This window comes from Diadema antillarum, unplaced genomic scaffold, assembly GCF_040938485.1.
Source record: "Diadema antillarum isolate AM-2024a unplaced genomic scaffold, OU_Dant_1.0 seq00001410_RagTag, whole genome shotgun sequence".
Lineage (NCBI taxonomy): Eukaryota > Metazoa > Echinodermata > Echinoidea > Diadematoida > Diadematidae > Diadema > Diadema antillarum.
The window spans coordinates 667,128-811,306 of NW_027272164.1; the positions used below are offsets into that span (position 1 = coordinate 667,128).

The following is a 144,179-nucleotide window of genomic DNA, read 5'->3' on the forward strand; positions in this document are numbered from 1 at the left end:
TGTTTTGTTGTTTTGTTTAAGTTGTCTAATGGATACGGTAATCTGAAAGCTTGCCGATAGCAAACATTCATTTTTTATTTTATTTGTTGTTTGGTCGGTTTTCATTTGGCAATAAGCCAGTTCGGAGTTAGCTCATGGGCACAATGATCCGAATGACCTTTCTTTTTTTCTCAGTCGGTTAAGGGCACTTCACTCGTTTTCAGAGCAAAATAATACATCAACGTAACAATTTATGAGATTCATTAATCCTGTTCAAACAAAGAATAAACTTGCGTAGACCAGATGACCAGAATGATCCGTCAATTAACACGTGGGAAAGCATCCGTTTCATTATTTTGCATTGCATGTATTGACAATATCTTTCTATTGATATTGCCAAATAAGCTGTACAACTTTAGCTAACAAATGATAATTCATTAAACTTTACAAAAAAAAAAAAACCTAAATAAGATAAAGTTGAATCTATACTATATACCATGCGTAACAAGGCCTTTAACGTTTCCGAGGTGCAGAAAAGGCATTATCTGCATTGAACTTTGGTCAAGATGTTCATTTGACAATAATAACAGATATTTATTTTGAGCTATATGTTTTCAATTTGTTAGTGAAGATTAATAGCTCACAGCTAGCTCACAGCTCATCCGAAGCAAACATTCGATCGGCGATATGCTTCGAAATCAGAAATTGAAATTGCCAATATGCCAAGAAACTTTCGTCAGCACATAATATGTTGTTTTATTTTCAGGAGGTAAAGCATAGCACAGATTAGATCAGATCGGAACAAAATTATACCAGACAAATCAGAATTACTTTGATAGATTTTCATCCAACACAGCTGCCTCTAATATTATTTTTTCATCTCACGTTCACAACTTGGAATGTGCTTTACACCTTGTTTAAGTAATTTTCTTCCTGCCAGTTAGCACACGTGATCTCAAACGTCATTTTGTCACCACCTGTGAGTCAATCCAGGGAAAGCATTTTCTTGAACTGTTCAGGTAATTTCGAGTCTTTTTTATTGATGCGTGCATCATTAACGCCACCATTTACAATCATTAAATAACATACAGATTATATGATTGCACCAAAAAAAAAAAAAACACGCCATCGGAGTGTCATCTTGCATTTCTTTTTAGAAAGTCTGTTTGCCAATCAGAGAAATGAAACTATGAATCTATATAGCTATATTTCCACACAAAATGGCTGGCTACGCTCATCATTATTGTACGATACACGGCAACCATTTTGGAATATGAGTCCCCGCACAGGACATGTTTATACACCAAACCTGCTCTTCATCCTCACGCATGAAGCGTGGCACTCGGATCAAGAAAGAAAATTCATCAATTCTTCAAGATAAATCTCAATTTTGGTCTCCTTGGGAAGTTATTAGCGAGCTTACAGGAAACCAAAACCCAAATATGAATGTGGCCAGATTTAAAGCAGCAATATCAGTAGATGGATACACACACATCAGTAAAAGTCTGAGGAGCATTTCTCTTTTTCCGACTGTATTAAGTTTCTTTGTATTGTTGTCCATGCATGACGTCATAAATTGTAGTAGTCTTCTTATCCAGCGATGACGGCGCCGAAACTTTAAAAACTCACAACTTTTGAATCGACTGTTGGATTTTCCTCAAACTTTCACTGATGGGTATTGTCATATTGCTGCTTGCCATGTACTCAGTCCGCATTTATATTTGGGTTTTGGTTTCATTTCAGATGTGCGACGCTAATGTCTACGACGAGCCTCTTCCCGGGTTGGACAATGCAAACAGAGGTCTCACGCAAGCGCAGAATTTTTTTTTTTTTAATTTGCCGAGTCATACAGTTAGTGTCGCAAACCTAAGATCTACAATAGCTTGGTAGTCCAAACTTGGTTTCAATTGTAATAAAGCATAATAATGGATACACTTGTAATCAAGCGTTATGAAATATGAAGTGCTTTAACTGGCTCGTGATGAAAGTAACAAGTGGACTATATCTCCATTTAATGTCTGTTAATTGTCTTTTCTTGCAATTACACGGGCACACAAACACACACATACACACAAATGTCAATAGACATTGACAAGGGGAAAAACATAAAGGTGCAAATAGTCGTAATGCATATTCTTGTCTAATTGCTGACATGCGGGACAAGTATAGTTGACATGTCAAGTACATGTAAGTCGCCTACAATTACAGCATAGAGAATTTGGCTTTGTATGCAACTAATGTATCTTTTCATGAAGCATAATGACTAGCGATACTTGTGTAATAGTCGTTGAGCTTTGATTTGTTCGTGCCGAAGACGCCGTTCAGAGACATGTTGGGAGAAAAACGAGATGCTTCGGTGATCCGACCCAGCGTTTCGGCCAACACGCGCGTGTAGTGCGGCGAGTTACCACAGCACAGTCCCACGTACGGGATTTTGAGTTTGGCGCAGCGTTGGCCGAACTCCACGATGTCGCTCCTCGAACACAGCACACAGTCGAGGTCCACTGGATATACATTATTTCCTGCAGTCAAAAGCGAAATTTTTACTCAAAATAGGATGAATGCTATGGAAAATCTGAAATTGTGAGATTTCGCCAGTTTTCACAAAACAGTTCTTGAACAGTCAATGTGAATACGCAAATGAATGACGGTGTCATCGCCTCACGCTTGTTTCATTGTTTGGGGATATATCTTAGCCTGTTCATTTTCTTTCTTCATGTTCCAAAACAAATTAGCTCCAGCTTCAAATTCATTTACTATTGACTGAACTTTACTGCTAAGTTATTCGGCCAGGAGAAACACTTTAATGGCAGAAAAACTGAAGTTTTGTTTTGTTTTGTTTTTTGGAAAGATTTTTTGTACACGATCAAGGGGAACTTATGAGGAGATGATATCATCCACACACACATTCGGATGCTATTATCAATATTAACTGTCTGAGAACTGTGTTTGTTTGTTTGTTTGTTTGTTTGTTTTTGCAAAAATTCGCGAAAGTTCACTATTCCGTTAATTACCGAGCTTTTATCCGATTTCGATCAAAATTCATCGAATTGTGTTCATATTTTTCTTTCTTTTTGGACTATTTTTTTTTTCTACTGCTCCGGAATTCCCGTTTACAAATGCACAATGTATGCCATTCCAGTTGATTCCAATTTGCCCCCACTGCAAATTTAATAATTGAAACAATTTCTTGAATCACATTAAAACGATACACAGAAAACACACAATGTTGTCTAGAACATTGAAGCGTCCTGTTCTGTCTTAGTAACCCTGACACACTTCTAATTCGTTTGTAAAAACCAGGAAGCAAGAGAAAATGGAAAAGCAAAGATTATATATATATATATATATATATACATATATATATATATATATATATATATATATATATATATATATATATACATATATATGTATATGTATATATATATATATATAATATATATATATATATATATATATATATATATATATATATAATATATATATATATATATATATATATATATATATAACGGATTCGGGGGGCGGGCGAGCGCCCCCTCTTTATTTTCTCTTAAACCCACAAAAAAAAAAATGCGGGGGTGGCACGTGAGCCCCTCCCCTGTAATTTTGTAAAGGCGCTTCCCAATTACGGAATTCCTGGATCCGCTCCTGTTAATAAAGGCTTACATGTAATTCACATGGCAGTCATCTGCACATTTACGGGTGCATTTTTGCACCTGTAAGACCAGAAAGGTGCAACGTTGTATTCATAAAGGTGCACTGCAATTATGTCACACTTAAAGGTGCAGAGTTTAACCTACAACTTTGTATTTTTTCTTTCAATGTACTAGAAGCCTATATCATAAAAAGGATGCTATTTGATAAATAGAGCGCCCTCACCTCTCACTGGATCACAAATAGACAAGTAGGACGGTTGCTCCTCGGTGGTTCGGTACGTCACTGGGAGGGCGGCGAGAGGTGTCTGCATCAATGCAGATCATATGCACAGAGTTTGATACATGGATGTATTAATTATCAACGCAACATGACGTGAACGTATTCAAAATGTCCTACGAGCGTAAATCCATATCTTTACAGAAACCTGTAGCGAACTGCTCCAAGTGGATTGTGTTTAGTAGTAAGAAAATGTATGTGGGTGTTTATCATACCTGAATTACCTGAATTACCTATGATGACGCCAAGAAAGTCAAAGACTTGTATAGAGGACCATTCAACAGATCCATTCCTGAGCCTGAAGAGTTCAATTAATGTGATATATCCACGGGGTGGTCAATTTATGCAGTCTGGATTAAATTCATTATGCCTTCTGTTTCCAGTGGTCATTGACTTTAGACTTGAACTGAGTTACCAATAGTTGTCTCACCAGTATCAGCGCAAAGACCATTCAACGAATTCATTGCTCTTTGGCTGAAAGAATTTAACCTGCAACTAATTCGATACCTTCCATTATACAGCTTTAACCTATAACTTAACTTGATCATTGATAACACAGAGAACAGCTGGATCGACGTCTTCCATGTCATGCAAAATCTTGAAGCCTTGAATCATAATCTGCATGTTCACGTCTCTTCAAGAGGGATGGGACTCCCAAAGTCTCGAGTTTCTCAGAATATTTGGACAATGATCTAACTCCACATCACTTCTTGATTGCTCTCCTCTGAACCAATCTAATGTTCTTTTTTCCTGCACCACTCTTTGTAAGGTCATTCCATACACAGGGTCTGTATTCCAAGAGCGGTCGAACAGAGTTCTACGTATACGATTAGCATGGTAGCCTCTTTTAGGAACTTACACAGATTTAACAGGCTAATTTGAATGTTGTTTTTTTTTTCTTTGTGAAAGATAGCTATCACACCTTAATTCCCGCCTGTAGAGCTCTCTCCACAAGCGTCATCAGTGGTCCGGGTCCCCTGGTGCAGTTGAAGCCGACCACGTCAGCCCCTGCTGCTTCTAGCTGCCTCAGGGCATCGTTGAATTCGACTCCGTCGATGGTACACGGTTTGCCGTCACTCGTCTTCGTGAGATGTGAAGCTAGTGTGATGACGGCCGGTACGCCTGCGGAATGAAAAGGTGCCAGTGGCTCATGTGATACCGGTCTTTTGCACGTTAGGGCCTGGTCCCACTGGCGTTTAGGAATACATGTATTTGCGTATGAATTCGCATAAAATTGGTTTACATTCGCTGAACATCCGCAACCAAAATTTTGTGCAGCCCAAAAATCCTGGGTAACAAAAAAACGTGACTCTGCGGATAATTTCGGACGCGTGTGGAAGTCGGCCGACTCAGACAAGCATGTTTTTCACGAATACTGTGGATGTTTAGCGAATATAAACCAATTCTGTGCGCAATTCACACGCAAATCTTCCTAAACGCCAGTGGGACCGGGCCCCTTAAAGCATTTTAAGAACATTCTTACATCAACGTTAAAGTCGCGATAGCATGGAAAAGCACCGGGGTGGTCCGATTCGCTTCATTCGCTGCCCACTGGGGTCTATTTGAAAAATCACGAATAGCGCCAATCAGCTACGTTGTCGTGTCAACGTGTGCGTCGAAGCGTACGCTCATTGGTAACGGTCAACACCAGCACAGATTCTTCGGCTGTTTGTGTACTTCCATCCAAGAGATCAGTGATAAACCTTTACACAATTAGGAGCCTACTTACTACACTGCGAATAGAATCTCAGTTGTCATCATCAACAACTGCTCGGCTAAGATGTAAAAGTGCCAGAGCATTAAAAAAAAGGAATAGATTGAACGCAGTAGCTGGGACCTGTACAATCATGTTGCGTAAGCTTGAGCATGCCTTGAGGCTATATTGTTAAAATTTGCCTTGGTGTCGTAATTCTTTCGGACAAAAAGGCGAATCGGCGACTTGCTGCATACAGATGCATTGTTTCAGACAAAAAGACAACTTAGTGCCTCAGTGAAGTATGAGAGGACCCCCTTCGTGACAGAAAATAAGCACCACTGCGAGCTCGGAGAAGTCGCCTTCACCCCTGATCGTCTTTTAAAAAAATGTACCTACGGTATACAGTCAAGTCTACGTCACCTTCTCGCCACAATTTGAAGTTTAGGCTCTCGTACTTTATCTACGAAGCTGCTTCAAAGGATGCAGACCCAGACTCCCACAGTGAGTTATATAGCCCATGAGTCACAGCCCACGAGTCACAGCCCACAAGCCATACAGTCAAATAGCCCACGACCTATCCCATAGAAACTAATTGAACAAGGCCCACGAGCCATAAGGTCCACGAGCTAGACACAAGGATTTATTTGCCCACTGTGTTTAGCTCGTAGGTAATTTGTTTTACTTGGTGTTTAGCTCGTAGGTTATATTATTCGTGGGCTGTATGACTAGCGGATGTATGACTCATGGACCCTTTTTTATGTCTAGCTCGTGGGACGTATGACTCGTGAGTGTCTTGCTCGTGTGGCGACCTCCTTTCCACTTCTGGGAGAAATACATACTAACCTCTGCCATATTCCTTCACGGTTTGAGCCGCCAACACCGCCTCGCCGCAGTGATCGAAAGTTTCTCCGACGATAAAGTCCGCCCCTTCGTCAACTGCCCACTCAATTTGCTCCTGACATCATAAACAATACGTAATTTATTAGAAATTTTTTTGTTTTTTTTATCGTGGTACCTTACAGATGTTATAATGAGAGAATTAATGAGGGGAAAATCGAGAGTTATAATGTGATGATATAGTCACCTCATATAGTTTACAAAAGCTGCAACGCTATGTACCAAATACTTTTGTAATTTCAGAATTTTATTCTTTATAATGCAATCATTTCATTTTCGATTTTGATGAGGCGACTGTCACTAATGTGCCTGAATTTACACCATGCACTATTTGAAAGACAAATTTGAACACGGAGTGAAATTGCGTCACAATAGATTCCTTATACGTAAAAACAACCCCAACTAATTCCATTTCATGATTTGAACCACAAATACAGTAACCCCAAAGCCTAATAATATTCATAACGCCTACACATACCTACTAGCACGTTCTTAACAAAATATTGTCCTTAACCAAACGTACAGGACCAGGACAGACACCAGCCATTGGTAACCAGACTTGGACGAAAAACCTCGTTAATAACATCTACAAGCGTTTATATACATTCTTATAGCATTCAATGCAAAACAATCTGACAATGGCGGAAGTTTTCTCGCTCGAATGTTTGGAAATTGGTGCTACAAACACGCTGAACACTATCAATAGTGTCGTAGACGCGGCTTTGGATATTGTAGGTGAGTACAAGCAAGGGCGTACATCCATGATGGTTATGATGAGTTACCACCAACGATTTATTATTAAAGTCCTTTGGACTCGAGTGGGTTATGTCAAAATGGTATACACTAATGTTGACGCTGCCTCCCTTGATTGAAGGGCAGTCCAAACAATAATTGTAAAGGTCTCCCTCATTCGGATCTTTGTAGTTTACCCTGAACATATCCTTCGTTTCCCGAATGGCGCCCTCGTTGCCGGGTTGGTAAACGAACGTGTTGCAAATGTCGCCACACATGAGCGTTCCTGTCGAGTCGGCGACTTCTCGGGCCATCTGCAGAGCGAGGCGGTTCTGACGTTCGAGCTCTTCGGCCCGGCCCACGACGCCCAGCTTGTGGCGATTTCCATAGTACTTGGGAGGGCAAGGGGAGATAGAAAAATGCGAATATGACACGAAATAAAAAGCGATCTTCTTATTCCGCAGGTTCGTTATTCCAAATTATGCGAATTCCGTTTATACCTCGACGTGCACTAATCCGAAAATGAAAAAAGGTTCGTTAATCCGAAAACTTGTTGCGTTATTTCTATGGTTCGTTGATCCGGAAATGAAGCAAGGTTCAATTCAATATTCAGAAAGTTCTTTATTCCAAAAATGAAATATTGATTGTAATTACGAAGGCTAGCAAATCCGAAAATAAGATAAGGTCAGCAATTCCGAAGGTTTGTTAATCAGAAAATGAAATATGTTTCATTTATTCGAAAACAAATATACGTTGCGTACTAACGGACATTCGGTATTTTGCAGGGGGAGGGGGTATTTCAAACCTTATTTCATTTTCGAATCAGCAAACATTCGGAATGACCAACTTTTTTTTTCATTTGGGAATAACGAGCCTTCGGGATAACAAACCTCATTTCATTTTCGGACTACCGAACTTTCCGAATAACGAACCTTTGGAATCACAACCTGTAACCGAAATAGCACGTATCTGTACAAACATAATGGTGGCCAGATCACACAAGACGCGCCCACATCTAGTCGAAAGAATCAAGGTTATCACACACACACACACACACACACACACACATTCATGCTGATAAAGGTTATTGGGGTTAATCTGAAGAGGAGCGTTAGTAGATGTGCATTATGTTAGTTTTGTAAAGAGGGGATTTAAACGGTTTGCTCTTAATTGCTAACTTCTTATATGCAAAGGGAGTAAATTATATAGCACAAACATAAAGTTAAAACTAATTGTGCTCAACAACTACACACCTCATAGCACTAATCACCAGTTACGATGATGATATTTTGTATACGTGATGTTACTGATGTATAATAACCATTAGTCCATTGCCAAACATTTCCATTCTGGTAGACAATTTTGTCAAGAAATGCATGCATGTTAATCATTATTTTGTATGCTTGTTTTTTCTCAGCCAAAAATAGAATCACTAGGCGCCTTTCTGGTGACACCATAAGAAGCTAATGCTTCGCGGAAGAGGACTTGATCAATTTCATTTCATCTTTAATAAGTGTTAAAGTTCCTCCAATTTAAGCTCCTGTAGTCTTTACATAAAGACTGAGTAAACGTTGCAATAAAACAACACAGCTATACATGCTCAATAGTCATGATGTTCCACGATCAACAGCACGGTGTATTGTACTTTCCATTGAACATATTTCGGTATTAAAAATGAAGTTGCCACAAAGACATTGGTTTCTGACAGCTATTTCAATGTCACTTAGTAATGAGATATCAAAAACAAACAAGTCGGCACAATCAATTCCTATATGTGACCTGAATATTTTACGATATATACCGTAAATGCCTGTACGACGTCACTTCCGGCTCTGACAAAGTCCTTGTACATTTGTTTCACCAGTTCGGGGTAGTCAACGACCACTTCCGGGGTGAAAGGTCCCGCCTGAAGATAGCCAAGGCGTTCGAAGGCCAAGAGGTATCCCTCCGCGCAAATGATGGTTTCGCCTGCATTGATTCGCTCGAGTAAACCTGGATGTTGATGAAGACTTTGTTTGGTGTCACGTGATAAACTTTGTACACTATTGCGCCATTATCGTCGAGCCATATTAGGGTAATGCATTGTGATATCATTCGGTCATGTTGATCCTGTTACCATCATGAGTCTTACATGCACGTGTCAAGTTAAAATGCAAATTTTGAAACGTGTTCTGGAGAAGCTTTCCAAAAGGCCTTCTAGCTGCCGGCTCAGATATTGTCATTAAATTCAATGAAATCCTTATCATTAAACTCTTCTCGAGTTCTATTTCTGTTTCCTTGTTCGATCACAACCGTCTCACTTTTCACAAAAAAAAAAAAAACACAACAACAACAACAAACAGACAAACAAACAAACACTGGTATATGTATCTCACTATCGATGCGTAAACCTAATGACTATAACCACGGTAAACCAAAAACCTGCCAATACAAAGACTTGCCTGGCATATAAATCGTCTAGAAAAGAACATGAATCCATTATACTACGACAGAACCTGGCATGCCTGGAGAGGTGGTCCTAGGTGATCATGTAGTCATTCAAATGAGAGCATATTCAACGAGGCTTTAATCATGAAAGCAGAACTTCGCGAAAAAGAGGTAAGAAAGAAGGCAGAGAGAAGACGAGAAAAGGAATGAAAATTCTAGAAAATAAGGACGAAAGAAAGGAAGAAGAAGGACAATGAGGAAGGAAAGTCTGACCATGCAGTTCAAGAACAAGGGACAAACATTCCGCAATCAAAAAGGATGTGCTGAAATAGAGGTTGAATTCTTACCTTTTGATTTCGGCATTGTTTCTCCAGTTGAGCAAGGTGGTCGCTTTTGTCAAATGTAATTGTCAGCAATCGGCAATCGATATACATACGCCTCTAGCGTAATTTGAAGGAAACAGACACAGACCCTAAAGGGAAGCGAATCTCAGTTCTGTTGTACATGTGGAAGCCGTCAATCTTTGGTTTTCCCGTACCTTACATAGGGCCTACAGTCTGTAACTGGTCGAACTTACTTGCTATCATAATATGCTGCTTTCCCAAGGATGACGACAAATGCTAATCAAAAAAAAAAAGAGAAAAAAAAAAACACGTACGAATGTACAAGGGCAGTCTCGCACGAAAGCAAATGTAGATTATGTAATTCCTGTCTACTGTCCGGCTGTGAGATAATTTCGAGGAATTGAAGCCGAGCACTGGCGCATGCATGGGGCTATCGGCGACTCCCCTTCCTTCCCGCCCTTTATCTCCGGTTTAATTAAAGGGGTACTAAATACTTTTAGCGCGACGAAGTCCGGCTCGAGAACGACGAGAAAGCGAACAGACTAAGAAACATACAAAAATGTGGATTGTTTCTCTCCCTTTCTTTCTCTCTCTCTCTCTCACTCTTTTCCTCTCTCTCTCTCTCTTTAGACTTCTGAGAAATTAAAAGGGTTATAGTTTACCTTGAAAATCAATCAAAAAAATTAATCAAACGTTTATGTCAGGAGATTTCTTCATCTTAACATTTTCCTATCAGTGTGAAACGAAAGTGCTCTTATAACTGGGCAAAATGACCGCCACTTGTGAATAGATGAATTATTTCTAATCAAACTATTTCTTATCATGTCTTGTTGTTGCTGTTGTTGTTGTCGTCGTCGTCGTTGTTGTAGTCTCGTCGTCGTTGTTGTTGTTATTGTCATTCTTGATATCCAATGTTTTGGTCCAATTTACCTACTAACGAAATTGTATGTCATCGAAAATGGGTGCACGTCACAAGACCGACATCCACGTACGAGTCATAGAGCTCACGAGCCATACAGACAGCCCATGAGTTATACAGCTCACGAGTCATACAGCCCATGAGTAATACAGCTCACGAGTCATACAGCCGATGAGTTCGACACTAAAGCTAACAAGCTCCACGAGACCGACATATTAAGCCCCGTGTTGAATCTGTCGAACTCGTGGGCTGTTGAATCTGTCGAACTAGTGTCGAACTTATGGGCTTTATTTGCCTATTGTGTCGAACTCATGAGCTGTATGACTCGTGAGTTGTATGAATCATGGACCACCTTTCAATGTCGAACTCGTGGGCTGTATGACTCGTGGGGTGTTGGTCTTGTGGGATGACGCCTGGAAAATGTAAAGACGGATAATGGAAATGTTAAATGCAATTATATCCAAATTGGTTATACTGATTTATGGACGTAAGCATGATAACAAGAAAACACACAGGAACATTTGAATGGATACTGCAATGGATACATAAAGTGCATGTCCACCCTTCACAAATAGAGGTTTTTGTTCTAATAAAAGCTCTAAAAATGACAAGAAGACCCAGCTGATTATAAAAAGAAAATACTGTTGCGCATGGTGAACGAGATGGCTTCAGGCCTAAAGCCCTTCTCTCAGACTACAAATAAGTTTTAAAAGTCTACAGGAACATCTAATATATTGTACTACTACATGAAGAATTCTATCCTCGAATATACTGTAAGTCCCCGTGTAATACATTTACAAGTTCTTACGCAAGTAAGAAAACTCTGAACTCTGTTTCACGAATGATTTTTTCCCCCGAACAACCCCCCCCCCCCCAAAAAAAAAAATGAAACGCATTTCTCAAAATGAGCACATGAAATTTCAAAATACAATGCAATGGAGGCAAAAGAATGGGCGAAGAAATGTGAATATTATGCAATATCCGCTAAGAGCTTAAATAAAAACATGCCGATCATGCATTATACTACTTGTGATAGGGATAGCATTTGTATAGCGTTTGATACGGGCGTCTCTCAGTCTGAGCGCATTTAAACAGAACTGAAAGTTGAAGATTGAGAATATAATATTGCAGATTGCCGTCATTGCAAGTTGATCTTGTCTCCCTCTTTGTCAGGACCTGCATTCATTCAAATATATTTGGAATATACTTGGAAGGAATCAGCATAAAGGGAAGTACAGTTCGACCTCGATTATCCGGCCTCCATTTATCCGGAAATCTCTATTATCCTTACGCGTTCACGCAGTGAAGGACCTTTTTTCCTCCAAAAATTGAGAGACAACAGTGACTTTAAACTCACAAATTTCTACAAAACTCACATGATTTACCTACAAGACATACTTTATTTTTGTGAAGAAGGGACTACAATATTGTGCGCAGGCTAGCATAGATTACACCACCATTGCGGGGTACGCTACCTGCCTAGCTGCCAGTGCACTGGGACGGCAGCTTGGACGGCAGCTATACCGGGTGTCCCAAAAAAAGCGGAACGGTGGATTTTCAGTACCTTGCGGTCTGAAAGATATATATCTTTTGACATCATTAGAAAGAGCATCTTCCGCAGAAGACTATGATACCAAAATCATTAAATTTGGTTCAGTACTTTTTATTCTACGCCAATTTCTGAAAATGCAGTCATTGTCAAATTTCGCCGGATTTTTGCGACTTATGAGATAATAATTTGAGTGCGACACGCGATCCATACGGTGAATATTGTGTAAGCTCGGTGATCCATGTCAACAAAAGATACAGCTTTCACATTGGGCACGGCCAGGAAAAAACAGTGTGTGTGTGTGTCTGTGTGTGTGTGTGTGTGTGTGTGTGCGCGCTCCCAATATGAAAGCGTTATCTTTTGTTGACATGGATCAACGAGCTTACACAATTCACCGTATGGAACGCGTGTCGCATCCAAATTATTACCTCATAAGTCGCAAAAAATTGAAAATGATTGCATTTACAGAAATTGGCGTAAAATAAAAAGTACTGATCCAAATTTAATGATTTTGGTATCATTGTCTTCTGCGGAAGATGCTCTTTCTAATGATGTCAAAAAATATATCACTTTTAGAACGCAAGGTACCGAAAATCCACCGTTCCGCTTTTTTTGGGACACCCGGTATACATTAACATTGTGTCTCCCATTCCCCGACATGGCCGGAAAATCGAGGTCGAACTGTATTATGATAAGGAACCAGTGATATGTTTATACGGGATACTACCAAACTATTGACCTCAACAACATTCGTTACAAGCGGTATATGGCATGATGTAAAAATAGAGCCCGATTCATCAAACAAGCACAATGGAATAGTAAAAGGTAACTCGCGAGTGTGTTCTTTTTCTATTTAATGTTTTCCCTTGTGAGTTTACTTGTCACATGTAGGCCCTATAAAGTTAATAAACTTACATACATACAGAAAGTAGAGAATTGATTTATTTTCATCGTTTCGATTTTATTCGCGGAAGTTTGACAAAAATAACGTGAATGCATTATCAATGCTTGATATTTCAATGCCAATATTGTTCAAGTCTTTTGCAAAAGAACACAAAAAACACAAAAGCGGACAATTAAAAACATTTTTGCACGTAACGTGTAAATCCGTATATTGTATGTATTTGCTTCATCATTTCGTGTGGCCTCGAAACAATTAAATCCAGCTTGCATATAAAAGCAACCCGGCATTTTATTGCTTTTTCAATCAGTTCTTCATTTTTTTTTTGTCTTCGAATTGTTGAATTCTATTTGTCTCATATTCCAACTAGAAATTTCTCTTTGCGACTGCTATGCCTCCACCATAATGCATGGTTGTCCTAATAGGTCTATAGTACAACAGTTTCACATAATTGACAAAATATTAAAATGACAGGTTTGTCACAGGTGTGTTGTATGGTCACTTTCCTTGAATTAGGTTTAGTTGGATGAATGGCTACTGTCTAAGAATTCAGGTATATGGAGATTTAAAGATTTTTACTTGACTTTTGACCATTTATAAGTTTATGCACTGAACAATTTTCAACGCATGGAGAAGTACAATTTCAGTATTAAATAGCATTAAGCATTTTAACCAGGCCTTCGTCCCTAGTTGACCTTTGACCCTAATATGCCAAGGAGAATTCACTCTCAAGCAGAACATGCATAATAATATGTACTAAGTTTCCTGATGATACTTAGACTCACTTTCGATATATATTATGGAGGAAGAAGTGCAAGTTAGCTCTTTCACTTGACTTTCAGCCTTTGACATTTGACCTATTGGCCAGCTGAACGTCCAAGAGAATCTCTATTTGGTAAAACATGTATGTATTAACTTCAAAGAAAGATCCTGCAGGCATTGCATTTTAATACGAGGGGAAAAGTTAAATTTTGAGAAGTTGACCGTAACCTTTAATCTTTGACCCATGACCCCCAAATTCCCGAGACAATCACTGTCAGTCATCTCAGCACATGCATAATCAAATGTACTAAGTTCCATAAAGATACATTGAACCAGTATACATTGCAATATATGGAGAAAACATTGTCAAGTGAAATGTTAACATTTTCATTTGACCTTTGACCTCGTGACCGGAAACTCTTTCTGGAAAATCTTTATGTGGTAGTACGTGTAAACATTAAGTTTCAGGAAAATATCCCCAAGGCTTTGCGTGTGAGACATGGGGGAATTAAGTAGTAACATTTTGAGCATTTGGCCTTCACCTATTGACCTTTGACCTTGAGCATGTGCACCAAAAAGTTGATAGCCCCAACTTTGTCCACTTATTACATATTACATACCAAGTTTCATTAGGATACCTTCAACGGTTTTTTAGTTACGTTCCACAAAATTTATTACGGACGGACGTATACGGACGGACAACCCGAAAACATGATGGCTGCGACGACACTTCGTGGCGGAGGCATCAAACCAATCATTCTTAAATAAGATTTCAAGATACAGTATTTCAGTTCAGACTGACCTTCAGATGAGATCTTGTTCTGAGTAAAAGCTGTCGTTTAATATCCACTCTGTTTCGCAGCTTTCTGCTTAATTAGGATGTAAAGTAAAGTTTAATCATAACGTGGATATAAGTAAACAGGCGTACATCTCTAGTGTACTTCTACCGGACGGTTATCATCATCTAGTCTACACGCGAAACCAATTTACCTACAGATAGCACTACTTCTTGTATGAAGCATACAGACTATTGTTTTCGCTGTAATAGTCGTTGAGCTTGTTTTTGTTGGTGCCGTAGAAACCATGCAGAGACATGTCGGGAGAAAAGCGAGACGCTTTGGTGGTCCGACCCAGCGTTTCGGCCAACACCCGCGTGTAGTGCGGCGAGTTACCACAGCACAGTCCCACGTACGGGATTTTGAGTTTGGCGCAGCGTTGGCCGAACTCCACGATGTCGCTCCTCGAGCACAGCAGACAGTCGAGGTCCACCGGAAATACAATGTTTCCTTCGGCGAAAATTGGTTGAAAAATTAAAAAAAAAAAAAGAATTTCAGTTGAATTCCCGCCCCCTTAACATGGAAAATCTAGAAAAATTTGTCATCACTCATCAGTATCTGAACGATCATCATGGAGAATGTATAGGCCTACATCATTCCGTCAACATCGTCAAAGCGGCTTAAAGGAGACTTCCTGATGATTTTTAGAGATTTTCACATTTTTACATACTAATAACTATAAATCGGGTATACTTAGTACAGAGTTTCAGAATTTATAGTGATTGGGATGATCGAGGAATAAAAATGTTTTCAAAATTTAGAACAAATCACAACGAACAAGGATGATAACATGGCAGCCTTACCAAAAGAAATGCATGAGTAGGGGCTCATGGAAGCAGCACAAAAGAAGAAAGCATGCATGAATTCTACATAGGTGAAATTGTTAAACCCGTTGTATTGTGATGGTATGACGCAGCTACATTTCTGAGATATGTGAGGCTCCTACGTCATCAACGTTGGTCAGTGTAAGTGGTTTTAGGTCCTTAGAATGTTGATTTCTCTGCTCAAGGACCACAATAAATTCCACAAATTTATACATGGAGCTGTTCATTTGTGTATTCTATGATGTGAAATTATGAAAATCGTGTGGAATGCCCCTTTAACTACCTTATTTTACCACAACATAGGAATCAATATTACCTTTCAGAACCATACACCAGGCCGAAGTAATGTGTACATGTCGATAAAATACCCCTGATACAAGAAGGTTTATCTCTGATTCTTTTGAAATAGAGACTTCTGACGAACTAATCATATAACACCGTTAAAATAATGTATACATTCACATGCTCGTCATTTACTTTAAATTGAGATACGGACTTATGTATCATAAAGGACTCTGGCATACACATATACGGCACTGGCCTACACTTTGATATAGCGCCCTCACCTCTCACTGGATCAGGAATGGACAAGAAGGACGGGTGCTCCTCGGTAGTTCGGTACGTCACAGGCAGGGCGGCTAGAGGTGCCTTGATCAATACAGACATGATTTTTGCACAGAGTTTGATTCATGGATATGTGACCAAGGAAATATGCCCCCAACATTCATTCAACAGTTTATTTCATAACAAATGTGTCGGCCATATTACTGCAATCAATCACGATCGTTGCAAAGGCCTTTAACAAATTTATGTTCATAGATCATCATTATCATATGCAATGGATGGAATACATGTATGCATGTATTGTATGCTGTTATTAATCGTTATTATTTAACAAGGTAGAAAAGCATCATAATTATGACGGCAGGCTCGACAGCGTCTTCAAACAGGTTCATGAACGGTACACATTTTATCTAATCTTTTCAGCCTAGAGCAACATCTAAACATAATGGAGGGGGGGGGGGCATTCGTCTCCAACATGGGTAAAGCCTTTCACCCCCTTACCGTCGCCCTCTTAGTGGTGGAAAACTTGTCTGAGACCAGTTTTTCAGTGAAATGAATGTTGAATAGTTTTTCGGATTTTCACGCTTCTGTCTTCTCAAATGCATATGGGGGTTGGAGGATCGCGACCCTCTCTCCCAAGTGGTTCTGTAGCCAATGATGTCCATAATAATATGTACGCCAAGCTTGTAAGTGATATTGATCCTCGGCAGTAATAGTTTACGTCAGTGTTTTATTATCGTTAAAACTCTTGTCAAGTGGAACGCTTTCAAACCTTAATTCCCGCCTCTATAGCGCTCTCCACAAGCGTCATCAGTGGCCCGGGTCCCCTCGTGCAGTTGTAGCCGACCACGTCAGCCCCCACGGCTTCTAGCTGCCTCAGGGCATCGTTGAATTCGACACCGTCGACGGTACACGGTTTGCCGTCACTCGTCTTCGTGAGATGTGAAGCTAGTGTGATGACGGCGGGTACGCCTGAGGAATAATTTGCCGGAGGCCCGTAAATTACCAGTGGTTTCCAAGCTGAAATCATATTTAAGCACATTCTTAAATCCCTCATGATAACCATATTTCGGATGGTACTATTCACCCCTTCAAAAAGACGTCTTGCATGTGCTGGATCAAGGAGAGAAAGAGAGCCATTCCTGTTTTAAAAAAAAGAAAAAAAGAAGAAGAAAAAGGTTGCTCAATACTAGCTAGAATTATAACGAAGACGAGGCTTAAGTTCACGCAGGTTCGACGAAAAGGTCGCTCGTAATATCAAGCCTGTATACGTGGATATGTGACTTAACAAAGGCCTTCACAAACCATCGGCCAAAAAAAAAAAAGACAGAGAACACCTTGTTTTTGTTTTTTCCTATTCAGGGCGATTACGAACACGCAGTTATTCGATGTGTATCAGTTTATATTGTTAACCTACAACAGGATTCTGAGAAAATCTCACCACTCAAAATATGCTGCAAATTGTTACGTTATTTGTCAAATTATCATCAACGACAGTTCGGCTCAGAAGAAACAGCCGCAGGAGTCTGATTAACACTCCCATAGTACAGCCGCTGCGCCTGCTGCTGTACGAAAGCCTGACCGTGTCAAGAGGATATTTGATAAGACTCGCCTCGGTGCCTTCTCTCGGACGACGGCGACTTTCGCACACTGCTTGTCTAGGTCTCCTTAGTACCATAGTGAGGTTTAAAAGAACGTCTTTCTATAATATTCTTCACTCAAAGATAGAGTCTAGGCGAGTTCTGAGAAGTCGTCTTCACGCCTTCTCGTAATAAAGAAGGCCCCTAGAGGCTGTATAAATGGGCGCCCTTCACGAGCACGACGCCCACTAGTCATATACAGCTCAAGAGTCAAGATACAGTCCACGAACTAGACTCTGTTAATGAGCAAGGCCCACGAGCTATAGGGTCCACGAACTAGACAGTCGGCAAATAAGGCGCACTAGCACTATAGGCAAACAAGGCCCCGAGCTCGACATTACATCACGGGGTTTATTGTATACGTAGTGTCGAGTTCGTGGACATATGCGTATATATATATATATATATATATATATATATATATACATATTTGTATTATATATATATATACATTCGTGGACATAATATGCGTATATATATATATATATATATATACATTCTTTTTGCCAAGTGTCGAGTTCGTAGACCGTTTTGGTTGTTGTTGTTGGTGGTGGTGTTGATTTTATGGGTGTGTTTGTTTTTATTTGTTTTTGTTTTTTGTGTGTTGTTGTTGTTGTTGTTTGCCAAGTGTCTAGCTCATGGGCCCGTTTTGCTTACTGCCTACAACTAGTCACTGCTAGCAATATGGGTCTGTTTTATTTAATGTCGCTGGAGGTACTGAATATTAACTTATAGTCCTTACAAAACGGTTTCTGGGCGAATTACTTACCTCTGCCGTATTCCTTCACGACTTGAGCCGCCAACACCGCCTCGCCGCAGTGATCGAATGTTTCTCCGACGATAAAGTCCGCCCCTTCGTCAACGGCCCACTCAATTTGCTCCTGACATAAGTAACAGCAAAAACGAGATCCGTTATCTAGTTCACATATATATTAAAGTTGCAGTGCTGGACATATTCAATTATTTCATCTGGTTTTGCTGAGGCGTCTGTTAATTAACTCTTGTTTGTTCGATCTTTCGCCATTTACTGATGGAAATTTGAAAATGAAATGCATTCGCACTGCGACAGATCACTTTACAGACCATGACTTTATTTCTAGCTTGTTCTTCAGTATATTATCATCCAGATGTTGTTGTAGCTTAATTGTAATCAGCTTGCAATTGCACTTCTGTTATTTGAAGTTTAATACATTACGTATTAACCTTTTTCATGTAAAGCGCTTTTAGAATCTATTCCTTGTTGAATTGATCAATTGCGATGAGCTTGTAATTGTACTTCTGATATTTCAATTTAGACACAATATGTACCCTTTTTTCATGTAAAACACTTTTAGAACCTATTTGTTGTTGAATTGCGTTATAATGATATTATAATACTATTATTTACTCTGATCTTTGAAGTGAGTATACCCTGAACATGTCCTTTGTTTCTTGAATGGCGCCCTCGTTGCCGGGTTGGTAGACGAACGTGTTGCAAATGTCGCCACACATGAGCGTTCCTGTCGAGTCGGCAACTTCACGGGCCATCTGCAGAGCGAGGCGGTTCTGACGTTCGAGCTCTTCGGCCCGGCCCACGACGCCCAGTTTGTGGCGATTTCCATAGTACTGGGGGGGGGGGGGGGAGAGAAATTAATAATGCGAGTATGACACGATAATGACAGTTTCTGTATCAGTATGATTGTGAACAGAACACACAAGACGCATCAATATCCAAAGTCCACCGTATTAATGCCAGCACATGGATTTCAGACTGACAAAGGTTATTCTTTAGAGAAGCACTTGGAGATGTAATTGTGATTTCTATAAATGGGTTTGTCGTCTGCGTGGTTTATAAGGTTTCCTACAAGGGGCATATAAGAATCTCGCAAACAAATGTCATATAAATGTATATGTGTTCAACGAATACTCGTACCACACGCAACATGGAACACCGGACGGGAGTATTGTGATACAGTTTCACGTATTGTAATGAATCGCTCATTGCCAGACCCTTCTGCTCTTGTAAAGAATGTCGTGAAAAAAAAAAACAATACACGGTAATTACTAATCATTGATATACTTTCTAAGGGCCAAACATAGATTTTCTGTGACGTTTGATGTCATGACACAACACAGGGGTAGATCATTTTATTTCATATATCATTTCAACCCCTTAAGCGCTCAAGTTCCTTCCATTTATGTCTCTGTAATCTTCAAGGGGATCGACACAAATTTCACGAGGAAATAGCGAAGCCTGCATCAAAACTGTACATTGTTCTTAGACCTGTGCAGTGGTCGTGATGTTCGATAATTAGCACAGTGAACATTGCAGTTTTGGATTCGGCAGGGTATCGGTATCAATGACATGATGAAAAATGTTGGTTCTTAATTGACTGGGATTTCGACGTCACTATTAACTTATCAGGAATTTACAAATAAGATATCGAATCAAAACGTGTCAACATAAAACGAGGCCTACAGGTATAAAAAAAAAAAAAAAATCTTCCTTTGTTCACAATAGTACTATCAAGAAACGGTTGATTCTATCTATCGATACCGTAAATGCCTGCACGACGTCACTTCCGGCTCTGACGAAGTCCTTGTACATTTGTTTCACCAGTTCGGGATGGTCAACAACAACTTCCGGGGTGAAAGGTCCCGCTTTAAGATAGCCGAGGCGTTCGAAGGCGAAGATGTATCCCTCCGCGCAAATAACGGTTTCGCCCTCACTGATTCGCTCTAGTAAACCTGGACGTTCATGAAAAACTTTGTTTGGTGTGACACCATATTGCGTCATAACTATCTCCTATACATGTATTTGAAGAGCTCATTTGCAAAAGGGGCTAGATCCATTTTTGATGAAAATTAAATTCTAGTTATAGCATCACCGCACAGAATTCCATTTGAGTTAGTTGCAGTGAAAATTAAAACTCCAGACAACCGTTTGAATAGAAATTATCGCAAAATTAGATTTAGATTTTCCATACACATGTGTATAAATTCTCACAAACAAACCAGTTTTTCTTCAAAGTACTAAGAGTGTATATAGCCCCTTTTGCAAATAAACTCTTCATTTATTATGCGTATAGCCCTCTCGAGTAATGCATTGTGATCCCATTAAATTTACCATGTTGATGCTGTAACGAGCATTATATAACGTAATAGGCCTCAGCATGACAAGATCACATGCAAATTCAAATCGTGAGGGTGCTCTGGACATGCTTTTCAAAGCCTAATAAACGCTGCTAGCACAAACCTAATGTAATAACAATCGCTGAGATTGTTACCTTTAAATTCTTCATAAAATTATTGTCGCATGTTCTCTTATATCTGATGCCTGAATTGTTCTTTTGCGTCTGTCTCACTTAACCCTAACTAGGCCGGGCTATTTAGGTAGATCATAGAGCCGGGGGGGGGGGGGGGGGGGGGCTCCCAGGCCCCCCTCCAGATCTCGGCCGTCGACCGCGCGATCGCGACGGATTGGCACACATATTGCCTATGATGTAATCTAAAGTAGCAAGAAGTTGAATTTTAGAAAAATTATCATTCATGCTAAATTATGCTAATTTATGCATAATGATGCATGAAATCAGACAATTTGGTATAAATCACTAAATAAAGCTCAAAATGGGCACATTTTTGTGTGAATGTTCTTTTTAGTGTCCTGAGCAAATATAAGAGAAAAAAATTGTGCCATCAGAAAAAATTTCTTAAGTATTTTATTTTTTTTTAATTTCTTATGTATTTCTTTGTTTTTTTTTACTTTATGTTTTCCATTGTTTTTTCGATGAAACTTGTCCGCGACATTGTTCCGATCAAGAAAATATGTTATTAACTGATTTTAATCAATAAAACCCCAAAATAATCATACTTTTATGAAATTTGCCTATAAGCGCAGTTTGCATTGAAATTGTACACGAATTCACGTTTTTCCGCAATTTTTGGTCTGACATGCACATACATATTTATGCGTAACCTCGGAACCGCGCGCCCGGGCATTGCAAATTTGGTGTCAAAAGATGCGAGAGACTCGAAAGAAAAAAGTCATGAAACGTCGCGGCGATAGCTATTCGCGTTAGCGATACATCGCTAGAGACTCCAACCCAAAGTACCTTCTGATCTGGAGATTCTCCCGCCTGAAACCCCGAGCAAACGGGAGACTCAAAGTTGATGTGTGCGAAGCGCGAAATTCCCAGGGTTCTAGATGCTCTCTGGTGCTATCTAAGGCTTATTTTTTCAACATACGATAGAAATATGTAAGAAATCCTTTCCAACGGGAGACAAAGAGCCAGGGCGGGAGAAATTAAATCTCAAACGGGAGAACGGGAGATTTTGCAAAAATGGGTTTTCGGCGGGAGATCTCCCGTCGAAAACGGGAGAGTTGGAGTCTCTGCATCGCGCGGAACGCCGGGGGGGGGGGGGGGCTCGGAGGCCCCCCCCCCCCCCCCGGCCTAGTTAGGGTTAAAATACAGCTAAAATAATCTAACTATATCCATCTATGAATACAGCTTTCACGTAGGCCTTATGTCAACAGAACCAAGAGAAGTGGGCGTCATGATTAACCTTGCAACATCATGCTTAAAGCCGAAACACGTTGGTAAAGTACATGAAGAAAGGGAAGATACGATGTTGATTTTGAGTTGATTTCTGTTTTCCAGAAACGCATTATTTGAAATATGAACGTGCCAAAGTGCACATAATACGTGACGCACAAACAACTTGGAAACACTCTTAACATGCTTAAGGGTAGCGGAAATTTTCCTTTACAAAAAGGGGCAACGATTAGAGTTATTATTGCCCCATTCCCCTAAGTCCTCTCTCCAACCCCTTGAGACCATTGTACTGGAGTCCATTTGGTGAAATTGTGTTCATTGTATATAAAGTAAAGAAATAACAGGAAAATGAAGTCGCTCGAAGAATTAAGAGAAGGGGATTAAACGAAGACGAAATAGAACGACGAAGGAACTCATCCTCCCTGCTCATCCACAGAAAGACAGTATATAGAGGAATCAGACTTCAGGGGGGCATTTTCATGAAGCATTTTGTCCGAATTTGTTCTCAGCCAATCAGATGCAAGGATTTCTGTAGCTTGTAACAGTTTGTCAGAAAAATATCCGACCAAACTGCTCCATGAAATGCCCCCCTTCCCCCCCCCCCCCCCAGCACTGTAACTTATGGCAGCCATAACTGGGGGCTTCCAAGGAAGAACAAAAGCACTATCTGTGAGTTATGCCATGGGCCAGGTGCGTAGCTATGTCAGTGAGTAAATTATCTGTTGTTAGGCATACCAGGTACTTGCATGCAGCCCCCAGTTAGAAATTACCATTAAAAGAAAACAGTACTCAAACCGAATTGACGAATGAAGAGGAGAACAGCCTGTTCAGTTCTCAAACATGAGACAATAATAGTGATCCCATACAAAGTGTATGGAAATACTGTTAACTCTCACCTTTTGATTTCGGCATTTTCCCAGCGTGCAGGATAGTCGTGTAAAAGGTATTTGTCAGCTGTCACTAGCTGTAATCCGCAAGCGATACACTTCTGACGCCGAACTGACGCAAAGTGGGAGAAAGTTACAAATAAAAAGAAGCGAATTTCACTCGTTTCGGCAAGTTGCTGCGTTTTCGCCGTGTTCTACTATACGCTCATCAGAAATCATTGAGCGTTGCTGCATGCAATTGTATGCTGTTCCCTGGAATGCGACAACTGAATTCCATGCAAAGACCCTGGGTTATAGACCGATGTATATTACGGGTGTATTTACTTCACTATCACGACTATAGTAAGCAGCTAAATTGTTTTCAAGAGAAAAGCCCACTAAGGCACTAAAGTGCGCAAACAAAGTCGGGTCAGGGTCAGTGTATGACTGTGACCTGATTTTGTTATCTCGCCCAAAGCAATTATGCAGACCTACCAAGTCTCACGCATCAGGCGTGACAATCAAGCCTGACGAGCTTTTTTTTTCCTCACGCCTCACACATGCACACACACACACACACACACACACACACAAACAAACACACACACACACACACACACACACACACACACACAAAACGACGCCAAAATCGAAGAACAAACCCCAAAACATAAATCATTCTCGACCGGAAGGCGAATATGAGACGATCAAAGCCGAAGGAGAAAGTGCACAGCAGCCCGAGGTGGCGCGAACGCATAGAGTTATCATAAAGTTACATCACAATCTTATAACTGTATGAAAGCAAATGATATTCTATAGTGAGGAAAAAAAAATCCTACAGACTAGAATGTTTATTATAAGAATCATGACTTCAATTTCTAATCAGGACATGAATTCCAGTTTAAAAAAAAAAAGTCTCGAATCACAACTCGGACTCTAATGTGTGTGTACGGCTCACTTTTGATTTCAATGGTACGGCCGCTTGAGCTCAACAAAAACCATAACATCATAATTTATTATGGAAGACGGACATTGGGAAATCGTCGCTCCAGCAAGTCCATTTGCGAAATGTACGTACTTTAGAAGAGAAAGCAAATATTTTGGCAGGTTGAACGTGATTTTGAATCTATTTTTGTGTGTGTGTGTCATTTTTTCACACTGTTTCAGAGTAAAAACTTGGACAATATAAGGGTGAATGTGATTGTAATTATGTCAATACCTTATTATTAAGAAACGTCATATGTGTATGAACAAGTGTCTACTTCAGTAATTACCAATTTTGTGACGCGAAATTTGTCATGTTTACGGGTTTGCTGCTCCACATCATTGGTGTTTATTTAATGACAGTCGAGTTTAAAAGGCATGTCCGTCAAAATGACTCCCTCTCTTGAACCTCCTTATTTTTGTAGGCCCTACTATCTATATGTTGTGTTATAAAGATGTCATAAACTGGTTAAAAACTGTTCAACTGACCTTACACTATAAAGGCGTCATAAACTATAAACTGATCAACTAATCTTACTCTATGTATGGCTAAAGTTACGTGTATAAAGACGTCATAAACTGGTTTTAAACTGGTCAACTACTATTGATCTTACATTATCTATGTTTAATGTTATAATGACGTCGTAAACTGGTTATAAAGTGCATGGTCAATTGGTCTTAAGACGTCATAAACTGCTTATAAATTGTTCAACTGGGCTTACACTATCTTCATGTTTAATGTTACAGTACACTCCGGTTACAACAAACACTGCTATTTAGGAAATTCCGTTCCAACGAATTACACATCCAGGTCCAAAATCGAATAAATTCGCTTGCAACGAGCACGGTTAGAGTGAAATTGTCGTTATGACAAAACCATTTCCGAGCTCCGATTCAATTGACAAAGAAACAAAAGAAAAATGTGTTCCATATGGGAAACTTCATCATTTCGAAAGAGCGTTAATGGGAAAAATGAAACAAGGTTAGTCAATCCGAAAGTGAACAAAAATCAATATTATACTGAAACAAGCCTTCTGGATTACAAACTTAAATCATTCTCGGATTAATAAACCCTTCGGAGTAACGAAGCTTTTAAATGCATTTATTCAGGAATCTTACCAACACCGCATCTTACTTCATTTACGGATTAACGAGCCTTCGGAATAAAGTATTGCTAACCTTATTTCACTTTCGGAATTTTGAAGTTTCGGAATTACATACCTTATAAAACTTTCGGAAAAACGGATCTTCAAAATAACAAACTGTGAACCAATCCAACCCATCACTCTTCCTGCACACACGTGTTTTCAACGCAAGCATGAAAGTACAAACAATAGTAATTAAGAGATAGCACCGGATTTCTCATTAATTTTCAGGGTATGACTAGTATCTTATTACAGTGAGTGCATGTTTTGCGTGTTTCATCATATTCTGTACCGGTATTTGCTCGGTTATAACAAAATTTCAAAAATGCAGGTCCCCAAACCTTTATCCATAATCATTACAATAACTATACACTTATTTCGTTCGGTTATAACGAAATTCCTATGTTTAACGAAAGAAAACTGCCGGTTCCGAGGATTTTGTTACACATGTAATGGGAGTCACCTGTGGCGTACAAAACATCACATTACCGCTCAGTTTAACATCGAGCAAAAGCAATTCATCGGGAAAGGGAGATGTCGGTGGTATGTACGTGCCGGTGTATTCAGTGGCGTATCTGGGGGGGGGGGGGGGGGGGGGGGGCAAGGAGGCACGTGCCCCGGGCGCCACTCCCCAGGGGCGCAAAAAAAAAAACGAAAAAAAAAAAAACACGAAGAAGAAGAAAAAAAAAGGGAAAAAAAACGAAGAAGAAAAAAAAAAAGGAAAAAAAAAACGAAGAAGAAGAAAAAAAAAGAAAAAAAGAAAAGAAAAAAAAAAGAGAAGAAGAAGAAGAAGAAGAAGAAGAAAAAACTCGCCCGGAAAAGGGGGGGGGGGGCAGAAAACCAAATCAAACAGGACAAAAAAAAAAACATGATGCCGCCGACAAAATGACAATGTTTATTGTGTTCACACAAGAATTCCATGTTCTGTAAGTAAGCTGAAGTACAAAAAATTTTCGGCTCGCTCGATGCGCTCGCTCGCCAAAATTTATATAAAAAAAGAAGGTAAGAACAAAACGTGATGATGACATGGACAAAATGACAATGTCTATTGTGTTCCACACATGTCACTTTATATTTAGCAGGCAAAATGTTTCACGGAGCAGCGGCTGCCATTTCTTTCGTTCTGAAGCGATCGCCAATTGGATCAAAAGAAGGCGCCAACGGTTTCGAACATACGGGGGGGGGGTGGGGGCGCAAAAAAAAAAACAAATCAAACAAGATAAGAACAAAACGTGATGATGACGCGGATGTATACAAATTTCGGCTCACTCGCTCGTACTAATTTAGAGTATTTTTTAAAGTCCTCAGTTTGTTGGTATAAACAGTTATCTATACGGTCGTCACTATGTAAGAATTGTAAGATTAATAAGCAAAAAATGACAAGAATTTCATGTTTTGTAAGCTGAAATACAAAGTTTTTCGGCTCGCTCGCTGCGCTCGCTCGCCAAAATTTATCCCCCAAAAAGACATAAGAACAAAACGTGATGATGACGCAGAAATATACAAATTTCGACTCACTCGCGCGTACTAATTTAGAGTATTTTTTTAAAGTCCTCAGTTTGTTGGTATAAATCGTTATCGTCGTCACTATATCTTTATTAGAATTGTAAGATTTAATAAGCAAAAAATGACAAGAATTCCATGTTTTGTTAGCTGAAATACAACAATTTTCGGCTCGCTCGCTGCGCTCGCTCGCCAAAATTTATAAAAAAAGAGTTAAGAACAAATCGTGATGATGCCGCGGAAATATACAAATTTCGGCTCACTCGCGCTTACTATTTTAGAGTATTTTTTAAAGTCCTCAGTTTGTTGGTATAAATCGTTATCGTCGTCACTATATCTTGATTAGAATTGTAAGATTTAATAAGCAAAAAATGACAAGAATTCCATGTTTTGTTAGCTGAAATACAAAAATTTTCGGATAGCTCGCTGCGCTCGCTCGCCAAAATTTATCAAAATTCATTACATTTAAATCACCCTCAAAAAGACGCCTTTTAAGTGCTTGAAAAAGTACATCATGTGGACTGTGTTTAAAGTCCCTACTGGGATGGGGTTGGGGTGGAACACTTTTTCAGAAATTAGGGGCGCAATTTTCGCGCTTGCCCCAGGCGCCGTTTTCCCTAGATACGCCACTGAGTGTATTGCATGTACAAGTGTACATGTTTGCATTTTAACGCATGCCACTTTAAAACGGTACACATGCAATTATGACTATGAATGTTTGGATAAGAGGACAAACGCACATAGAGAGAGTGGTACTATATGTACATACCTCTTCGCTGACGAACAAGGTCCACATAAAAACAATGTTCCATTCTAAGGGTTTGAAATACATGTATAAGACACTTTTTACAGTGGAAACTCGATTTAATGAGATCTGGTATAACGAAATATCTGATATAACAAATTAATATTTCCGGTCCCAATGAATTAATTTTCTTTTGTTTTGTATTTTCTATTGACTACTGATATAACAAAATACCTGATATAAAGAATACATTGTCTTGGTCCCAAGGATCTCGTTATACCGTGTTTCCACTGTATAATCTTCCTTACGCCTTTATGTTGTATGTTCCCAAGAGTATTTCTACCCCTGCTATAGATCGGTCCAAATTCACGAAGGTGGTACAAATGAAACCATGGAGCAATAAGTGTCGCACGGAATATTTCATTACAAAATTGCTCATTTCATCGACAAAATGACCATTTCGTTAACGAAATTATCATTTCGTGGCCGAAATGTTCATTTAGGTACAAAGTGTTGTCATTTCGTTACAAAATAATCATATAATTGTATAAATTTACATACATTCAAACATATAAATGTCATGCTTGGATAATATGTATGTGTGTCAGTAAATGACGGGGAGCTTGACTCCACAGGCAGCACAGGTACATAATCTTAGAATAGGCACCAACACAGCACATGTTGTACAACTTAAGTAAGCATTAATTTTTCACAATGGTACTTTACCATACAGGCGTGTGCATTGTGAGAGAACTATACTGACACAAGTTATACCGGCTTGCTGATACACGGTCATCTTTCCACTGAAATAAATACAAAGAAAATTCAAGAAAGTAGACGAACCCTCTCCTCCCCGGACCCACCTTTCAGAAAATAATAACCAGAATGTAAGAAATTCACCATCATTACAACAGCTATCATGAAGTAAGCTAATTACTTCCATGCCGGGCAAGCCTCCGACAAGTGTTCCATATAATAAGTAAAAAATGACTTCCATTGTGGATGTTGTCAACACAATTTGAATATGCATACATTACCAGTAGTAAACTGTCCACTTCAACAAGGCCAACAAGTTCGAGACATTAAGCCCCATGGTGTAATGTTGAACTCGTGGGTCGTTTTCACCTACACGTACGTAGTGTCAAACTCATGGGCTTTTTTGCTTAGTGTCAAATTCGTGGGCCTTGCTGGCCTAGTGTCGGACTCATGGGCCTTTTTTGCTTAGTGTCGAACTTGTGGGCCTTAAAGTTGTTTGTCTAGTGTAGAACTTGTGGGCCTTGTTTGCCTAGTGTCGGACTCATGGGCCTTACTTGCCTAGTGTTGACTCATGGGCTGTATGGACCCATGGGTTGTAGGACTCGTGGTCCTTTATTCAATGTCGAACTCATGGGCTTATTTCGTGGATGTCGATCTCATGGGAATACCCCAATAATACAAGCATATAAGCCTGCACTGGAGACAGAATTTTCTTTACCACCTCACTTGAGACATCCTCAGGACTTTGCGTTACCATGCAGCAAATGTAAAATACAGTCAACCCTGCATTAGTAGACCTCGCACAAGTAGAAAAACAGACTAAGTAAAAAAATTATTCTACTCGAAAAGAAATAAGCATGTGAACTGTACCTTTTGGTTATAAATTCAAGCATTTATTTTTATATTACACGTGGTCGTATTATTAATGATTCTCTCTCATGTAAATTATTTGCTGCTCATAAATATAAGGGTTTGTCTTTGTTGCGGGATATACAGACTTTGTATCTATGACAATGGCCAATTTTGTAGATTTCTTTGTGATTTTGTGCATATCTGGTGAATTTTAACCAGTTCACCCCAATCGTTTTTCCAATGTAAGCTACACGATGAAATTCAGAGGTGCCACTTAATGACAAAATGATAATTTCTGCGGCAAAATTCTACCAAAACTGGAGCAAAAAACAAAACAAAAACAAAAACAAAGCAAAAACGAACAAACCAACTCAGCTACGCATCAATATGAAGCAGCTACAATACTTTCGTAAATACTTATATCAAATAGGCGAGAAGAGTTGCGTATTTTCAAGGTTACCAGATATTGTCATTCATTTGTTTTGAAAAAGTGAGAGAAAAAAAAGGCATGGAAAATTCAGCTGATATATAAGTGGCTACAAACTTACAAACACTAAAAATCAGAACAAGACAAAACATCATCATAAGAATTGTCTTTTCATCAAGGCAAGATCAAGCAATCATCTAAAATCATTACTCAAATTGGCAACATCATGCTAGTACCTACTGAAGCGTTTTGCAGTATGAGTGTTGATGGCTCTCCATCCTTCTTCCCAAAAGCAGCATAAATACACAGGTCTAATCACTTTACACAAAACATTATGTACAACTTCGCTTCTCTATGTACAGACTAGTGAGATTCTATTTCCAATATCTGATTATAAAAGAAATCAAGAATTGACACACACGCACAAACACGCAAATAGATTAGAAACAATAAATAATACAGATTGGACGGATATCACAACTGGCCTTGGTAAAACCTTCGGCTAACATAACTTAATTGACCAGTTATTCATAGACATCTGGACCACAGGTCTCCTTTCTTTCTCTTGCTCTAAACATTACTGAATCATATCTGTCTGAATGATGTAAGACAGATGTATTCTCTCTCCATTCTACATTGTTAACCCTGCTTGCAGTCCAGACACAAACAAAAGAACATGATGTGGATCTTAAAATTCAGAATCTCTCATACACTTTAGACAATTAGTACTTTGTTTTCATACCTGTACACTACACCATAGGGCTAAAACAAACCTTTGCAGTGCTATGATTATATCATATTGGATGGCTATGAATGGGATACCACCTGGGGAATATTGCACGAGTTAGGGTCAATATTGCATGAACCAAAGATGAGTGCAATATTGACCCTAACTAGTGCAATATTCTCTGGTATTTCATGAATTAATGCCATCCAATATAATTATTATCATCTACAATCGAGTAGAGCAAGCATAAACTGCACAAAAATACCGGGCTTCTATACCCGTCTTTGAAGTTAACTCGGCAGTCACATCCCAGCGCTGAAAAGGGGAAGCCCCTAAAACTGCGTATGAAGCAAGATGTTTGCGCGCTTGTGAATTGTAACAAAAATGACGTGCACTAGTAGCAAGCGTTTGCGCACTCAGCAAGCGCTCGCTCACGCAACAGACGAGACAGAATATGGTGTGATCTTGAACGGCCAGTAACAACGGTAACCTATGGGGAATTAATATGTTGGCCTATGTGTTTCGTTCAATATGCTCTGATATTGAACTGTAAAAATTGAGCGGACAATGCGCGTTTTTAATGCACCGCTATAACGTCCTATATAGATGATAATGTCATATTATATATCTCTTTTACAAGGTTACTTTAATAACTGCTGTGGATTCCTCCACAAAAATGCCATCCACATTCCAAGCAATAGTTCTGAGGAAGAAGAAAAATCATGCTAATAGAAACATCTGGTAACTTCAATATTTTTAAGTCTTGTCTGTGCCTTTTGTTTTGTACTGATTCTTCAAGGTCTCTCATTGTATGATGTAAGGTATTTAAAAACATGTATGAGAAGCTTTATGCATATCTACAACAACTAATGCCAGTAAAGAGGTCTAAGTACCTATGACCTTTTAATGCCTAAAAATAAAGGTTTACTGAAGTGGAAGAAAAGCCATTTAATTTGTTCGTACCCGGAGTGAAAAGTCTTTGGTAACAAGTATAACATGAACACAGTGTTTCATATGAGCTCATAATCACTATATGTGACCGTGCACCTCAAAACGAACATAAAGTCGCACACACAGATTTTGCGTGAGGACTGAAAATAAGTGAAATGGGTCAACCTAGCCAAACTTGACTTTTTCATATTTTCTGAAAGAGCGGGTCTTCTTTTACATTATGCTAAAATTTGGTATCATAAAACGGGCAGGAAAGTGTCTTTTTTAAGCAGTTTATCTCAAAAATTTTTGGTAGAATAGTGTGATTAGGTGTGTCTTTAGAATCCCTTTTTCATTTCTGAAAAACCTTGTCCACACTCTTCACTTTCAACTCTAATTTAAACTTTTGAAAGGATAGTGCTACTGCTTTGAAAGTTGGCATTAATAATGGACAGAATGTGTTAATGAGGCATGATTAATTTCAATTTAATCTGATAATTCCTTCATTGTTGTTACTCTGGTGGTTTACTTCCTGTTTTTTGTCCCATTCATCGCACAGCCAGCACGGTTTGGTAAAGAATAAGCGCTTGAATAGACACTGTACTTCAGAGCCTCTTTTCTCGGTTCACACTTTTCCTGAGTTTGTGCTTTCTTTCCAATATTTAGATAGGTTAGGAGAGTCCATTTGATTCGAGTTATACATCATATTAAAGCTTGAAGTCTGCTCTTTCAGAATATGGTCTTACCTAAAAATTCATGTCTGGCAACGTTTTGTTTGTTTTGAGGTGCAGGGTCACATATGTGGTGTACAACTGTAGTATGCAAATCTCTTTAACACCACAGAGTTCCTCAAACTGACCACACCTACCACCTCATGCGGACAACCAATACCCTTCACTGCCCATTTCAATCATCATGGATGCTTCTGTGAACACAGGCTAAATTCAGTTGTCTTTGAAATCATATTGACAAATAAGCTGTGACTTATTTTCCACTTTTCCACTTTTCCACCAAGTGACCCCTCTGGATATCTACATCATCCATTGCAATTAGCGACAAAACAACACGGGAAAGTCACAGACATCTCCTGTCTTTCCTCCACCTCTGGTCATCCAAGCCATTATATTGCCACAGTGAATATGACAGTTACACCAAGGAGGTTCGAGAGATGGAGTTACAACTGACTATAATTATTCAATCAGCTGTCAGTTTTCTATGGTTGGACAAAATAATTCCACAGGTGCATTATTGTGCCTTTGATGTTCGATGCTTGAAGCCGCCATCTTTCTGAGCAATCTGAAGATTCATTTTTAACGTTAACATAATATCGGGTATATGCTGCTCGTTTATATATCAAATGCAAAGAAATTTCACCTAATGATAAAGCATATAAAACAAAAGTCAATTCCGTTCCAAAATATGTGCAAAAGTGTAAATCTGAGCTGTATTTTGTGAAAGTGTTTTAAATTTTACCCTCATGGAAAGCCGGTTTTATCACTTTTCTCCTTATTTCCGCCAAATGAAACTAATATGGTATCATCTTCAAGTATAGTTCTTTATAAATTGATATGTCAGATTAGCGTACAGACATGTACAGTCGAGTAATTTTGATATCTATTTCAGCAATATTTGAGCAATTTCTATTCGCGCACCTCCGTGCCTTTACCATTGTCTACCGCCCATCATTTGTAAGTAGGGATAGCGAAAAGTAATTACCATCACAAAGACATATCTTCCTTGGAAAGCGGCTGGTGATTATGCAATGAGACACGAGTCAATTGTCTTCGCATCTGAGCGGCAGATCCAGTTTCATACATACTTAAAATATTTTTGAGTGGCGGCTTCGAGCATGGGATCAAAGCGAATAATACTGTTGTGACTCCATTTCTCGAACCTCCTTGGTTACACTGTATCATTATCCCTGTGTCATCACCACTGTCGTCACCATGACAACCACAATTTCCATTAAGCTCTGTCTCGCAATTTCACTACCGCAAAAATTCATCTGCAGCAACTTCTGCGTGCCTCCGTATTTACCACCAACATCTGGTGATACCTGTCATTGCCTCCGTCAAGGAGGTTATCTTTTTGCCAGCACTGGTTTGCTTGTTTGTTTATCTGTCTGCTTGCAAAACAACTCACAAAGTTGTGAACAGATCTGGATAAAACTTGCAGGAAAAGTTGACCATGATACAAGCAACAGACAATTAAATTTTGGTAGTGATCCAGAAATTTTTATGGATATTTGAAGGATTTTTTTTTCATCTTTCGGCAATTAGGGTCAATGAACTTGGGAGTTCAAGCTGCACGTATTTCAGTTTTGCATACGCACACTAAAGCGCATGCTCTCCTCAAGGTGCCACACAGCAGGAAACTGATGAGGTAAACACAAGGCTTCTTTATCATTGCGATTGTCGGCATGAGTGTATATGGGTGGAAATGAGCTGCTTGGCGGAGGTCTGCCCTCTCCGAGTGCTTTTCTAGTCACTCCTACAACAGTCGCCAAGATTACTAACGAACATCACTGTCTTCACCATTGCAATGCCAGATCCATCAGCATCGCATGTCGCATTCCTGGAGCACTCGGTGCCAGAATCGCATCCCCACCATCACATGTGTCACTATCACAACCTCCGCACCCTCTGCAAGCTGTTGGTCTCTGGAAGTACCCCGGCGGGTATGTCACTGTTCCCATCAGATCAGTCCTACAAGATGACGCACGTCTTTGATCCTCCCTGGTCTCCGGGCTTCTTGGTGGAAGATGTTGAAGTCGTTGACGCTGTTGGGGAGACGGTGGACCCAGCCGGTGAGTCAGGATTTTTCTTCTTCTTCCAAAACTGCCACGCCTGTTTAAAAGATTTAGATTAAACAGAAGATAATGTCATAATCAATCATCCTGTAAAAAGATTTAGACAAGATAGCAGAGAACAACGTACTCAATTGTCCTGTCTAAAAATTTAGATAAAGTGGAAGAGAACTACATAATCAAAAGAACTGAATTGAAGATGACCATCCATGATAAATTTGACAAAATTCACGATTAATTGCATCACGTAAATATAGCATGAGTGTTTTAGATATCGGGTACACAAGCTAGCGATAAACATGAAGAGAGAGAATGAGTGCAAAGGGGAAAGTGTGCACACACAATTATGCACATTTGTGCTCGTCATCTGAACACAGAAGTAGTGATTTGGAGGGAGCAACAGAAAAAAACTAAAAAAGATTGTCTACGGTCCATGCATGGCAACCCACAAAATACTCAGTACTGATCCAGTATTTTAACTGGCCTATCCATACTACAAAACAACAGTTCTGCAACCATCACAAATGTTATAATCAGGACTAGTACATGAGGCTAAAACCTAAAGATATGATATCAAATGATGTCAACTATTAAAGTGAATATGCAATGGTTCAGGGCTTTGTTTTCTTTTTTTAATATTTCAATTTTTGAACGAACCGAAAAATCTACAATTGATTGGAGTCTGTGTGCATACTGCATCCGAAACTTTTGAGATTGTTTGATATTACTTTGCATTACACTAAATATTTTATCACATGGTGTCAACATTTATTACTTTGTTGATACTATGTGAGTGTTACCAATCTTTCTCTTTTTTTTTTCTTTGTTTGTTTGTTTGTTTGTTTGTTGTTGTTGTTTTTTTTGGGGGGGGAGGGAGGGTCATCCCATCATCTGATTGGGCAGGGAAAGAAAACAAGGTGGGTAGTGGAAGAGAAAACCCACATCTTAAAGGGATCATATAGTTTTGATTGAGACCTAATTTCAGGTTTCTAGCATTTTTTGGTGAGATAATGAGAAACCTCTTATGAAATATGAAAGAGCATGTAATTCTATGAGGAATTCAACGTTTATATGATGAAAATTGGTTTTGAAATGGCTGAGATATCCAAAAAAGAGTAATTCTAATAAAGTGTGGGACCCACACTTTATTACGATTGCTTTTTTTTTACTTTGTTTTTGGATGTTTCAGTCATTCCAAACCCGATTTTCATCAAATAAACTTTGAATTCCTCTTAAAATGGTATGCTCTGTCCTATATCATAAGTGATTTCTTGGTATCTTGCAAAAATTTAAAAGCCCAATTTTCATCTCCACCAATACTGTACTATCCCTTTAATAGCATTCACCATGCAGGTCACTTGTCTATCAGCCCAGGGAGATTTTTTGACAAACAATGTACATGCAAACAAGCATTCAAATGATTGAGTGCAATCAGACTTGGAAGACTCAATATAAATTCTACAGCGCAAGCTCTCTTCACGGGCATGCAAATCTGTGGGTTGACTGTTGGACATCTGCAAATCTGGCTTTCTGTATACACGGCCAATCTACCAAAATATACTGTACAATCCAGCAGGAAGTCTAGGAAACGGCAGCAAATTTGTTTCTTTTTTCTTTTCCCTGCTTACAGGTGTGGTCAAGACCGCAGTTCACAATGTTACATAACTACCAGGGCAAGAGATAAATGGAAGCAGCAGCATCCAGGCCGAATCCAGGCCATCTGAGTTGGAAGCAGCAGATAAAAATCCAGACCAGAGTTGGCCTGATTTTTGTCTTTAATGCTCGCTATCTTGGGAAAGATTTCATGGTTTTCAGTGTGTTAGGGAACAGAGAGTGGGGAAACATGTCCATTGAAGAACCAGGAATTTGAATAAATGATAGTCATGCAAAGACAGATGGTCATGGGACAAAGTAGAAAAAAAAGTACTTTGTGCTTCCAAAAAATTCAGGGTACATATATAAATATTATGAACACATATTTCTATTACTGTACGTTTATCAATCCATCTCATCCCTGTAACCACATTTCTGTGTTTTAGCACTCTATCTTTAAAAGTGTAATTTGTACTATTCAGAGTTACTGTTCCATAAGGCAGATAAAAAAGAAAAGAAAAAAAAATATATATAATATATATATATATACATATATATATATATATATATATATATGATATATATATATATAATATATATATATATTATATATATATATATAATATATATTCATAAAATATATATATATATATATATATACATATTAATCCTTTTGTTGTACATAAGTACAATAGCTTGTTTCCTTGCAGAATTCTAGAAGGCCTCTGAAATGCTAATTTCTGTGATTGATTCTTAAATTGGTAACACATTTTAAAAGGATGGAGTTTGTGTTTCTCTCACAAATTGGCATGGCTTGTAAAGTCTTTCTGATTTTGTGCAGATGGAATGATTGTAGAAACAATTCTACAATATTTCTCTAAGATAACATAATAAAATAAAGTAAAAATTAGAATTGGCAATTTAGTGATGACGAGATAATATTTGGCACCCTACTCTCCCCCAGGACCTGATGCCTTTAATTGGACAAAGGATAGATGAGGAGGTGGCTGACAGTTCACAAGCACAAGTACTGCAGCTGGAATATCAAGCAAGAACAAGCAAATGTGCAATGACAGTACAATCTAGCCGATACCAGAGGTATGTGAGCCTACTGCAACTTGCTGAAACAAATTGCTCAATTCTGTCACCATACATTCAAGCTTGCATGCATCATAAAAGCAAGATTGCAATGAGTACCTCGCTAATAATGCTACCCGATTTACACCTGTAGGATAAAACTTATCATCATTCATTTACTTCTTGCCATCTTAAGTCTCTTCTTGTGCAAAATCGTAATGTTATTGAAGCATCAAATTTGACAATTTTTTCCTTTTTTTTTTAAACTGTGGGAAGTCTTTTGTTAGATGATGAAATGTCTGAACTAAATTGAATTGAACTGAATTGAATTGAATTAAATTAGATTAAATTAAGTTAAATTAAATTAAATTAAATTGAATTGAATTTAATTGAATTGAATTAAATTAGATTAAATTAAATTAAATTGAATTAAATTGAATTGAATTGAATTGAACTGAATTGAATTGAATTGAACTGAATTGAACTGAATTGAACTGAATCAAGAGTTGACTATTATCACTAGCACTTTGCCATTTGAGAACTTCAACATTACTCCCAACGGAGAATTCCAACAATTATGAGTTTAAATAATAGCAGCCCCACAGCGATGACTAATACGCTTGCAGATGATGGATCGACCCCAGCTAACCTGTACATAATGTGCCTGACAGTTTGAGGGATCACACTTAGCTGTATCACTATTGTCGCTGGGGGCGCTATGCTCATGTCGTCTAGACAGTAATTTCAGGCTTTCAGTTTCCTGCACCAAGATACGAAAGTATACCCCTCTCTGACAACCAACTAAGCAAACAAAATGTGAGAAGCTGAAGAATAGTCATTTTGTGAAAATTAACAATAGTAGCCATGATAACTGATGAATTACACAAGAATGTTTCCACAGAAACAATCAAACAAATCATCACATGTCAGAAAATGGAAGTATTCTTTCTTTTTTTTTTTTCTTTTTGGCATGCAGCATTTTAGTCAGGTCTAAAACTATAGGTGCATCTTTTATTTCAAAAAGTTTCTTTAATCTAAAATAAACATATTTTGTATACCTCCATTTTCATTTACCCAAAAATGACACAAGATTCATTATTCTAAAGGTTCATTAGTGCCAAAATCAGGGAAAGGTGCATACCAATGCTCCTTTGGAATCATGAACCTTATTTCATTTTTGGCTTAATGAACCTTCCAAATAAAGAACTGTATCAAACCAAAACAGTAATCTAAAGTGCCCTCTTGCAGGAAAGAATATATCCATTGATTGGCTTTCCCCTGAAAAAGGAGCCAGTCCTTTACGATACACAGCAAAGAGGGTCAGGTTCTACAATGTATAAGCTGGAAAGAAAAAGCTGGCAATCATGCAACGATTTTATGTGTGCCGAGAGCTAAGCAGGAGTCTCTGTATCCAGTTTAATAATTCACTTACAGCCATATCAAGTCACAAGGTTAAAGTGCAATCAGTGGTTGAAATGCCAAGCATGATTTACGGCACAGCGTCATTGAATGTGTCCAAGCATGAGTGTGTGTGGAAAAGTAAAACGAAAACGAAAAAATGCAGATCGCAAACTGTGTAGTGCAGATAACAAAATGATGATTCACATCTATTTATAACATAAATATCATGTATACATATTATGTAAGTATTTAACTGGGAAGTGAGGAATATGTCTCACAGTATTACCAACGGAAGTTCCAGACTATTACAGTCCATACAAGGCATTAATACTCATTAGCCACACAGTAGGGACAATCCACAAAACTCACTCAATGCATTATCTTGTTTTTTTCTTTTTAAGTTCAGATAAAGCTCTCACAAAGGATCTCACAGAAAACAAACAAACACATAATGAGGACAAAAGCATGCAAACATAGTAAAGATAACAAGCTCAATGCAACTTTTGGTACTCCATATTATGTGAACACGCTAAAATAATGACTCTGATCCCAATATGAATGTGACGCACGTACAGTATGTATGCACAACAAATTTAACCACTCGCCAAAATCGTTGGAAAGTCCTAATTCGTGAAAATTTTGACTCACTAAACATATGGTGTATACAGTATTTCATATTTGTTCATCTAGACATTAAAAAAAAATATTGGAAAGATTCCCCAAATTCATGATCAACCACACACATTCAAAACAAAATACCTGGAATTAACAGGAGTTCTTCATGAAATAGCATGATTTCTGTTTTCAGGCCAGTGGGAGAGGGAATCAAGGGTCAATGTACAAGGTAACCCCCCCCCCCCCCCCACACACACACACACACATTTTCATCTATCATTTTGTGAACATAATCGAACACACAGTTCGCAATGGTAAAAATGAAATCAAACTCTATGGGCACAGGTTTCCTGCAAACATTTGAATAATAAAAAAAAAAAAAAATGGAAATGGCAGCTTAAGTTCAATCACAGAGTCGGACAGCTGCTTGTTTATCCAAAGCAGGCACAAAAGCCTGTGTTGATAATTTTTCTATAGCCACACTTTAGAAAATAGTGGGCTCTCTCTTGTTTTGATGTCACTAAATCAGCTCCATCCCATATTCCCATAACCTTGCTTATACAGGAATGTTGTTATTGTTCTCAGTCACTGTTTTACATGATCAATCATGTTTGTGTCTGTTTAAAGGCATTATTTACCATTTGCATATGAAACAAAAACCCTCCTTTAGTGCTGCAACATAGTTCTAAAATGTGAGTTAGGGATAGAAACAACTAAATGTAAACATTTTAATCAGTATAATCAATGACAAGTGACTATATAGTTAAATATACAAAATGTAAACTTAGTTATATAACACTGTTTCTAGAATAAACCGTCTACAGTTACGGTTTACTGAGGAAAAACAGTGATACACCTTGTATCTCCCCCTATTCTAGGTTTTAGTGCAAAATTTTTATATGATAGGATGTTTTGTGGTACAATTGACCAACACACATGCATCAAATGTAATAACTCAAACATTTTTAAAATCCCTGCTCTCAAAGGTAAACTGTACCTTTAATTGGCTTCATCCCACATTCCCATAACCCTGCTGATACAGTATACAGGAAGGTTCTCATTGTTCTCAGTTACTGTTTTCCATTATAAATCTTGCCACTACCCCTAATGATTTTTGTGTTTGTTTCTGTTTTAATAAATGTGTGTGTGTGTGTGTGTGCGTGTGTGTGTGTGTGTGTTCAAGGATCTGCTGCTCAGTTGGTGTGAACATCATCCTTGACTCTGAATGAGCAAGATAAACTTGATTGCATTCTTTCAATAGTTTCATGTTTACTTCTGGTACTGTACTTGATTTGATCAACAATCTCTCTGTGGGTCTCTTATCTCACATAATTGTTCTCCTTGGCATTTGCCATGTATGCTATTTGCACAGTCAGGCATTATTACTCACATGCAACATACATGAATTTCTGCAGTATGGCGAAGTTGGAAATAATGAGATCCCTTTTTACTGTGTAAACGATTATCACAATTCAGCTATTCAGTCACCCTTGACACTTAATGAGCAAGATAAACTTGATTGCATTCTTTCAATGGTTTCATGTTTACTTCTGGTACTGTACTTGATTTGATCAACAATCTCTCTGTGGGTCTCTTATCTCACATAATTGTTCTCCTTGGCATTTGCCATGTATGCTATTTGCACAGTCAGGCATTATTACTCACATGCAACATACATGAATTTCTGCAGTATGGCGAAGTTGGAAATAATGAGATCCCTTTTTACTGTGTAAACGATTATCACAATTCAGCTATTCAGTCACCCTTGACACTTAATGAGCAAGATAAACTTGATTGTATTCGTTCAATGGTTTCATGTTTGCTACGGGTACTTGGTCTGATCAACAACCTCTCTGTGTGTCTCTACTTCACATAATTCTTTTATTATCATCATTATTGTTATCATTTATTCGGCATTGCAGACATTGCACATGTATGGGTAAACACAAAGCACATTCTTCTCTTGGTATTTGCCATGTACGCTATTTGGATAGTCAGGCATTATTACTCACATGCAACATACACAAATTTATGCTGTGTAATGAAGTTGGAAATAATGAACTCCCTTTTCACTGTGTAAACAGTTATCACAATTCAGCTATTCAGCTGTGAAGATGAGTGAATAAAAACCATGCACTGAATTGAATTTCCACATGGAGGCCAGAATTCTAAAAAACACATTAATCATTGTAACCTTGTCTATCTTTTTTTTTTTTTTTTTTTGCTGAGGTGATTAACAATCCCCGAGACACACAGCTGGCAAAAATGTCCAAATGCATACATATGTGACCGTGCACCTCAAAACGAACATAAAGTCGCACACACTGATTTTGCGTGAGGACTGAAAATAAGTGAAATGGGTCAACCTAGCTGAACTTGACTTTTTCATATTTTCTGAAAGAGCGGGTCTTCTTTTACATTATGCTAAAATGTGGTATCATAAAACGGGCAGGAAAGTGTGTTTTTTAGCAGTTTATCTCGAACATTTTTGGTAGAATAGTGTGATTAGGTGTGTCTTTAGAATCCCTTTTTCATTTCTGAAAAACCTTGTCCACACTCTTCACTTTCAACTCTAATAACTTTTGAAAGAATAATGCTACTGCTTTGAAAGTTGGCATTAATTGTGGACAGAATGTGTTAATGAGGCATGCTTAATTTCAGATTAATTTGATAATCCCTTCATTGTTGTTACTCTTGTGGTTTACTTCCTTTTTTTTTTGTCCCATTCATCGCACAACCAGCACGGTTTGGTAAAGATTAAGCGCTTGAATAGACATTGTACTTCAGAGCCTCTTTTCTCAGTTCACACTTTTCCTGAGTTTGTGCTTTCTTTCCAATATTTAGATAGGTTAGGAGAGTCCATTTGATTTGAGTTATACATTATTTTAAAGCTTAAAGTCTGTTCTTTCAGAATATGGTCTTAACTAAAAATTCATGTCTGGCGACTTTTTGTTTGTTTTGAGGTGCAGAGTCACATATGTACATGTACACGTACACTGTACCTGGTAGCCTAGTGAATGCAAGAGGCACTTTGAAATTGAACTTGGGAACCAAACTTTCAGTATAATTCAAGTACATTGTATGTTGGTATCATGTAAACCTGGTTCCAAAGCAAAATCCTGGGAATTAGACAATCTAATTTGCTTATTAAAACAAACTGATTTGCTAAACCAAAGATCATTTCATACAGATCACTTTCTTTAAACTCTTTCAAAGGATTCTCATGAGGCGGGGCAAAATTTCAAATACTATCACCTTTTAATTTGAAATCCAAAGGACAGAGGAGGGGTTGGCAAATCATTCACTCATGATATTGATTGATATGCAAATTGTTGCCAATATATGCCAGATGTAAGTTGTGCGCTTATGTGTGTGTACGTCTGTCTGTCTGTTTGTCTGTCTGCTGCTCTGTCGGTAAGAATGTCATCCTTGAATCTGAAGGGGCAAGATATACTTGGTTGCATTCATTCAATGGTTTTGTGTTTGCTACGGTTGCTTGGTTCAATCAACAACCTTTGTGCGCAATTCTGTGTCGTCAAGTTCTTCACATGGTACATTTTGTATCTGCATACCGTAAAGCAAGATATTTCCACGGCATTAAATTTTCGGGCAATGGAGCCGACAGCCTTTTTCACGGCATGAAATATCTCGAATTGCCACTGGCATTCAGTGCATATCGTGAAGAAAAGAACTCTTGTATAAATATGAATCCTGACTCTCACAATATTCTCAAAATCACAATGATCATGAACATTTCTGGTTTCACTGTAGTCAGGCAGTATCAGACAAGCACAACATACATTATGCAGTGTGGGAAATCAACTTTACCTTCTTTAGAAGCATTCTTGCAGACTTCTACCTTTAGAATAAAACACAGCAAACTTTGTGTGTGTGGGGGGGGGGGGGCAGGACATAGTGAAGAGCTTTTGCTTAACTGGGACGTTCCTGTTTAAGCATCACGTTCATGGTCGTACGAGAAAAGCCAAAGTTGTACTGGACTAGAATGAATTGAGAAGAAATTGCTCCTGACACACATCTGACCCTATTTCGTTTCAACAAAGGAGAATGTTCAGTCCCTTAGCACACAAAGTGTGAGGAGAAACAGGAATGACCTCTAACATCGGTGGAGAGCAGAGAGGCTGCATTCCACTTCCTGATGGATCTGGGGCTCCCGTCCACGGTGAGAACGAGCCACTGTATTTGAGTGTGTGTATGTGTGTGAGTGTGCTGTGTGTGCATGTGTATGCTATCCAAATTCTCCCATGAAAAAAAAGAAAGAATTACACCATAATGTAAAACTACAGTCACACATCTACACTGTACTTTCATACTCATAGCACAAATACAGCTCTATCACTTCTAGTTTTAGAGAAAAAGATTTGTAAATGTTCTTTTATAATTTTTGGGGGGAATTGTGCACTCAAGAAGGGAATGGTGCCCATTTGTGCACGTATATACTCTATCACCCAAGCCATAATGATTTCAGTACCTGTGATTTTGCTAAAATCATAGCAAAACTTGATGTGTGATGATGCATGTGGAGTTATTGATTGAGGAGCACAGACTACAATGTATGTCATGTTATGCATTCTTATTTTGCAGATTCTGACAGATATACTCTTTTTAATGGTTTAAAGGTGCATGGTCCCGGTGTTTTAGTCAAATTCGTACGCAGGCGCACAGCGCAACTTTCCTATAGAGACCTATGCTATCGACTCCTCTTTAGCGCTTACGCTTTGGCCCACTTCCCCGAGTCCGAAGAAGTCCGATCCACTGCAGTTAGTGGTCCGATCACAGTTCGGCTCATGATTCGGCTGAGAGGAATGACAGCTATAGCAAACTTCTTTTGTGAAGTCATAATAAGAAGCACATATGCACGCATCCTGGTATTACAGTACTACAGACTGCGCGATGCGCAGACAAGACAACGAAGGCAACATTACTTAGCAACACCTACGCACATTACTCTTGATGACAACTCAACTTCGTTAATCTTCGTATCAATGCTAACGGTGATCGGCAGTATCATCAACAGCGCCCTCTACACTACCAAGACTATGCACCTTTAATCAAAAACTACATTATATTGTCCTTAGCCACAATCTAAAAGAAAAAAAAAAACAGACAATAAAAATTTTCCAACCTACAATATGTCACTAGGAAATTTCTGAAGCAAATCAGTATTCTGAAATAATGTGTTAAAACTACAACTATATCCCGTTGAGGACGGGCTGATTTTGCTACAACAAGCATTTCCCATAGACACTTGTCAGAGTATACTCGGGAGTCATCCTTGACAGGTGAAGAGTACATGCCTCACAGTCTGCCTAGTTCACACGGCAAACATATTTTTTTTTCTTTCTGTTTTTAATGCCACTGAATCAAATTTGTGTTCTGGAATTGAAAAGGCCTAAGTAAAGCAAACTATTCTAAACATGAAGAGCCAAAACACTGTTGCCCATCAACTTCACACAGTGTTCCCAGCAACACAGGTACTTGACTTCAGTCTACATCTCACACAGTGTCCGGGCTTTTTACACAAACTCTCTCTCACATAAGGCTCAATAATGCATGGTATGGATACCATGAGACAGCATGCATCAAAGATAAGGTTATATCATCTGAAAAAAAGCATGCTTCACTTACCAAACATCTAGCCAACTTAGACCCCGTTTACAGTGCCAGGCTCGGCCGCGGCCGTGCCCAGCCCTGCTTCAGTGTAAACGCGCAAAAGGCCAAATGCAAGGCCAAAATTGGCCTGCTTGCATTTGGCCTCGCTCTGGAGGTGGTCTCGGCCTTTTCTTGGTATAAACACAAACTGGGCCAAATGAGCGGCCAATTGCGCGGCCAATTTTAGTCTGGCTTCCAAACCCTCTGCCTGTATGTTTCGCTATTCAGGATATTAACCCCCTCAACGTCGAAAACTAGTATAGTTTAAGGTGGTTTTGTCCTGCAAAGGATATTTTCCTTCGGCAAAGGCCTTTGCCCGAACGGCAACTTCGTCGCCACGGAATTCATTTGGCAAAGGGTCTGAAAACCAGACAACCAAATTGCATTTGTTTACAAGCAGAGCGCCACTACGACAAAATATTGAAAGGTTTGAATCAAAAGCACGGCCGAGCCCGGCAGTGTAAACGGACAAAATTGCGGGGCCCGGCCTCGCAATTAAGGCGGGGCTCGGATGCGGCTCGGCCCAGCCCCGCACTGTAAACGGGGTCTTAGAATACAGTCTACCTCGCTCTTTCATAACACTGAGTACTGGTAAAAGCTGCTGAAATTTCTAGGAATCCTTTTTTTTTTCTTTTTTTTTTTGCCAAGGAAAAAATGAGAGACGGAGAAAAAAAAGAATTGAAGAAAAAAGGAAGAAACATGAGCTTATTTACAGGCAATTCATACTTACTTTTGGTTCCGGCTCGTCTTTCTCCGTCTTGGATTCCGATGGCTTCTTAGCAGCCTCCTTCTTCTGTTCGTTTTCCTTGTCTTCATCGTCATCGTCATCCTCATCGTCGTCTTCATCGTCCTCGCTCTCTTTCTGACTCGTGCTCGGCTTCTCTTTGCTTGTTTTCTTTGGCACTGCTGCACCATAGAAATACAAGACAGCAAAAAATGCATAAAAGCATGCAAAGCGTCTTGCTGCAAGTCCTCACCATTATAACTGAACTTACGTACATATTTCACGAATGTGCCTTTTGTGGTTGAAAGAGTTAATACATCCAATTCCTGGGAAACTTTACAGTAAAACATGATCATCTTTCTGTCAAAATCAGAAAGAATTTTTTATTTGTTTCTAAAAGTCCATCTGATTGATGGAAAAACAAGAACTTCAATCTTCTAAAACATGCTTGTATTAATGTGCTGGACTTAAAAATCTATTCTAAGTTCAGCAATTACGATGCTTTATGAAATTCTGTAACCAAATTAATCTACTATGAAACAACAAAAGGATAAAATGGAAGAACATAATTTACTCCACCTAATAAAACACTAGCAATGAATGGTAAAATCTGTACAGTGCTCTACCATGATGACGATTACAGTCAGTCTGTTATAACGAAATTTTGCTACAACATAGTAAACCTGCAGGTCCAAAAACGCGTGACGCGAAATGTCGAGGGGGGTCAATTTGACCCCCCCCCCCCCCCCCCCCCCCCCCCAGTTAGAATAGGGTTAAGGAAACTCTCCTTATCACATACTTTTTTTTAATGTAAAATACTGTACACATTATCCTTCTCTGCAGTGACTGCATTCATGAAAAACAGATATTCGTTCATGAGGGAGAGTACAAAGTAATTTGCATTCAGCTTGCAGGGGACCAGAATGCCTAAGTCTGGTTTCTCATGCAATCAAAGTAATTCACCCTTAGTACTTCTCTTCACTTACATTTAGAGGTGAAGCTCATTGATAAAAAATACTGATTACAAGGATTATCCATCACAGCAAATCTATTTCCACTGTTGGAAAATTACATATCTAGCTTAAAAGTAGCAACCTGTAACCTTGACCCTTGAACTCCAGTTTCCCAGCACAGAATGTCTTTTTCAATCATTCCTGCTAAGTCATATTACTCCAGGATGTTCCAAGCTATATTGATGAAATGAAGACGACACTTCTAGCCTCAGAGCACAACAATTATTTCAAGCACATAATCTTCTCTTTACTTCAGCCCTTCCATCCAAGATATAGTGCAGCTGAACGTTCATAACTGACGTTGTGACCGCAAAATAACATGTTGTACTCATGACCTTTGACCTCTGATTATTAAAGGCTTTCCCCCAGAATCAGATCAGCATATCTACACCTCACTGTAGTATGCCTGGGTCTAAAACCTTCCAATAGTTTTTTCTTTTCTTTCTGCAGTTGTGTTAAAGGGATGGTACAGTTTTCGTTAAGATGGGCTTCAGGTATTCAACGTTTTTTGATGATTATTTTTTTGAGATGATGAGAAAGCTCTCATGAAATATGAAAGAGCATATGATTCTAAGAAAGATTCAAAGTTTATTTGATGAAAATTGGTTTTGAAATGGCTGAGATATCCAAAACAAAGTGATCTTAATAAAAGGCGGGAACCACCTTTTATTAGGATCGCTTTGTTTCATGTTGTTTTTGGATATCTAAGCCATTTCAAACCAGATTTTCATCAAATAAACTTTGAATTTCTTTTAGAATTGTATGCTCTTTAACATTCCACAAAGCGGTTTCTAAATATCATGCTACATGTAAAAGTTAAAAGCTCAATCCTCATCTGAACCAATACTATGCAATGCCTTTAATGGAACCTGGGCTGTAAGGTCAGACAGACGGAAATATAAAACCCGACAAGACAGCGCCCCTGGAACCCTTTGAGGGGGGAGGATCAAACAGGTCAAGACAGGAATCAAGACAGAAAGACAGACTTGGAATTCAAAGCATAATCTCTTGAACATTTTTCACATTAAAGGAAAAAAAGCAGGGAAAATTGTAAATTCCATGTTTACTGGAAAGATATGTAATGCAGGGCAGCCAACCCTCTGGAGATAAAACAGATATGATGTACACAAGCACAGTAAAAGAAAATAATGTTAAGGGGAAAAAAAAATCATATCTTGTTTTTTGAAAAAGAAGTCAAATGTCATAGAAAAAAAACACATAAAAACCCCATTTTCTTATTTTTAATGCATGAAAAAAAATAGTACACATGTAAAATGGTAAACACATTCCAGTCAGCAACTCAAGCATATGCCCTGATTCAACTGCACAGTTGCACATGGGCAATGTTGCTGAAATAACTCCTACCAAAGTGCACACCAAGTTTACCAAGTTCACTGGCACTGACCTCCTTCTAGCGCTACTAGCAATGACTACCATTCAAAGTGACATTGAGCAGTGCAAGCACAATTATGTTTTTCCTGTTCTCTGCAGCAAACTGATCTTGCTTTAATAGCCTTTACTGCCCTCGGCCAGGTTCCCACATTGGCCCGCTTTATTTGCTTGAACGGGCACAAATGATTTTAATACAAGACTGCTTCAACTGAACATGAATAGGGATACGATGGTCCTTCTTAGCTGCATCACAACAGGCCACATTCACATAAAGGACTTATCGGTTTTGCATCGCAATGCGAAACTTGATTTTATTTGTCACTATTCACACACATTGCACAGGACAAACCATTTTGATTAAAGGGACAAAAGTCAAGCTGGATGGAAAAAAAAACCCAAAAGACTAGTCAGCAAATGAAGCTCTTTAAATCTATAGACTGCTTCAATGCCCAAAATAAATGAATAAATAAATGAATAAATAATGATAAATAATATCAATGATTACACTGCGCAAGGCAAATCACCACAAGAGATTTTAAAAAAATCAAACAGGACTGAATTTCTCATCATAATGTGTATTGTGACAATTAATTTTTTTTTTTCTCTGCAAACACTTAAAAGCGCTTGCATCACATTGCAAAAAAAAAAAAAAAAATGTATTTAAAAAAATCATTAGGTGTGCATGTGAATGTGGATAAATGACCTCAAGTGAAAATTTAGCATCATTTATACTTGAATGGGTTTTCATACTTACAGTTCGTCAAGTCTGTTTCTTGTTTTATTCTTTTCCAAGGGGGGATTTAGCAAATACTCAGAAAAATAGCTTGGTAATGTACAGCTACATGAATAGGTTACATGAAGTACTGAAGAGTTTGATACCGGTATCATTTTAATACATAAATACACACATGCACACAAAAGTGGAAATCATAAAGGTATGGCAGAATTACTGATTATATAACAGGTCTGTAACTCTGCACCTCACAGTGAAAAGAGCATTAATTACCTTTCTTTGGCGGTGGATCGTCTTCCGACTCTGAATCGTCGTCCTCCTCCTCATCGTCATCATCATCGTCATCATCATCGTCTTCATCTTCGTCCTCTTCTCCCAAATCCTCCTTTTCGTCCTTTTTCTGCTCCTTCACCTTTTCAGGCTCTTTCCTTCTGTCAAGCGATGCAGCATCTGCCTTCTTTGTGTCATCTGCCTGTTTGGCCTTCTCGTGAGATTTGCCAGAAAAACAGGGCGGGAAAATTAAAGAAAAAAAATCAGGCAATAGTTTTTGACAGCACATTTACTGTAACTCTAATGAGAAGGGTGCACAACCATCAATGACATACATTATATTGACTGATTATAATCCGGAAAATACAGTTTTGGCATCTCTCTCACTGTGCAGGAGTAGCTACATGATCAAACTGGTGAACAGCAAATCACTGTTGAATCCAAAGCTTGTAATATTCAAATTGTTATGCATACAGGATACTATGCAAGTACCACCAACAAGAATAGTTTGTATTATACATAACTACCCTACCTAGCTGAAGCTTCTATCTATGCATTACATTTTGAGCACAATACCCTGCCAGAAAAGTTCATCCCAAGGAAAGATAAATCAGGATTATGACACACAGAAAAGAAAAGAATCAGTGAGTCCTAAGCTCTTCACTTGATTCATCTCATATAACTGTCGTAGATTAGTAAGCGATAAACTTGCATCTTTAAGCATGACAGCTTCATGCTCTAAAGTGTCAGAGAGGAAGAAACAGCATGACCTGGGTCCCATTTCATAAAAGTTTTTAGGACAATAATTCTTGCTTAGTAGAGCAACTTCTCCAAGCAACAGGCAATCAGGAAGCAAGATTCTCATTATTACCACGATGCTTGCCATTTCAGCAAGAGTTGCTATCTCAGCAACTTTCAACCAAATGGAGCCCGAGGTAATCCTAAGATGCAGCTTTAATCTGTGTCACAGAAAATAGGGTTGAACAAGGTCATGCCAGGTTAAGGCCTGAATACACCTCGGATCTCCCCCTGAGAGAATTCAGGTAGGACACTTTTCACACCAACCCTTAGGAAATCAAAGCAGGATGCAGCTGACATGTTGTGTAACCATCTGTGCTATCGTAACAGGTCAAAGATGTGAATCTCAGGAAATACAAGCGATCTACAGTAACCCATGAGCAAAGTACATTTTCTGGCTACATTGACAGTGACATATAGTTGCATATACGTGACACACAAATGTTAGAAAGGCAAGGCAAGCATGAATTTGCTGCATGAGAATGAGTCTGTACAGGACTCTAAAGTTGAAAGCAATAAGTCTTGAGCAGAGTATCATTCGTGAAAGGATTGAAGAGAAAGAGTAAATCTTGTTGGCACTACCACTACACAGAGCAGAATGTTATAGACATATGTAGCAGGAAGAAGATGTTACTTGTACTCTTTTTCAGCTAGCCTCTTGAATCTCACCAAACACAAACATAAAAATAATCCTCTGCAACAGGCAAGCAGCATCAGAGCGGCAGCATGAACCCCACTTTACATAAAACCACTTTCAGTTTTTTGTTGAATTTTAAAGATGCCACAACTATGTTTTCAAGATGCTGTATAATTGTCATACAACATCTCGTAATTGCTGTCGTGTAAACAGGAATTATACGGAAATTCTTGTTAATTTAACATGATGCGATACTGGTGCGAAACATGCAAGCATGTTGATGACAAGATTTTGTCTGCATGTTGTTAGAGTAACCTGCTGACGGTCCACGAAACTGAAAACACAATTCATTACACTCGACCGAGCGCGAAAAAATTAATCATGCAAAAATTCTGGCTGTTACATTAACAGCCATCACAATGGAGGAGACTACCCCATCTCTGAAATCCCAAACCCTTTTTACCCCCTTCCCCTTATTCCTGTCCCCTCATATCGATCCCTCCACACCCTCCCCCCCCCCCCCATAAATAACAAAGTTGCTATTAAAGCAGAGAGAGCTGCTACCCTTTTTACAGACCCAGCAGCATGGGGATACAATGTGTGGGAAGCCTGGCCTGGCTCGGGATATAATCGAGAATCTCCGTAACAAATGGTGTACAGCTTTATCACTAATCTCTATCTAAGTTTACACAAAGCCGAAGAATCTCAACTGGAATCGAAAATTACCTATGAGCACATGCTTCGATGCACATACATTGTATTCACTGGTGAGCAATTTTATTGTAACAGGCCTGTGCTATTCGTGGTATTCTAAGGTATTCTAATGTACCCCAGTGAGCAGGGAATGAAGGCTGATTCTATCGAGCCAAACTTCTTTCCCCATGCTACCACCATTACCGGGTCTTTAGAGTAACAAAAACCCCAAAGAGAAATGTGGATTGAGTGACAGCAGCAACGTTAGTAGAACACATTAGTGAAAGTTAGAGGAAAATCGGGACAATCGATGCAAAAGTTATGAATCTTTAAAGTTTTGATGTTGGAACCGCTGGATGAGGAGACTATTAGAGGTTATGATGTCATGTGTGGACAACAATAAACAAAATATAAAGGGAATTCCACAAAAATTCATTTTTCATGAAAATTAAATAAATTACACATTCAATCAACTTGATACTGACATATGGTTAAGGGTAGCAATTATTCCCCCTGCTTTCTGAAAGCGGTTAGTCAAGTGCTCTTTCATTATGCTAAAAAAGTGGATTTTTTGTGGAATTCCCTTTATATTTTCTTAGTTTGTATTGTTGTCCACACATGACATCATAACCTCTAATAGTTTCTTCATCCAGCGGTTCCAAAACCAAAACTTTAAATATTCATAACTTTTGCATCGATTGTCCGATTTTCTTCAAACCTTCACTGATGTGTTCTACTAATGTTGCTGCTTTCACTCAATCCACATTTCTCTTTGAGTTTTGGTTTCCTTTAAAGAGATGTATAGTTTTAGTTGAGATAGGGATTCAGGTTTTAATTTTTTATGAGATAATTAGAAACCACTTATATGAAATATAAAAGAGTAAACAATCTAATAGGAATTCACACTTTATGTGATGAAAATTGGTTTTGAAATGACTGACATATCAAAAACAAAGTAAAACAAATTAGTTCTAACAGAAGATGGAACCCACCTTTTTATTAGGACCTCTTTGTTTCAGGATAACTCAGCCATTTCAAAACCAATGTATGTCATATAAACTTTTAATTTCTCTTAGAATTGCATGCTCTTTTATATTTCACACAGGAAGTTTCTAATCATCTTGTAAAAACTTAATACCTGAATTCCTATCTCAACCAAAACTATACAATCCCTTTAATAACAGAAAATTGAATAATACAAAAACACATAAGATTGAATAATACAAAAACAGAATGGGAAATGACAAGATCAGTGGGTACCTCTTCGATAGGTTGCTTCTTTGAGCGAGCCATGACTAAGGGTTTCATGCCTTCTCTCCTCCCGCTCTTTGAAAAGTGCGTCTGAGGGGGGTGCCAAGGGTTAGAGAAGTTAATCAGCAAGGGTCTTTAAAGATAGTCAAAAATAGTGTTGGTGTCATGCAATTATATTTCTCTCTACTTCTCTTATTCCCTCTCTTTCTATCTCTCTTTATCTCTCCCTATCTCTCCCTCTCTCTCTCTTTCATCCAATATCTTTGTGTGACATGTAGGCCCTACATGTTAGTATTATTAATCATGTGTCATTTGAACAAAAGAGTGTCTCTGAAATATGAGACATTTTTGGAATTACTGCACAATACTGTGAATATCATAGCTAATCTGCTATGTCTGTGTCTCGTGTCTAAGTTTGGCTGCATGAATTATCAGATTCATCTTTCGCACTGTTTATATTTCAAAGCGAGAATGCCACTGCAGCAAATTGCGAAGTCATAAGACAAAACAAAAATGACAGTAAATAGCACATAATGAAGTAAGATATAATATGTCAAAAAAATATGTATGAAATCAAACTGAAAACATTACCTTAACCATAAAGCAGTGGAACAATAGGCGTGTCTTCATCAGCCCGAAGTTTCAAAACAGCGCGCTATCTTGCGGTTATCAAACTAGTCTGATGTCAAAATAGCGCGCTATCTGTGAAGTGAAGACGCAAATAGCGTGCTATTTGATCGGGAAAATTTCCCCAAAAATCTTGGTCTAGTTCGTCAACTAGAGCGCTAATTCGTGAAATAGCGCACTATTTTGGGTGCGTCTCCATCAGTCCGAAATTTTCTCGATCCCTCACCGCTTCTGGTTAGCCAGCTGGTAATGGAAAGCACACGCATGTACAAGTGTGTATAGTACATTACACGCACGGTGTATTCAAGGATTGTGTACTATAAGCCTGTTGTTGTCATCTTTAAAACCAGGCAGGTGATTTCTCTCACCTCCCTATCAAAACTCAGTGCCGTGCATGCTAGCCGTTGTTGTTGTTGTTTTTTTTGTAAACTTCTTCTTCTGGTCCACTCTACCTTAGCTGAAGATTCTTGCAGATTGTGTGCATTTTGGATTTGTTTAAACATTGCAATTCGTTAATTTCATATATAAGATGCCTCACTGGACAGAAGAAAGAGTAGCGTTATTAATATCCCTTTGGAGAGAATTTGCTGTACTGCTCACCTCCCTGGTTGTAGAATCGTACATACGGTGATATAGGAGATTTTGAGCGGGGAAATCCACTTTCGAACCGCGAACCAGGCAGAGTAATATTGCAAAGTGCGCATGCGTCAATTTTCGGACTAATTTCCCGAAGCAGGCTGTTCGAGCTGATGAAGACGCACATTCGCTGTATCGGGCTATTTTCTAAGACCGCAAAATGTCCCGCTAGTTTGAACTTCGGGCTGATGAAGACACGCCTAATGCCTGAAGATAACATAATTTTGCATGCATGATTATGACACTTAAACATTATTCACGTACAAATACAAATGAACATTTAGCCGATGCCAAATCGAACAAAGACAGTCTATGTGAAGAGCATAATAAAGATAAAAACAGATGGGAACCAGAAGGAAATGAGAACTGTCTATTACTTTTCTGAAATAAAGTCATCAATGAAAATTTGCCTTGCTTCAATACTTTCCTCCGAAGAGGGTCCCCCCCCCCCAAAAAAAAAGGACTGCAACTCAGAAATTCAAAAACACACACAGATTACAGATTCATATAAAAACATGAAAAGATGACCCTCCCATCAAAAGATTGTATTTCCATTCCTTTCAGATATATCTCACGGGGGATATCTTCAAAATGAAAAGGGCCTATTCATCCCATGGACAAGACTATTAAAGATAAAATTTCATTTTGCTCGTAGACCTTGATGGACATCAATGACCGACCCGAATCAGGTACAAGTATTACCTTTAAGCCACAAGTGTCCCGAATGATGGAAGAGATGGCAAGAGTTACTACCACAAAATGATTAATGGGTGAACAAACAAACTTACAGTTCCAAATGGGTCCTGGCCTTCTGGGAGTTTTCTCTCTTTGTCATCATCCTCGTCATCATCCTCCACAGCACTGTCATCATCGGTTCGTTTGCTCCTCCTTCCTCCTCCATCCGGGCTGTCCCTCCCTTCCCTGCTTCCATCTGTCTCATCTTCTGCAGTGTTGCGAAGAATGTCATAACAACGCAATCTTGTTGATTAAGCCAACAATGTTACAGAAGACAAGATTTAGAGAAACCATAACAACAAAAACAACTACTGTGACAGATGAAATTTTTGCTCATTTCGAGCAACATGAAACTAGTGGGAAAAATGTTTTCTACAGACATGAATAGGTATCAGGGCCCCATTTCATTAAAAGTTGCTATGATAGGAACTCTTGCTGGAATGGCAGTTGCCATCACGGTAATGACAAGAATCCAGCTTTCTGATCTGCTGTTGCTATGGGAAGTTGCTATTCTAGCAAAGAGTTTGCTATGCTAACATCTCTTATAAAAATGGGACCCAGACGTTTTCAGACAGTCTGCTTGTAGAATCAGGGAAACACGGCACCTCCGCTGATGCCCTACACTCACCGTTCAGCTTCAGCTTCATCTTGGGAATGCCGTTCTTGCCGAGCGGCCTTAGACTGAGGGGCACATCCTTGGAAGGCAGCGACGACAGGGTGGACTTGGGCGTGGAGGACCCCAAGGGAGGCAGGGTCCTGCTGAGTGGCGGCAGTGGTGATCCCTGGAAGACAAAAGTTTGGACAATGCACCAATGGTCAATGTACCAATGGTCAATGCTTAATCTATCAGGTCCTGGGATCATTTTGCTGCAGAGCTTACCATCTTGTTGGCAACTCTTCAGGTTACATCTATGGGAAAGAGATTAAAATGGAATGGGCTTATCTCATTTGATCTGGACAAACTCAGAAAGAAATTTTACAAAAATTTGTCCATTTGACAGAGAAACAGGAATTTTCCTTTCTCAAAATGTTGCCAATCTAAGGATAATTCATCACTTTAGCACTTTAGAGTCTCTTCAGAATTCTACAACCAAAACAGGGTTCAAATGAAAGAGAAGTTTTAATTCTACCTCATGTAATACCTAGCACTGGATGATAAAAGTAATGATAATCACAGCATAAAACACTTTTCCAAGTTTCAACGGAACAGAAACGTGTCCGAAGATTAGGAGTTTGCGCTGCAGCTAGACTCCGCCCCTAGCAATGAGGGAGTGATCTTATTGGTCAGTGCGTGTCATCCTGGTTACTGATTGGTCGTGCATAGACTGTTGGCGCTAAGCTTGAATGAACATCGTGGAGGTTGCTAAGAGCATACCTACTATTGCCAAGCAGTGAAAACTGTCTTGCCCCTCTTTGATCATGATAGCGTCGGAAGGAAAACTTTGAAAGCGGTCTTCTCGAAACGCTGATTTCCTTAACCACTCGATATGGGCTATTAATCATCAATATCTCTGCAACAGAGTACTTTCATGAGTCGTGTTATATACAAAATTAAAGTGGAAGAGCAAGGGAATACTATCATGTCATTTTCAGAAAATTGTCCTCCCCAACTTTCGGATCCTTTTGTTGTAGCGGGTCACATTTGTACTACACTGATAGGGGAGAATGACCCTCACCTCCCTCTGGCGCCGTCTGACCCGGGCAGTGCCTCCAAGCGACCCGTTCAGATCGATGGAGTTGGCCAGCTTTGCTAGGTTGGCTCCCATCACCGCGCTGGAGATGGAGTCGCCTGCTTTGCTGGGCTCAGCCTCCGTCGGCTCCTGATCAGACTCGGGGTCCTCCGGAGGGTTTCTCCTCCTCGCCCGGACCAGGGTGTGGCATCCTCCGCATGACACCTGGAGAAAGAAGGTAGGGAATGATAGCAGTAGTAGAATCATTGTAGTAGTAGTAGTAGTAGCAGAAGTCATAATAGAAGTCGTAGTAGTTGTACTATTTAAAAAGTAGTAGCAGTACGTTTTAGCAGTAGCAGTAGCAGTAGCAGTAGCAGTAGTAGGAGTAGCAGTAGTAGTCATAGTAGTACTTAGTAGTAGCAGCAGTTGTAGTAGTAGGAGGAGGAGGAGTAGCAGTAGCAATAGTAGACTGATAGTACTGGTAGTAGAACAATAGTAATAGTAATGGTAGTGGTAGTAGTACAAGTACAGTAGCATAGTAGTAGTGGTAGTATTAGAGGTAGAGTGCTACTCCTAGTAGTAGACTAGTAGTAGTAGTAGCAGTGATTGTGGTAGTAGAAGTAGTATTGAAAATAGTAGTGGTAGGTAGTTGCTGTTGTTTAGTTGGTATTGTTCCTTTAACATGGCACTGTTCAACCACATTTATGATGGGAGGGGGGAGGGAACTCGACGTCTTACCATCCAATCAATGGAATCAAATTTGCAACATATACATGTAGTCCACTCACTCCACTGCCTAGAGAGAAGTCCAGCCACATTACAACAAGTTGAATATGTTCTATAGTGACTGCACATACTGCAACTCTTTACACAGCAACCCATAAAATATGGAAACCTGTTCATTTCTCACCTGTTCTACTACGAAACCCTTGAAGCGATGAACCTTGGTCGGGACGAAGATGTTAGAGAAGCTCTCCTCACCCTGAGCCAGCTTGCCATGGCGACCGTCTCCAAAAGTATATAGGCAACCCTTGGCTGGAGAGGCACACAAATAAATGCAAAAAAAAAAAAAGAGAGAGATGATTATAAGTGGGAGCATGACCACACAATTTCTGCAAGAGATCAAAAACCTATAAAGACCTGGTAGCTTGGGGGTTCATGGAGTGGGAAAGTAAGCCCACTTCGAATATTTTTTAGAATCACAGTCATGGATTGTGTACAGCTTTATCACTGATCTCTATAGACCGATTCTGTGACGCGCTATGTGTATTTTTGGCATGGACAGCGCCATTACTGCGGTGTCTTAGCCGACCCCCCCCCCCCCTTCCCTCTCTCCCACCCCCTTCCGCGCGCAGAATGAAAAACTGATGCATGGTCGTTTTAGCCAATAGGCGTCTCGTACTGAGTCCACGAACGCTTGCTTAGTGTGCGAACCTTTGTTACAAGTGCGTGATAAACATGTTGCCCGGGGGTGGGGGAGAGAAGGGGGGGTCGGCTAAGACACCTCAAAATGAGCTCATGGCTGCGCCCAGTGCCACAAATTGTCTGCTGCCCTCAACGAACCCGAATCGGTCTACATATAAGTATGCGCACAGCCATCAAATCTCGACTGGAGTTGGCAGTTACCAATGAGCATGCTCTTCAATGCACGTATTCACTGACACATGACTGATGAGTGCTACGCGTGGTTTAGAGTGCCCCCATTGGACGGTGAAATCAATAAGACCGCCCATGTTTTCCCACGATACTGGGACTTTAAATAGCAGCCTTAAAGTGCTATGCCACATCATGCTTCAATTGGCCTTTAAACAGAGAAATAATTATCAGTCATTATTAGTGTGTCAGTATGCACACACAGATGAATTAAAAATAACTATAAAATGGATCTGACTGCAAGCATACAAGACGAATATCTCACGTGGAAGCAAACTTCTGAGAGTGTTAAACATTGTTATGTTGCTCTGAGACTACTGCTCAGATTGCATTTACAAGCAACTATAAAGTTTCTGTGCAGGGCAACTGTAGACTGCAACTGAAAGCTTTTCTAAAATTGCACTTGCTTTTAATTACTCAAATACAAGCATTGTCAATTGTGCCCTTTTAACAGGAACAAGTCTATGATTTTTTTCATCATACTCTAAAATTTCAATGAGACAAACATATCATTGCATTCTTCTGCAAATTAATTGTATGTATTCCTTCTCACTTGGTAGCATTTTTTAACTTTCATATTCAGCAGATTCCCTCGTTTCTGAGTAATCTGTAATTTCAGTTCAAACACACCACGGGGCCTAAAAAACATACTTTACATGACACTTCTACCAAAATGATACCCAAATTCAGTTTACTCTGAAAATCAATGTCATTAAAAGCATGATCAGACACAGCAATTAAAGCTATAAAAGCACATGATTTAGTTTCAGAACTACATGTATCTGTGTCTATAAAGAATATGTACAGCAAAAAATCGGTCCATCTACTACTTTCAGAGGAAACAACAGAATATGGTACAATACCACACCTGTGATAACAGCAGTATGACTCTCGCCACACGCCACCCAGCGACACTTGGTCCACTCCAGCCTGGTCACCAGCATGGGAAGACTGGTCTGCAGTGCGTCCGGACCAAGGCCCAGCTGACCACTGGCACCATCCCCAAACGTGTAGAGATGACCGCTCTCTATGGAAAGACAATATGCAAAAAGGTGAGATGTTAGTCTACAACTCTTATCTCCTTGCTTCATATGGAACTTCCGCCTTGCTTCCCACCGTGTTTTGTGTATGGCAAGTACGATAGAGTAGCTCTCGACTACTTAAAAGAGAGAATCTAAAGATTTTAGGTAACAAATCTTCTTCAAACCATTACCAATAGAGCAGCATGGTATAAACAAACTATTTCCTCTCTAGTATTCTCTGCTATTCTGTCTCTCTTTGCATTAATATCCACATTTCCTTGATTGTTAGGACCGACCTGCTCTCAATGAAGGGCATCACAACCACATACCTTTGTCCGAAATTCTTTACCTTTAAATCAACAGAATATATTCCAATCAAGAGTATCTCTACAGATAAACATTAAGCCAAAATGAACTTCATGACACTGAAAGCATAATTAATATCTTACGTGTGAAAGGTCTTGCTGTCTCATTGAGCCAAGAATACAATGATGTCCATGACATTCATGGCTATAAACTGTTTTACTGAAGGCTGAAGAGCTATCAATCTTTTCAAATAATTTGTGCATTTGCCCAGATACTCAACAGTCAGCATGAGATGCCATTCAATTTGTACAAGCGATCTCTATGACAAGGACCCATAGATCAGTCTACAGAAAGAACATGGTTGTCTTTGGGAGTGAATTCATCACAACCAGCAACTGAGAACTCGTATCTTTTGGGCTGAAATTCACAAACAAGATTCTTGTCATGAGTGCACCATGAAGGGAAATGAACAAAGGTGGTTATAAAAGATACAAAAACCTGGAATGTAGACTATGAAACTCTCTCCACATGCGTCTTAAAAATCAAAATAACAGCAACAACAACAACATACCTGTAATGGCGGCTGTGTGGGCGTTGCCACAGGACACATACTCTACTGGTTCCTTGAAGTAGGTCACATGTTCTGGTTCCCTGACACCGTCCAGGCTGTCATTGCCGAGCCCCAGCTTCCCGCCCTCTCCCTCGCCAAACGTGAACAGCCTCTTGTCCTCTGAAGCAGGAACGTACCGAACACCCAATGAGTATGGACATAGCAGCATATACAATTATTTCACCAGTACAGTGTCGTTTCATATTGTGTTGACCCTTGTAAATTTGTGTCATGCATCATTATTGTGATACTCAGTCTTCTCAAAGCGAGCGCCAATTCCTGAATCCTTTCTGTTACATTTATGCAGATAGTCACTTCTAAATACACATGCATGCATACACACACACACACACACACACACACACACACACAAAACGAGAGGGGCCGTCAAAGGCGGCAGACCCACGCCTTAGTGGCGCTACAGAGTAGTTGCAATACTATACTATGGGGTCAAAACTACAAGGTCACATAGAATTTTCAGGGGTCAATTGATCATCACCAAAATCTAATCGATTCTTCCCTGTCACTATCCGAACATTCACTTCCACCAAAACACTCCACAATGAAAAAGAGTGCGAGCGGTGATCTTGACATATATGGTGCTGTGTCCAAATTTTGCCCAAGACTTCAAATTTCGCCCAGTGAGATAGTGCACTAAGAAATGGAAGCATACGCACTGCAGTGTGACTGGGACCGAGCAAAAATTTCCCGTGATTGAGGGATGTTCCTCCAACGAAAACAAGAATCAATATTAATATGAAAAATCACCAAATACGGGCCATTTTGTGACAACGAAAAGCAAACTTTCACAAAATTTTCACAAATTCAGAAGGACCAGTCCCTAAAATAAACATAAATTTCTGAATTCTCACAAACATTTGAGAAGCGAAGTCTGTCGTCTGGGAGTTCTGTTTTCATATGGTAGCGGAAAATGTGCAAAGTAAGAAATGGGAAAATGTTCGGAGTGGTCACCCCATCATACTATACTATGGCGTCAAAACTACAAGGTCACACAGGGGTCAACCCATTATCACCAAAATCTAATCGATTCTTTCCTGTCACTATTCAAACATTCCCTAAACATTTGGTGCAAATCCGTTCGCCCGTTCTCTTGTTATCTTGTACACAAACAAACAAACTAACAAACAAACATATGGAGCCCTTTACATAACCCTCTGCTGATTTTCATCGGCGTGGGTAAAAACATCATTCAACACTTTGCACAAAAGGCATTGCACAATCAAACATAAAAATGTCCAGTAAATATACTGCCAACACACAATTACAACTCTTTAAAACTGTGTGGCCACCAAAGAAGCAACATAAAACTATGCTTGAGGGCAAGTAACCACAAGACCGACAGCTTTAAGTCACCTCCAAAGGGCTAGGCAAAAGGGATAAAGTCAGTGCCTTGCCTAGGGGCACAACCACTGTAGCCAGGGGATTTGAACCAGTAACCTTGTGATTGCCAGTCCATGGTCTTATCCCCTGTGCCACAATAGCTCCTTAGTATCTGTTGTGATACTGTAAACCCCAAATATATCGCGAGATTTTTATTTTTGCAAATTCTGCGAGTCCGGTGCTATTCACATATTAAAAACACACACAGATTTTACCTCTGATCCTGACATGAATGTATAACACTTCTCTGTTCAGTGCTGTACTCCACAATAGCGAATTCAACCACACATGAAATTGTCGGGAAGTCCCGATTTGCGAAAAATTAGACTCTTTAAACATATGGTGTATACAGTATTCATATCAGCAGCAGACAGGAAAGACTTCAGTCTACCCCCCTCACCTGTTGTGAGAGCCGTATGGTAGTAACCGCAGGACACCATTCTGACGGGAACGCCGACCGACAGCTCCCTGGGGATGTTGATCTCATCGACCTCTCCGTGACCCAGCTGGCCTTCGGAGCCTCCACCCCATGTGTACAGGGTGCCAGTCTCTAGAAAATGCAACAAGGGGGCAAAACAGTGACAATAGAAATGTTGCTTGAATAAAGCATTCTTCCAACTTAAAACCTTGTGGCATTATAATGGTGTACAAGCAAGGTACTGCAAAAGTGGAAATTTTCATGGTGTTGAAATTTTTTTGCATTTTGCGCAACCAGAAACTAGAGTGAAAATAAAAGCATGCAAATACACATATTTTTGCTTGCCATCAGTTCCAGTAGTTGAGGTCTTGATTCCACGTAATTAAACACAAACAAAATTCATCTTACTAGGCCAAGCACAAAAAATATCAACTTTCACAGTAATTGAACCTTAGATGATTATAAATAGTAGCTACACTACAACAGTATTCTACACTGTACGGTTATTACATAATTTGAAATAAAAACCTGACTGGCTTCCCCTCCAACCTAACAGAGAGACAAGAGAGGTTCTCATAGCTGCAACATATTAAAAGTTGAAGAATGCTCTCAATCCTCAATGCTAAGAAGTGTGACAGTTTCATCTTTTTATACATCTTACAGCTTGCCAGCTTGCGCTGCCATCCCATCTAGGTCAGCTGTCAGCCACAGATGAAACTAGAAATGTCGCTACAGCGACTGGTTATACCCCCGCCAAACAACATTTCATAAGCTTTGGTCAAAACAACATTTCATAAGCTTTGGTCAAAAAACTGAGGAAGTAGTTAAATCCGCAAGATCTTTCCTTGATCTTCTGCCATTAATATGCCGCTACCATGGCAACGTACTTTCGGGTACTGTCTAAAAATGCGTCTTGCACATCTACAACCAAAGGCACACATCTGTACAAAGTTTCATGGAAATTGGGCAAAAACTGAGGAAGTAGTTTGCAACACAAAATTTTCCATCATTTTGGCTCATAATATGTGAGCTGTTACCATGGCAACATACTTTTTGTCACTGTCAAGAAATGTGTCATGCTGACCTATATCCTAAGACAAACATTCAATATGAATTCCATGAGAATTGGAAGAACACTGATGAAGCAGTTTTGCCATGAAGCATTTTACCCTATATTTTACCAATAACATGCCGTTACCATGGCAACGCACTTTTTGTCACTGCGGAAATATGTGTCTTGCACATTAACATATTCAGATGAACATCTGTACCTAATTTCATAAAAATTGATCAAAAACTGTGGGAGGAGTTTGCGACGCAAGATTTGTACCCATTTTTGCCCATAATATGCCGTTACCATGGCAACGTACTTTTGGGTACTGTCAAAAAATACGTCTTGCACATCTACAACCCAAGGCACACATCTGTGCCAAGTTTTATGGGAATCGGTTGAAAACTGAGGAAGTAGTTCGCGACGCAAGATTTGCAACGGACCGACCGCCCGACCGACCGCCCGACCGCCCGACCGTCAGCTGATTCCTATATACCCCCTTCAAACTTCGTTTGGCGGGGGTATAATTACTGACAATGACTAGAAAACGCATATTGATTTAATATCTAAATCTAACGAGCAAAAATCAGAGTGAGTTCAGTCTCTACCTTCAGAATCAATTCACATATCTGTTGGCATCAAACTACGAATCACGCCCAAACTCACTTGTCAGCGCCGCCGAGTGGTCGGTGCCGCAAGAGAGCATAAGGTACTCCTGCTCCCCTAGGGCCTCAACGAGCTTTGGCGTCTCATACTGCTTGGAGTCCCCATGACCCAGCTGACCATCGCCCCCAGCCCCGAAGGAGTGCAGGCGGCAGTCGCGGGTCAGGGCCAGCGTGTGGGACCGGCCGCAGGCTATCTGGACCACACCCGCCTGCTTTAGGCCTGGGAAGAGACAATATAAATATATATATTTTAATGAATGAATGACTATACATATACACAATTTGTGTTTATTGCTGCAGACTGTGGCACAGTTTGCATTCAGCACAATGAGCAAAGTTGATGCCATCATATTCCGCCCCCCCCCCCCTTGCCCTCTCAATTACATGTGTGCATTTTGTTGTTGAAATTTTCCATTGTCTACATCACTCTACTGCCCCAAACTCTTGTCATCATAAAATCAATACATCAAAATCTTGTTCATATCTCTCATTGCTGGCAATCCTGAGTGATAAAGGTTCTCCGTGACACTGTTCACTCTTTTATGGAAAGAAACTTCTACAAAATATGTCAGGAACATAAGATTCCCTTTATAGATGAAAGTAGATCACAACTTGTGTTTGTTTTCATGTGTTTGTTTGTTTGTTTGTTGGTCAATATAAACAGTGTGGCATCCCCATGTGTGATTATAATGTACAACACATCAGACAGGACAAATGTAGGGAGGCATTCTTTTGCTGCTGGAGTGTTGGGAGGAGAAGTGAATTGTTTTATTTACATCTAGGAGTGTTATTTAGAAGTTCACATATTATTTCAGTGCGATAACCTGTCAAAGGTTTTGGGTGTGGTAGGTGAAAGAGGTTAGGGACTAGTTGTGGTTTAGGCAGAGATAAGCATGATTATTTTGTCTGGGATTTGAGACAAGTCATTACTCGAAAATCTAGCTGGCAGGAAGCATACAATGTACCTGCCAACCCTTTGATAGAGGTTTTTTTTTTCAGACAAAAAGATCGTAAAAAAATTAAATAATTAATTAAATAAATAAATAAATAAATAAATAAATAAATAAATAAATAAATAAATAAATTCGAACACTCCCAAGAATTGTGAACAGTACAGTAGTGTATCGCGTAAAACTTGACAGGTCATGCTGTGGTGCAAAAGTTGAGTTTTGGATATCATAACCAGCAGGTCTTGGGCACTATGATTCTGTAAGTCTGATATTAGGGGTGCACAGGAGTAACACCACACACACACACACACACACACACACACACACACAGACAAAAGACCCCATCATAAAGTCTTAGATTCACCTTTGACACTGCTGGGCTTGTTGCTTGACTTCGTATGGCCAAGTCCGAGCTGCCCCCAGTCATTAGCGCCAAACACATATAGGCGCCCATTCTCTACAAGGCAAAATACAAACAACAAAATAGAACAAAGATGTAAAAGTGAAATGAGAAATTATGTGATAATTATAGCTACAGAGACTTTCAACATATATTTAGATGAAATTATTTTCCTAAAAGCTGATTGTGGTATACTTTTGATGGCAAAGGCTTATATTTACACTATTAAAAAGTGATAGTACACTGTAGTCCTTGAAATGACAGATGGAAAGACAAAAAGAAAAGAAGATACATGAGTGGAAAGGTACCTTTTCCTTATCTCTGTAATCCGTATATTTTGTCCCATTAGTATCCTCAGGCTTAAAGGGATGGTATACGGTAGTTTTGGTTGAGATGGGAATTCAGGATTTAATGTTTTGAGGGATAATAAGAAACCACTTATATGAAATATTAAAGAGCATACAATTCTAAGAGGAATTAAAAGTTTATTTGATGAAAATCATCTTTGAAATGGCAAATGCATTCAAAAACAAATCAAAACAAAATGGTCCTCATAAAAGATGGGACCCACCTTTTATTAGGACCACTCATTTTTGCTTTAGTTTTTGATATCTCAGCCATTCCAAAAATAGGTGATAAAAGATCTACAATGTAAGAGAACACTGGTAATTGCAAGTATCCTGAATACAAAACTTGACAACAGCTGAATTTTCTATGTAGGGAAAAGGCATACACTTTTTGACAAAGTCAACGCCATCTACATAATGTAGTTCACATGCACAAGTACAACGTATACTAGGTAGGAACAAACACAGGTCTTAATGTGATATAAAAACACGATTATGACTAGAGACAAAACCTGAGAATCGTATCTTACAGATCCATAAAATTATGAATATGACATAAGATCACAATGCACTTTCAGATCACTGACACTCTGCAATGGATCCTCTTAAATCAAGATTTTGTTTGGTCTTTTAAAACATAAACAACTTTTCTAGAATATAGATTTCAAAAGCTATTCCAGGGTTTAAAACTATCATAACACTGTGAGCCTGATGTCAAGAGCTTTCTCACCTGTCACAAGGGCTGAGTGATCATCCCCACAGTTGACCTGCACCGCCTTGTCATTGCGAATCCAAAATTTATTGGCTGTATTGTCTGCAAATCTACTCTTCCCAAAAGTGAAGACGGCTCCACTAGCTGCACAAGAGAATAAAAATTCAGGATTTAGAATCGGCTTGAAAATGAGACAGTCTCACATGCGTTTCTTCTCCCTCGATATTACCTTATTAGACATTTATATTATTCTTACAACATAAGCTCAGGATGCTACCATGTACATATATCTTGTAGGTATTAAAATCCATACAACTTTAACTTTCGATATGCGCCTCAGACTCAGAGTCAAATTGTCAAAGCTTGGGTTCTGTTTTTCCGACATCTTTTTGTCTCTGCTCAGCCCTTACTGCTAAAACTGAAGCTGGCTAAGCTTAATAATTACTTTGTGGGCTCTACAATGACTAAATGTGTGTCAATATACCATCATGATTTGCATGTCGCCCATTTCTTGAACTTCTTTCCAATGGCAATGCACTGTGTCTGTGACTGTTTACAGATCCACATTTTTGTTTATGGATTGATCCTGTTTCGTGTTTGATTTCTCTGCTGTTTGCATGCCTATCATTGTGTTGCACACTTTATTCATGGGATTTTGAATACAATTGTACCATGAGAAGAAGCTGGTAGCACCCTTGACCGAAATATTGGTCTGTATTGGTCGGGGATATGTTCCGTGGAGACTGCGTCTGGCTTCATCACGGATCCCCTCCGGAGGAGAGCGATAACGTCAAAAAAAACCAAAAGACTCCTCCGGACAGACAGATCTTTCTGCTGTTACTACTGCCACTGGCTGTCTAACACTAGTAACAGAGTATCGGGTTAGAATAGCACCCTGAACATTAAGTAGTATCTACTACGGTGTGACTAGGTGTGACGAAATTCCTACACAACAGCCGCGGTGGTAACTAAATTTAGACTCTTGGATTAGGGTTAAAAACCTAACGTTAGGCGGTCATATTCGTGATCTTGTGATTGTGGGTGCGGCACACAGTCAGTCAAGAGCGCAGCGGCGGTCTCTCGCTTGTTGCACCGGTACCCCGGCGTCCTGTAAGCACTGCAGTCCGCTCGCATCCTAGCAAAAATTAGCCATAAACTTTAATTTCACACGACAGGAGATTCATTTACTCAATGACGTACCTATCTGATAAACATGTAAATCTCGTTGCCTACTATAGAGAACTCAAAAACTTCACGAAGATAACTTATCTGTCGAAAATAGGATTGGTAACTAAGCAAAAGTACAAGATGTTTACACAACAAACTCACCGGGAATGTCATCGTCTTCGTTCGCCATGTTCTCTGCAAATTACCGTGTTGGTGCAATAGAGGGCGTCTGTCTTAAAGTGGATTTACTGTGTTCGCCGTGCTGCTGCAGAGCCCTAAATTAGATGGATTTGTACATTATCTGTATACCAGGGAGGTGATTCACCTCCCTGATTATACAGACAAATACATTGTACCGGTATGTAATTATTCTCCCCCCCCCCCCTTCTTATTTTTGTTCTATCATTCTTTCACTGGTACAGGGCAGGACCTGCATGCAACGAAAAAAGATTTTGCTGAAATGTGTATTATAACATCTCATTTGTTGATCAGGTTTTTTTTTTTTTTTTTTTTTTTTGATTGCTTGTTTTTTAATCAGCAATAATCACTTTCAAACTTATCACCCAGACAACGGTTTGGTCATGGAGAAAATTGCATTCATTTTGGATTATTTTGATCGGATGATAAAGAGTATATTACTCTCAATGTCCATGCTGCTGCTGCTGCTGGTGATGATGATCAATGCTGAAGATGATGAATGCATGTTTGACCTGTATTGATTCCTCAACATAATGATGTGATACAGTGGGGGATCCAGGAGGGGGCGCGCCGGGCGCCCCGACCCCCCCCCCCCCTTTTTTTTTTGTTAAAACTGTAAAGAAATAAAAAGACAAAATTGGGGGTGAGGACTGCATTCGCCCCCTTTAATTTTGTAAAGGCGCCCCCTTTTTGCGGAATTCCTGGGTACCGTTTCATGAAAGTTGTCTACAGCCCTGACAAGTTGTCTGTCACTGACAATTTCAGTAAAATCCTTTGTTTTGATTGCCTAAGAAAATAAAGCTGTTCTTAAAGTTACAAATGACTTAAGAATGACTGGTGATTGAGTTCTTGTGCTGAATTATTGAAATTCTGATAATATAGCACATCAGAACTGATCACCGTCGTTCGTATTAAAACTTTAACAGCTTTATGAAACACCCCCTGCATGGTTACTGACTGTTACTATGGTGATTGTTGGAGACTGCATGACAACTTGTCAGGGCTGACAACTTTGATGAAACTGTGCCCTAGATCCGCCTGTGACCAAATGAATGTATCTAAATTCATGCCCTGATAGATACTTTTTTACAATTTTTCTTCAGATTACCCGGATGCGCCAAAAAACAACAACAACAACTTAATACAACTTGAACCAATGACATCATCTGTCAATCACTTTAATCTTAATCTGATTAACAAGACAAGAAATTAAGTTGCACTATCTCACATTTTGATGTCATAATTATTGCGATCCAAATGCCGTACCGGTAAGTATATATGGGATATTAATACAAGAATAATGTAGAGCTCTTTATTGAGTTGGACTTTCAGATCACCATATATGACATTACTACTTTCATGTTATCAGCTGACTTTCTTCTCGGTAGTCGAGGATCCAAATATAAGATCCTGTCGAATAAAACCCTATATGAAACATGATATACCGTACACTATCCGGGCAATTATACTCGTGAGGCGATAGAATGAAGATGACAAAGTGCATCCTATTATTTAAGCCGTTTTATGGGCTGATCGGATCCTTTGGGGATCAAAAAGATAGAGAAATGTATGTGGAGAGTAAAATGTTGCATTCAATTCTTTTTCTTTCAATTCTTATTCTTCATAGTCTTCTTCGGGGTTTTTTTTTTTTTGTTTGTTTGTTTTTTTTGTCCTTCTTCAATGGGTACAAAGTCTGTCAGACAACAATGCCGTATATACGAACATGCATGACGCTTCAATGACGCTTTTACACACTACGTATAGCAAAATCGACAAACGCAGACTTATTGGGACGTCGTCAAGAAAAAAATGTGCGGGTGATCCGTTTAATTGTGCACAGCGGTATTGAATCTTTGGACTCTAACTTGATCAGGTCTAGTGTTGACGTTCTAAAATGCATAGATTTCAGCACGGAAAGTTGACGAGTTCATTCCGAGCGGCTTTCAGTCGCTGGGAAAGATCCCAATAATTTACAAATAATAGCCATAGGCTTCTATGGTATATAGCATGCCACCTTTGTCTTTTATGATAGTGCGATGCCCCCCCCCCCCCCACTCCTTTCCTCCTCCCCCTAATCGATTATGTTCCACAGTGATAATGGGGGGGGGGGGGGCTGCGAGCGTCAACATGAAGGTGCTCGTGGTGGTTTCGGGTCAAGGGTGCCCCCACCCCTCCCAAGCCTTCGCGCCCCTGGGATGTAGACCTATCCTACTTGCCACTATAGAGTTCACATCGCCCCCCCAAAAAAAAACAAACAAAAACAAAACAAAAACAAAACAAAACAAGACAAAACAAAACAAAAAACAAAAAACAAACAAACAAACAAACAAGAAAAATTTAGGCCTAAATCAGCCAAGAATCAGTATCATTATTCCCGTTGTATTATTTCGCTTTTGTTTTTTGTTTTGTTTTGTGTTTTTTTTATAGCAGGGACTCGTTTTATGCAGGATTTCAACTTTTGTATATAGGCCTATAGTCTATGCATGCATGTAAACGATGGATGTGCTTTAATATAAAGTATTTCTTATGCTCATAATATGACCTCTGTGAATGTTTTCATTAGTCTTATACTCCTTTGTAATCTCTATTTCATCTCTTCTTCTTTTCACTATCTATATTTTCTTTCTTTTTTTGGCTTTCTTATACTCTTGCTTTTGTATATATACATGTTTTATTTTTAAGCAGATCTAGTGTTATATTTTTATACTCTTGCATATTTAAATTGTATGTACTATAATAAGCAGTATTCTTCATCATTCATGTTCTTTTTTTTTCCCAGTTGCTAATCAAACCACTAAAGGTTTAATTTAAAATCACATAGGCGCTACCTTATATTTTTCAGGGGAGCCTTACAATGCAAGCTCTGCTTCAACCAAGGCTACCTCGTCTTTCTTTCCTCTCAAACTCTACTCTGCCACATTCTTGTTTATTTTTGTCTAATTGGATCTGTAGGCTCTACTGTGAATGTCAATTGCTTTCTTTTGCAAGAACGGTATTCTTTGTTGATATAATACTTTATTTATCTTGAAGAGAGACAAATAATGTTAATCAATGAACTTGAACTTGAATAGTGGTTACATGTGTGGTCCTGTATCAATCCAGGATGGTGACCACCCGTCACTACTATTATCCCCTCCCCTCCCCTCCCCTCCCCTCCCCTCCCCCCCCCCCCCCCCCCCAATCCTTCCTGACGACCCGTGGGGCCGTGCAACCAGGGAGGTGGGCCCCTCCCTAGTGCAACCCAGGGTGTACACTGCTGCAGACTTGCACGGTACACTCACTGCCAGCTTTGCGTACCGAGTCCGTACAGGGCGCGCAGCAGGGCACCTCTGCCGCGGTCTTGCATGTGGAACGGGCGAGCCGCCGCGGCGCGCTGGGGTACCAGTCATCAGTGCGGTGCAACCAACCCCGCGCTCGCATGAAGTTACAGTAGTAAATGTGTGTGTACTAGCAGCACCAGTGTGTGTTACTCGTACGGCTTATTTGTCTATCGCTGTCGAGTGACGCTGTGCTGCTAGCAGTAATAGTAGCCTACACATCATTTTCAATAAAAGGGCCCAATCTTGGTGTGAATACACGCCGACGAGAAGGTGCGCTAGCGTGAAAATTGCCCCAAAGTGATCATAACGCCGTCATTGAACCTGATTGAGTGCTACGGAAGAACCCTGGTCCGGTCCCTAATCAAGTGGAGAGGCGTGCGTTTCCACTGCACCACTGTACATTGACGTTGTAAGTATTACTGGTACGAATAACAAAAATGGTGACAGTAGCAGTGTGCATTTGCAGGTAACCGGTGTGGTGCTGGTGGATATATGGAGGTGTATACTCACTCACTGTTCACCGACACTGTCAGAGGAGCTAGAATGTGGGAAAGAGTTCCTCATGTCCCTCCCCCCCCCCCCCACTAAATTACTATTTTTTTTACTTATGATAAACTGAATTTAAATAAAGGTTATGCCATTTAAATTTATGTTCCCCCCCCCCCACTAAATTACTTTTTTTTTTTAAACCCTAAATGATAAACTAAATAAAGGTCATGCCATTTATGGGAAGACTTCCTGGCAATTGTGCACTTTACGGCCCTATATTATCGGTACCTCATTCGCCGTGTGCTAAGGACAGTAGGTGATATCCCATAAACCATTCCGCACTGAGCAGCTGGAGAGCTTCTCTTGCTGTATGGAACGCCGTTTGACAAGTGATAAGGTCACTAAAAGCCCGCCTTACGCCGCTGTCTCGCTGATCGCGCAAACCAACCACGCGGGCGAGGCTTGCGCTTGTGTGTGTGTGTGTTTGTCCATGTAGTGGCTGCCCGTAAATCGGTAGCTATACACACTTCGCACGGCGTCTGGTAGACTGTGTAGACGAAATAAACACTTAACGGACCGACGAATCGAGATAAGATGTTGTGTTTTTTTATTATTATTTTACAGAATAATTCCACCAACGCCGCAGCGGACATATGCCCTCCGCAATTGGTTTAATTAGTGATCACGCAAAATTCATTCATTTAAAATCATGATTGAAGCACGGAAGTTTACCACTCGTTGCGTTCCAGTTGTGTGCCAATCAATGCACAACTCACGCTCGATCACGCCGCGCCACACAGGCAGGGAAGGGCGTTAGAGCAACCATGTGGCGTACCGTAAGAGCTTTCATCACACACACACACGTTGACACATTCACACACACTGCATGCATCCCAACACGAAATCTCACACACATGTACACAGTACAGTGCCGAAAGCTAAGACCCGCTGAGTGGGCGCTGTCGAACCGTGGTGCCTGAGATAGGAACTCGAATTCGCACGCACTGCTCGATTATTAGGGTAAAATCTCGCACCGATAATATAGGGCCGTAAAGGGCACAATTGCCAACTTCCTTTTGAGACATAACCCTAGCTTAGTTTATTATTAGTAAAAAAAAATAGTAATTTATTTATTTTGTGCAAATTAGTGGGGGGGGGGGGGACATAAGGAACTCTTTCCAACTATAGTCTAGTTCTATACCTAGCATGACAATTGAACGAATACTTTCACAGTCCAGCTGCCTTTGAGCTTTGTGCGTAATGTGGAATGTTTGATATTCCATGCTCCAGCCTCCAACTCCAACTTTTTTAGACCAAGGCCAAGCCGCCATAGACTGTCTTTGGTTGTGATAAACCACTTTCGTCAGACAGAATTTCAACCATTGTTTTGCTCCAGGTAGATAGTATAGAGAAGCTGTACTCAAGTTTGAACACAAAAGAGGGCAGCAAGATTTGTCTCAAGCACATGTGGGTGCCATGGGATTCTAGCATCACAACCATTTTTTTAAATAAGATTTTAAAATTATGAATGGCCTCATAACCTATTTATTGTAGCCATCGAGCATGAAAAATTCCCTGAACCCAAACCCAGTATACTGATGTACACAGCAGTAGAGACAGGAGAGGCCTACTTTGTAGGTCATTGCAGCAATTTCTGCGGAAGCATGATTAAAGATCAGAAGCAACTGCAAATTCATTTTTAACCGTTCTACTGCTGAGCCCTCTACAGTAGAAAAGTCATCAATAGAAACATTCCCTCTTTGCAGACCCATCTGCGCTGAAAACTTGTGATGCACCTTCAATTAAAACTCCACATCCTACAGGAGTATTTTGAAGGAGGTATTTAAACTGCAACTGCCAAGTGCCCATACATGTATGGCATATCAAAGTCAGATGATACTGCTCTTGGCTGTACAGTAGATTATAGTGTAAATTTTTACAGACTTGTCTAATGTCCTTTAATTCATCTTTATAATTTTCCAGTTGCCCATCAGAGAATGCTGTCCAAAGTATTTACAATATAAACTAGACTGTAAGCCTACTCTAGATTCAGTAAGAGTTTCTTTTCAACAACATGATGAGTGATTCTCTTTACTGTACAATGACAAGAAACCCAGTGTGACACCGCTCAAAGGTTACGTCAGTACAATACCCTGTAGATACGACTATCATTCCAGACAGTCTATTAAAAGATAAATATTTGTTCACCATCATACCATACATAATAGAATCACAAGATAATCTTTATCAGGAAATTCTATCACATAGCGACAGTGATAGCAGAGTGCAAACAGTGGTGTGATACTTGTGTGTACATTGTATCCTATAAGTACTGTAGCACGTGCAGCCAAGTGGCATGTGTAGCCAGTTTGCATTGGAAGTAACTGGCTTTTTCCAAGTCCAGCCAACTGTCTCGGATTTATGTGTGCTCCTTATGATGTACATATTTTATGAGCATAGTATTCCATATATGGTTTTTTAGATATCTGCTGAAGAACCTCAACAGCAGAGTGTATGATAAGTATACAATGTACACATGTACTATATATGCCACTTGGGAAGCAAGTTTGGTGGTAATTTCCAATCTTGGAGACTATAATTTTGGGAGGCAATATTTGGGTACCAGTATGTTGTTAGTTTACCTGATGAATACTAGTCTGTGCTCTCTGGATATGTACATGTACCTTGTCTGAATATGTTTCTGACACTATTTTAGTGTACAACACAGTATCCTTGTGTCGGACTTTTTAGCATGATCGCTCAACCACTCATTTCATGTCTTGTCTTCATCCTTGTGATGGTCTGCCAATTTCTTTTTGTTCGAAGTTGATTCACACGATGTCTGAATACTAGTTACTGCAGTACTAGGATATTAAAGCTGAAATGCAAGCAAGTCATTAGGAAAAAAAAAATGCAAGGTGATTGAGGTTACTACGTGCCACTTGATTTCAACCCAAATTGTTTGTATACACATGTCAACTCCCGGTTAATAAGTCCTTCTACCACAAACTCATTTTTTATCCAGGTGCATAGCTCTGACATGGCAAGCCGCAGACATGTTTTCCTGACAGGACTCCGACTAGTACTCCGGCGGCAGCCACAGCGCAGCCTTGCCGACAGCGTCCCACAAACTACCTCTCGCTTTGGCGCCCTCGACGCCAAGATTCAGCAGGCTCTTCCGCCGCGGCTACAAGGCTTATGGAATCACCCGGCAGGTGAGTGGCTCTGTTCTGTCTGGCATTCTGGACACATTCAAAATTGGATGGTGTGCCTCAAAAAAGAAAGTTTGACTCTGTTTTGTTTTGATTTGGTTCTTGTGGCACAGTGTTGACACTTGAGAAGCAGTTTAGAGAAAAGTTTAATTACAATATACGTGTACAAGTGAGAAGTAATGACATTTAAAGATCTGTACCAAATGCATTTATTTTGGAATTCAGTTGCCACCTCGTTCTTTGTTTCATGACTATGACTTTCCTGTCTACACTGGTATTCCTCATTTCATACCCTTTAAGTTGTCTGGCTTGCTTTCTATGAAAAGATGAAATAGACATCTAAAAACAAAGAAAGATGGAAAGTGGATACTAATTCCAGGTCTGTCTGTTTGATATACATTTATGTTTTATGTCTTTATGTCTTTATGTCTTTATGCGTAAGACGTAGAACAAAAGGAACTTCCAAAATGGACGATAAAGATTGAAATTGAATTGAATTGATTTTGTTTATTATTAGAACTTCCCAAATATTTGATGACGGATCCTTCTGTGTAGCGGGGAATTCCATTATAGCAAGGTCAAAGACAAGAATCTGCTTTTAACATGGAGGTAAATGGTCAGGTCCCAGCTATCCTTTGCATGTTAACCCACAGGAATCGGAAGTTCTTTTATTGCAAGATAAATTCTGGGAAAAAACAAAAAACAGAAAAACCAAAGAAGAATTTGTGCAGATGTAAACAAGAATTTCTTTCCCAGACAGTATGCAATATCACATCATGTCAAAACCAACTGACTTCATGTACTGTTGAATGGCATATCTCTCTCTTTGCAGGACTTAAAACAATTCATTTCTGGGCCCCTGCATTCAAGTGGGTAAGTAATAGCAGTACTTAAAAAAGACAAAGTTATTCAAAGCTTCTTCTGTTTTCTCCAAACTAAATGGCACTCTGGTTAAACTATCACATTTGAATGAAGCCATACATCATTAACTCTTAACGTGCCATGGTCGCCGAACGGTGACCTTAGTCCAGACGTGCCATGGTCGCCGATCGGCGACTAAGGACAGCGAGAAAAACTTTGATCATTTAAGTTCTTGTGGTACCGTAATGTGTTACACCAAGCAACTGCCAATGATATGTACTGGTAGCTGATTAGCATAGCCATCGTTTCCACTAAAAATATGAGCATGCTTACATTGGAAAATTTTGAGTAAATACACGATTTTTCAGCTAGATGTATTTTTCTCACATCGGGAAAATCCGCAGCGGGCGCACCCTCTGCAAGATGTGTATGGATCAAAAGTCTCATAGGTAAAACACGTGTGTGTATATGCTATTGACTCTGCGTGTATTGTCTATGCGGTTCCACTCGCATTGTTCCGCTTGGACGCTGTCCTGCGGGAAGCTGCTTTGATTTTGTCCCTCAAAGAGGGTCAGCTTTCGTTCGTCAGTCAAGTCTTTCATCCTTTTGTTTTGGTGAACGTCACTAATCATCCCCCCGCTAGCATAGGAATTGCGCGTGGACAAAGGCCTGCCGATTTCAATAGAGTACGCCCGCCCGCGGTCCGCGTAGACAATAGGAGGATTAGCAGGTTCTTCCTTTTCAGGGAGACAAAAGACACTATTCCAGGGCCCGGGACAATTACTTTAGTTTCAAATACAGGATCTGGGACTAAAGGACTCAGATTTGGGAATGAATTATTGAGGCAGAAAGAGAAATTGCTAAGACAAAATAAACTGCTAGTATCTTTGGAATCATACAATTCTAGAAGGCAATTTTGTTATCATTTGAAAGAGGAAATGTTGCTCTAAAACTTTCTCACAGAGTCAAGGGAGCGTTCTATTGAAGAAAAAAGAAGACTGACTCTTTTTTTCCATACTACACAAAAATTTCTATTAATTTTATTGATGTATCAAATATTTCTGCAATATTTCAGATTCAGATAGATATTGTAGCAAACTGACTGCATGACACGAAAGAGCAAACATTTCTTGATATATTAATGTTGTGTAGAACTCAATTCAAAACAGTCAATAGTTTCAGAGATATGGCGGTTTTAAATTTCATTGTCAGTCCAGTTTCGAAACGTTCTGGCGTTAGGTAAAAACCTCTGGCACGTTAGGGGTTTTGGGCTTGGCACATTAAGAGTTAATGATGTGCCATATTATAAGGCTGATCTGTTCTACTTATACCTGCTACATGTAACTTCTGCATGGCTTCAAGCAACACATGCCTGCTACAAGATTGTAACTTATGATTTCATGTGATTTCAGTCAGTGGACAGTTATGCTGCCCAAGTCATCAAAACTTTGTTTATCGCTGAATGTTGGTTTGGTTTTTGTTTTTGTTTTTTCATCTCTTGAACATTTAGCGTAATAAATTTGTTTTGTGAATCTTGAGAAATATCTCTTTACTTCCATAGACATTGTCACATGTACAAGAATCTTTACTAAATGTCCTTTTATTGACATGAAATAAAAGATAGTAGATAATAATCAATAGAACTCATGGCCGGCGGAACCGTGGGGGCCGTGGGGGCTCGGGGCCGTGGGGGCTCGGGCCCCCACACTTTTTGTGCACCATTTGTACAAAGGAATACATACATGTAAGGTGTCATCATGATCACTTTGGACCCCACACATTTTTTAACCCGGAAGTACGTAAGTGGCACTAAATAGAAATAGAGATCTTGAAGTGTTTGTTTGTTTTTTGTTTTTTTTTTGCTTATCAGCTGAAGAAACCCGGGAATGGGAGGGGAGAGATGAGCTGAGAACGTTTTTTGTTTTGTTTTGTTTTGTTTTTTGCTTGTCAGCTGAAGAAACCCAGAAATGGGAGGGGAGAGATGAGGTGAGGACCTTTTTTTTTTTTTTTTTTGCTCGTCAGCTGAAGAAACCTGGAAATGGGAGGGGAGAGATGAGCTGAGGACCTTTTTTTTTTTTTTTGCTTGTTAGCTCATGAAACCCGGAAGTGGGCCCCCACACTTTTGAAAATGCTCCGCCGGCCCTGGAACTTCTACCATTCTGATTTGGGTTCTTTTTTCGTAGTTGTTGTTGTTTGTTTTTGCTTGTTTGTTTGTTGTTGCTTTAGCATTTATCAAAATCAAATCTAAAATGGACTGACATTGCATTTTAATGAGTTGGTTCAAGTGCTGTTTGTTTTTTTTTTTTTGTTCAATGTAGTTTATTTCTCCTTCTCTTTGTATCTCCTGTACCAGTGCCTCGTGATTGCAGGAATAGCTGACTACGCCCGTCCTCCTGAGAAGCTCAGTGTCAGACAGTCTGGTGCCTTGGCTGCCACTGGTAATGGGAATGTCCCCCGTCTTTTTTTTTATGCTTAACATTCGTGCGACAGGTTGATTATGGAAAATGGAAAATGGACAATGGACATTACGACATGACAAATAAATATTGTCTGAGGCATAGTTAGGTGCTGGAAACACAGTTTCATGTAGTTCTTGCTGAAGCCTTCATAGAGTTGCATTTGAATGCCTCTTTTCGGTATGATCCCAAATTCTTATGCATCGTACTTGTGCTTTTTATGAAGAGCCATGACCATAACAATATTTAAAATGCAACAAGTCATACACACATACATAGCAATATCAACAAAATTTGTGACAGCATGCTTGGAAAGTTGCCAGTGAGTTTATTCGTTGCTTGTTTTTTCCCGGTGTACCAGCATGTTTGATTGTAGAGGTTTACAGCAGTCCTGGTATTTGTAATATTTGCAACTTTTAAAGCTGCTTGATTGTGATAATCTATACAACTGAACACATGTGCATACAAATTACTTTACTCAACTATTGAAATGGCTGTAATGGTATACTCCATATAAAATGTGTCAAAGCATTCCAGTGTCCCCTACATATTGTATGTCCACCTATGTCCACTTGCTACCTCAAACAGGTGTTATTTGGGCCCGATACTCGATGGTCATCATACCGGTCAACTGGAATCTGTTCAGTGTCAACTTCTTCCTTGGACTTACAGGACTCATGCAGCTGGGACGGATCTATCTGTAAGTTGTAGAGTCCTGCACGTATCTCTCATTTGGAGAAGCTGAAATGGTACCAAAGAGGGTGGGGGGAGAGGTCATGTGATCAGAAATTATGTCCTTTACCACCTAAATTCTTTGTGGTTTGTTGTTGTTTTTGTTGATGGCTTTCATGCTGAGCAATTTTCTGTTTGGTTTAGACAGCATGGAGTGAACACTTGAAAATATCAATGAAGTCCATTCTAATATTGCTGTGCAATATAAGCCCATTTAGAAAATAAGTATGGTTTTGGCTTCTTACTGATTTTGATTTCCTCCAAAGTGTAATAGGTACACAAATATCATAATGATAAATCATACAGCGGGAAAGTAGAGTTTCCAAATTTGTAACGAAAAATAGAGTACAGGTCTTGATAACTAAATTAGCATTGTGATAAAAACTTGTTTTTGTGTTCTTTCTGTCCTTGTTGATTTAGATACTACCAAAGTCAAGGTAAGGAGGTGAAAGAGGAGAAGCCAGCAGAGGCAGTGGCAGCGGAGGTTGCCTAGGAAACACTGCTGCAGAGGTTTCAGGAGGACTGGTAGAGATGGGGAGATTGGGGCTCAGACGCCCCCCTTGGAAGAGCCCTTGGTGCTGAGAGGAGGCCACCACCAGCATATACACCCCCTTTCTTCCTCCTGCAGTGGGTCCTTGGCACTGGTGCATAGGGTGCGCCTCATATGAATCTTTGTGGTGGGAAAGGTTTAATCATATGCTATGCAGAGCAAAGCGTATTTGATTGTGAAGTCAATTCCGAATGTGCCAAAATGACAGATTTTCTGTGAGCTGATCAGAGGAGGCAGGTGTGTGTGGGTGCCATGTGAATGGAAAAACAACTTTAATAACCAATGGAGAAAATGAATTTCTTTTGAAAGATTTGTTCAAAGAACTGTCAAAATATAATTGCTGTTTCTCTGATGATAAATGCCAATCATGTCTTGCTTGAAGTGTGTAAATGAATCATGTAGTGTGTCGAGGTTTGGAAAAAATTACAATTACTCCAAAATAGCTCTTATTGAAAGTCTGACATTTAAAGTAAAGAATGTAATGAAAAAAAACAACAAAAAAACGAGATGTCGCTTCTGTCTTCGCATCATATATGGCAGATGATTGTGTGATTGCTTGTTTTTGTTTCTGTGTTTTCTTGTTGCTTTTGTTTTTTCCTAAAAAGCAAAAATATTTATGCATGTTAAAGACTGTTGAGTGTTTAAACTTTCGGGAGCCAGGGTATCAAAAAAAGTTCAGCCACATGACATACTTCGTTCAGGTTTAAAAACAAAAGGCATTATTTGTTCTGCATCTCTAAGAATATTTCCCCCCTGTCGTTGATGTTGGGAAAAATTGTCAGATAAAATTCATAGCATCTTATGCAGCCTTACTGGAGGATTTTTTTTTTTCCTGAGGAGAAAGTGTTTTAATATCATTATTTTACTCTCTGAATTTAAAAGATAAAAATCAGTTAATAAGATCAATAAAAACGAGACTAAACAAGTAAAAACAGACCCATAGAAGCAGACAAATAAGTATTTGAAAGACGTCATACTTCTTAGGACATCTTAGTCATGGGACCAAAGTAGCCCTGTCTGAGCTTCCACAAGACATAATGTTACTTGCATCATAAATGTTTGTTTGAATAACAGCAATGCTTTGAACATTTCTTTTCAAATTTTCTCAAATAGTTCTCCAACATCTTGATCTTGTGAGTTTGCTTTTGTGCAGGATAAGTGTCTGTCTGTATTGCATTGGTATGTAAAGTTAACAGCAGGATCACTGGTGGCATAATGATCGCTTTGGTTTTAGTTATGTCAATTTTTTAGTTTCATCTTTTTGTTAAATATAAGTAATTCCACATGTAAACAAGGAAATAAGTGTAATTTGAAGAAAAAGAAATATTCCTAATTGCAGGAGTCACGATATCAATAATTTGCATGTAGCTATAAGAACAAATGTTTGATATTTATTAACGGGAACTTAATTTTCAAACTTTTAAAACAATCTTGCAGCTTGTTAGTCAATAGCTTCCTGTCAGCTTCCCTTGTAAAAGTATTCAAAGACTACTGAGTACACCATTTAAATCCATTACTGAGCTTCTATGCAATTAAATATTTGGTTCGTTTCAGATAAATGAAAACATGAGGCTGAAAGAGTAAGATATCCTGAATGTAGACGTCCATGCTGGAGAAATATTTTTGCTACAAAGATTACTATTGTGAAACATTCAATCCCATCATATGGCATGCATTTTGTTATTGGTCCATCAAAGCCCCCATTACAAAGATTATTTCAATAGAATTTGCTATCCATAGAAAGCTGCTACAATTTCTTTTTATGTGTGTATATGTGTTTGTCTAGTTTCTGCCCTTTGCCTTCTTACGAGGTTTTTAACCAAATGTATACCTGTAGTAAAGATTATTTGTCTATATTTTATTACACAAGAAATAGAATATTAAATGTTCGTCTTTCTGTTTGTTACCTAGGTTTGTTTGTTCTCTTTTATGCCTAAACTTTGCATGGATATCATTTTAATTATTGTTCCTGTGGTATTTTGGAATGTACAGCTGAGTAGAATGACTTCTTTAGCTAGCAATATTACGATCTAAACTAGATGTACAACCTGTAGCTCTCAGCACCACAAACAGAGAATGTACATGCAGAATTTATATACTGTTCATGATGTTACAAGTGCTTTCCTTGCTATCAGGGCATTTGGGCCCAAATTTGTCATGCCCACAGTTAGCTCAAATATGTTTTCTGTTCTAGAATTGAAAGACCTGGGAGTGTATGGTGATCATCTTATGCAATGGGAAGGCTGGCCCCAGGGAATAATTTTCCAACTCATGTTTGATTAGCAATTTCAGCTGATGAACAATATTTCAAGTGGTATCCTGTACACTTCTATGGAAGAAAACTGCTACAATCTACACAAAAGTTAGTTTGTATAGCAGTGGTGTAAAAATGCATGGCAAATTGCGATGCGATACCATGAAAATTATTCCCTGGGCCCGACTCAGAAAAATTTGGAAACCCCTGTAACAAATTGCACAGAGCTTGTAATGCAAGCATGTAGCACATACAGTACTGTATGCAGCTAAAGAATCAGGGCCCCATTTTATTAAAAAAATAAAAAATTGATATGATAGCAACTCTTGCTGGAATGGCAATTGTCAAAGTAATGACAATAATCCAGCTTCCTGATTAGTTGTAGTTTCTGTTGGTAGATGCCATTCCAGAAAGAGTTGCCATCCTAACATATTTTATGAAATGGGGCCCTGGACTGAAGTTGAACTTCTGATCTCTACACTCTAGTGATATTAGAGAGTCGAACGTTACCAATGAGGGTACCTTCAGTGTATTCAGTATATTCGCTGACATGCAATTCTATTCTAGCAGACCCGCGCTGAGTCATAATCACAGCTAGTCCTAGTAGTAGGCAGTGACTGAGGATCGATTCAATTGGAACAAACTTCTCGTCCCCACACTACCAGGTCTTTAACGTGCTGAGGATGGTTTGATTTTGCTACAACATGCATTTCCAATAGATAGCTGCCCGAGTATACTCAGGACTCGTCCTCGACGGGTTAACAAAGAATGTAATTTCCAACTATGGGTGTTGCGTACACATTGTATTTAAGACAAACTTTGTCTCTTTCTATCCAATGTTTCCTTGCTATGATTACTGTGTGGCCCCTCTGCAAGGATCAGTTTATTGTGTGACATGAAGGAATATATTGGCCTCAAAAGCTGTGCAGGAATTGACAGAATCTTTAAGGAGTGAAGGAGATCATATGATTGGTATGGTGGTTCATATCAGATGCACCTGGTGAAGCCTGCTGGCACATATAAGACTGCTTTCAGCTGTGGAAACTATACTAATTACAAACTACTCTGCCCAATTTGTAGTGTGTGTATCATATGAGATTTATATCTATCTCTGTATTTTCATGCTTTGTGGGCAGATTATAGTACAAAATTGTATAACTCCTCTATCAGATGGTATATTTAGTATTTTGTGAACAAGAATTTTATTGGGAATAAAGTCTTTTTTATGACTGGAGTTGCTCCATGTGTACATTCTTTGTTTGAAATTGTTTTCTCTCAGATGATGGTAAATGTCTGAACCATTGTGCTTGTCTGTTTGACTGTCTCTGTCTGTCTGTTTGCCTGTCTGTGTGAGTGTTTCTCCCCATACACATTTTTGTCTTTTTGATAATCTGTTATCATTGCAATGGACTCATAAATACAGACTCCTTGATACCTATGACTTGGCTTTGTTGATACATGTAACAACATTAATGCGATGTCAAGGTTTAAAAAAAAAATACAATTAAACTTTGAAATCTGCTGCAGTTTTTTTTTTTTCTAATTGAGCTTGCTATATCAGTGTTTAAAGTACAATGTAATTAGAATCTAATCCACTGTATCTAATGTTTTTGTCAGTTTGTACATGTCTTTTCATGTCTGTCCTTCTGCCCATCTTGCTTCTGTTTCTCTATTGGTCCATAGAATGTTTATATTCTCTCTTTGTGTGAGCAAATATATATTGAGCTTTTCTCTCGTGGCCAGAAAAAGAAAACTTAGTGGCTCAAACAGAAAAATAATCTTAAATGCTCAATCAGACCACCAAAGATGGCCATTTCGGAAATTTGGTGGCACGGCATCAATTTTTAGTGGCCACTGCTAATGTGAAGCCATGTATGCATAGGTTTATTGTGTACGTGTGTGTGTGTGTGTGTGTGTGTGTGTGTGTGTGTGTGTATATATATATATATATATATATATATATATATATAGTGTGTATATATGTATATGTATCGTCGCAAAGACCTCGTATCTACAAAATGTCAAATGTTCAGGAGAGCCAAAAAACATGGCGGCCAAAGCACTGTGGCGAATGGGATAGCCTTTCCTTTGACAAGCCGTGGTGGCTTAATTTTTGGAGCAAGACAGTTTGGATTTGGACAGGACATCACTTAAACTATCATTTGACCATTAATTAAAAAGAGTCATTTTCACCAAAATTGCAGATACATATATATATATATACTATATATATATATACACTCCCCTCCAAAAGTTTGGGAACACCTTTGAGCAGCAACCAAATTTGTCCACATCAACCACATTTCATTTGTCATAGCTTTGTGGTACTGCAACAATTTGGTACCACATTGAAGAGTGCACATTAGCATTCATATTGACATAGGTTTTAAGCATTTTAGGAGGCAGTCATATGTTAAAGAGGCAACCCACCCATCAAAATGTAATACCCAGCAGACACAGCAAGTTATAATTATTGGCTTTGGTTCGTGGTGCTGGAACTTGTGCCCTTTACTCATTCCACAAAGTATGCCCTTTCTATGTGCTAATGAATAATTCAAATTTATTATTCAATAAACGATACTAAATGTTTCAGATGAACAGAAAATTTATTTCTTGTTTATTGTAATTCAATAAACACGATAGACAAATACTTTTTATTTTTTTCAATTAAAGGGATAGTACAGTATTGGTGGAGATGAGAATTGGGCTTTTAACTTTTTGCGAGATACCAAGAAAACACTTACGATATTTAGTACAGAGCATACCATCTTTTTAAGAGGAATTCAAAGTTTATTTGATGAAAATCGGGTGTGGAATGAATGAAACATCCAAAAACAAAGTAAAACAAAGCGATCGTAATAAAGTCACGGTGGGTCCCACACTTTATTAGAATCGCTCTTTTTTTGGATATCTCAGCCATTTCAAAACCAATTTTCATCAAATAAACGTTGAATTCCTCATAGAATTACATGCTCTTTCATATTTCATAAGAGCTTTCTCATTATCTCACCAAAAAATGTTAGAAACCTGAAATTAGGTCTCAACCAAAACTGTACGATCCCTTTCACATGTTAACAAAGGTCGTGATTTTTCTTCTTGATCATGGAATCTCATTTATTGTGATCAACTCCAGTTTATTCTTCGTTTTTGTGATACCGTAAAAATAAGAATAAAAAATGTATATTCTGTGTCATTATGCCAAGTCTTTATTTTTTCATAGTGTTCCACTTATATAGACAGCCTCCTCATCAAAGAATCCTCCTTTGACAGCTGCGACCACAGCACGGCAGACTCTTGGCATCCTGTTGATCAACTTGTTGATGGAGTTACTGGAAATATTTTGCCATGCCTTCTGCAGAATCTCCCACCAGTGAGTCTCGCTTGTTGGGCAAATTTCTCGACCTTTCTGTCTAGTTCTTCCCATAGGAGCTTGATGGGGTTGAGATCTGGGGATTGGGGTGGCCAATCCATGATTTTCAGGACTTGTTTGTCTTCGGTCGACACTCCAGTTGAATTTCCAATACAGATGAGCTCCTGCATGCTCTAACTAAATATGATGTATATGTCATAGCCTCGTAAGCATATATTGCATTGAACTATAAATATATTTCTTCAAATGTTTAAACAATGTGAAGATGAAGTTGCATCAGGGAGGTTGGGAAAGAGACCCCCGGCACCTCAAGCTCCGATTGCATCATCCGGATGAACATCGTGAGATAAATCTCCGCGCCGTGTCTGCGGTATTTGAGAATAATTTGGCTTGTTTCTTGTCATGACTGGTCATGCGAGTTTTCATCGTATTCATTTTCCACACGTTATTGAAACACGTCCACCGCGATTGGCTTTCCGTGCCCACATAAAACCGTGATCCAGGGATCAGCGCAATCGATGAGCGCTTGTTGCAGGTACAGTACAGTACAGTACACGTCGGCGTCTGCAGTTTCCACAACAGATTAGTCAACCAACCATGTCATTGCTCGCTTCTTCTTTCCGTCAGCTATTTAATGTTGCGATAAAGGAATTGTCCACGCCAAGTTTTAAAAGTCAGTTGATATGTGCAAGTTTCCATACGTGCAAACAGCTGCGTATGCCTGAACAAGATGGGAGGTATGTAGGACATCCTACTTTGTTTTAATAGTCCCACATGTTGATTTTGATATATGTACACAAACATACGGTGCAAATAAGCCCGATCAGACGCCGTTCCGTGCGCAGCATGGCACTGCCTGTCGCGACTTCTTTTAATACAGCGACTTGGCCGTGTAGTTGTAATACAGGTGCATACATGCCAGACAATAAGTGTGGTGTATGAAGGAGTGTGCAATTGTATCATGACACTAAATCGCAAATTAGTCTGTGAACTGAATTACTGACATGTGTTGTGTGTAGTATATTCCTTGTGTACCGTACTACCGGTATGTTCTTTGCTTTTATGTGCAATAAAACTGAAATTGATTTGAATTGTTTTGCATTGATATTTAATAATAATATGATAATTCATATGTTCTTTTTTGTTTTGTCTTGTTTCCAGTGAAAGGCCTAGGCTAAAGAAATCAATCTAATTTAACCCATATAAATGTGATGATGAACTGGACTGGAAAGTAGTGGTGATCAAAAAATTTGACCTCGCTCACATTACTACTACTAGGATTAGGCCCTACACTCTACTTGCAATCAAATATTCAAATTCTATTTTAGTGTGAATGCTTTGTGACTGTATTTTATATTATACAATGACTAAGTTCTGACCAAACAATTCACATCAATTTTATGGCATATTCAGTTCTTCCCTTGTTGGACGTCACTTCATGACCCTCAAAGACTTCTCCAAGAAGGAGATTGAGCAGCTGCTGTGGACAGCGTCAGATCTGAAGGTCAGATACAAGCAGCACGGAGAGTCCTACAGGCCTCTCGAGGGCAAGTCTGCAGGACTCATCTTCGAAAAGCGCAGCACCAGGACCAGGTTGTCCAATGAAACAGGTATGATGGATGTTGTGAATGAGATCGGGGGGCAGCATTTCACGAAGCATTTTGGCCGGATATTTTTCTGACAAACTGTTACAAGCTACTGAAATCCTTGCATCTGATTGGCTAAGAGCAAATTTGTCCGACAACTTTCTCAGACAAAATGCTTCATGAAATGCCCCCCTGATTTCAGGACAGGAGACGGGTGGGGGGTGGGGGGGGACATTTGCTACAAAATGATCTGTGTATTGGTTGTTGTAGGATCAGATCTTGAAAATGAAACAGGGTGAGTGGCTTCGGCTCAAGGTAAACACTAGATTTATTTTGAAAGTATTTATCTAGCTGTCTGGCTTGAGCAGATTGGGTAAAGTGACAGGGTTTTTAGAAAAGGGTTTTTTAAAATGTGCAGCCACAATACAATTTGTTTGCTGCCTTAGGCATTTTTTACTACAGATGAAAGAAAATGTGGAATATTCAGAATTTCACCCAGTTTTAATATTTTACAATTTACATGTGTAATTTTTTGAAGTACAGTGCCATCTTGCAACTTTGAAAAAATACTAAATCTTTTAAAAACTTGCTGAATGCAACTCTTTATTAGAAAAGAGAAAATGTGTTCATATTGAGATCAGGAAGACATTAGAAAACAAGCAGAAAACTGGACAAAGGGTAATAAAGAAACAAAATACAAATTGAAGTATTTCTGGATCAAAACCAGTGTATGCATTGATGATGAATACTGTGAATTTAGCTAATTGTTATTTTTTATGTAAAATACAAAATACTGTTAAATATGGACTGGCACAACATGAGGGTCTCCTTTTTGTGTTCAAGCCACGGGATCTCTAAAACTCAAGAGAAAATAAAAGTGCTATAATTTCAAACTTTTTTGTACATAATCTCTTCCCTTCCCAGGATTTGCTCTACTTGGGGGTCATCCTGCCTTCTTGTCACCTGCTGATATTCACCTTGGGGTGAATGAATCCTTGGTAGACACAGCGAGGTAAGACACGTGGTTGGCCTCATCAATACAAGCCTTTTTTCAGTTTTTGTGGTGGCTCAGTGGTTAAGACCATGGACTCTCATTTGTGAGGTCCTTGGTTCAAGTCTGCTGCCGCCAGCAGTAGTTGTGCCTGTAGGCATGACATTCATCCTTATTGTCCCCGCCGAACGAGTTCGAGCAGGGGACTATGAAACGGGCTCCGTACGTGTGTGTGTCCGTGTGTCCGTCCGTGTGTCCGTCCGTGTGTGCGTCCGTGTGTGATCAAAATGTTCAAAATGCTACTCCTTCGCCATTTCTAACCCGATTTTGATTCTGTTTGCTTTATATGATAGCACTACATGGGAGCTTTGAAACTTCTATACAGAATTTCAATTGTGACCTTTGACCTTGACCTTTGACCTATATTGTACATTTTGCTTCAAAATGCTACTCCTTCGCCATTTCGAACCCGATTTTGATTCCGTTTGCTTTATATGATGGCACTAGGTGAGGGCTTCAAAACTTTTACACAGAATTTTGACCTTTGACTTCTTTGACCTTTGACCTTGATTTTTGACCTATATTGTACATTTTGCTACAAAATGCTACTCCTTCGCCATTTGTAACCCGATTTCAATTCCGTTTGCTTTAAGTGATGGCACTAGGTGAGGGCTTCAAAACTTCTACACAGAATTTTGACCTTTGACTTCTTTGACCTTTGACCTTGATTTTTGACCTATATTGTACATTGGCTACAAAATGCTACTCCTTCGCCATTTCTAACCCGATTTTGATTCCGTTTGCTTTATGTGATGGCACTAGGTGAGGGCTTCAAAACTTCTACACAGAATTTTGACCTTTGACTTCTTTGACCTTTGACCTTGATTTTTGACCTATATTGTACATTTTGCTACAAAATGCTACTCCTTTGCCATTTGTAACCCGATTTCAATTCCGTTTGCTTTAAGTGATGGCACTAGGTGAGGGCTTCAAAACTTCTACACAGAATTTTGACCTTTGACTTCTTTGACCTTTGACCTTGATTTTTTTACCTATATTGTACATTGGCTACAAAATGCTACTCCTTCGCCATTTCTAACCCGATTTCGATTCCGTTTGCTTTATGTGATGGCACTAGGTGAGGGCTTCAAAACTTCTACATAGAATTTTGACCTTTGACCTTCATCTTTTTACCTATATTGTACATTTTGCTACTAAATGCTACTTCCGGCGGGGACATATATTACGCACCGCGTAATTTCTACTTTTCCTTGTTGCAAATCCTGTGGAGGGGATGTAAAGCCACCGTTAATGTATGAGCTTGCTCATAAGCGTAAAGGCCCGGTAACGTAGGGAATACCATGTAATGGGAAGGCTGGCCCAACTTAGAATCACTGTATCAAATTTTGTACAGGTATGCATGTATGCAGCACACAAGCAGCTGAATACTCAAATTAACACATTGATATGTCCAAATGGATCATCCTACCATCACAATTGTAATGAATTGTTGACAGGTTTTGTTGATAAGTAGGAGTGTTCATTTATACATCTTCTATATCACCATACTGTTTCATGCAACATAATGCCACTGTGAGTTCTTAAATGGTTCTGTTCAGATATTTTATGCCCAACTCATCACAATGTTGTACAAGCACTGCAGAACATGCAACAATAACAAACAAAGGTAAAAGTGTACAACTGGGTCTCCATTTGTATGACATGGTGGTCATCTGTACTTTGTCCAAATTTCTATACCATGCTATATTAAAGGCAGCCGATCGCCATCCCTAATGGTTGTACGTAAACTCCGAACGACCGAAGTTTGTGCATGCAATTGCGCAATGCCAGACTCAGTGCTATATCCATAAACGTGTGGGACAATGCTGCCACTGAGACATGTGTGTGTGTGTGCATGTGTGTGTACGCATGATAATCATACACAAACATTGTCACCGCGAGCTGCGGTGATTGGAGGAGAGAGGCCAGAAGACGTGTGTGTGTGTGTGTGTGTGTGCATGTGTTATGCATCATACACAAATATTGTCACCGCGAGCTGCGGTGATTGGAGGAGAGAGGCCAGAAGACGCGTGGCTCTTTTGGCCTCTCTTCATGCGCATGCGCACTGAGTGTGTGCGTCCATTCGGAAGCTCACGTGGCTCGCTCGGACAGCCATTTTGGGTTAGGAGATTAGCACAGAGAGCGCTCTTGTAGCCTACGCGTTTTGTTCGCTGACCCATTGAGCCAGCGCTATTCTCATTCGGGGTCACTACATATGATACAGAATGGGGGAGGCAGCGTGTTGCGTTCGTCTCCGTGCCGCACAAACCACTCGCCACGACTGAGTGCCTTTACAGGCCCGTAGCCAGGATTTTTCAAGGGGGGGTGCGGTCACTAAAAAAACGGACCTTCGGTACCAATACCAATGATGACACACACACACACACACACACACACAATTATATATATATATATATATATTTATATATATGTATATGTATTCTTTGGACGGCCGAACTACAAAAGTTGTATAAGAATTTGCGCGCGAAGCGCGCCGCAAATTGTGAATTTTGACTGTTTTAATGACGTTTTAAAGTCTCGAGGAAATTTGTATTTTTGTCTGTTGCATGCAATCGCGTTACGGTATTTCATCTAGGAAATAGTAAAAACTCATTTTGCCAGGAAGTTGCAAAGTTTAATTGTGTTCGAGACTCTGCGCGCGTAGCGCGCCGCAAAATTGAGAATAGTGATTTTCCTGGTGTTGTTTTAACTTTTATTTTTTCTATTGTATACCCGCGTTAGCAGGCCTGAAGCCAGGATTTTTAAAGGAATGGGGGATTGCGTTAATTAACAAAACGGTCCTTTGATACTGTCCCGGGAGGGGTAGCGACAATTAAAAGGTGGACACCATGCTCATACATGGACTTTCAAAATGGCCCCTAAACGAGTAATGATCATATGATTTTTTCGGGCCTTAAAAACAAGTATTCCTTAAATGTTTCCTGCACCCTAAAGAAGTACTTCATCATGATTGAACAATATACCATTTTCCCAAATTTCGGCCTTTTTGATACCCTTTGATTATATTCGCTCGTACGTCACACTTTCCATCTAATCCGTAAGAAAAAACGACCCCTATTACGCGTTTTCTTTAGCGAGTATGGTCACGGTGTCCACCTTTCAGTTGGAGTTTTCCATCCCATTGGATGCTGTTTGGAAGATGAAACATTCACTTTACTATACAGTATATCAGCCGTTGGTATGCGAGTTTGTCAAAAGCGAAAATAAATAAGAAAATTTTTAAAACAAAATGAATTGTAAATGTGAACCATTCATTATTTTGCCTCCTTTTGGTAGGATATTTCCAGCATTTCCGAACTTTCAAATAATCATTTTAGATTTAATAATATTAAAGGTAGTAGATCCGATTCGCAAACATCTCCAATATCAGTCAAATGTCATATTAACCATCATGCTAAGAAGGTTTTCTTTGTGAAATTTGGAGGTCAGTGAAATTCAAAAATTAAACATCCGTTAGCCATTGGAAGAAGTTGAGTGCAAATTCAGACCTCAGGCTTAGTGCTCAGATGTTTTCCTATTTGATTTGATCTGTCTTACTGTGCACACTAAGATACATACTGGAATGGTTATTTCTTATTTATTAAATTATAGTAGCATATTTGGTTACTAGCTGTCTCTAGGCATTTTCGAATTTGGGCTGCAAAGAGATCCACTACCTTTAAGTTAGAAGAGAGATAAGTAAATAATGATAAAATAAACAAACAAAAAAGAATGAGTTTCTTTTGTAATACTATCTGACAAACTTTTTACTTTACCATTTTACTTCATAGCTCAGCACTTTCCATTCTCTCTCATACCCTCTTACCCATTACATTTAAATGAAATACAACTAAAATGAGTTTGCGTGCCTGCATAATACTCTTTGGAAATTATAAGTGAAAATGTTTTTAGGTTTTGGCTCACTTTAAAATGAGAACCAATAGAACTGTCACAACATGAGAAAATGTATAAGTAATAATCAACACTACATTTCCGAATTTGGCCTGCAGAGAAATCCGCTACCTGTAAGTTAGAAAAGAGATGAGTAAATAATGATAAAATAAACAACAAAAAAGAATGAGTTTCAACCGCCGTATCCAGAACAGAGCCTGAAACGGTGCAGGCTCAAGAAATCGTTTGTACTAATACTAGGTGTTTCAAAAGACATTTCCCACTTTTGATCATAAATATTTCAAAAACTATTCATTCGATAAAACTGTCATTGATATGAGTAATAGCTGGATAGTGTACAATTTGGTTGAAGGTAATTTGCACGTGAAAGCATAAATCAGTTTCATTAAATCTAAGATTGATTTTGAAGTAAGGTTTCAGATTTTGGTCAAATTTTAACCCTCTGTACAAAAATTGAACTTCGCACAGGAACCAATGATGTGTATGTGAGTGTGTGCTGACAATGGCCCTGAACAATGGACATGCCTGAACCACCTGTTAACTAGGCATCAGTCTGGCGCTCCCTGGCACATGAATGCTTAATCAATAATCATATGGATTGCCCTGGGCACTGCTAGTCTGAATTCATGCACGGTAAAGTGCTTGCAAACACCACATTTCATTCCAGCTGGCAATCATTTTCAAATTTTGCTTCTGACATATCACTAAATTTGGGATATAAATAAGCATGAATGATCTAAAGTTCCTCATTTTAATACAACTGTCTACTAATTAAATAGTCTGACAAAATTTTCGCTTTTTCGATAAAAAGAGATCATTTTTGGTAAAGAGTTCAGCAGCATTTATCATTGGGGCGATTTGTTTCAGAGTAGATTTATCAAAGGCTCCATATACACAAGTGTATATATATACTCTAATTGATTTTCTTTACTTCCTGTCACCACGTTTACGATAGAACAGAAGGTATTCATTGTAATTTTGTTTTTCAGAAGTAGGGAGAGCACTGTCGCCACTCAATGACAGTATCGACAGGCGTTTGACTTTACACAGATACTGCCAGAGGCTGAATAAAGACTAGCTGTGATAGTGGAATTTCTCATGAATTAATAATGAAGCATTCAAACCCTGACCATTGTTCAAGACCATTGTCAGGGTGTTAACGACACACTCCCATACACACCCATTGACCCCTGTGCAAAGTGAAATTTTGTACAGAGGGTTGATAATAGAGCAAAGTCTGGAACCTAACTGTGAAATTAATCATGGATTTCATGAAACTTATTTATGCTGTCATATCTAAACCACCTTCAACCAAATTGTACACTATTCAGCTATCACTCATATCAATGACAGTGTTATTTGATATACAGTTTTTGAATTATTACGAATCAAAAGTGGGAAATGTTTTTTGAAACACCTAGTACGTCTTGAAGTACTGTGTGATACATACTGTTGACTCAGACTTCTACAAAGCTGTAAGTGAGAATTTTAACCCAATCCGGCTCATTACCTGTGTTTTTTATGAAAAATATGAATAAAGAATGTAAATTAAATAACGACGCGTTTTGTAATATTATCTGACAAACTTTTTACTTTACCATTTTACTTCATAGCTCAGCATTCTCTCTCATACCCTCTTACAAATTACATTTACATGAAATACAACTAAATTGAGTTTGCGTGCCTGCATAATACTCTTTGGAATTTATAAGTGAGAATGTTCTTAGGTTTTGGCTCACTTCAAAATGAGAACCAATCGAACTGTCACAACATGAGAAAATGTATAACTAATAATCAACAATATATTGAGACAGGCAAGTAATCATCCAAAATAGAAAATGATGATTACATAACAGGAGTTAGAGGGGAACATTTGCCGGTCCTTTGAATGTGCACTAAGTCTTGTGCAGTGTGATCTTCGCTTAGTCTTTTTCTAGTCTTTAAGCATTGTTTGAAGTTCCAGTCTTCTGGGATGCTTTCTGGCGAACAATTTCACCACCCTCTCGTTATCAACGTCAAAGTTGTAATGGATATGCATGAGTGCCAAAGCAGACAGCCTGTCTTGTGTCATGCTGGCCCTCAGATAGGTGTGCAGTCTGCGTAAGGCACTGGCGCTTCTCTCGCATTTGCAGCTGGTTGTGGGGATGGTGCAGCATATTTTTAGCAATGTAAAAACATTTGGAAACATGTCTGCATCACACTGTTTTATTGTTTCCGCTGCAGTAGACGGACGTTCATTGGGGGGTTTTGTTTGGTACCTGTGCTTCCATCGGAACAACTCCTGCGGAAACACTTCCGCTGATGGCATATCCTCAGCATAGGTGTCTATGACTTCATCCAGGGAATGGGATGGTGAATCGTCATCACACAAGACTGACGGGATAAGGCCGAGGATTCTGGAAGACACTACAGAAAGGGGTGAAAACTGGCTCTCCAGCTCATTGTTGATGTGGGCCAGAAATGGTACAGCCACGTTTCTTCGAAAGTGTTCTTCAGGCGAAGACGCGGGCGCGTTACTTCGCATGGATTGACGACCAACAGTTCTCGGCATTGATGGCTCGACGTTGACGTCGGCAGCCATCTTGGTTGCTTGTCCATATGTGTGGGCAAATTCCTCGTCCATTGATTGGGTCAGTGCAGCATATGTCGACCTTACCTCCGAAACTTCGACGTTGGCCTTGATTATGTCCATGGTACGACCTTGGAGCTTTACAGTAAGCCCAGCAAGATGGGATAAGAATGTGTACACCACGTTGAAGGTCACAATAAACTCAAAGGAAGTTAAACTGTTGAGCAGTGATGAGGCATCTGCTTTACTCGTCGGACTCCAGGAAGTTCCCGAGAAATCTTGTCCACATGCATCCATGTTTGCTCCATGTGCAATGTTCTCAAGTGCAGTAATGATGAAGACATACGCCTTGGAGAAATGTGTGTAGGCCTCATGTCGTGCAGCCCATCTTGTCTTGCAGAGATCAAGCAATGCTTTCTTTTGTTTTGATCCTTCTGGGTGTGCTTTCGAAATGATGGATTGCAAGAGACCTTCACGCTTAGGGCTTCCGTGGAAGAACAGACAACATTCTTGAAGTCTGGAAATGGTGTTCCGTATTACCGGAAGCGCGCATGAGTGGGCAATCACCAAATTCAGACAGTGTCCATTACAGTGGACGTACACCGCTCTGGGAGATTGCTGTTTGATGATGCGCTGGACTCCAACATTATCACTCGACATATTGGCAGCTCCGTCGTATCCTTGCCCACGGACTTTGGTGACATCAAGGTTTGTCTCTTTCAGAAAGTCCAGGATAGATCTAGCGATTAACTCACCTGTAATTCTTGGTACATGGAGAAATGCTAGAAACTCTTCTCGAATGTTTTTGTGCTTGTCTACAAATCGTACGCACAATGCAAGTTCTTCTCTCCCATGGCTTGTCACTTCATCGGCGAGGATACTGAAGAACTCTGCAGATCTGACTTCCTCAAGCAAGTCATGACGAATGATGTCGTGCCCGATAATGTCAATGATTTCATTTTGGATAGATGGTGATGTGTACTTTGCATTTTTCTTTCCAATGCCCATGTCAGAAAGGTGTCTTTGGAGAATTTCGTCGTGTTCAGCTATCACCTGGAGCACAGCTAGGAAGTTTCCGGGATTGCTCGCATATTGATATTGCTCATATTCTCCTCTTTGTTCTGTCTTGAGTCGGACGTTTCTTTCTTTGTCACCTCTCAGTGCAATGCACTGGCGTCCGCAAAAGAGGACTACTTCCGCAACAGACTTTACTATGTGGCGATTTCTTTCAATGTTTTTGCGCTTATTGCTGTCCAAGAGAACGTCTACCTTCTGATGTGGCTTCTCCACCGATTCAAGTATTGTAGACGAGGCAATCATTGCATCACGATGATATTTTGTCTTTTGGTGCTCCTTTGCTTTTTCATCCAGCCTGTGAAACATCGTGAAAGGTCTATTTACGAATGCTCCCTTGTTGCGGCGATCTGATATGGGTACCATCAATGCACAGTGGATGCAGAATGCAGCGTCGAGCAAGGAACTATAAACCATCCACTTATAGTCTTGCAAATACCGCTGCTTGAACTGACGATTGCACTGATGCAAGAATCTCGAAGGGAAAACATAATCAGAGGATGGTCGGAAGTGATTTGTCAGAAGATGAATCCTGTCACCATCGTTTAGGGATCTGAGCCTGTCGAAGATTTCTTCGTTGTCCGATGTAGCATTTAAGAATTCCCCGATATCATCAGTGTTACTTTTGTGAGAGAATGTTCTATCGACTGTTGGACAAGCTGTTATACCTAGCTCCTGAGAACAAGAGGAACCAGCAACATCAGGAACATCCAATGAACAAGATGATGTAGCAACATCATGAACATCCGAGGAACAAGAGGATATAGCAACATCATGAACATCCGATGGTTGGTGTTCAGATTGCTTTCCCCCAGTTTTCAGTTCATTGGCTGCTTCACTTGACACTGAGTTACCATCTGCAGTGGATTCATCATCGGTTGCACTTCGTGTTTTCTTGACAATCCATCCATCTGAAGACTTGCAACTTTTGGCAGCTCTCTTTCGTTTGCGTTCTTCTTCCTCTCTACGTCCCATGATTACATCATCAGTTTCCGGGCAGCCTTGTATATAATGCGTATAAACACATACCAACCCAGAAATAATAAAAATTAATATGTAAGATACCTACTCAATGGTTATTGATTAACATGTATTATACTAAACATTTGAACTTTCTAAGACATGACATCATTAAATCATCAATGATTCAAGTGAAACATTTTCTCACCACAAAAAGGTCACAAGAGCTGTGCTAATATCGCTTACATGACATTCATGCATAGGTATCAGTTGCCATTATAGTATTTTAGAAGTGCATCATCTTTAAAAAAAAGACAGACTTTTTAAGTTTCCTCCCCCAGCAAATAAGGACAACAGAGAAAGCTGTTGACAAATGAAAATCCGTGTCTCTTTTTTTCCACGTATGTAGGTTAAACTTAAAGTTTGGTCATGATACCCGTAGGGAAGGGCGGGCCGGTTAGTTGTGCCACCCCCTCTAAAATCAATCTGGTGAATATCTCCAGGCATTTGCTACCATCACTTCTTAGATATAATGGTATAGACTACATATTTCTGGATATTAGCTCCTGGCCCCTATTTTGAGGTTCGAAAACCTGACAAAATATGATTTAGTTTTATTAAAAAGTGAATTCTCAGAAAACCAGTAATTTTTTCTTATTCTATAACTAAAGAAATTAATACAGTCATACTTATACTTAGCCTCTGAACTCCGTACCCATGACATTTGCAGAGCTCTAATGCGAAGCAAATTTCTCAATTAAATTGCTTACAAACCTCGATTGTCATTGAATATATATATATATATATATATATATATATATATATATATATAGTAATGTGTGTGGTCCGCGTGTTGGTTCCGATACAGAAGAGAATGTCAAGTCACACTTTTTCCAAGTTTTGGCAGATAAATGAACATAAACCCAGCCAACGATGTATTCAGTGAGAGTTTTCAATGCAGTCTTTCATTCATTAGCAAAAACTTGGAAGAATACAATTGGACTTTGTTCTCTTCAAGCGCATTGTACTTAGCAATGCATGAAACCAGTGATGCAAATGAGGTATCGTTGGAAAAAGAGTTGTTCTTTATGATTAATATACTTATAAATCTCTATCATTTATGACTTATGGATACTTACTCTCTAAAAATGGATTACCTTTATTTTGATACCCACTGTATGTTGTTCTTCAATTTTTACTAGGTACCATTTTTCAAAGTTTTAACCCCTGGGCCCAAGGTGACCTTGAGTAAAAAGTGGTATAACTAACCCGCCCTTCCACTACACTCAACAGCATGCAACACCAGAAATCGCTTAGATTATGCACGGAGATCGTACAGTTACTTGATAGATGATCTTTTCTCGAATGTTGGTACTAGCAAAAGGGCTAGAAAAAGCAGCTATTATAATTCGTTAGGCATGCATAATAGCCCAATGAGTGTTACAAGAGAATTGGAGTAAGACAGGCCTTTCATTTTGTTTTGTCTCTCCTGATCGTAAGAAATGCTAATTCATGACCACCTTTTCACAATTTGATTGGAGCATGCATTCAAAATGGAAAATAGTTGACATAATAATCTATCCCCAGGCATTATCATGCCAACATGTACTTATATATACATGTACTATATCTTTGTGAGACGTAGATATAAAATGTCTCAGGTTTTCGATTATAGTAATTTCGAGGAAATTTCTTTAATTTTTATCATATATGTAAACTTGAGGCTATTAGATTTTCATCCACTTACCTCTGTTCCTGTGAAAAAATGCAAGTGTCAACCTCAATGTCATCCACGAATCGCACGTACTCGGGCGGCCAGTGGAAAAAAAAAAACACCGGTCACACGCGCCAAGGGCCATGGCATGCAGTGCCAATATAATAATAGCTCGCACAAATTGATACATATTAACATTTGTGTTTGTGTGCATGGGGACGATCCGATGGTTCATACAACAAAAGGGTTTCGTACAATTATTTTTAACATTGTTAAACGTACTCTTCCACATTTACGTAGCATATAATGTGTCTTTATATTTATTTGGATTGTTATCTTGAGAATTGCTAAAAACCGTTATTATGAAAAAGTGGACCTTTCAGAATTTGGGGGGGTGCGTACGCACCCGACGCACCCCCCCTGGCTACGGGCCTGCTTTAAACAATTATAGATAGCAGATTGCTTCACAAGTAATTTCGTCATGATCATCTTTTTACTCCTCAACTGCTTTTTCCCCTCCTCTATTATCTGGTTGTTGTTTTTTTTCTTATTCTTCTTCTCCACCCTCTTACTTTTTTCCCCACTTCCTCCTCCTGTTTCTTCTTTTCCCGTTTTCCTTGTTTACATCTCATTCTTATCCCTTGTACTTTCGTAACTACTCGTAAACAATTTCTTCTAAAGAACCAGGAAAGGTTCCAGCTTTTCTTTGCAAGCCCTTGGTATAGTTAATGAAATCTACCTACTCATATTAACTCATACTCATACCACAAGTGTAGCGTAGAAAACCTGGAACTACCATTTCCATCTGAGCATTGGGTCATTCCATTTTTCATGTCACCACATCAGGGTGCTGTCTGGACTCGTGGACATCGCCCTCGCCAGGGTGTATCGCCATGACGACCTACTGACCCTCTGCCGCGAGGCATCCATTCCCATCGTCAACGGTCTCTCGGAGATCTACCACCCCCTGCAGACTCTTGCTGATTTCCAGACTCTACAGGTGCTCACACCAATGCTGGCAATCATTATGCAGCTATAGTATTCTTTATTATCATAACAATTTGAAAGATTCTAGCTATCTGATTGGTCAATTTTGCTCATCATGTGACATGCAGTTTAAAGTACCCTTGCACACTGTTGCTGTTAAGCGTGCAATTTTTTGATATTGCATGCTGACATTACCCATTTACATTTGCTCCTGTAATTAGGCTCATAATCAACTCTTAATTTTTGCACTATCGCATACCTCTGACATCACAGTATACATACCTTTACCACACACGCTCAATCAGCCGTTGTACCATCCTCAACTTCAACTGATTGCTTTGCTTACTGCTGCGCCACAATACAATGTACAACCATTTGCCTCTCATGAAAAATGGTTGCTATTTCTGTCAAATTAAACAGAAAGTGTAAGAAAGTAACATTTCATATCGTGAAACTTGAATTCCATGATTTGAATTTCATGTGTATATACAAAAATAAAAACAAAATTATGAGGTACGTCATATACATTTGGGGAAAAAATTGTTAGAAATAGAGTCTCAAAAGTTATCTCATTAAAGGGACTGTACAGTACTAGTTGAGGTGAGGATTCAGGTTTATAACATTCCTAAGTGAGATAATGAGAAACCTCTTATGAAATATGAAAGAGCATGTAATTTTAAGAAGAATTCAACGTTTATTTGATGAAAATTGGTTTTCAAATGGCTGGGATATCCAAAAAAGTGATAATGATAAAAGGCTACAGGTCATGTCTTTTATTAGGATCTCTTTGTTTCACCTTGTTTTTGGATATCTCAGTCATTTCAAAACCGATTTTCATCAAATAAACTTTTGATACCCCTTAAAATTGCAGGCTCTTTGACATATCACAGAGTGGTTTCTGAATATCTCGCAAAACATTAAAAGCTAAATCCTCACCTCAACCAGAACTGTACAGTCCCTTTAAGTATGCGAGAAGTGCACTGTACATGCATTGTTTGTTATTTCTCTCTCTCTCTCTGCTTTTTTCTCTTTTTCTATCTGTCCACCCTTTTCACTGCATGCCTTTCATAACGTATGACAGGAACACTACGGATACCTGAAGGGCCTGACTATTGCCTGGGTAGGTGATGGCAACAACATCATCCACTCCATCATGATGGGGGCTGCCCCCATGGGGATCAACGTTAGGATAGCTACCCCAAAGGTTTGTGATACCATGTTGCCTTTGTATTCAGAGCTGCCAACCTCTAGTGAGAGTTTGGAGTGAAACATTAATATTTTTAGGGAGTAATCAACCAAACCCAAGGGATTGAAGCAATGGGGGGGGGGGGGGAGGTTTTATGTGGAAAGGAAGTGTCTCTCCCCAGTGGCGGATCCCGGGGGAGCGCACAGGCCGTCCCCCCCCCCCCCTTTTTATTTATTTTTTTTTAACAAAAGAAATAAAAAGAAAAAAGTGGAAGAGGGGTGCGTGCGCCCCCCTTTAATTTTGTAAAAGCGGGGTGCCCCCTCTTTATGGGATTCCTGGATCTGCCCATGTCTCCACCCCCTTTTTCCACTGGAGGAAACTTTGACAATTTTACATTTTTTAGATGGTGCACTGAGATGCATACTTCAGTAAATATTTCAACACATGCCATAGAGAGTGTGCCTGTAGGGAAAAACTCAAAAGGTTTTGGCTTGTTCGGATTATCAGGGATTTGGAGACATTTCATTTTTTACTTTCTGTTGTTTGGGTTCAGCATGAAAATTCTCTTATCAGAGTGAGACAGTTAGAATTGGTGAATTGCATGAGTCTCACACTAATTGTGTGAGAGTTGGCAGCCCTGCCTTATTTCAATCTAATCATCCTTGACCCACCAAGTCTCACTAAGCCTCTGTTACTCAGAGCTTAGCAACTTCAGATATATTAGGATCTGAGACATGGGCGTGCTTGTATTTGAACAACAACAACATCAACAACAAAAACCCGACATTAACTGAAAATTTCTGTATCATATGTACAAACTATGTGGCAAGTTCTGAGGCAATGACATCGTCGACTCACTCATTTCATATTCATATTGACTGTTCAAGAATTGTTTTGTGAGAATTAGCAAAATATCACAATTTCATAACTTCCCCTAATTTTCATCAGATTTTGATCAAATTCTTACTGTCGTGCTTGTAAAATTGTATTTTTCTTTTTCAGACTAACCTGTTAATTGCTCCAGAATAGTCATTAAAGTATTTTTGTTTTGTGCATTCTCACTACAGGGGTATGAGATTTTTCCAGAGGTTCAACAAGATGCTAAGGTTCTCTCAGAAAAGGTATGTCAGCTGTCGATGTTTCATCTTTTATTCTACGGAAAAGAAAAAAAGACTTTTGATAAATACATGATTTTTCAGTCCTCGATATATATACGTCTGCCAAGGAAGGAGGTTATATTTTCATCAGTGTTTGTTTGTCTGTTTGCAAAATAACTCAACAAGTTTTGAACAGATTTGAATGAAACTTGCAGGAAAAATTGATAATGACACGAGGAACAGATGATTAAACTTTGGTAGTGCTCCTGGAATTTTTTATGGATTCTTGAAGGATGTTTTTTATCTTTTGGCAGATAGGGTCAATGAGCTTGGGAGTTCAAGCTGCGCATATTTTAGGTTTGCATTTGTGCTCTAATACATTTGCTGTGCTGGCAAGGCACCACTTAGCTGGAAGCTGATGAAAGGCTTCGATATTGTGCAATTGAGCAATTTTCAGCATGCGATTATGAGTGGCGGGAAATGAGTTGTTTGCACTCTCCGAGTGCTTTTTCTAGTTTTGATTAAACTACAGCTGTAACACTATACAGTCATGACTTTACCACTGTGAAATTATCTACAGTGAAAATTGAAATGCAGGAAAAGAAGTTTCAAAATTGTAATTGCAGTTTATGATTCTTGGATCTGTCTTGACTATGTGGCTAGAGGTAAAGCATTATCAGGGATGCCAGTTTTCAGGCCCTTCTTGTATCAAAGTTCAGGTTCTTTCCTGTACCGTATGTCCCCCAAAAAATTACAACGGGGCCCTCCGCAATAATAGCTTTAAAAATAGTTAATCAATTCCAATACAATTTCAGGGTCGGAAACCATAACTTATTACCCACATCTTGCAGAAAAGATTGCTTTTTTAATGGTAGCCATCTGAGCTCCACCAACACATCATGTCTTTGCTGTAAAAAAGAAAAGAGTAGAAGGTCTCAGCCAGTGGCGCAAGTGTTCTGAATGTATGTCTACATGGTAAAGTTGCTTAGTACATGATTGCCCATTTAGGCGTGACCTGCATAGATTTGGAGGTCATAAGGTCAGAGGTCACATAGCAGGTTTATCATACAAATTCTCATGTTCAGACCACAGATGTGGAAATTTTCAATGAGTCGTAATAATTCTTGATACACCTGTGTATAACTAGATGGAGATTACGCGGGTGCATTCAAGGGTGATTGAGGTCATAGGTCAAAGGTCACACATTTATAAACTCTAGATTTGTTGTAATGGACATCTGACAGGTTTTAGACCAGGGAAGCATGCCACTTTTCTCCTCAGACTGCAGAGTTTCTCTACCTCCATCAGACCTGTCTACAACAACCACGTGCCTATAATGACCATATTTCATGTTTCGCTTGAGCGGTCATTGTAGACAGGTTTGACGGCAAATCTTTATCAGGATTAGTCTTCTAGTGACTTACCATCTCTGAAACTCCTTTGTTCCTCTCTGTGTAGTTTGGAACATCATACCACTACACTACTGACCCCATGGAAGCTTGCCAGGGGGCAAATGTCATCGTCACGGATACCTGGATTAGCATGGGGCAGGAGGAGGAGGCTAAAGAGAGGCTCAAGGCATTTGACGGTTACCAAGTCAACATGAAGGTTAGCCTCCTTGACTCTTTCTCTGCCATTGCCTTAAGGATGCCTTTAATCATCAAATATTATCTCCTTGTCCTCTTCAAATTGGCAACACTCAATTTCATTACTTAATTATCATATAGTGGAGAAAGATTGCATGGAATTGGACAAATTAAGAGAAAAAGTCTGAAATGTGTTGCCTGTTTAAGAATCAGTTGTAAATTGTGCAATTAAGTTGATTTTGAAAATTCCACTACCAAAACATATGCTTATGCATAAACGACAAATTGGGCTAAAATGAAAGAGAATTTTTTTTACACATTTCTTATGAAATATTAACAATAAACAGAAAAAAAAAATCATTATTGAAAAATACTGCTTAAAACCACAAAAATGTAGTTTTTGTAACTTGATGGATTAAGTCTGACAAGTCTTGGATAACAGACCAATAACTTTGATATCTAGCCTGAACTGCCCAAGGATTTTATTTGATTCAAAGCTTTTGAATAACAAATGATAGGTGCATAAATGATTGAGCTTACCGGTATTAGGAACTGGACTACAGAAGAATAATTTTTTTTTTTTGTCTCATCTGCTTAATTTGTCATGATTGCCAAGAATCCCTGTGCAGTGTTGTGTTGCCAGTTTTGTAGCAATGATATACATGTATATGAAACCTAGAGATGAATTTGTAATGCAGACTGCATGATTTTCTTGTGTGCAGATGGGCGGAGTCGCTGCACAAGACTGGTGCTTCCTGCATTGTCTCCCAAGGCACATGGAGGAGGTGGACGATGAGGTGTTCTACAGCCCCAGGTCGCTGGCTTTCCTCGCTGCCGAGAACCGCAAGTGGACGGCCATGGTAAGACTGATATGGTAGCTGTAAAAAAATTATTAAAAAAAAAAGAGGCAAAAAGCAAAATGCTTCCTCTTTGTGTTAGTAAGCAAATGACTTGCACCTGTGCACATGATGATAAATACTATTCAATTTTTCTGGAGATTATGCTCTCTTACTCATACACTACATACTCTTCTCTTAATCGGTATTTCAAAGTGGAAATTTTCAGATGCAGAAAGATGATGGAAACTCTCTATGAAAATTTAAAGCAAAACAGATTACCTGTTCCAAAGCTGTGAAATTCGGAAGTTGTTGATAAAATGACTTCTTGCCCCTTGTCCAGACAGGAACTATATATAGGCTGTGATTTCACAGTCATAGGATGATAACAAGGAAATGATTATTCCAAAAAGAATTTGGCAAATAATTGAAAGTTTTGTTTTGTTTTTTGTTTTTGTTTTATGTAGTTTGTTTGGTGTTTTGTCTTGTTCCATTTTCTTTTCTTTTTTTCATTTAGTGAGCACCTGACATAGCTCCACCAGAATGCATGAGAACAATATTTGCCGGAATATATCACAGTTACAGGTCAAGGGATAGGTTTACACTTTTCACAAAACTTTTAGCTTTGTGTGATATATTTCATTTTCCTGGTCTCGTTCTCCTACTATGACATCCCAAATTGTTTTAGGGTGCCAACTTACGGGGGCAGTACATGAATTAAAGTAAACATTCATTAAACTGACATTCATAGATTTTGAACAGATCGTATTCTTCCGAAATTTTATGCAGTGTTTTACTAATCTTTCTGCATTTGCTGAATCCCCTTCAAGTGGGAGCGAAATTCCCCTTTTCAGAGGTGATATGATTCCAGAAAGGAAATTTCTTCAAAGGAAAAGACTGTCACATAAAAACAGCACATTGCTACGAATAGGTTTTTAGCAAAACTGGACTAAACGCAATGAAGGCATGACTGTGAGAATGTCAGTAAATCATACAAATATACTTTGCCTTTAGAGTTTCTGGTTAAAACTACGAGCAAAGGAGACTCCACAATGGCGAATGGTACTATTCGAGGCACCGAGGAATAAAAAAGTGACAGCTCTTTCAATGAAATGTCAGTCACATGCCCATAGTTTTTTTTCTTCGTGATACCCAGTAGACTACACATTTGACTGATGGCCTGATGACATTCAGGTAGTCATAGTTTTTATTTTTGGGGTGTGTTTTATTTTCACCCCCTTGCCGACACGCTGTTAAAGTGAACTTTGCTTGAGGTAATTTCCCCAGGAAGCTTTTGCTGTGACTTTCAGGTAGTGTGGATAAGCTGTATTTTATATATATATATATATATATATATATATAATATATATGTGTATTATTATTATTATATATTCTTGAGACCAAGTGAGGTGGTTTGTCAAGCTAGACTGTTTGTGTAGGGTTAGTTTTTCTCATGTGCATGCTCAGGATGTGTTCATTCTTTTATTTCCAGGCCGTCATGCTCTCATTGCTGAAAGATCACGTCCCTACCACACCCAAGCCTGCTTTTTGAGGAAGAGACTTCAGCAGCATCCATGGTATTCACAAGAATAAAATCTTTCTTATTCACTGAGAGAAAGGCCACACATCATTCTACAGATTGTAGATACAAGTTTTCTGTTTGTTTGTTTGTTTTTTTCAAACTCTTCTTTGAGAGATTCAGACATGATCCATGTGATTCCAGTATTCAATTGGTTGTAAAATTGTGCAAGTGAAATTGATTCCTTATGGCATTCATGTTATCATTTTGTGTTGTGTGTGTGTGTGTTGTTGTGTACTCACATACGCTCATCAATAGGGAGCTTTAGATTTGCAGAGTGGACGTTTGAGATGACGATTGCATTGGACATTCTCCCCTCTCCCTGCGTTGTGCTAAAAAGTAGCTTTAGATTACGCTAGGAAGCAACCTATAAAAAATAAAATGGTGCCCCCATAATGATCGGTGCATGAAGTAGCTCTCGACGTCGTAAATTGAGCGGACGCAAAAATAGCGCAGAACGTGTAGTGAAAACTCAGGATCCACAAGCTATAAATAGATCGACTTTGATACACGATTTTGTGCATGCTCAGAACATGTTTTTTTCCTCTGAACGTCCCCGTCGCGAAAATCTGAAGCTTCCTATTTGTAGGCTACAGAGTACAAAGGGGTACAATGATTTCCTATATTCCATCATGCTTGTGGAGTATAAGATACAGTAGGAGAAGAAATTTCAGTTCCCCACAAATCAGTGTGTTTGATGTGTATGTGTGTGTTTGTGTATGTGTACATATGTTTCCATAGGAATGATTGTGAGGGACACATTTGCTGTGTGGATGAAATGAGAAAAAATATTTTTTTCATTTTTATCATGATTATGTACCAAATATAAAATTTGAGGCTCTTCTGTATCACTATAATGATGTTACATACTGTGGATCATTGTATTCTTGGATTTTAACCATCTGTATTGTCAATTTCTGCTGCTAATTCTTTGTCATGGCTACAAGGTAGCTTTCAAGACATTTGTTTGTTTGTTTGTTTGTTTGTTTGCCAATTACCAGGTATAGCTTAGAGGTACTTGCCTCATTTCAAAGCAAGATTATGAGGCTGATAATAACCATATGAAAGATATAAGTAAGGTGAGTGTTTCAGGATTCTGCCTCGGAATTTGTCCCATCAAGGGGGAGGGGAGGCATTAGCCTTTAACCCTATGTGGATATATATTTGCATAATGTTTATGATAAATTACTATGAATAGATATTCATATGAAGTTAACATGCAAACACTAAATGCATACATACAACCATGCATTAATGTTTATGTAACTTATTTGAGATTGTAAACATTACATGCAAGGTGTTTGTGACACAATGCATTTTGCCTGATAATGTAGATGCTGTCCATTGAGAGAATGGAAAATGTTCCAATAAACGAGAAACAAATGTTATTTGTTAGAGAGCAAATTGTTACCACAATCTAAACGTTTTATGATGACAGATGCTCTTCTTTCTTGTTGCACAATACAGAGCTGCCAAGTTTGTCATATATGGCAGGAAGTTGACTGTATTTACAAATACTTTATATCTTGAGAATTCCAAGTTTTGTTTGCAAGAGAATATAAAAGGATGCCTCTCTGATTTGGTATTCATTGTCACGTAGTATCTCAATACAGTACGTCCCCCCCTCCCCCAAATAAAAAAAATAATACAATCGGATTTTCGCATTGATAACCTCCAATATGATTAAACTGTCTAGATGCTACTTCAGGGTCTTAAGATAATAACATCTTCCACAGCTCTATATTGCAGAAAACCCCATTCAATTTGGTTAAGTGGTCACAGAGAAATGTGGATTGTTGTAATGTATGTCATGAGTCTAATTCCAAATTTAGCACTTGGATGCTCTTGAAACTGCATGCATATCAACGTGTGAACACAATGGACACACACTTGGAGGGAAGAGATTCCTGACATGCCCTACAAAAATCCTCATTTCTTTTTGACTACTGAAGCAAATCAGATGGGGTTTTCTGTAAGATGTGGGCAATGATTTATAGTGTCATACCCTGAAATTATATTTAGATTGATTCACTCTTTTTTTAAAGTTATCATTGCGGAGGGTCCCATTGTTTGTTTGTTTGTATTTTGTGGACATATGGTATATCTCTATGTATCAATATATTCATAATATCTCATTATCCACCTCAATATTGTTGAGATGGATGTAACACGGAAATTATCTATGATCTAATGTTTTTCTGGAACCTTCCTGGTTTTGATGACTATATGTTGGCAGACCTAACAATCTCTCATGGAACATAGTCTCAGTTCAAGGCCCCATTGCATTTTAAAACTGTGATAACTTACAAATAATGGTCACTGTGCAATGAATGCTTACTACGGTGCACTCCCATTATAACGAACGTGGTTATAACAAAACCCCGGTTACAGTGAAGCAATAATTCAGACCCAAACATTATCTTCTTTATGTTTTCATTGTTTATTTTATTGTTCGGTTATTACAAAATTTGGATGTAATGAAAGAAACTGCCAGTCACGAGGACTTCGTTGTAATGGAACTTTACAGTACCATAGCAACACTATTCCAAAGCCAATCAGAGACAAGAAATAACCAAGGGTTACCATTGATTACAGAGTCACCATCAGTTGTAAAGTTGCCATATTTTTTTTCAGGCAGTGGGGCCCAGGAAGTTGCAGTTTATAAAATTTTGAGATATATTGATCATGAGGACCACAGACCAGGCGAAGACAATCAAATTCAGTACATGAATTAGAGTGTCACAAAATTCATATTTTGATGCATTATATAAGCACTGTTTCCATAAGTATATTTCCCATTTGAAAAGTAATGGCTTCATCTGAGATAAAAGCAGGGAGAATTACACTGTGGTTTCATGAAACTATTCATGAGAGAGTTGATTTATATGGACGTCTTTTGTTTCGCACAGCTGAATGTATTCAGTATTTTGAGTTCACATTCAAGTACTCGATGTCCGCATTACAGCAACATTTTGTGGCTTGTGAAAGGGTTTTGTGAATGTGGTTTTACGTGTTGATGCCTCCGTTCAGTTGTGTACATAAAGAGAGCCAGCCACAAGTAGGCCCCATGCATACAACACCGTATGGTTTGTACACTATACAGTCACTGTGCATAATTCCCGTCTGGGTTAAAGATCACCCTATGATCAGTCAAAGGTGTCATGATTTGGGTTTTTTTCCCCTGATTTCCATCTTGTCTTGTGAGAACTGGGTGCGATGCACTGAACTGTGTGTTCATTCATGTGATCTTAAACTGAAACGAGTGTACAGCTATTGTTGGTGTTCATGAATGTTGAATTGATAGAATCAGATGTGTACACATGCAAAATCCATTATGAGTGTAAAGTCTTGGGGTAACAGTCTTTTTTTTCCCCCAAATCAGCCCAGAAACACTCAGAGCTTCAGAGCACATTATTATCACCATGATTGTATACCTGAGAGCAGTTAATGGGAAGAAAAGAAACCAACTTATCACCAAAGTCATGGCATTTCCATGCCAACATGCTTGTTCTTTCAATGTTCCATGTTGCCGGTGTATGGTGTATCATGCTATGATAATTCGTATTGCCAAATCTCTCTTCAATGAAATGGTTTGAAAAAGTGTAGATTTTACTCTTGAAGCCATGCGAATAATGATGATAATTCAGGACATGGTGATCACAACAACTTGCAAAAGCTAACTTTGTCTTTAATGTTACGTCTGTGCTGGAACTCAGCTTGAGACTTTCTTAAGTACTTACATGACAAAATTGTGGACAAAATTAATTATTTATCAAAGGTAAAAATAATGTTCGGTTCGTTTGAAATTATCAAAAGCTGGAAATGGCTTGAGCTGTAACACCAGAGGTATATAAGGGCCACTGCCTTATAGAACAATATATGACCCCCCCAAAAAAAAAAAAGGGGAAAAATGATCATTCAGTTGTTTGGTTCTGTTTTTACTCACCTTGTGTAAACTGAAATGTAGTGAAATAGAAGTTTTGTCATTAAAGGACAAGTTCACCTTCATATACATGTGGATTGAGTGAATGCAACAATATTAGTAGAACACATCAGTGAGAGTTTGGGGAAAATCCGACAATTCACTGCGAAGTTATGAATTTTTAAAGTGTCTGCGTGGTCACTGCTGGATGAGAAGACTACTACAGTGTATGATGTCACATGCGTACAACGATATAAGGAAAATAAAAAGAGAATTTCACAAAACTTTACTTTTTGAATAGAGTGCACATTTCTTCGACTTGCTACCGACGTATGTTAAGGGTAATATTATTCCCCCTGCCTTCTGAAAGGGAGAAGTTGAGTGTTCTTTTGTTATGCGAGAAAAGTTAAAATATGTTGAATTTTCTTTATTCTTGCTTTATATTGTACTCATGTGACATCACAAGCTATAGTAGTCTTCTCATCCAGCCTTGAGTAAGGAAAAACTTTAAAATTCATAACTTTTGAACGGATTGTCGGATTTTGCTCAAACTCTCACTGATGTGTTCTAATAATATTGCTGCATTCACTCAACCCACATGTCTATGAAGGTGAACTTGTCCTTTAAGTAGAGAGAGCCAGGTCAAAAGGGCAGCTGAAAAATATTGCGACATCATGATGTTTGCCATGTTAACTCTTTTCATCGTGTTGGCAACATGCTTGTATGCTAAGTCTACAGGATTTTAGGACTGTTGCCGTGAGAGGGTTAGTGGAGGCTATCCCCAGTTTGTTCCACATCTTGCCGTTGCCTCACAAATCACGCCTCGAAGTGAAATATATAGTTCACCTTCCATTTAGCTCTCTCATCATTAGGTATATCTACCAGTATATGGTAGAGGATACAGTTTGCTCATATTGCACCCTCCGTGGCTCGTCCTTGCTATCCTCCGCACAGCCATCGGCCAGATTACTAGTGCATTCAAATTTATGATTTTTTTTTCCTGTAGGGATGTAGTAATGAGCTATTCAATCCGCCATGTCCATTCTCAATCCTTTCCAGTACTTGGACTGTGCTTTGCATGCTTTTGTTTTTGCTATGTCTGGCAAGCCTTTTGGGCAGACCTCGGGCAAGCCTCGAGCAAGCCTTGGGCAAGCTTTTCTTGTAGTTAGAAAATGCCTTTGGTATGAAGGTACCTGTGTACGTAAACTTGCCCATTTGCGTCGAGGTGAAAAAAGTCTGGTTAACCAATGTTTTCAGGCTGAAGCATGTTAGATTTGATTTTTTGCTAAGAACCGTAAAACGAGCCATTCCTTCACGTGTTCCTACTTATTGTAATCATGACAGTAGGTCTACATAATACTTGGCATTGTGCGAGCCTACGCGGTAACCTCTCGGGTTGCCAAAAACTTTTCTAGTACAAGTATGTATGGAGTGTTATTGTTTATGTAAACTCCCATATTAAACAGCAAAAGGAAGTAACAGCAACGTTATGCATCATTTATTATAGGACATCGGTATACAATGTACTTCTAGAATAAATGAACATCTGTAGTAGTGGTATCACGGTATAGTGCATGAATTTTGAGCAATGGGTTTTGTTTATGTTTTACGTTATGTATGAAGTGTGCATGCAGGGAAACTCCTCCCCCTCCATCTTTCCCTGTCTGTCTATCTATCTGTCTATCCATCTATCTATCTATCTATCTATCTATCTATTTCCTTCTATTTTAAAGGGATTTATATGACCATGGGTTCTCATCTTGGCATGTGGATCACGGAGAGCTATATTCGAATCTCCATGATGTTATTTCCGAGTGATGATGTCGGTTCACTCGCGGTATAGTAGTTTGCTACCCTAAACCGACCGTAGATTATCTTGTGATCTTGCTGTTCACTTGAAATAGAATAATGCTGCAATGCGTTGACATATTCGTTCAGAGGCTTGTATTGTGACACTGTATGGGAGATATGAGAGAGTTAATATCCTCTATCAACATAGTTTCTCTCTCTCTCAAAAAAAGTTGGCATTCTGCGAATGTAATGTCTTCTAATCGAAGAGAGCGTTTAAACATGAAAATCGAGCTTGTACCATAAAAAGTTCATTGTCGGATATCTTGCGCATGGTTTCTGTGCGAAAACAATGAAAAGTAATTTGAATAGGATAGAGAAATTGACGAAAAGAGGCTGAGTGTTTGACTTTATAATCGAATGTTTAGCATTACTTTTACAAGGCACTTGGTACAGGGAAACATCTACATTGGTCCAGTAGGCATAGTCACACATCCTATTTATATCTAATGGAACGTACCTAGCAGCATGAAGATGCATTTTGAAAAGACGAAGAAAAAGTAGGAGGAGGAGAAGGAGAAGACGAATGTGCTGTCCTCTTACGAGAAGTAAATATTACCATCAATGACTGTGAGTCAGGATGTATAGTTTCCATTTTCTTTAAAGGTTTATAATGTTATTAGATGATAAGAGAGTCGAACCGATGTTAAAGAATGGTATTTTAGCTGTTAACTTTTGTGCCATGGTGTGGCTCATCTTACCGGCAAGTTGTGGCCACTTTGAAACATAACTGAAACCTTTTACTATGGCGTTTCATGAATAGGTGAAGTATTTAGTTTTGACACCACTCTTACTAAGGTCTGGATTAGTTTTTGTTCAAACATTTTGCACACCCCCATGATTCGACGAAATGATTATATCGTTTTGTTTTGCTTTTGGTTTTACAGGGTTGTCTGTGCACTGTATTATGTTCTAATCGTATTTGCTGTGTCACCATAATTTTGCCTTTATGTAAGCATTTCGTTGAGGTCCAAACTTTGTTTAATTGTGACTGTATTTTAGTTGGCTTGAAATATAAACCTTAGGTATAGTGATTTCCTTAATCCGTCACTGCGTATGTACAATACAAGAGTGACCGCGCCTTTAATCACGAGATTTATTTCTGTAATGCACTAATTAGGGAAAAGGTTCGTTGACTTTATGTAAACACATCGCAATTAAAGTACTTTGTATTCTTGAAATTTCTTTCTTTGTTTGTTTGCTTAATTGATTTCAGTAATTTAACGAGTTCACGTTGAATCCTATGTCAGTTTTTGTAACGATATTTTGTGAATGCCGTGTGGAAATTAAAGGGGATGGCTAGTAACTGATCAGTGGGAATCAGTGGGAATGCTGAGGGATGATTGTTCCAATCCTTGTGGAATTCATTTAAGAGTATATTATATATCTACAGTACTGTTGTGTGAAAATCATTTGCCTCAGAACGGTCTCGTATTCAAGTAATGTGCAGATTAATGTCCCGTCACTGACCAGGCACGCTAACCTGGAAACATTAAACTGCACATATGAGACCATTCTGAAGCAAATAATTTTTCACACAACAGCAGATAATGTACTCTTCAATGAATCCCACAAGGATTGGAACAATCATCCCTCAGCATTCCCACTGATTCCCACTGATCGGTTACTAGCAATCCCCTTTAAGGGCGTGCTGGGGATAAAGCATGCAAATATCATGTCAAACAATGCGAAGTTAACCCCTTTCCAACCGAGAATGTGAAATCACGAGGTACAGCTCTTACCAGATACTATTGGCGTAACCCGTCAAGGGTGTGTCTCAGGGTGATATGTTCGTTGTTCCGAAGGTTCGCTAATCTGACAATGAAACAAGGTTCGTTATGCCGAAGGTTCGTTTTTCTGAAACACACAAATTCCCTGTACCTTTAGATGTTCGTGAACCCGAACACTTGTGGCGTTATTCCGAAGTTTCATTTATCCGAAAATGAAAGAGGGTTTGATATTCCGAGGGTTCGTAAATCCAAAAGTGAAATGATTTTCGTTAATCCGAAAGTGAAACAGAAGTACATTATTATTATAGTACAGTACTCTCCGCGTAATCGGGTATCGCTTAAACGGGTACTCCGTTTAATTGGGTAGTAATGTCAGAGTCACTTCCAATGCACATTAAAATTACCTGATAATCGGGTTGCCTCTCCGCATAAATGGGTAAATAATTTCTTTCTAACCCAATTTCTACCCATATTTTATCGCAGATATAACACATTAAGAAACCATTCATGTCAAATTTTCCACAACTGATCGCATTCTCTGCTTAATTTGCAAAGAAGACCGATCATTTTGGGAGTGATTAAACATGAAAACTTATGTACACGTACTGAATTGCCACACGAAAACGAACATTACACGTCATGTACCTGGCACTCACAACTGCATAGACAGACAGGAGTTGAACACACTTGCGCTCCTGTGCCTACTTATTAGCGAGGAGTCTATCTTAGTCAAATGACAAAGTTTTCTGAAGACATATTTGTCCATAAAAAGAGTGTAAAGAGAGTTGATTATTGCTCATGACTGAGCAAGGATAAGGTATGCATATTATTGTGCCGTGCAGGCGCGCATGTTAAGCATACAGTGTAGGTGTTTGGTACAGTGTACAACACATGTAAATACACATTGTGTGTGTCAATTGTGAATGAGACCTGTTCTTCTGTTAATTGGGTACTCCGCTTAATCGGGTAAGAAACGCTCTGCCCGAGCCTACCCGATTATGCGGAGAGTACTGTATAAACGAACCTTCGGAATAACGAAATGATTATAACCTTGCATGTCTTCCTGACTCTACATGGTGATTTACTGAGAATGTTTGTATTGATGTATGCTGTTTGAAATGGTATATAAATATTTGTGCCTGTGCGTGAAGCTGATCCGATTTTGACGTGCTCATTGAAAATATAACTCAAGTATCATGTTACCACGCTTTAATCAGTGTTATGACAAATATTCTCTCCATGTCTTGGAACTTCCCTTTTCCCCGTCAAAAAAAAAGGGGGGGTACTTGTATAATAAGATTAATTCGTGATGTTCGTTGGAAGGCATAGGACGTGTTACTGAATACCAAATCATTTCAAGCAATGCGGGTAGACCATTCCCTATATTATTTCCACCAACAAAAGTCATAATCTCTTTGCGTTGAGCAGTCATACCACTAACTTGCCACACTATGCTAGATTTTTCTATGATGGCTATTTTAGCAGTTTATATGCTTGGCGCTTGTATGATACCAAAGTTTATTGCGTAGTTTCGAAAATTCACATTTCTGAATGCCCTATGCTTTATCAATTTCCATAACCTCTGTGAAGCTTTGCGCATTCCAGAACACGAAAATTCATTAGATCGTGCTTTACAGTGTATTCATCGTTCCATCATTTGGTATCGTTTGTCTTTCTGATGACACAAAAATGCTCTCATAATTACATGTATTAGGAGTTGCGAGAACAAACCGTAGTGTTTTTCTTCATGAGCGAATAACACCTTGTTCCACTATATATACCACATGTCCATTGCTGACTGTATGATATTTTTACAAACCCATAAAATTTGAATACTAGTATGACACGATGTTTCCCTTAACCCTCTCAGTGTGGTTATACTTGTCGTTTGCCTTATTTATGTCATTATTCGTCATACAGTTCGGCTAGCCAGTCAGACCGCAGCACCCGATAATTCGCTCGTATTTATTCAACTCGTATGCAAGCCCGCTCTAGGCTTGCATACGTAATGAGCTGGGGAAGGGGATTTTGTCCTTGGGCTTTCGGCAACAAAAATACACCTTATTTTCACAAATTTGGTATCAAATCCAAGGAAAATATATAAGCTAGTGTCACATGTTACTCAAATTATTGTAAATGAAAAATATAGCGTAATTTGAGCTTGAAAAATGATGAAAAAAGTAATTCGTGTAGGACACGTTCAAGACGTCAAAAAAATACCAAATTCACCTTGCGTCTCAATGAAAATGCATTATTTGGTAGCCCATCTCTTAATCTTTGTATCCATGTAAATATCTTGACAATTTGTTGCTTAATCCGGTTAGGAACCAGTAAAATATACATCGATGTAAGTGCTGGTCAGCTTGAAACCGTGCAATCTCAAGAGTAAACTCTCCCATTGGACAGCGCTTGCATTCAGCGCTTGCATTACGTCATTACGCTGCTACGGTTTCATGCCACGTGCGTGCATAGCGCATGCTTGCATAGGCACGCGTGTAGATTTCTGTACTTCGGACAGAAGCTAGAAGCTTGAAGTTTGAAGTTTGAAGTTTTGAAGTTTGAAGTTTGATTTGTTACTCAACGACCCTCATGGGGTATGGGAGTACAATGTCAATTGAAAATACACAAAATAGAAAATTTCAAACAAGAATGAACATTATATACAAATATAATACAAATATATAAAAGATATCAACATACTTTTCAAATAAAATTTGCATAAAAGTATGTTATAAATAATCCTATACAAAATAAATGTAAATCTATCACATGAATTTTACGCACAATGCAGGCACTGCCTGATGCAAATAATCACGCAAAGGGTATATAAAATAAACTAAATCCAACGAAATAATAAAGTGCAGTAACTAACTAAAAAAGGACATTATTACCTTACAAAACCTCGAAATGTTTGACAAAGTCTTTTTCTTAGTGGAATTAAACAATTGATCATATTTAAATGTGTTAGGATACTTCCTATAATACTTATCTAGAAATTTTTTACGTTCTGTCATAAAGAAGGGACATACAAACAAATAATGAAATTCATCACCAATATCATTTTTAGAACAATAGGTACACAAACGTTCAATTCTTGGAATGTCTTTGTAACGCCCGGACACTATTGGAAGCTTATGATTAAGGCAACGAAAACGTGTTAAAGATTTCCTATCATTTTCATTAAGACGAATCAGATACTTTTCAAAGCATAATTGCTGCTTAAAAATTCTATAAACAGTGCATTGATTGTTTAGCTCGACATCACTGTGCCACTCCTGTTGACTCATATCTTTAATTTTTGTATCTATTATTCTTTTGAATGAAGATAAAGATAGATTACTTGCTTGACTCTTCCACACGTCAGAAAGGCCTAAGCTATCAAGAGTATTCTTTACTTTGAAAATCCAACCCATCTGATTTTTCCCCTTCAAAAAGGAGAAAAATTCAAAGCTATAAATGATGCTTGATAATTTAGCTGATTTCCCATTTACGAGACGATACCAGAACATAAGCATTCGACTAGTGACAATTTTTTCTAATTTGTAGTGCCCAAGTTCACCGTAAGTCATGCAATTGGGAGTTCTCTTGTTCAGACCAAGCAATTCTTTACAGAACTTCAAATAAAACGTTTCAATTTGAATTACATTTTCAAAACCCCACACCTCACATCCATATAACAGAATTGGTAATATCAATTGATTAAACAGCTCAAGTTGAATATCAACAGGTAGACAAAGGGATGCAATATTGCTCTTCATGGAGTACATAGCTCTTTGTGCTTGAGTTACTTGTTTATTTATAGCTTTTTTGAAGCTATTGTTATAGTTGAAAATTGTTCCTAAATACACATACTCATCAATTACACTTAAAAGTTCATTGGCAAAATAAAACTTTGGAATATTTCTAACTTTTCCTCTAGAAAAAATAACAACCTTCGTCTTTGTGGTATTAACAGTAAGATGCCACAATTGGCAATACTCAGAAAGAGCGTTAAGAGCATCTTGTAAATCATTCGCACTTTCAGCAAGTACAATAGTATCGTCAGCGTACAAAAGAGTGAATAAATTTATAAAAACATCCATTTCATTCTCATAAAAGCAATCGTGAATTGATGTAGATAGAGAGCTCAGACCATTGTATCTCTCTTGTAAAAAAGATTCAAAATCATTCAGATACAGTGCAAATAAGATTGGAGACAAATTTTCACCTTGCCTTACTCCTACGTTACTCTGAAAAAAATCGGATTTCTTACCACCATATGAAATACAAGATTTAGCGTTGTCGTATATTTTGACTATTACACGCAATAATTTTCCATCAATCCCGTCCTTCAATAATTTGTTTGTTTGTTTGTTTGGTTTATTTCTGCATTTTCTTTCTCCGAATACAATTGCAAATGAAAACAAAATGATACAGATACATACAAATCAATACAAAAAAAAAAATCATTTGCGTAACAACATTCAGTCTGAAGTGGCATAATTATGAATCAAAATAACATATTAAGGCTTACTGTATCTAATAACAAAGGAGAAATCAATACAGGGGACCGTCATCATAAGCAGAGCTTGACGTGGATGAGGCCCTATCTGAATATGTGATACCAATGTAATACAACACCAATTATATATGTACTCATAAAACTCTTAATCTTAATACACAAAACACATTTTGCTACAGAAAAAAAAACAGAAAAGAAAAATGGTGACTTGGCGCTTTAGAACAAGAAAAAAAAACAGCACGCAGCACCATTGACTGCTGCATGGTATAGTAGACAATAAAAGTGTAGGTGTGTGCGAGTGACAGTGCGTCGTGTGTGCAGGTGACAGTGCAAGAGAGAATAAAGGCTGTAACATGCCTATTTTGGGGGTAAGGTATACGCTTTAATGAATGTATAATGCAATATCATTATCAAAGAAAGGAAAGGAACGGGAGGGAATGAAAAAAAAAACACTTTGCATGGATCAGGGCTTACTGAGACTTCAGAAAAAAAGAAGAAAAAATAAATTGATCAAGAACTACTAACTGGAAACATATTTCAATAATAAATACTTTTTTAAATGAGCTTTAAAGGAAAACAGTGAAGTACACTGCTTTAATTGATCAGGTAGGTTATTCCAGACATCGGGACCGTAATGTCTAATTGATTTCTGAGCTAAAACAGTTTTGGGGTTTACAAGGTGAAAATCCAAAGCGAACTTCGATCAACTAAATCAAAAGCTTTTTTATAATCCACAAAAGCACAATACATTTTTTTATTTTTTTGTAAATGCCAATCAACAATTGCGTGCAATGAAAAAATATGATCCATCGTAGAATAACCTGACCGGAAACCGGCTTGAACTTCACCAAGTAGATCATAAGAGTCAATGAACAAAGTAATGCGTTCATTTAGAATAGCAGTGAATAGCTTACCAACACAACTTAAGAGGGTGATACCCCTGTAGTTATCAGCAGCATCAGGTGAGCCTTTACCTTTGAACAAAGGTTTAATCAAGCCTACCACCCAGCTTGAGGGTATTATACCTGTGTCAAGCACTACATTAAACAGTTTGGTAACAAGTTTCAAAAGAGATTTAGAACTATTCTTTAACAATTCGTTTAGAATCATATCATCCCCAGGAGCCTTGTCATTTTTAAGACGTTTAAGCTGCTGTATCACTTCGGACTCATCAATTCTTCGGTTCAATTCATAATTCATACCAATGCCATAATCAAGTTCTACGACATCAGTATTCGAAGCTTGATTGTTTAAGCTTTTAAAGTGTTCGAAGAAATCTTCTATTGAAATGTTCGAAGGCGCTGTAGTTATTTTTTTGTTTCTACTTATAATATTCCAGTAATCTTTGGGATTTTTACTTTTCAAACTCCTTATGTTAGTATGTAAGTCAGCAAAGTATTTTCTTCTCTTTGATCGTACAAAGTTTTTATAACTCTTGCCAATTGTTCTCTTTTCATCCATATAATCTGATCTATTTTCTCGACATTTGTTTTTAATTTGCATGAATTTTTTCCTATATTCTTTGCACTCTTTATCAAACCATGGCTGTGAGCTAGAAAGAGTCGTTTTGCTAATACGCGATTTACTCTTCATCTCGTGCAGCATTCCAGATGAAGAAGCCGCATTAACATACACTTCTTGCAATAGATTGATCGCTTTGTCGATGTCCTCTTGACCAACATTATCAACATTTATGGACTCGATAAAGGAATCTAATTCGGATATAGCAAAAGCGTTCAGACCATTTACAAACTCCGACTTCCTATCGTTATTCCATTTAATCCTTCTCATTTTGTGTTATAATTGTTATCATCCTTTTCGGAACTATTGGCCGTTTTGTCAACACTTTTCAAACAAGAAACAGTTGATGACGTTTTTGCATGTATACTTAAGACGATCGGGCAATGTTTGTCGGACAAGAGTTCATCAAACATATCCACATAAAAATTACTGAGGTTCATAAATAGTTCAGATGAGGCTATTGCGTAGTCAATGGTGCTAACATCTGCACATGTAACGCTACCTTTACCTTTATCATCACCAACTCTACCGTTAACAATATGTATATCTAAACATTTACACAGTTCTATCAATTTAAATCCATTGTTATTGATTGTGTGATCCATATTCAGTATTGTATCTGTCGGTGCTAATACCAAGAGACTCAAGCTAGAAGCTTGGTACAGCGCGCGCGAATGCAAGCGCTGTCCAATGAAAGAGCTCTTTCGCGCCACTGTACACTTTGTGTGGAGCACAAGTACTAAGTACTTCCGGCTTAGGAGTGAATTTTACAGACATTTCAAAACGGAAAAACTAGTATAAATCATGCTTGCGTCTCCTTGACTCCAATATATGATGAGCATCTAAGTTTCCTCTCTACGAAAAAGCCAAAACCAGAAACAACGGTTTCTTAATCCGGTCAGGAACCAAAAACGAACTTTAGATAACAAAATCTTCCGTGAAAAGCAGGTGAAATTTACGTAAATTCAACTGATTATAACGTCTTGACAAGAAGCGATATTATACGCAAATTTGGTATCAAAATAAAAATCAAAGTCTGGGGAACAACTTATCGTGACTTGTAACCATAATGAATGCATGTAAATGTCGCTGCACTGTGAAAACGAAAGCCCTGTCAAACTCTCGCAAAATCTCGCACTCAAGAGACACCTTCGGAACGCAAAGATCGTCAACGAGAGTGCTGAATAAATCTTGCCGGATCGGCTCATTAGCATACGTGCTGCGGACTGACTGTAGCTGTATAAAAAGACTTAATGGAATGGGGGCGTGCTTCAACTGCCCTGCTCGCAGGATCCGCAGGTCAATTCTTTCTCCAGCTCCCGTAGCGATACCATTTTCAACTGATGGCAATACTGATAGATTCAATGATTGTGGTTTCCACGTATAATAAGTTGGTCGAGAAGACTATACATAAATAGTGAATGGTGCGTCTGTAGCTATTCACGAAGTGTTCACCCCGTCCCTTCCCCCCCCCCCCCTTTCTTTTTTTTCTTTTTTTCTTTTTTTCTCCTCGAGAATCGTACGACAATGCGAACGGGAATGTGAGGTTATGAAGAAACAGGTCTAGTACTCTGCCATCCCAGTATGATACAATATAACCATGAATTCCTATTTGAATTGTCATAATCTTGTTTGCGCCAGCAGATACTCGAATAGAAAGCTTTGAAGAGTTCGAAGGTCACCAGTTTCCCTTTGTTCCTCCAAAGTCGACATATTGTCGAGCCCCGTTCGAGCGGTTCACCCCTCGTCGGAACCTTCGCACATGAATGCGTCGCATAGTTCACGTAGACTTTTGATGATACCGTGCTTTGTGAATAATCTTGTCCGTGGCTCGCTTTTTTGTCCGTTTCTCTCTGGTGGGCTTATAATGGTCGACTTTTGCCGCTTGAAATGTACAGCAGCACCACCAAAAGGAGGTTGCGTTTGGGTCGCATTGAAGCTGGAGTGGGAAAACAGGGTAATGGCAAAAGTAACTGAATGCAGTGTAGTTAACTTGCAGGCTGTATTTTATTTTAGTTGTGAGTATAATTGCGTTAATGCACGAAAAATACATGTTTGGACACCTATACCGAATGTTTTAAACCTCAATATCATTTCGCATTTCATCGAACCTTACATGCAGTCGTTTATCTGATGAGAATATTAATTCAGAAAGAAAGAAAAACTGTTTTAACATCAGTGTATATGAAATTATTGTCCATGGGATAAACGTGACACAAGCAGACAAGTATCTAAGATGCTAAGATGTCGAACAGAGATGATAATGGGCGTGTAAAGCAGTGGGACTTGGAGAGGGAACTTCCTAAGCGTGAAACCTACGTATCGAGAGTAACACCACAGTTTTCAATTGCACCCCAAAGTAGTTAATTTTCCTCTGTGTGTGTGTGTGTGTGTGTGTGTGTGTGTGTGTGTGTGTGTGTGTCTGTCTGTCTGTCTGTTTGTTTTCTAATCCATACTGGTTTGTTACCATGTTTTGTAAAAGCAAAAGAGCACTTTCAGATGAAAGTAAGGTAGAGCAAGTATAACGCTGCATTTTAGTAGTGAATGCCACTGAAATAGCACTATTATGGCACTGCTTTACTGATGATTGTGTGCGTCTGTGTTTTTGTGAGTGGTACAACTTAATATTTTAACCTACATGACCTATTAGGATACTTGTAGTAAGCACGATACAAGCTATAATCTATACCCTATATTCTATGAGATATAAATCATACACTCTTGCACACAATAGTACCAAGAAAATGAATAAGCAAACTAAGATCATCGAATCGAACGGAAGTTGAAGTTAAGGATGGAGCGACAAAAGAAGATATCCTCGTGATAAATGTCTAATCTCATTGGCCCGAATTCACGAAGGTGGCACACCTATTTCGGTAAGAAATCAGTAAAGCCCCTTTTACACTTTCACGGATTGCTACACGGATGAACACGGATCGTCATCCGTGGTGTTCCGGCATGCAAAATATCGCTTTTCCTCTCAATGCCGGTGTGAATATGATCCCAACTGGGCGTCTATACACGGACAAGTACGGAGCCTACACCGACAAGTACGGTGCCTACACGGACAGACAAGGAATGAACGCGGACCACAGTGGAAACGATACGGAGCTAACACGGATATCAAGGAAACGCACGGATGCAACTGGGTCCCTTCGCGGCCTTTACTCGGATATCCCCCAAAAGTTGACAGATGACATTATTTTGCTTTTGCTTACGATACCTTCTCGGACGACATGCCTCCAGAGTTAAGTATAACAATCCGTGACCAGAAAATATCTACTGCAGCCTACATATGCCTCTGCTTGTCAACATCATAAATCAAAATCTGTTTGTTGCAAACTCTCATTTTGCGGGAACATTATGACATAAAAAAGCAAAACAAACCAAAACAAACCAAAGTAAAACAAAGCAAAACACACACACACACACACACACACACACACACACAAAATCAAGGAGATGTGTGTGGGTCACTGAAGCTTCTCAGACGAGCACTATACGAACAGTATAAGGGGTTGCTGGCTGTATACTGATGGGGGGGGGGGGTGAGGGGAGATGTGAACAAATTTCATGGACTTTACGAGCTTGTACTGACAAAATACAAGAATTTTTATCCCGGATGGAGCCGATAGTAATACGGGCGTCCCGACATCTTCACGGATTGTCCCGGACGGAGTACGGCGGCAACACGGAGTAGCCGGCGCTTACAAGGAAGGAGTACGGAGGCAACACGGAAGAGTTCGTATGGATTTTCATGAAAAATTATTAAGCAAGCTTACTTTTTCCGCGGACATACCTGATGATCAAGGATAAGGCCGGATGACTTCATGGAGTCAACATGGTCATGCCGGAAGCAGTACGGATAATCCCGGATCGACGATCCGTGGTCATCCGTGATGCGATCCGTGAAAGTGTAAAAGGGGCTTTATTTCTTAACAAAATATGCCATGCGACACTTGGCGCCCCATACAAAACTACGGTCTCAGTTATATATGAAATGATGAGTGCATTTTTAGGCTGGATACAAGGTGGTACTTCTCGTATCCAGGGGCCTTTTACGTTTACTTACTGAACTAGTATTTTGTTTGGCTGTTTTAATTTTGTGCGTTGGAGTGCAACAACTGTCAGACAAGACGGGTTATCGTCAGTAGATGGCGCCCGTGTGATTATGAGTACTGTGCTTTGATTTGCATTGACTTGGCTCGGTCGATAGCTGCTGCGCGTCTGCCTCCGGATCCAAAAGATACGGGTTCAAGTCTAACCAAGGAGGTTCAAATAGTTCTAACTGGTTTAAAGGGATGTTATAGTATTGGTGGAGATGAAGATTGGGCTTTTAACTTTTTGCGAGATACATGTGCCAAGAAACCACTTATGGAAATTACAAAGCATACCATTTTAAGAGGAATTTAAAGTTTATTTGATGAAAATTGATTTTGGAATTGCTGAGACATCCAAAAACAAAGTAAAACAAGGCGACGGTAATAAAAAAAGTAGGTCCCCCTTTTATTTGAATCGCTCTGTTTTGGATATCTCAGTCATTTCTAAACCAATTTTCATCAAAATGAACGTTGAATTCCTCTTGGAATTACATGCTTTTTCATACTTCCAATAAGAGGTTGGTTTCAAATTATCACACACACAAAAAAAGAAAAAAAAAGATAGAAACCTGAAGTTAGGTCTTTACCAAAACTATATGATCCCTTTAAATTATTTAAAGAGCTGTCATTGTTCTATGGATGAACAAAAAATACCACAGGACTGGTGCATTTGTACCTTTGATGATCAATGTTTGATGCCGCCATCTTTCTGAGCAATCTGAAAACTCATTTTGAAATCTAATGTCGGATATGATTTTGCCTGTGTATTTATCAAATTACCCCAAATTTCACCTAATGATAAAACATACAAAACGAATATGTGCAAAAGTGTAAAATAGAGCTGTATCATCATGATCATGTAAAAGTTTTTGAAAGTGTGCTTTCCTGGCACGACTGGAAAGCTTACTTTATCACTTTTCTGCTTAATTCCGCCAATTAAAAAACTAATATGGTATAATCTTCAATTATGAATCTTTATAGATTGATATGTCAGATTAGTGTCCGGGCATGCCCAGTCCAGTAATTTTGATATTTATCTAATCAATTTTAATGCAGTTTTTATTCGCGCATCCCCATGACTCTCGATACCATTACACTTTGCCGATCTTTTATAAGTATATAAGGGATGGCGAAAAATAGTTACCATCATTATGGACATGTCTTCCTTTAGAGAGTTGCTGGTCATTATGCAATAAGTCTTGAGTCAACTGTCTTCTTATCTGCGAGTTGTAGATCCAGTTTGGCAAATATTTTTGAGTGGCGGCTTCGATCATGGGTTCACAGGAAATAAGACAGTTGTGGCGCCACTCTCTTGAACATCCTTGGTCTATCTAAGCGATATTGTGTGTGTAATCAATCATATCGTCCTTTCTTCGATGAGAGGCAAAACACTATGTCCCTCGGATAGGTCATAAAAATGGACGTCCCATGTGTGTGAGAGTCACAACTCATGCACGTGGAAGATCTCGCTTCATTCCTTCACCGCACAGACTGACAGAGCAGGGTGCAACCCGGTGAAGCATGGTCCCACCTCACACCCAGTATACTGGTCCCCATGGAGGACCAGCTGAATGTGGACTATCCAACAATCTTCTCTTGATGGAAATGAAACAAACAAACAGAACACCCAACTATAAGACCAAGAGAAACCACGTATCACATGCAAACTGAAAGAAATGTGTATAAATATATAAATAAATAAGTAAATAAATGAATGAATAATTGAAAAAGTAAATAAATAAATAAATAAACATATATATATACATTTATATTCATATATATATGTACATATATATATATATTTATATATGATATATATATACATTTATATATGATATATACTATTATTATGTATGTGTGTGTGTGTGTGTTTTATACTATCTTAAGCACAACATGAATGTCTGAATACGAAGTACATGTATTTCATATAATTACATTTGTGGTGAATTGTATTGTGCTCAGGTAGAAAAATTTAAACAAAGTCATAAAGAACTGATTATGTTTTAAACAATGGGTAATTAAGTAGGCTGTTGGAAATTGATTCATATTTCACATTGTAGACATTGTGTACAAATTATAGACAGCATATTGTGACATTTTTGCATATGATTGCAAATCTATTTAAGCTTAATAATCAGTTATTTCAAAGCTGTAAAAGCTTCATGTATGTTTCAATGAATGATCGAAAGAATTCCAAAGCTTAGGACCAGTAAGCATAAAGTTCTATTGCCAAAGCTAGTGCACAGGAAGATGAAAGTAACAGTTGCTTGCCTTGTTGAGTAATCATGTATAACTTATTCTCTTGGAACACTTCCTCAAAAGCAGCAGGGGTGTATCATTTATTGCATGCCCAATTTCACCTTACTTTGTACAATTTGAATATTACGTTATGAACATGATAAAAGGAAAAAAAATATAGGTAATGTAAGCCAGGTACATCAAATGTAGGGCAACCCTGGTAACCTGTGTTCGTAAGCTGTAGGGGATGGTAGACAGTGGTACTTTTCCTGGCTAAACATGACAGGCACAATGTCAAAGAAATGAGTGAATGGAAGCGAGTTATTCGTACTATAGAAGCAACCTCATGCGTTGAGGAGCGGGGGAGGAGGTGGTGGGTTCACGGAGCGACCCCGTTACAGTTTTCAAAACTTTTTTCCCCCCAACTACTAGTTTTTACATCTAAATACTTGTCCACGGTTTATCACAAGGACAGAGTGTAAGTCTCTCTTGAGTGAATTAACGGTATTGTACCCTGATTGAAAAAAAAAAGAAATGAAAAAAGAACATTGGCCCGGGATCTCGTATCAGCATAAAAACTCGACACGGTCGAACAAAAAACGGGCAGTGATGCCAAGACGATGCAAACGTTAAATAAATATATTATAATAATGGTGATATGAATACTTGCCTTTTTATGCGAGGTAGAGGAGAGGGTTTATTTGCCATTGTTGTAAATAACAGAAGCGCGACATGGCGGTTCCGCTGTATTGGGTTCTGCCTGCTTTGACCTCGACTTATCATGGCGACCAAACACAATGGAAGTTGGTGCTTGGGCAATGCAAGGGAATTTACACTCTTCATCCATTCTGAAGACGAGATTCTATTGTTGTGAATGAGTGAGTGTATGTATGTGTGTGTGTGTGTGTGTGTCCTTCCGTCCATCCGTCTGTCCGTCCGCTCATATTCGATAACAGGGAGCTTACTAGATTTTCGCGATCGACGCAGACGTTCAGCGGGAAAAAACATGTTCTGCGCATGCGCTTACAATGTATCAAAAATCTTGCGTCGTCTGAGTTTTCACGGTCGGTTCTGAGCCATTTCTGCATCCGCTGAAATTCACGACGCAGAGAGCTAGCTACCTGATGCAGTACTCATGGGGGCGCCATCTCCGCGTCATCTTACAAACTACTTTGTAACATGACACTGGCAGAGAGGAAAACGGCCAACACAATCGCCGTCTAAACGTCCGCGTCGCAAATCTTAAGCTTCCTATTTGTGGTATTTAACAGCATACTATTCATACAGAAGAAATACTTTCAGGAAAAGTAAACACAATAGTATATGTATATATATATATATATATATATATATATATATATATATATATACTCTTATTAGACAGAGTTTTCAAATCCCTTCATAATGACTTCTTGCAACTTCTACCCTTCAGCGGAAAGATTCTTCTACATTGCTGCCATTCACGCGATTGTAAAGACTGGTTGGAGATGCAAAGTAATTTGGAATTGCATTTTTTACAAGATTGCCACTGAGGGCGGCACGGCGTGTGAGACACGTCGAGAATTGAAATTATGCCGCACTCGCGGAATGACATTGAAATCAAGCGCAGTGACCCATACAATGCGAGAGGCAAAGTTATAAAAAAATAGTAGGCCCTACCTATCACAGCGTCGAAACCAACACATTGTTGTGTGGAGTCGAAAGAACGTCACTCAACATTGTACTGTAAATTGCAAATACCCTCAGTCGATGTATACGATATTTGACCTAATTGTAGGTTCGTTTTGTAAAATATGGTCCTCCTGCACACATCAAGGCAATTCTGTTTCCATTCAGGTGAAATTTGGCGCTAGCGTGCAGTGTGCTCATGGAGAAGTCAAGAGCTATGATTGTATATGGCGCAATATTATTGAAGACATTTGCTGAAAGCGAAAGAGGCGTTGTCCAGAAAGTTCTATAGCTATTACAAACCTTCTGATTGGTGCATGTCAGGCGCGCACGCTGTTCTCAACTGACGCACCCGACAATCATACATGTACTGTCGAACCATGACGCGTCTGTATTTCCGCCTTCATGCATAGTTATACTGGAGTTTAGTAATCTTTACAGTTGCTGCCAACTCATTAGCATGTGATACTACGCTATGTCATTATGCCTTGTTATCCCCTTTCCTGTGTAAAATCGTGTGAGATCATTCTATACGGATCATAGCACGTAATCGATACTCCTTGCGAGCTGAAACAATCAATATAGAACAATGTTTCTAAACGTTTGTATTGCCTCGTCAGTAAACACTTCTGCAACAGAGAGAATTAAACGCCAAAGAATAAAGCAGCATACCCTCCGCACCCAGACGGTTCCTACCCAAAAATTTCCAATAGAAAGGCATGTTTTTCTTGTGCGCGAAGTGGAAAAACCTCCAAGGTCTGTGTCACATTTATTGACAGGTTAAAATTTTGTAGATCCAGTCAGCCAAGCAAGGCCACATTATTGACTGTGAGACTTTTGTATGAAAGAAAGAGAGAAAAGAATAAGAAAGAACAAGAAAAATACAATTCATCCCAAATGCTTCGTTACAGCGAATGAGCAGAAAATATTCCTACATTCAAAACAAGTGAATAGAATGTCTAGAGGTTTGAGAAAATAAGCAGCAAAACAATAGGCATGAACCCGTCCTAGCTTTAGTTATCTAATAGAAGCCCATGGAAAGAATCACCCACGTTGCTTCCTTTCAATCCCAAGGAAATGCATCTCTGTGGGTTGACGAAAAATACGTCACTTTGAGGTGACCAAAGAAAAGAATACGCAAAAGCGGAAAGAATTCGAACAAATTTCATTTTGAAAAGTTCTTTTGTCAAGAGCTATATGAATTACACTTCTTAGTATGAGTATGTTCTTGTTGATTTGTCATTGTTCAATGTGATCACACACATACACTTGTATACTGCGTTGAGAGGTTCATCACGATATCTTTCTTTTATAAAGTCTTCGTCCTTCATGTCAGAGAAATTTTCCCATTCAAATAGAATGAAGAAGCCTGGAAGAATTAAGGTGATCAACCAACAGTCTGTTTGATTACCCGGTCTACCTGAGCGATTACTTGTGTAATCATACAGGCCTCTCTAGTAAGAGACAAAATACTCTGTCCCTCTGATATTACAGCCAAATGCAGGTCCCGTGTACACTAAGAGAGTCACAACTCATGCAAGCAAAGATCTCGTTTCATTCATTCATCGCAAAGAGCAGGGTGATTAACCCGGTGAAGTGGTCCCGCCTAACATCCAACGGGACCCCATGGAAGACCAGCTAGAGCAGCTGAATATGGGCTATCCAGCCATCTTCTCAGATAGAAATAAAACAACAGAGAGATCACAGTTGAGACAATCAACAATTCTTTGTAATGAGCATAAAGTATTTCAAATGTTTACATCAGCTCGCGAATTGTTACATTGTGAGGTAATAGACTTTGAACAGATAGAAATAAAATTGATTAACGTTGATTCAATGGATGGGTAATTCATACATGTCATAGGTTGCTGGAAGTGGAGCCTACATCCTCACGAAAACATAACATTTTTGTATATGAATTAATGACGTGTGTGTTGTTATATCATCTTCTGTGTTTCATTTTGAAATGTGTATCTATGTATGCCACTTGAATCATGAAGAGTTTTTATTTTATTGACAATAAAATAAATGAAATTAAATGCAATGAAATCCTGTCAAGAGTGAAGGTGATAATACACAGGGTAACAGTATTGCTATTGACAGCAACCACCTAACCCTATTCCTAGCCAAAATATCGGGGGGGGGGGGGGGGATAGACACACAACTGACTATATAAAATATACCTGAACAGAAAATCTGCAGTACGCTGCAAAAAGTCTGGTGTTAACCCGTTGAGGGTGACCCGCAGAAAAATCAGTCCGTCCTCAACGGGTTGATATGAAACACTGAGCTGATGTTACATTTTTGGTGCTCGTTTGTGGTGTTAAATTAACACCTCCGGGTTTCACTTCTTATGTATGTATACATATAATCATTATAATTTATATGTATTATAGGTAATTAGGTACGGTTCTTCTTATCAACTTTGAGCTTCAACAAGACGAACAAGAACTTTCCGACAAAGTACTTGATTTTTGAAGAAAAAAAAATTGAACACATTTATACCACAGTAACACCAGTTGGTGTGGTCTCCTATTGACACTGGGCGGATGTTATACCATTGACATTAACACCAGCAATATCAAATCGACACCATGTGGTGTCATTGTTTACTCACACCAGCACAGTGTAAAAAAAACAACAACAACACCAGCAACAGTGTCAAATTAACACCACGATGTGCCAGGTGAACACTTTTCAACACCATCACAACATAAAAAATGCCCTCTATGCATGACCATTGGATTCCATTAAGTGCCAGCGACGGAGCTAATGCTGTGTTTACACCATGTTCCCGGCGGCCATGCACGTTTCAGGCCACCGTGGACAAAGCGGGATGGACGTGAGACAACGCGTTGAGATATGATAGGCAAACGTGACAGGCCGTGATTGCCGTGGATGTCGTGTGTCAGATTTTTAAATTGTCGTAAAATTGCCACGGCAGTCCCGGTGCTTATGAGAAACCTTGTATGTTATAATAAAACGGGGTGAACGCAACAAAACACAACGGCAACTAATAGGCCGTAACAAAACTTGGAGGCGGTCCGTAGCGGGACGCGACGAAAATATTGATAGTCTAGCCTGACCATACGCTTTGAGAACAGCGTCTGATAGGTAAATAATCAACTTTATATACCTCATGAATGAGATTCGTATCAGTGATTGGTCAAAAGAATATCACGTGACAAGGTGTAGTCCCGTCTATCTTATCATGTGATAGAAAGGCAAAACCCTCGTGATAGAAAGGCAAAACCCTCGTGATAGTAAGTCAAAACCCTCGTGATAGAATTCGTAAACCCTCCGCGACTTTTGTACACATAACAAGTACACTAGACTTCGCGCGCGGTGTCCGCAACCCCTCCCCAAGGACGTTCACTACGCGCATCGTATTGACCGATTCTGTGACGCGCTATGTGTATTTTTAGTATTATTTTTTTTTTTTTTATTATTAGCACGCGCGCAGAATGAAGAACTGCGTTAGCCAATGGGCGTCTCGTACTGAGTGCGCGAATGCTTGCTAGTGCGCGAACCTTTGTTACAAGTGCGTGATAAACATGTTGCCCGGGGGTGGGGGAGAGCAGGGGGGGGGGGGTCGGCTGATACACACCGATACACCCACTATGGCTGCGCCCTGTGCCGTAAAATGTCTGCTGCCCTCAACGAACCCGAATCGGTCAATACAGTGTACAACATAATGCACAATCATCGCACTAGCGCACAACAGATGCATGTTTCAACATGGCATGGTGATCGAGCGCTCCTCCGTGATTTGACGTGAGTTGAATCAAAGATCGTGCACTTTGTCTTTAGGATTTCTTAGGATCCCGAAATAGAGACAAATCTCAGCATGTTGGAAATATCGAATTAAAACACGAGCGACGGGAAATTGGATGTATATTGTAATCTTCTGCCAAGATTTTATGCAGGAGCTCGCCGAAGGCCGTGTGACTTACCGTGAGTGAGTACCGTGCGTACTTGGTAGTCTACGAAATGCACGAAAACCATGCAAGCGAGCGCTGTGGCCTGATTTTAGGGCTAGGCCTACCAGTTTTACTGCGTATTTTCCAAGCCCTATACTAGATCTTGGTTAAGTCTTAAACGATGAGGTATATAAAACAAATATTAACTGCTCTGTATTCGGATAGTGGTAGAAATTATCATTCCACCATCATCCTCATGAGCAGTCAATATTTGTATAATGTTCACCGGGACGAGGACTGGAACGAACAAGACTAGAATACGAAGAGGGGAAAACAGGAGAATGTCTCATCTACCAACGTCGCACTACGTTTCGAGCAAACGGGGCTGTCATGGACGCCGGGAACATAGTGTAAACGCAGCACTAGGTCTCGATCTCAAGCGAAATAAAAACATATATCGATTGTACACCCACTTATACCTCAAGACGAGATGCTAGGGACGCCAAAGGCGAGCTGCAAAGGCAGGGGAAAAGGCGTTAAACAGAACCAAGCAAACATGACTGGATAGAGGATAATCCACCTGTATCCTTTCCTCGTGTTAATCATGTTTAGTAATAAACATGATAAACGTTCAGATAAGTGACTGATAAGACCCATGCTCACACATAAGCGAAATCACTGCTCGGCAGCTGGTTATCACAGGCTGCAAAAAGGTTTTTTTCCGTTGCCAATTTAATTTGTCTTTGAACAACAGATATACGGCATCCTATGTTTGCGTAAATATATGCATGAAATAATGCCTCTTTGTTTTCATTTTGCATTGTGTTAGGAAAAATGTTGGATATTTGAATATTAATCATTCATCTGTTTTAACTGTCAGATTCACATTATACTGTGCTCAATTAGTTCGTTCAATTGACTTTGTATTTCATTTATGTATGAAAAAGAAATTCAGAAATAATATAATCAAATCAAATCAAATCAAAATGGTTGTCAGCGGTCGGCCACCGGTTTCGGAGGGCTAGAGGTTTCCGATTCTGCATCGAAAACCTTTTGATGACCAAACTGGTCAACGATGTCTTTTTTTTTCTTTTGTCGAGCTCACCGGAGGTGAGGGGAGACTAAGGGATCACCTGCGGCGTCTGTCCGTCCGTCGTCCGTCCGTCGTCCGTCCGTCCGTCGTCCGTCCGTCCGTCGTCTGTCCGTAACGCTACAAAAACTTCAATAACTCTTTACTCTGGGCTTCAATTGCAATCAAACTTCGAGGGAAAAGGGGTCATACAAAGTTTCACATTTTATTATATATGAAGGTCACCTCAAGGTCAAAGCTCACAGGCAGGGGTCAATGAACTTTTAGAACCGAATGTTAAGTTTTTATGGCACTTTTCTATTATGGGTCATAACTTTTGATCCATAACTCCACTTGTGACTAAACTTGGATGGTAGATGTCCCTTGGGGAGTGGATGGTCACCACAAGGTCAAAGGTCACAAGCAGGGGTCAACGAACTTTTAGAGCCCAATGTTAAGTTTTTATGGTGCATTTCTATTATGGGTCATAACTTTTGATCTATAGGTCCGTTTGTGACCAAACTTGGATGGTAGATGTCCATTGGGGAGTGGATGATCACCACAAGGTCAAAGGTCACAAGCAGGAGTCAACGGACTTTTAGATCCCAATGTTAAGATTTTATGGCGCATTTTGATTATGGGTCATAACTTTTGATCCATAAGTCAGTTTGTGACTAAACTTGGGTGGTAGATGTCCCTTGGGGAGTGGATGATCAGCACAAGGTCAAAGGTCACAAGCAGAGGTCAACGAACTTTTAGAGCCTTATGTTAAGTTTTTATGGCGCGTTTCGATTATGGGTCATAACTTTTGATCCATAGGTCAGTTTGTGACCAAACTTGGATGGTAGATGTCTCTTGGGGAGTGGATGGTCACCACAAGGTCAAAGGTCACAGGCAGGCGTCAACGAACTTTAAGGGCCTAATGTTAAGTGTTTATGGCACTTTTTGGCCATACACATTTCCCCTTTTATATCTCTTTCTATCTGTTATATCTCTTTTTTTATCTGTTATATCCCATTCGCGTACAATTTCTTGTACGCGAATGGGCGAGACACATTTTGGCACTTGCCTTGTTTTTGTTTTGTTTTTGCTTTTTTTTTTCGTTGGTCGTAAACCGGCAACCGGTCACCGACTGGTTGTTCACCTCTGTAGGACTGTTCTGCAGTGGTTTCTGGCCCTTGGCAGAGTGATATTTGGTCGGCAACCAGTTGCCGAACAATATGTCAACCAAATAAAGACTGATTGCCGACCATTTTCAAAGTGGTCCCCAACCACATTTCATATTCATGACATAAATAACTATTGAAAAACCCTTAGACATGCCTACATCATGTGTAATCCAGTAGTACTGTAGGGCCTAATAATTATCGCCGATCCCAAAATGAAAATCAGTGACCAATCGGCGGCTAATTTGTAGTCGTCTTCATAATGCCTGCATTGTCTTCATATGCCTTATTCTAGTTGAAGACCATTTGCAAACCTTACTGCAAGCAGAAAGTTTTGGTTGCTGGAGGTGGGCGACTAGTATATTCGCGTATGAGTGACAAGGGACTTAATTCTAGCTGAAAGTGCATTCATGGAGTAATGCTGAACAAACAGTTGTCTTTTGGTCAAATACATCTAATGTCCACACAAATACGTACACGACATAACACACACTCGCACACACACACATTCACACATTCACAGAAAGAGGAAAACAAAATATGTCCATTCCCAAGGTAAATTCAGCTGATGTGAATGGGTCCGCACATCACGAACTAAAATTGTTAGATCAAAATACAAAGGCCTATAATAACAATTTGTGTTTCTTTCTGCACCCATCACACTAACTTCCGTCCATGTTGAAAAAACAGTCTTTTCTTGTCCTTTGCAATGTTATAAAAATAGGCCTATTGTCATCTAAAACAATGGTTGCTAGAAAAATAGGAAAATGCCTTTTTTACACTGTTTGATATAATTATATTCCTTAACCATACCACAAACAGTCAGTCCGCAGCGTGTGCGATAATGAGGCACGAACGACAATTTTATTCAGAATCACGTTTACGCAGTTTGTGCCTTTGAGACTGACGAGATCTCGCGATACTTTGCGAGAGTTTTTGCAGAGGTCGCAACAACAGCTTTCATAGCTTTCGCAGTGCATTGTTTGACCCAGGATGGTTAGTAAAGTTATAGAGCTGATTATGCTCATTAATTTGATACCTAATTTCCCTATTTTTGATGTCAATATAGTAGTCCATTTTAGCATCAAAGTAAACGATTATTTTGCCAATGTTCAAGAAGCTTTTAGATCATAGTTTGATGTTTTGCTAGTTCCTGACTGGTATTGAAAATAGATCTCCGTAATTTCTTCGATTTCACACTCGTGAAACTTGAGCGAGTATGATCAATTAAAAAATGAAGAGGGGCACCATTTTTAAGGTTGTGAATTTTCCTGTTGAAAACAAGGCAAATTATGTTTTCTTAATGAAGTGGGGTAGTGAATGAACACGCGTGGAATGTGTTGTTGATACCCAGACAATGGTCGTGGACAATGGCCAGGATTGGAATGTTTCATGAGGAATTCCACTATCGCAGCTAGTCTTTGTTCATTCTAAAATGTGGTGTGTGCAAGCACATGGAAACATGTGCTTACTTCTTTCATGTGCATGCATTTCACCCTGTGTCAAGAATTCAGACTAGCAGTGCTCGGGGCAATCCACATGAATAATTGATTAAGCATTCATGCGCCTTGCAGCAGAGCTCGGGACAGGTGGCATCCAGGTCCATTGTTCAGGGTCATTGTAAGTGCACACTCACATACACATCATTGGTTCCTGTGTAAAGTTCAAGTTTTGTATAGAGAGTGAAAATTCGATCACAATCTGAAACCTAACATTTAAAACTCACAGCATTGAGTCAGCAGCCAATGGATACTACGCAATGCGACACGCCGCGTTTTGCGACAGATTTCGACCAATCACAGACCCGGAATTCCGGTGCGAATGCGAGGATAATCTTTTTAAACTCGACGCTAGACATGTCTCTGAATTTTGCTAGTTCCTGACCCGTATTGAAATGAAGATGGGAAAACGTGCCCTTATTGTGATACTATATACTTTAGCGGACATAGTCTTCACCATATTTTAGAGGGGCATGAAAGATTTCAGGTTAGTTTTTTGGCGTCAAATGTGAAGGAATATATTTGAATACAATACCGAACTTCGAGAGGGATTTTGATATTCTATATTCTTCTTTTCTGTATATTTTGATCATGAGCATATTTGCTTATGTTTTCTCTTTCAGTCGATACTAAAAGTGTCGAAAACTGCCGAGAAATACTCGTTCTACACGGATTTATTCATGACCATGTATCTGCTCATTACGTATGCAAGCACCGCTCAGCCGTGCATACGACTTGAATAAATACGTGCGTTTTCGCTCGCGCTGCGGACTGACTGCAAACTCAACCACTGAGGCGAGATAGTTCTCAAAGGATAACACGATATGATATTGTAATTATGGTAGTCGCTGATTTGTCGGAATGTCATGAATGTGCCACGATTTTAGTCTACAGAAGGGGTAACAGTGCGAAATTGTAGAAGCGCATGCAGTATTACTCCCCCCCCCCCCCCCCCAAAAAAAAAAAAAAAAAAAAAAAAAAACCCGGCAAGCAAGGAGTCTCTTGAAATTTGCAAGAAATAACTTGGGTGGGAGACGAGTTTGAAATCAATAAAATTTCATCAATTTTTTGTGTGTTCTTAAGATATAAAGAATTAAGTGGTTAAGGTGACTGGAAGTTAATGTTATACGAAGAAAAGCACAACGAAAAGATCTATATAAATAATCAAAATAGTTGAAATGTGTGTTCTTATAATTATGTCGGTCGATATTGCATCCCTGGTAACAATCTCAAGATAATTCTGGGTTGGTTTGTTTGTTTGTTTGTTTGTTTTGAAGTTATTTATTGCTTTACTTGACACAATTCGCGTCTTAGAGGTATTGTTTACCATTTGCAGATGAAACAAAACCCAGCTTTAGTGCTTCAAAATAGTTCTAAAATATGAGCTAGGGATGGAAACAACAATGTGAAAATGCTAATCAGTATAATCTGCGTTAAGTATTGTTAAATATGCAAAATATGAACAATAGTTATAATAAAATTGTTTCTGGAATATACCGTCTACAGTTATGGTTTACTTTATGGCAAAATTGTAATATTATGGTATAAGGGTGTTTTGTGATACAACTGACCTGCACACATGCATCAAATGTGAGAACTCGAGCATCTTTAAAATCACTGCTCCCAATGGTAAACAGTGCTTCTAAGACTCAGGGATAAGAACGCGGAGAGAAACTTAAGCAACAACAGAGAAAGAGACACAGTTGGATTATCTCCTTTTTTACAACATTAGATAAGATTATTAACACACACACACATACGCACACACACACTCAATTTTGAATAATGGCATTCATTCATATACTTAGTATTCTTTGGTCGTCTTATCAAATGTACGTGGCATACCATTTAGAAACATAATTTTTAGTAAAACGCAATGTGCTACAGAGAACACAGCAGCAGCAATAACAACAACAACAAATCGTTTAAACATTATTGAAAATAAAACTTTTGAGAAAAAATGTGAAAATGGTGTTGTACAGTATTTCTATATACGGGCAAGGGCGGTGTCACATCTTTCCCTGGTTTCCATTTAGTCTACAAGTGTCTCCTGCAAGTGAAAAATAATTCTATTGGAAGAATTATTGTTGTCTGTGAGCCGTGTCATTATCATCGTACGTTTCTTGCATCGCTAACTTTGTGTGACAATCACTATACGCGCAAACCTTCTGTGGCCTCTTAACGCAGCCGTATGGTGCAATTGGCACACTCCAACTCCCCGATCCCCACGGCGTACATGACTGTTGCTGACCCGTTGGGGGTACTGTCCGTGTCGCCAGCGCGGACTCCAAACCCAAGCGTGCTCGTAGTTACGAAAGCATCGATAATACCTTTGACAAATACTTTTCTAAATCAGTCGAGAGCTCATTGTGCTGATAGGTGACAGATATAACTGATCTTGCAGCTCCCTCATGAAAAACCGTTAGAAAATATATACGAATAGATGTAAAGGTGACACAGGAGGGAAGTAAATAAGTACAGAAGGAATGAGAACAAGGGTACAACTTTCAATATTCGATACAAACAGCCTTATGATTCAGAAAAAGTACATAATATGTGATGAGTGTTTACCTCTGCTGGATGAATATGTATACATATGCATATATATATATATATTTATATCCACCTGTTAAATTATATGATTTATACTTTTAATCAATGTATGATTAATTTGAACTTATACGTGCGTTTGAGCTTTAAATGTATGTGTGTGTGTGTGTGTGCAATGTGTATACTAATTCTTGTATAAAAAGTTTGCGTGTCGCGAACCAGTTAAAGACTAATGTGAGAATATGGTAGCACACGGCTGAATTTGAAACTCTCGAATGGCGATTAAAATCAAACTTTGAATGTATGAATGAAATATACTAAAACAGATAATAGGCAATATGACTGCTGAGATTAATCTTAAAGAAACCATCGACAGATAGTATTCCTTTAGAAATAGATAAATACATACAGGCCTATGTTATGATTACGTACCATCTCCCTATAATAGATTATGATATAATATAATTTATCTATAATTTATTTTTCTTCCAACATAATTTCATGCAGAAATCAAATTTTTTCACTAACATCACATAGAATATCAATATACAGATTACTGTGTGCGTCATGATTCGAAGAAATGTATAAATTAATTCCATGAAAAAAAATATATATATCTTATCATCAAAATTGTAAGTAATAACCTGAGAAATTATGCAGAAGGGCTGCCACTATGACAAGATGCCTTAACATCTTCATATGTGTAAATACAGTACAAACACACACACACACACACACACACACACACACACACGTATATATATATATATATATATATAATATAGAAATATAATGTATATGTATACATATGTAGAGAGAGAGAGAAACAGACACGGGTGAATGAAACTCCGTGTGAGGTTGACTTTTAACAAATTAATTAACTTTTTTAGATTGATTAAATATCAATTGTATATAGAGAGAGGTTCAGTCATCTTCGTCGATTCGTAAACTACTTTTGAAAATCTCCTAGCAGAAATCAGTTTTATAAATATATATACATATATTATGATACATAATATTATGTGTATATATATAATTTACAGACAAACATTCACGCGATCATAATATTGTCAAAATAAATTCATTCGACCAGCTGAGTAATTTATGTTCTCATATCGTAATATCTGACTGGCATCGAGCTGACTGGCATCGAGTTTAGTTCAATATAATTTAGCATTGCAATTTTTTCAGTACAACATAATCGACAGAATCTAGAAGAAAAAATGTTTTAACTATCATTGTATGAATTGTTCCTGCGCATTAGTACACGGTATGGAGTATAATATCTCTATTGTATAAGAGAAAAGTAATGTCAAATTGAAGTTACTCTGTATGAGAGGGAACACTTCGAATTAAGCCGACAGAAAATATATCCAGCTTTACTAGTTGGTATGCACAAAATAAGAAATGCAAGCACCATCTTTATAGGCAGAGCTTGACTAGAAAGATGGCCCCAGGTAAACTTTTGACGTAGAATAAACTTAAAGTACATCGTAAATGTCACCATTCACTTGGTGAAGAGCAGTGCAGGGATGTCCAGTGCCGTAAGATGTGAGTTTTTTCTGTGCTGATGCTGATCTGTAGAAGCAGGGAGGTGGAAGGGGTCCACCTCCTCGGTCATTGGTAGAAGTATGCTCTGTATTTTGTATGTTCATGGAATGTCGGAAATTGTTATATCATTACGGACATTATATCATTACCTTAGACTCATTGTTAAGAATAAATGAGAACCTATGTATCGGGGGAATATCAAGATAAAAAGATGCATTTTAATTCCCTTTTATAAATGTTCAAAGTTACGTATTGTTTTAAATTTAGAGGCAGATAACTCATTGCCCATTATGTTTTAATGATTTTGGGTCTATGATTATTTAATGGTACTTCAGATGATAATCGAACGATTGACGCGTTGAGTATGAATGAACTTCAGAATTGCAGTGAAAATCCCATCAACAATTTTCGAAAGACGATTACAAGTGTATGTTTGCATAGTAACTGCAGTCCGAAAAGTATAAATATCATTTGTTTTCAGCGTTTGTAATTGATAATCAGTCATTGCATACATCATAATCAGTATTATCGATAATTATGATAAGAATTGTATTTAAAACGTACACAGTTTGTTCTGCTAACATTTAAGGACAATCTTTTCCATTAAAAAAAAAAACTTTGAGAAACTTTATCAATTTCCATGTTTAGAATATAAATCAGCGTTTCAAAATCCTCATGGGGATAGAAAATATTAGCATCATTAGTAAATGATATGAAATTAAAGAGTGCGGGATAAAGGAATTTATGATATTATTGCTTTATATAAGAAACAACAAAGGGCCCAGGATTGACTCCTGAGGAACACCATACACAAAACACTGCCCAGATTCGGAAAATTAGAAGAGTACATTCTGCTTTTTACAAGATGAATAATGGTCAATCCATGAAAGGGCTTAACCACAAACGCCATATGTTTGTAACCTATTAAGCGAAATAGCATGATCTATAGTATCAAATGCTTTGGAAAAATCCATACATTTTCGAATTCAGTGATTCAGTATATTCTCTATTAATTTAGGTATTATCAGGTCGATGGAGTATCCCTTTCTGAAACCAAACTGATTTGATATGAGTAGATCATTCGTGTAAAGAAAATTATAGATTATAACCATTTATAAACAATTTTCCCCAAAATGTTGGATATACTGTGCAGTATAGATTTTGGTCTGTATTACTTAAAACAAAAGGATCATTTCTTTTTTAGATGCTGGAACTACTTTCGTTATTTTAGGGAATTAGGACGTATCTCTGAGGAGAGACGGGAATCAAACAACTATTGATTTGCCATTATTCGTTGCATTTTCAATAAGCGAATACGTATTCCATCACGCCCTTTTACATGCACTTTGTTTCAAACTTTCAACAATCTACAATATTTCCTCGTCATCTGTTGGGGTAAGAAAAAAAAAGTCTCTTGAAGATGTGATGGAAGAAATGAAGTGAAGTGTGAATTTATGTGAATCTTAGAAGCTATTGAGGACCGTTATTTGTAAAATATGAACTAAAAGCATCAGATGTATCATCATCGTTGGTGAGTCCTATATCTCAAACAATGGATATATTTTCCCTTAATATTGTTTTTTGTTTTGTCATGTATAACTTTCCATGAACAATTTAGAGGAAACATTTTTCCTATAATGATGTAAAAACCTGGCAAGAAAAAGATAAGCTTTACCAGCGCGGTATTTCGGAGATATACAACTTGCTAGTCTTCTTCTTAATTACTGTCTAACAACGCCATATTTTCATCGTATCAGTTCTATTACTTCGCGGCTTATATAAAACCCCAATTATTCTCTTCATTTTTTTTCCTTATCATTGATAATCTCTACATGCAATATCAGTATCAATTTGTTGTTCATTCTAGTGGGATATACTTGTTTAAGAAATAAGTGTTTATAAAATTCTGCTTTGCATTTACTGGGTTGCAATGTATGTCGATGACAGCTTCGTATTGCAAGAGTTGTCATTTCATCATGCAAAGTAAGTTTGTTCGCCAATAACGAGAGTGCAGATGGATGAACTCATAGATCATGCAGGCCAGTGTTTTAAATACAGTTTTAAATCATGAAGAGTTAACCACTAATGAGTCCAATTATTCCATGATGAGAACAGTCATCCATGTACAACCAGATATAATTGGATATAAGCTGCTCTTTTATGTAATTTAGTTTATGGTTTGATAATGTGAACGTTTTTAATTCCAGTTTTTGTTTGGATATGATGATCATGGCCTCTTTTTTTATCTCATTTAAGACTTTTAAAACACCTATTGCTTCCTTTAGCTTAAAGACATTATTTACCATTTGCATATGAAACAAAAAACCCAGCTTTAGCGCTTTTAAATAGTTGTAAAATGTGAGTAAGGGATAGAAATAACAAATGTAAAAATGTTAATCAGTATAATCAATATTAAGCAGTGTCGTGAGATGTGAGTAACAATTATGATACCATTGTTTCTAAAATACACAGCCGACAGTAATATGGTTTATTAAGAAAAATAGTGATATCTCCATATATTTTAGGTTTTATTGTGAATGATATTAGGATGTTTGTGATACAATTGACTTTCACATATGCATCAAATGTGATAACTCAAACATTTTTTAATCACTGCTCCCAATGGTAAACAGTACCTTTAAAGCGACTTTCAGTGATTGAAGTGACATGATTTGAAGGTTCTTATATCAGCAAAAAAAAAAAACGTATTTCGGCTATCAACATTTATTGGGAGATTATAATTATGAATGCTTGGAATTTTGACTGTCCAAGGACCAATTCATGCTGTATCTTTTATGAATGGCTGTAATTGAGTATATTTTCCTGTTATAACCAATGTGTAGACACTACAGGATCATTTGTAATACCGTATTATTTCGATGAGATATTAAAATATATTAAAACAACTGAATTTGAATTGAACTGAATATTCCTTCCCTTTTGCCAGTTACGATGCAAATCATCATAAATTCATCGAGCAGCTTCGATTCTTTAGTTAATAAAGCAATGTTTTAGTGTCTGAAAAAAAAAATGTTACCCACAATTTCAACACTGATTTGAGGACCCGTGATCTGTGTGATCAGACCATTGTCAACTATGACTGCGAGTCTCCAGCTAAAATGTGGATCCACAGACACCATGCTAAAGTCGACCCTCAGTTATCCCGTTTCGTGCTAAAGAAAGGAATGATTGATGCTTGATAAAAAGAGTATTTCATTATCTGAATTATGGAAAGTCGTTGGAACCGGCAGGTGCCGCGTGTAAAAGATTGCAACGCGACGGAGTTACACATCATGTCCTTGCTGTGGTTTCTAAACACCTTTTATCTATGTATTGGTTTGGTTTATTTCTGCAATTTCTTTCTCAAATGAAAACAAAGTGATACAGCGTAAGCAAGAAAAGGAGAGTATAACAAAAAAATCAATATAAGAAATGTCAATTTCATAGCAACATCAGTTTGTAATAACAAAGGAATCAAAGGCATACTGTATTTATATAATATGAACAAACGAGAAATCAGTACAGGGGACCGTCATCATAAGCAGAGCTTGACGTGGATGAGGCCCTATCTTATGTAATCATACGAATAACAATACAACACCAATAAAAACGCATGAAACTCTTAATTTTAACGTTATATACTAAACACAGTTTGATAAAGAAAAATAAAACAACAGAAAAGAAAAACAGTGACTTGGTGTTTTAAGAAAAAGAAATAACACGCAGCACCATTGACTACTGGTATTAACAGAAATACAGGTGCGTGCTTACACACACACACACACACACACACACACATATATATATATATATATATATATATAATAAAATATCATATATGATCTTCTCTCAAGTCTGTGCATTATCGATATCGTTTGCTTGATCTAGTATGCTGCCATTGTAATAGCTTTTAGACGTGTATACGTAAGTTTTGAATGACATAGACAGTTTGGCAGTCGTTTTTATCCAAACATGCATTTATTTACGTCGTAAGTAATCGTTTACTTAACCACAGAATTCATAAGGGCAGTTCAGACATTATTGACTGGTCTAACGATATTACGCTAATTAATTCATGTCATGACATGGTGAGTGTGCGGAATGTGCTGAACCAGAGGTATCAGGCTCGACACGAGGGCCGACCAATGCCGTTATACATGCCCGCAGTTCAGCAACCCATCCGCGCGTCAAACTCTTGCCTACAATCAACCATCGAAGAGCGCTGCACGTGTCATTGCCTGTGATGTCGGGTAAATACCGTGTGATTGATTTCTGAGCTGAAACAGCTTTATTGGCGTTAACGAAATGGAAATCTGTTGAATGGCGAAATTTGGTACATGTGGATATGCGAGTTTAAGTTAAATATGTAATGAAATGATGAGGGGTGCTGATTCTTGGTGTATTTGGAAGGGATATGACTGTCTATTAAATGACAGTGATTGAAGTTTTAACGTGTTTTAGCGATTAAGCTTTAGCACTGTGTATAAGCGAGACTGCTGTAACTCTTCTTTAAAAGCGATAGTTACACTTCAGCTTGTTCAAAGCCGAGTAGGCCATGTTGTCCTACTTGGAGCAAGCAGGTGAAATGTTTATCTAAAATACTCAAACATTTAAAATCGGTTGGTTGTTAATGTTGGCAGAGGTTCACATATAAAATGTACGTCGGTTTTCCGGAACTTAATGATTCTGCTCATATGTATTATTTAGCACATTATGTACAAAAGCCTAGGCCCCTTAAACTACACTCTCCAGTCGGTTCAAAATATAACTGGCGCTCTAACGCTGATGTCCTTTAAAGGTCACATCCCCTTTGCACAAGTCACAAAATTGTGCGTGATTGAAGAATAATGTCTGCCAAAATCGTTTAGATAGTGTTACGGCAATACATTTCAGAGTTTTTAAAGAAGAAATAAAAAACCAACCCCATGTCACCACTGCATGAGTCCCCTATTGTATAATACCGAAAATAACGGCTGGAACTTTTTCTGAGTCCAAATGAATTCACTGGAACTCTATCAGCTGTCTACAAGGCTGTTTTTCCATCTGTCATAAAGAAGTTTTATACTTCTGAGCAGAGGTCGGAACGACCTTTTCAAATTGTACAACATAACAGCTTATGAGAGGAATCTAATTTTATGGGTTACAAAAGGGGGACACACGAACTTTAAGCTCCTCCATGTGCCTTTCACGTGTTAAAGGGGAAGGCGAGTAACTGATCAGTGGGAATCAGTGGAAATGCTGGGAGATGATTGTTCCAATCCTTATGGGATTCATTCAAGAGTACATTGTATATCTATTGTTGTGTGAAAATTATTTGCTTCAGAATGGTTTCATATTCAAGTAATGTGCAGTTTAATGCCCCGTCACTGACCAGGCATGCTTACCTGGAAACATTAAACTGCACATTACTTGAATATGAGACCATTCTGAAGCAAATAATTTTCACACAACAATAGATATATAATGTACGCTTAAATGAATCCCACAAGAATTGGAACAAATCATCCCCCAGGATTTCCACTGATTCCCACTGATCAGTTACTAGCCTTCCCCTTTAAGATGAAGGTTGGCATGGTTGGTGAACGAAATTTCCAATTTAGTGAACCCATTATGTGGAATACATTTATACATACTAAAAGAGCGCTGGTCATCACCGTTGTTATCAGTATTCAAACGGAATCTCAAGAGGTGTCTATTTCTTTCGAATTTGTTAACTAGTAATGCATGTATCATTTATTTTATTTGATATTTGATATTTATTCATTTCTGCAATTTTATGGCAAACGTTACATACAAATACATTTTTATTTTGTACAAATCACAGGGTTTTTGAAGAAGAATTGATAAACTTGATGTATGCAAAATACTGACAATTGATTGTTTTATACAAATTACACGGTACATTAATGATAAAGAAAAATCATTTAAAATTACTATCTAAGGGGAGCAATTGCATAAAAATGCTGTATCCTATAAGCTTATGCTTGAGAGCGGAAACAGCCCAGTTGACAAATATAGATAATGTTTATTTTACTGGAAAAAAAACTGAGTTTATAACTTTTATCATGTTCATCAAAATTCGATAGCAATACCTAGAAATTTGATCGATTTGATTATTGCAAAGAGAGTATTGATGAATTGAAGTACTATGATTTCATTTTCTATTCAAGGTGGCTCCGCACAATATTTAAAAAAACTTATTCCACTTACATTGGTCAATATCGGTGACGATTGATCATCGTGACAGCTTACATTGCTTAAATAGTCCGCTTTTTTTTTTCAACTAGAATTTTTAGCCAGAACAGAAGTTGACCTCGCATAATGTACAAATTATGTTTATGAATTTACATCTAAATGTCAGAAGTATCAACACGTTGGATATTAAGTCCACGTACTATCCCAGAACATGTTTTGTTCTGAGATTTAAACAGAGAGTAGTTGTCTAAGCAATACATGAATTAATGCGATAAAAGTATTGGTTGAATGTCCGCTTCCACATCCACGCTGCACAGATCAGGACGGCAATAAAAGATGTTAGTTTAACCAAACAATCAAACAAACAAAACAAAACACGTTTTAGCCCTCTGCAGACTTTCAGAAATACCTTGTAGCTCTATTATTGGCCTGAAAATGCACTTATTTGAAAAAAAAATCTTTTGTAAATGGAAATAACGTTGGCGAGTTTGAGGAGACTTGTTGTTGAAAGCGATATATCAATGTTAGTCACTATACACCAGTACATAATGGGCTGCAATGCGATTACTTTATTCTTCGTAAAGGGTAGGCCCATATGGAAGA

The 144,179-nt window shown here is 38.8% G+C and overlaps 6 protein-coding genes across 6 annotated transcripts; 2 read left to right on the plus strand and 4 right to left on the minus strand.

Moving 5' to 3' along the window:
* Positions 1-2,226: 2,226 nt before the first annotated feature.
* On the minus strand, positions 2,227-10,033 carry LOC139709123 (betaine--homocysteine S-methyltransferase 1-like). Its single transcript, XM_071621084.1, has 7 exons — positions 10,018-10,033; positions 9,045-9,235; positions 7,441-7,635; positions 6,458-6,569; positions 4,841-5,040; positions 3,865-3,946; positions 2,227-2,501 (listed from the first exon to the last, which is right to left on the minus strand). The coding sequence occupies exons 1-7, from the start codon at positions 10,031-10,033 to the stop codon at positions 2,227-2,229; spliced, it is 1,071 nt and encodes a 356-aa protein (XP_071477185.1).
* A 5,114-nt stretch (positions 10,034-15,147) lies between these two features.
* Positions 15,148-23,453, minus strand: LOC139709124 (betaine--homocysteine S-methyltransferase 1-like). The gene is made up of 7 exons (XM_071621085.1): positions 23,438-23,453; positions 20,546-20,736; positions 19,420-19,614; positions 18,779-18,890; positions 17,142-17,341; positions 16,372-16,453; positions 15,148-15,431 (listed from the first exon to the last, which is right to left on the minus strand). The coding sequence occupies exons 1-7, from the start codon at positions 23,451-23,453 to the stop codon at positions 15,148-15,150; spliced, it is 1,080 nt and encodes a 359-aa protein (XP_071477186.1).
* A 10,533-nt stretch (positions 23,454-33,986) lies between these two features.
* On the minus strand, positions 33,987-66,771 carry LOC139709125 (X-linked retinitis pigmentosa GTPase regulator-like). Its single transcript, XM_071621086.1, has 15 exons — positions 66,682-66,771; positions 65,371-65,496; positions 64,258-64,350; positions 62,945-63,163; positions 61,210-61,359; positions 59,370-59,528; positions 58,339-58,497; positions 56,728-56,852; positions 55,824-56,042; positions 54,776-54,929; positions 54,201-54,355; positions 52,159-52,239; positions 48,774-48,972; positions 45,369-45,544; positions 33,987-34,322 (listed from the first exon to the last, which is right to left on the minus strand). The coding sequence occupies exons 1-15, from the start codon at positions 66,707-66,709 to the stop codon at positions 34,182-34,184; spliced, it is 2,184 nt and encodes a 727-aa protein (XP_071477187.1). The 5' UTR covers positions 66,710-66,771; the 3' UTR covers positions 33,987-34,181.
* Positions 66,772-73,566: 6,795 nt separating this feature from the next.
* Positions 73,567-78,404, plus strand: LOC139709157 (uncharacterized). The gene is made up of 5 exons (XM_071621114.1): positions 73,567-73,741; positions 74,571-74,611; positions 76,953-77,037; positions 77,644-77,755; positions 78,208-78,404. The coding sequence occupies exons 1-5, from the start codon at positions 73,567-73,569 to the stop codon at positions 78,278-78,280; spliced, it is 486 nt and encodes a 161-aa protein (XP_071477215.1). The 3' UTR covers positions 78,281-78,404.
* A 6,127-nt stretch (positions 78,405-84,531) lies between these two features.
* On the plus strand, positions 84,532-104,071 carry LOC139709158 (ornithine transcarbamylase, mitochondrial-like). Its single transcript, XM_071621115.1, has 9 exons — positions 84,532-84,698; positions 85,375-85,571; positions 86,472-86,559; positions 97,674-97,827; positions 98,896-99,018; positions 100,068-100,121; positions 101,556-101,705; positions 102,406-102,543; positions 104,012-104,071. The coding sequence occupies exons 1-9, from the start codon at positions 84,559-84,561 to the stop codon at positions 104,069-104,071; spliced, it is 1,104 nt and encodes a 367-aa protein (XP_071477216.1). The 5' UTR covers positions 84,532-84,558.
* Positions 92,444-95,128, minus strand: LOC139709114 (52 kDa repressor of the inhibitor of the protein kinase-like). Its single transcript, XM_071621075.1, has one exon. The coding sequence runs from the start codon at positions 95,126-95,128 to the stop codon at positions 92,444-92,446; it is 2,685 nt and encodes an 894-aa protein (XP_071477176.1).
* Positions 104,072-144,179: the final 40,108 nt, after the last annotated feature.

Coding starts and splice junctions, on each gene's coding strand:
- LOC139709125 (XM_071621086.1), bottom strand. CDS start 66,709: ATGGCGAACGAAGACGATGACATTCCCG. Junction 56,853..58,338: donor TCATACTGCTGTTATCACAG/GTGTGGTATTGT, acceptor GTGCCTCTCCAG/CCAAGGGTTGCCTATATACT. Junction 54,930..55,823: donor TCAGACGGCGCCAGAGGGAG/GTGAGGGTCATT, acceptor TTTGTCTTCCAG/GGATCACCACTGCCGCCACT.
- LOC139709157 (XM_071621114.1), top strand. CDS start 73,567: ATGGCAAGCCGCAGACATGTTTTCCTGACAGGACTCCGACTAGTACTC. Junction 74,612..76,952: donor GGGCCCCTGCATTCAAGTGG/GTAAGTAATAGC, acceptor CTCCTGTACCAG/TGCCTCGTGATTGCAGGAAT. Junction 77,038..77,643: donor TGGTGCCTTGGCTGCCACTG/GTAATGGGAATG, acceptor TACCTCAAACAG/GTGTTATTTGGGCCCGATAC.
- LOC139709124 (XM_071621085.1), bottom strand. Junction 19,615..20,545: donor ACGTCGTGCAGGCATTTACG/GTATCGATAGAT, acceptor CCCCCCCCCCAG/TACTATGGAAATCGCCACAA. Junction 17,342..18,778: donor CGTGAAGGAATACGGCAGAG/GTAAGTAATTCG, acceptor ATTATTCCTCAG/GCGTACCCGCCGTCATCACA.
- LOC139709123 (XM_071621084.1), bottom strand. Junction 6,570..7,440: donor AAACGAAGGATATGTTCAGG/GTAAACTACAAA, acceptor TTATGATGTCAG/GAGCAAATTGAGTGGGCAGT. Junction 5,041..6,457: donor CGTGAAGGAATATGGCAGAG/GTTAGTATGTAT, acceptor TTCATTCCGCAG/GCGTACCGGCCGTCATCACA.
- LOC139709114 (XM_071621075.1), bottom strand. CDS start 95,128: ATGGGACGTAGAGAGGAAGAAGAACGCAAACGAAAGAGAGCTGCCAAA.
- LOC139709158 (XM_071621115.1), top strand. CDS start 84,559: ATGTCATTGCTCGCTTCTTCTTTCCGTCAGCTATTTAATGTTGCGATA. Junction 97,828..98,895: donor CTGATTTCCAGACTCTACAG/GTGCTCACACCA, acceptor AACGTATGACAG/GAACACTACGGATACCTGAA. Junction 102,544..104,011: donor ACCGCAAGTGGACGGCCATG/GTAAGACTGATA, acceptor TTTTATTTCCAG/GCCGTCATGCTCTCATTGCT.